Source organism: Tenrec ecaudatus, chromosome 4, assembly GCF_050624435.1.
Source record: "Tenrec ecaudatus isolate mTenEca1 chromosome 4, mTenEca1.hap1, whole genome shotgun sequence".
In the NCBI taxonomy this organism is placed as follows: Eukaryota; Metazoa; Chordata; class Mammalia; order Afrosoricida; family Tenrecidae; genus Tenrec; species Tenrec ecaudatus.
This window is the reverse complement of record NC_134533.1, coordinates 1,159,471-1,298,140: the sequence shown is the minus strand read 5'-3', so window position 1 is coordinate 1,298,140 and position 138,670 is coordinate 1,159,471. Positions and strand designations below refer to the sequence as shown.

At 58.0% G+C, this 138,670-nt stretch overlaps 3 protein-coding genes across 3 annotated transcripts; 1 reads left to right on the top strand and 2 right to left on the bottom strand.

Moving 5' to 3' along the window:
- The first annotated feature begins 19,305 nt into the window (after window positions 1–19,305).
- Window positions 19,306–31,361, top strand: TOLLIP (toll interacting protein). Its single transcript, XM_075545182.1, has 6 exons — window positions 19,306–19,480; window positions 26,894–27,043; window positions 28,169–28,351; window positions 28,901–29,053; window positions 29,293–29,383; window positions 29,651–31,361. Exons 1-6 carry the CDS (start codon window positions 19,448–19,450, stop codon window positions 29,863–29,865), a joined length of 825 nt encoding a protein of 274 aa, XP_075401297.1. The 5' UTR covers window positions 19,306–19,447; the 3' UTR covers window positions 29,866–31,361.
- A 6,611-nt stretch (window positions 31,362–37,972) lies between these two features.
- Window positions 37,973–74,907, bottom strand: MUC5B (mucin 5B, oligomeric mucus/gel-forming). Its single transcript, XM_075546549.1, has 47 exons — window positions 74,838–74,907; window positions 70,459–70,521; window positions 69,953–70,214; window positions 69,765–69,879; window positions 69,550–69,640; window positions 69,315–69,424; window positions 68,443–68,641; window positions 68,087–68,212; window positions 67,545–67,662; window positions 67,312–67,450; window positions 66,948–67,058; window positions 66,091–66,160; window positions 65,566–65,703; window positions 64,864–65,028; window positions 64,468–64,562; window positions 64,042–64,168; window positions 63,056–63,311; window positions 62,133–62,188; window positions 61,831–61,931; window positions 61,408–61,559; window positions 60,919–61,057; window positions 60,722–60,835; window positions 59,722–59,901; window positions 58,657–58,896; window positions 58,091–58,247; window positions 57,427–57,555; window positions 57,018–57,156; window positions 56,858–56,904; window positions 56,537–56,751; window positions 50,651–56,078; window positions 47,777–47,988; window positions 47,335–47,506; window positions 44,847–45,109; window positions 43,487–43,673; window positions 43,030–43,255; window positions 42,744–42,922; window positions 42,604–42,673; window positions 41,585–41,720; window positions 40,776–40,956; window positions 40,388–40,492; window positions 40,172–40,209; window positions 39,660–39,779; window positions 39,272–39,358; window positions 39,043–39,165; window positions 38,714–38,846; window positions 38,455–38,563; window positions 37,973–38,201 (listed from the first exon to the last, which is right to left on the bottom strand). The coding sequence occupies exons 1-47, from the start codon at window positions 74,905–74,907 to the stop codon at window positions 37,973–37,975; spliced, it is 11,922 nt and encodes a 3,973-aa protein (XP_075402664.1).
- Window positions 74,908–83,435: 8,528 nt separating this feature from the next.
- On the bottom strand, window positions 83,436–113,441 carry MUC5AC (mucin 5AC, oligomeric mucus/gel-forming). The gene is made up of 55 exons (XM_075546542.1): window positions 113,369–113,441; window positions 112,620–112,697; window positions 111,800–111,862; window positions 111,260–111,521; window positions 110,744–110,858; window positions 110,556–110,646; window positions 109,896–110,005; window positions 109,510–109,723; window positions 109,290–109,418; window positions 108,966–109,083; window positions 108,694–108,832; window positions 107,830–107,940; window positions 107,422–107,491; window positions 107,198–107,335; window positions 106,898–107,062; window positions 106,162–106,256; window positions 105,088–105,214; window positions 104,308–104,563; window positions 104,182–104,234; window positions 103,337–103,437; window positions 102,812–102,963; window positions 102,362–102,500; window positions 102,045–102,158; window positions 101,715–101,894; window positions 100,886–101,125; window positions 100,346–100,502; window positions 99,824–99,952; window positions 99,337–99,499; window positions 99,214–99,257; window positions 98,956–99,133; window positions 97,499–98,469; window positions 96,728–97,012; window positions 95,162–95,446; window positions 94,367–94,651; window positions 93,115–93,394; window positions 92,324–92,601; window positions 91,202–91,936; window positions 90,729–90,913; window positions 90,126–90,300; window positions 89,584–89,837; window positions 89,279–89,462; window positions 88,854–89,061; window positions 88,208–88,386; window positions 87,847–87,934; window positions 86,785–86,888; window positions 86,662–86,693; window positions 86,079–86,250; window positions 85,712–85,819; window positions 85,525–85,565; window positions 85,121–85,243; window positions 84,871–85,012; window positions 84,534–84,727; window positions 84,338–84,387; window positions 84,070–84,210; window positions 83,436–83,649 (listed from the first exon to the last, which is right to left on the bottom strand). Exons 1-55 carry the CDS (start codon window positions 113,439–113,441, stop codon window positions 83,436–83,438), a joined length of 9,717 nt encoding a protein of 3,238 aa, XP_075402657.1.
- Window positions 113,442–138,670: the final 25,229 nt, after the last annotated feature.

Below are 138,670 nucleotides of genomic sequence, written 5' to 3'. Positions count from 1 at the left end.
TCCAGCCACAAGCAGCAAACAGCAGGGCAGGTCACCAACAGTCAGTACCTCAGGAGCTTAGTAAAGCTGGCCTGAATGGGATATCGAACTCAAGCAATGAAAGATGACAGGATCCACCAGCCTTAAGCTCAAGTGAGGTACACACCAGCAGCGTGGTGGCGCAGGTCTCAAAGGAACCTCAAGTTCTAGCAACACAATCCACAGATTGGCTGTCCCACAGGTAGTGTAGCTCACACGTTGAGGCAGAGAATTAGCTAAAGCTGATTCGATCACCAGAGAGCTAGAGAGAGGGGGCGGGGGACAGACCTTGCTGAGCTATTTATCTCTTTGCCCTTCAATGAAACTTATTCCTATTGACCAGGTTGGCGCAATAAACCTACCAATCACAAGCCACTTTTGCATCAGGATCTGAAGGAAGACTTGTTAACAACCTGTGACGCACAGATGACACCACCACATTGCTGAAAGTGAGGAAGACTCGACACTCTTGCAGATGAAGGTCAAGGACTGCAGATCTCACTGTGTGGACGACAACTCAATGTGAAGGAAAGAAGATTCACAATTGGAGCAGGAGGTAACATCGTGGTACATGGAGAAAAGACCAAAGTGATCCAGAATCTTGAGACCTTTGGATCCACAATCACCGCTCATGGGAGCAGCGGTCAAGTGACAAAAAGATGAGTTGTAGTGGGTAAAGCTGCTGCATCTTTAAAGTGATGGAAGCAAAGATGGTACTTTAAGTACCAAGGTGTGCCTGACCTAAGCCGTGGTGTTTTAAATTGCTTCACGTTGCTGTTGTTGTTAGGTGCTATCGAGTCGGTTCTGGCCTTAGCGACCCGTGCACAGCAGAATGAAACGCTGCATGGCCCTGCGCCATCCTCACAATAGTTCCCACGCCCGAACCCATTGTTGCAGCCACTGAGTCAGCCCATCTCCTCGAGGGCCGTCCTCCTTTTTGCTGCCCCTGTGCTTTACCAAACATGACGTCCTTCTCCAGGGGCTGGCCATTCCTGACAACAAGTCCCAAATACCTAAGACTAAGTCTCACCATCCTTGCCTCTAAGGAGCACTCTGCCCGTACCTCTTCCCAGACAGAGCAATTTGTCCTGTGAGCAGTCCAGGGTACTTTCTTTTTTTTTGGGGGGGGGTTGTATTTTTAGTATTCCAGCATCAGATGAAAAGTCCAGGGCACTTTCAAGGCTCTTCTTCTACACCACAGCTCAAGTGCACCGATTCTCTCCGGTCTTCCCTGGTCATGTCCAACTGTCACATGCATAGGAGGCAATGGAAAGCACCATGGCTTGGATCAGGCACACCTCAGTCCTCAAAGTCACATCATTGCCTTGCAATGCTGTAAAGCGGTCTTGTGGAGTGGATTTCCCTAATACAACCTCTCCTCTGATCTCTTGACTTCTGCTTCCATGAACGTTGATCGTAGATGCAAGCAAGGCAAACCCTGAACAACGCCAGCCTTTTCTCCATTTGTCATGAAGGTCCAGTTGTGGGGATTTGGGTCTTCTTGATATTGGGTTGTAATCCATATTGAAGGCTGAGATCATTGATCTTTAAAGTCCTCTTCACTTTCAGTAAGCAAGGCTGTGTCAGCCGCACCTTACAGGTTGTTAATAAACCTTCCTCCAGTCCTGATGCCACTTTCTTCTATATATAATCCAGCTTCTTTGTTGATTTGCTCAGCAAAACCCTGTCACACATCTTTCCTGATTTAAACAGTGCAGCATTCCCTCGTTCTGTTCACACAACTGCTTCCTGATCCAGATCCAAGTTCCCCATGAACACGACCTGTCTGGGAATTCCCAGCCTTCTCAAGGCTGTCCATAGTCTGCTATGATCTCCACAGCCAAATGCTTTTACAGAGTCAATGAAACACAAGGAAACCTCTTTCTGGTGGTGGTCTCTGCTTTGAGCCAAGGTCCATCTGACATCAGTAACGATATCCCTGGTTCCACGTCTCCTCTGAATCTGCCCAGAACCCCCGGAAGTGCCCTCTCAAGGTGCTGCTGAAACCGTTGGTGGAAGATCTTTGGCAACATTTTGCTTGCTTGCGAAACCAGTGATATTGTTTGATAGTTTGAGGGTTCTGCTGGGTCACCTTTCTTTGGAATGGGCACAGATATGGACCTCTTCCAGTCCGTTGGCCAAGAAGCTATCTTCCAAATTTCCCGGCATAGATGACTGAGTGCTTCCAGTGCCTCGTCAGCTTGTGGAACCATTGCGATGGATTTCCCATCCGTTCCTGGAGCCCGACTGCTTTCCGTGCGGCTTGAACTCACTCCTGCAGCAGCATCGGTCACTTCCTGGGGCATTCACTATTTTCCCACAGAATCTTTCAAGATTGCACCGCAAGGCTGGGCGTTTTCTGCAGTTCTTTCGGTTTAAGATGTGCTGAGCATCTTTCGGTTTTATCAGGCGAGACCTTAACATTTATTCCGTGATAGTATTTGTCTTCGTCTTTTTGGGCTGCCTGTTGAAATATTGTAGTCAGCTGCTCGACTTCATATGTTCCTCCACTTGCTGTATGATTAAGAGCAAGTTTCGGAGTCTCCCTGCCATTTGTTTGGACCTGTTCTTCCTTCCTGTCTTTTGCTAGCCTTTTCCTTCCTTCATGAGCGACGGTCTTAATGTCCTCCCACAACCCATTAGGCTTCGGAACATCAAATCTCTTCTTGAAATTCAAGTGGGTTACACTCCAGGTATTTTGGCTCTCGTGGACTTGTTTCAATTTTCTTCAACTTCATCCTGAACTTACACATGGGCAATTGATGCCTGTCCCACACTCAGCCTCTGGCCCGGTTTGAGCTGCTGATACTGAGCTCTCCAGCCTCTCTTCCCATGGATATCATCCATTTGATTCCTGTGGGTTCCATCTGGAGAAGTACGTGTGCACAGTTGCCTTTTGTGTTGTTGAAAACGGTATTTGTTGTGAACAAGTCATCGGTTTTACAAAACTCTATCGTGTCATCTCCAGCTTCGTTTACATCGCCAAGTCCGTATCTTCCGGCTACCGTTCCTTCCGCTCTGCTTCCAGCCTTTGCATGCCAATGGCCAATAATTACAAATTGCCTCCTGTGCATGTGAACATTGCACATTGAAGAAGGAAGGCCGGAGAAGAATCGATGCCTTCGAATTGAGGTGCCAGAGAAGAAGAGTGAAAGTACCGTGGACGGCCAAAAGAACAAACAAATCTGTCTTGGAAGAAGTACAGCCAGAATGCTCCTAGAGGCAAAAACAATGGTGAGACCTTGTCACACGTGCTTCAGACATGTTGGAGAAGCCACTCCCTGGAGGAAGACATCATGTTTGGTCAAGTGGAGGGCCTGCGACAAGATGGCCTGACACGGTGGCTGCAACAGTGGGCTCGACCATTGCAATTGGAGGCTAGCGGCGGGCTTCTGCTGTGCGCGGGCTGCTCTGAGTGCTAGCCAACTGGACAGCACCCAGCCACAGCATCTGCTTTTGCAGCCGCCCCTCCCCCACCACTGCATCATTCCAGTGGCCCACACAGGGCAGTATCGCCCACTTTGGGAAACACTGAGTTCAGGTGTTGGGCCGCTAACCACAAGGTCAGTGGTGTAACCCCACCAGCTTCTCCTTGGGAGCAAGACGAGGCTGCTGGCTCCCATGGACAGTCTCGGGAACCCTGCAAAGGGTCGCTAGTAGTCAGAACCAACTTGATGGCAGTGTCTGGTGGGTGTGTTTTCCAGCCCCCTTCACACGCCTGCCCAGCGTCCCAGCTTCCCCTCTGTGACTTGCCCGCTTAGCAAGTCTTGTCGATGATGATCTGATCTCCCTTTGCCCTTCGCGTTCTGATGCAGACACTGACTTCTCGTCGATTATAACATAGCCCTTTCCCGTGACCTAGCCATTCGCTTTACCTGAACCCAGCCCCAGGCCCACAGCCAGGGAGTCCATTGCAGCTCCTGCGGACACAGTGCTGGCCAGGGCGCTGCGGTTTCCTGCAGACAAACCAGGGTCTGCCGTGGGGTCGCTGCCATGGTCTTGTCTAAAGAGTCTTCTCCTATGTTGTCGTTAAATGCTATGGAGCCAGCCGAGGCTCACAGCGACCCGGTGTGCAGTAGCAAGACGCGCACCCTGGCCATGCCCCGTCCTCACACCCCCGTTGGCATGGGGGAGTCCGTTGCTGTAGCCATTGGTCCAACCCACCTCTTCCACGGTCTTCTTTCGCCCCGACCCTCTGTTTTCCCAGTCACAGTGTCCTTTTCCAGGGGCTGCTGCCTCCTGGTGACCTGTCCAAAGTATGTGAGACAAAGGCTCACCAACCGCACTTCTGAGGCGCCGTCTGGCTGACTTCCCGCAAACGGATTCCTTTGCTCTTCCGGCAGTGGGAGATGCTTTCAGCACGTCATTCAGATGCACGGGCATCCCCGCCTCCTGTTTCACTCTAGCGTTTTCAAATGACTGTGGAGGCACCGGAGTCGGGGCTGGTGCACCCTGAGGCCATGAGGGACTCCTTGCGCTCTCACCCGGTGAAGAGGGCTTCGGCAGCAGATTTGCTCAGTGCAGCGCCTGTTGGACTTCCTGACTGCTGCTTCCCAAGAGTGGATTGCAGGTTCAAGTCCAACGAAACCACGGAGAAAGCCAATGGCTCTTCTGTTGATCGTGAGTGCTCTGTTGGAAGACTGTAACCCGTGCTGAAGGCTGCAGTCTTTGATCTTCGTCAATGAGGTGCCTCACCATCCGCAGCAGTGCACGGCTGATTCCTTTGAGGAAGAGGTCAGGCATACACCCCCCCCCCCAACCTTCTGATCGAGTCTGACACCAATTGCTCCTGCCATGCCACTCTCTATTGGGTTCAATAATCCATTGCCATGGCCACACAGAATGTACAGAACGTCCTCACAATTAGGAAGCTTATTAGGGAATGATTGGGTTACATGTCAGGATCAGAAATGAACAGGGCACAGTTCTTCAATCAGGACGCCCTCTTCACGATGCCTGCAGGCAGGTTTTTCTCTGGCCAGGATCCTCAGATCTCTTGGGCTAGCTAGGTCCCTAGCTTGTTCAGTCACGTGTTACAAAGTTCTTTAGCTCCACGAGTTGGTGACTGGAAGCACCCACTCCACTAGCCGGCCTGACCAGAGGGTGAGCCCTCTCACTCCATGTGCACTGGGAACCTACTCACCTTCTCCTGCTGCTCTCCTGGCTCTGCTTCTTCCATGGCTGCTCCTCCCCATCTCACTGCCTTCCATGTTGTAGCCCCCTGTCTCCTGGGTCTCAGAATGTCCCAGGGCAGGGACTCTGGGGCTAAAGCACAGACTGCTTGTGTCTCTTCTAGGGGGAAGCAGGCACCACCTCTCTGCTCTGGAATTGGCTCTCTTCTAAACCTAGCAGGGCAACAAGACTGAACAACTGCTTATATGCCCCATCTGCCTGTTCCCGCCCTCTCCAGGGCATTCTGCACCTTATTTGCATTATTAGTAATTTATACAGTGCCCTTGGTAGGCTGCACGCACCTCACATGCATAGTTCCACACAGACCTTTGGTGGGAGCTAGAAAGCGTGTGCCAGAGGAATACTGTTAAGGACTTGACCGCACCAGACCATTTGTGGACCTTTTAAAATAAGAAGCTTAGAATCGTGTCATCAAAATTCAGCTGAAATTTTTACTGGAATTATATGGCATTTGTGGATTAACAGGGTGAAAATGAACATCCACCCCACATCAAGCCATTCATTCCATCTACATGTGGCATATCCATCTACTTCTTCAGATTCTACTTCACAACGTTTCACAGGACTCTACATATTTCCTCTGTGAGGTCTTGTGCATTCTTTTCCAATTCCTACACACGCCACAACTTGATTACTGCTGTGAGTTAGGTTGCATCAGACCTGGATATCTGTATTTATGCACTGCACACTTAACTGGTTGCCACCGGTGTATTTGTGTCAGCAATCACTGATTCACCCCTGGCTGCAAATGATGCTATACTCTGTGATCTCACTGAATTCTCGCATTTGTTGCAATGTGTTCACCTGAGTTGGGTGAATTTTTTTATGTAGCTATATATATACCATACAGGGTCACTATGAGCTGGAATCTATATCATCTGCAAGCAATACTAATTATATTTCTTCCCTTCCAGTCTTTATAACTTTCCCTTCTCTTTCTTTTCTTAACACTCTGTCTAGACTCTAGAGACATCGGCATTGTGCTAAACTGGTAGTGGCGGCGCCTTGGGGAACCCTTGTTTCATTCCTGATCTTCAGGAGGATGCGTCGCAAGTTTCAATGCAATTGAGTTAACCATGCAATTGACTGCATGTGGTCGAACACCCAGCCCACCGTGGCATGAACTGCAGGGGAAACACCAAGGCAGATGGTCTTGGCCCATCCAGGGCACGTGGTTCAGGCCAAGGGCACTCTGCTTCTCCCCTGTGTCTCCTTTCTGGGCCTCCTTCAAGTCCATGTGTGAACTTTCAGTGGCGACCACAACAAGACGACAGGCGAGGTGGCTTCGAGCAACACAAGTGCAGGTCGTCCAGTTCTGCAGGCAAGGAGTTGGGTCTCAAGAGGTCAGCCAGGCTATGCCTCTCATTGAAGGCTCCCCTGAAAGGCCCTTCCTCATCACTCCCTCCCAAACTCCGAACCCGAGACTGTCTTTCCATCCGGGAGTGGAGGGTGGGTTTGGACTGTGGACCTTGAGCATCGCAGCCCAACACGGAACCACGCCGCCGCCAGGGCTCCTGGAACTCCGCGACCTCTCTGGGCTTGTAGGGGTATCACTCCAGTTTCCGTGGCTGTGTTCCCTTTGACATCCAGCATGATGGGTCAGGATCCATGTGTGTCACCCAGTCATGTCTCTCAAAGGTGACCTCAGGGAATCCTTTCCATTCGAGGATTAAAAAGTGTCTCAGGTGATCATCTCAAGGCATCCTCGGGTCTCAACCAGTCCAGTGCACCTGGGCTTTTTGAAAATTTGAGTTCTGGTATACATTTTTCTCACCTTCAATCAGGGTGCATCTCTTGGAGGCCTGATCCAAAGGGTCAGGGGTGGTAGCCGGGCACCATCCAGTTCTTCTGGTCTCAGGATAGAGCTAAGAGTCTTTTGTAGGCTTTTAGCTCTATAGACTAGTTTCTCCTTTGGGGTTTTGGTCTTCTCCTGGTCCTCCTGACAAGCAGAGAGTTCACAAACTATTCTTACAATAATAGTGGGCATACACTTAATGAATGCTAGCCATTGTAAATGTCCCATTTTTCAGTGAAAAATAAAATCGGAGAACAGCTACAGCTTCACGGCCAAACTGATTCTAGGCGGATTCGGGAGGGGCACAACCAAGACAGAGATTTTTATAAGTAAAGCACATGTTTCACAGAATTCCCCAGCCAAGTGGGTCACAGGATTACTCCTAGCTGCAAAGGAAGCAGAGAAATCAAGTATTTGACTAGGATATCTGCCCCTCATGCTCATAAAACCTCAAACACCAAACTCACTGCCATCAAGCAGATGCCGGCTCAGAGCAGCCCTGTGGACACGGGAGGACAGCCCCTGTGAGTTTCTAGGGCTGCAGCTGCAGGAGTAGAAAGTCCCTCCGTGCTCCTATGCTTGCAAGTCAACAACGTCAACCATGCCAACCACTGCCATCCAGCCTGCTTCCACCCACAGCGATCCTATGGGACAGAGTAGAATTGCTCCGCAGCATTGACGGGACCGTAAGGCTCCACAGGAGCAGACTCCTCTTTCCCCCGCAGCAGGGCTGATGGGCGTGAACCACCCATTTGTTGGTGAGCAGCCAAATGCTTAACCCACAGAGCCACCAGGGCCCCTTTTGTCAGTGAAAGACATTAATAATATTCGTTTCTCCTTTCCTAAAATTGGTTTTGGAGTCAAGGTTAAGCTAATATTTCAAATAAATTGGTTATTATGAGATATGTCCCATTGGAATACTTTATAATGGCTTTCAATCACATAATAGCGATGCCTTTAAAGTGAACCAGGGACATATATAAAGCCATAGATCGACGAATGGGTGTTGGAGATCACACTCAACCGTAGCCTCAATCTAAGAACAATTCGTTCTTATGACATGGCCCTGCTCAATGCCTACTCTCATGAAGTGATCATTGACCATATGGGTGTTTTAGCAAAACGTGGTGAAAAAATCAGATGGTGCCTAGCTATCAGAAAGAATAACATCTGGGATCTTAAAGACGTGTCTCAAAATGAGCAGCCATCCAGGTGGGGTATCGGCTAGTCCCCACAGAAGGAGCACAACAGCATACGTGATCCGAGAATCGTAAGCAATAAAATCCAAATTCAGCCCCCGCCCCCCGAATCCCTTAGTCGCCTTGCTATCTCCATAGGCTCATCAACCCTGGGTTTCATATACCAGTAAATGGAAAACCTATACCACGTCAAGAGGGTGACCCCCAATGACCTTACTCCTCTGAGATACCTCTAATATGCACAAACACCAAACAAAAGAATACACCAACAATACAGGACATTTTGGAAACCAGGTCGGGTCCAGCCTGCATCACGGGGGTGGGGGGTGGGGGGTGTCTTCTGACAAAGTCTGGACTGTTTGAGTCCAGTTTACGCCTTTGATCGTCTGTACTCGTCTCTCTCGTGCACTTCCCTCCTCTCCCTCAGCTGTGGGCAGAGGGCATTCACCGGAGACTTGTTTCCTGTGCAGTTCCACCAAGGGACCTTGGGCTTCCACTGTCACCCATAGCCTTCTGCAAACCAGTCTCACACTTTACACTCCCACACGACTCTCTCCTTCGACCTCAGATCATACATTTCTTGATCCTGCGGCGACTGAAGATGAGGTGCTTCTTCCGTGTGCACTTAGTTGGCATCTCACTTTGATGGCTGCTTCTTTGGAGACAAGCCTTTGAAGACCCCAGACACTGTGGTAGCGGGGGAGGGGAGATGATGGCAAGCAGTCCGTGGAGAGAAGAAATGTTTGGAAACCGTGGTAGCAAGTGTACAATTTTGCTGGATGTGATCAAACTATGGGGTGATATATGTACCAATTACCAATTAATAATAAAATATATATGTATATAAATAACAAATCAAATCCAAACTCAGAGGAGGGAATGGTAGAACTTAAGTTCTGCACACCTGGCTGCAGATGACAGGAAAAGCCCGTTTGCAGGGTTCCCTGTGTGGATTAAGCCACTGGTGAGTTGCTTTGGACTCTGGGCTAGAGATGGGAGAGGCCTTGCTGAGAGACGGAGAGCACTGCAGGGCAGATGACTGAAATTACAGTTCCCTCTTGACCCAAGATGTCATTGCTGTATTTTTCAATATTTCCTGCTTTGTTATCGATTGCGGTTTTTCGTTGTTTCATCGCTGTTGGGCCCTTTGTTTGAATTCAGTCGTGATTTTGTGTGATCTTCTGTGTGTGAAACCCACAGTAAGTAAGCCTCTAGAGCCGACAACCGCATCAACAGACTCCCAGGGACCTGACAGGGAGGCTGGCAGGAAATGGGGGCTGACGGCAACGAGTACAAAGGAGAAAGGCCCGGGACTGAGTGAGGCGATGGTCACACAACTCATAAATCTGATTGCACTATTGAAATCGATGCTGTGTGAATTGAAGGCTAGTGAAATTGCTAAAGCATAAACTTACTAAAATTCTGAAAGAAGACAAAAGTAATCATTATGAAAAATGACTCCCCCAGAGATATTCACATATGAATCCCTAGAGCCTGCGAATGTGATGAAGCTAAGAATCTTGAGATAAAGGGATCATCATGATGGTCCGCACCCCACAAACATTTCTTCCTAAAATGCCCTTACAACAAAGGGGCAGGAGAGTTGCCATGTAGAGCAGAAGAGGCAGTGTGGCCATGGCCAACGTGGTCCAGCCGCCCTTGTGGCTCAGTGCAGCCAAGTACTAGGAACTCAAAACAATTGAGGCCTTTGACTTGTGATGCTGGTGAAGAGAGTTCGATTTCCCGTGGGCTAACAGAAGACCCAGCCCATCCATGTTGGAAGAAGTACGGCCAACAGCAGTCGCAGCAGGACACTGACAGGGAGCGGCCAGCGATTCAGGCTGGATTCAAAAGAGGACGTAAAGCAAACGCATCATTGCCAGGGTTCGGTGCCTCTTGGCTCAAAGCAGAGAACATCAGAAAGATGGTGGTCTGTGTTTTATAGACTGTGCAAGAGCACTCGACAATGTGGATCGTAATACACTGTGGGCAACCTGGAGGAGAGTGGGAATTCCACAACCCTTCATGTGCTCCGGAGGCACTTGACCAGGGGTCAAGAGGGAGTTGAGCTACCAGAACAAGGGAATACTGCACGGTTTAAAGTCAGGAAAGGTGTGCGACTTGTTTCATCTGGATGCAGAGCAAACCCTCAGAGAAGCTGGATTCTATGGAGAAGAGTGTGGCACCAGCATCGGAGGAAAGCTTGTGAACAACCTGCGATGTGCAGATGACACCGCCTTGCTTGCTGAAACTTGAGACACTTGCTGATAAAGGTCAAGGAACTCAGCCTTCAGTGTGGATGACGACTCAAGGTAGAGAAGACGCAAATCTTCACTCTGGACCAGTAGGTGACATCAGGATAAACGGAGAAAGGGTTGACGTTGTCAAGGATTTGGTCTTGCTTGGCTCCTCAATCAGTGCTCATGGAAGCAGCAGTCAAGCGATTCAAAGACGAGTTGCATTGGGTAAATCTCACACAAGACCTCTTTAGTGTTGAAGAGCAAGGATGCTACTTTGAGGACTAGGGTGAGCCTGAGCCCAGCCGTGGTGTTTCAGTCACCGCGAGTGCATGTAAAAGCTGGACGTCGAATAAATAAGGCCAATGAAGATGGATGCGTTGCACTGCGGTGCTGGAGAAGAATATGGAAAGTGCCGTGGACTGCTGACAGGACGAACCAATCTGTCCTGGAAGAAGTACGGTCGCAGGGCTCCTTGGAGGCAAACATACAAGACTTTGCCTGACATACTTAGGACACCCTGTCGGAGACATCGGTCCCTGGGGAAGGCCAGCATGCTTGGTAAAGCAGAGGGTCAGGGGAAAGAGGAAGGCCACCTGTGAGGTCACAGACATCGTGGCTACAATCAGGGGCTCAAGCGCATGGAACACCTGTGAGCATGGCGCTGGACCGCGCTGTTTCCTTCGTCACACACAGGGTTGCTGTGGGTCAGAGCGACTCTTTGGCCCCTAACAAGAACAACAACAACAGAGTCAGAATGAACCTTAGAAGAGAGGATGGTAGGGGCCATCGGAGCTGAGAAACAACAAAGCCCACATGGAAGACGCACACCAGCCTGTGTGATCATGAGGTGTCAATGGGATCAGGTATCAGGCACCAAAGACCCAGAACAAAAAAATTATATCAATGTGAATGAGGGGAAGGGTGGAGTGGAAACCCAGAGCCCATCTGAAGACAACTGGACATCCCCTCACAGAAGGGTCACCAGGAAGAGATGAGCCAGTCAGGGTGCAGTAGAGCACACATGAAACATACAACTTTCCTCTAGTTCTTTAATGCTTACCCCTTCCCCACTATCATGACCCCAGTTCTACCATTCCTGCTAGACCAGAGCACGTACATAGGTACAGATAAGAGCTTGCAACACAGGGAATCCAGGACAGATAAACCCCTCAGGAGCAATAATGAGAGTAGCAATACCAGGAGGGGAAGGGGAAGGTGGAGGGAGAAAGGGGTAAACAGATCACAATGATCTACAAATAACCCCCTCCCTCAGGGACGGACAACAGAAAAGTGAGTGAAGGGAGACAGTAGTTGGTGTGAGACATGAAAAATAATAATTTATAAATTATCAAGGGTTCATGAGGGAGGGGGGGGAGGGGGGAAATGTGCTGATACCAAGGGCTCAAGTAGAAATAAGATGCTTTGAAAATGATGATGGCAGCATATGTATAAATGTGCTTGACAGCTGTAAGAGCCCCCAATAAAATGATTATTTTTAAACATAGTATTTACTGAAAATGATTAAAGACTATTTTCTCATCAAAAAAGAAGAGCGGATGGTGGGCCTTTGCCTCCTGTACTTTGTACATATTATCAGCAGGGACAAGTCTCTGGAGAAGGACATCAGGATCCATGACAAGGAGGAAGACTCTCAATGAGATGGAGTGACATGGAGGCAGCAGCGATTAGGAGGACAGTGCAGGGCCAGGCCGTGTTTTCTTGAGTTGGCCATGGGCCTGACTCAATGGCACCTCGTGCAACAAGTGACTGAGGACCAGCTGCTGGAATGTGAGCAGCTCAACCAGGCCACACCATCCTCCCACGTGGGATTCCTCAACATGCTCCTCCCCCTGCCACAGGTTCAATACAGGTGAGCAAGGTCACCTGAACCCAGGTGTGGCAGAAGATGCAGCCGGCAGAGTGCTGGATCACGCAAGCAAATCGATCTGAGAACATCCCGTGTGCATGAGAAATCGATCTCCGTCGGGAGCGTATTGTCAGTGTGGAGCTTGTTTTAGCAATAGGTGTTACTCAGCAAACACAGAAAGCCACTGTCCACTAAAACTGCCGGGCTAGACACGCAGGTGATTGATCAACTCCCACTTTCTCCCTGCACCTCCTCATCCAATCGATCGATTATCTGCGTTTCTGCTAGAAGACATCGTTAAATATGTAATGGGCCCATTTTTAAAAGTCATACTGAGTTAGTACTCTTGGGGCTGTCTTCCCTACCCCCCAGGTCTCCCCGCCTTTCTCAGGTGTATTTGGCCAGGGTCTGGAGTGTCGGTTGGGCTGGTCTGCTGTACACCTTTCCCCGACATTTGGCCCACAGCAAGCCATTTTCCTCTCTCCGTGCCTCGTATCTCCTCATAGCTCCACTACTGCTCAAGCCTGCCTTGCTAGATCCGAGAAATGACATTGACCCTGGATATATCAAATTTCTAGTGGGTGAACTCCACCAGGAATTGATTTCTCATTGGCTACAAGGCAGGCATCCAATTTAATAGCCCCACCATCCTACCACCAGTCACAGCTATTGGTTTGAGTCCATTTGTAGAACAATATTCTCAGTTCATCAGCAGTCAGCCCTCTCGTAATGAAGTTCCCATGTTCTGTTCTACCGGTGAGTGTGTCTGTTAGCATGTTAACACCAAAGGCTTCATGCCTAGTTTTGTAGCTACACAATTTTCTCATCTCACAAGCTAATTCTCTCTCTCTCTCTCTCTCTCTCTCTCTCTCTCTCATTTCTCCTAGCATGTCTAGCCTATTGATGAACATTTGTTGTTCTGTGTAAATGTTAGCGTTGGCTGACCGCATTTCTTAGAACACCCTTTTGGGAATCGTTTTGACTTGAGTGAGCAATTTTCACAATAACTGACAGATTTCTGACACTGATGATACAGATTCCTGTTTATCTCTTTTCATGCCTTTCCATAAAGTTTTATAATTTTTAAAAAAACACGTTTGCTCACTGTGGCGTAATGATTTCCGGCTTGCCCCCAAGAGCTGTCTGCCCTTTTCTTTCAACTCTAGGCAAGGGGTCTCTAAGTCCTTGCAGCGCTCCCCAACTACGTCTAAGTGCCTGAGCCACTGAGAACTCCAGACCCCAAGGCTGGGTGAGCTTCCCTGGTTGGCAGGACGCCACGTGTACTGTCACACAAGGCTCCCTGGAAATGAGCCCTGGCCAAGGTTTTGCTGGGAGGGCAACTGCAACACCTGGAACTCTTCTGGGCTCGGCCTCCGGGGAGTCTCCCCGCTCGGGTTTCATCTGCACCCTTGCACCAGAGCAGACCATGCTATTCTCTGCTCGCTTTGCCACAGGAAGCTGATGCCTGCAGACCGCGCTGCCACCGAGTCTGTTCCGACCCATCACCACCCTACAGCACCCAGTCTAAGTGCCCCCTAGGGCTTCTGAAGCGGAGTTTCTGCAGGAGCAGTCTGCCTCGTCTTTCTTTCCTCTTCTCACTTATGGTTTTATTTAGCACCAATACAACTCGCAAATGGGCCGTCTATTCATTTTCTTCGCTGTGCAGGGTGGTGTTGGGATGGGCCACTCTGATGGCCAGCAGGCTGCTCCTTTCCCGAGGGCTTTGCAATCCGTGGAAGAAACGTGGCGAGTGGTCTCCGCACAGTGAGACGTGTTGCACATCAGCAGCTCCTCGACGCTGTGGACCAGGAACGTGCGGAAGCCGCTGGGCAGCAATGTTGGGTTTTCTTGTTGCTCTGTCACCAATGTTGGGCCTCGAGAGCTGGCCCTTGAGTCTTCTCTGCACCCCGCTGTCGACGCCTCTGGGCTTGCACCAATGGCGCTTCATCTTGACATAGTGTGGTCTGATGGGTGCCGGATGACCTTCTTGGTGCTTTTTGACAATTTTGGGTTTCACCAAGGGCCTGGAGGCAGCCATGATGCCACTGAGAGATGGCTGCCTCCTCTGTAGGCAAGGTCAAAGCCAATCTCATCGTTCTACCTTAAAGTGGCTAATGGGTTTGAACCACCAACCTTGTGGTTAGCAGGCCAATGCTGAGCCCACTAGACCACCAGAAGTTCCTCTTCATTAGCACATAAAACTCCACAACCAAACTCACTGCCACAGTGTTGATTCTGGCTAGTAGCAACTTTATATAGTATACCGGCTTTTCAAGCCTGTAGGTCTTTATGGGAGCAGACTGCCTCATTTTTCTCCCGTGGAGCAGCTGGTGGATATGAACCACTGACCTTGTACTTAGGATTGACACACACCACGAGATAGAGGATAATCACATTAGGTCACAAAATGAAGGGCAGCACATAATACCATGAGGCCTAGCTATGTCGACACCCTTTTGGGGAATAACACAATTGAATCCACAACACATGTCTTTCTGGTTGACTTAACTCTGACCCACTTTTATAAATAGTCCTTTTATTAAAATCTCTTGAAGTATCCTTCTGAGCATGGCAGCTGTTTCCTGAAGGGGCCCTGACTGATAAGACTAATTGGCACCAGAAGCAGCCCCAGAAAACAGACTATGAAATTGGATTCCTGGGCAGAGTTGCTCGTGTATTTGATGAGCCCAGGTATGAAATCCTTGCCAGGGGAAACAGAACGCTCAGAACCTGTGTCCTTCAGTAGTCCTGCAATTACTCAAACCACCACCCGTGGCGGCCTGCGGTGTAGTGCACACGGAGAGCCAAAGACTGGAGATCAAGTGACCGAGACCATTGCTACAGCAAAAGTGGCGGCTACCAAAACGATGTCGTGGATTTGCCGCTACGTCTGCAGGCTCTGGAAAGTGGACACAAAGGAAAAGGCTCATTTAAGTCATGACTATGTCAACTCCCACCAACCCAGACCACCAGGAACCCACCTGGAGCTGATAAGTCGGGAATATTACTTGATATGGCAAAGGAGAACTCTTACCAAAGTGTTTGGGCCAGGTCTAGTCTGCGCAGGCCCTTCCCCCAGCTCTCCAAGATGGGCTGCGCAGGCCCTTCCCCCAGCATCTCAAGGGCAGATCTGGACATTGCAGCCCCTTCCCTCGCATTCCAAGAAGCTGGTCTGTGAAAATCAAGATAATCTACCTCCTGACTCAGACCCTGCAGCCGCAGCACCAGGAAGCGTCCCTCCTCATCAGCACAGCCCTCTCTAACCCCCCGCCCCCCGCTGAGGAGCGCTATTTCCTAACCTAACTCATTAGGTCTCGGAACCGCCCAGCTCTTTCCCTACTCTAATAAAAGTCAGTCAACCTCACATTCTCCGTCTCATTACGTGCCTCAGTTTACCTCTCACCACGGTCTCCATAGAAAAATCAAAATGAAGCTCACTGCCATGGTGACCCTGTAGGACAGGGTGGAACTGCCCCCTGTGAGTTTGAGACAGTAAATCTTTACAGAAGTAGAAAGCCTCATCTTTCTCCCAAGGAGCCACTGTTGGTCTCAAATGGCTGACTGTGTGGGTAGTAGTCCAAGGTTCGTGAGAAAACACTAGGCAGGACTGTGTAGGTGATTATGGGTTAAGAACGTGAAGCTTTGCCCTCTGTGCTGGATGTTGTCAGGAAGCGCGGGTGCTTCTTTCGTAAATCTTATCGAGGAGGAGGGGGACAGAGATGAAAGCTAAAGCTGCAATTGGTGACATGCAGCCCTTCCTCCTGCTTGTTGAGTAGAGGCGTTTGATCATTTCTAGTGCGCGGACAACGTTCATGCTTTGCCTGTGTTCAGACACAGCTATAGAATGGTCATGCTCTGGCCCTAACCCATTATGGTCACAAAGTAGTCTCATCTGACACTGATCTTCTGTAAAATTATGCTTGATAGACCACTTCCTCCTCGCTGTGATGTCAAACCGGCTCATAGCAGTAGCAAGGCCTGGCTGTAAGCAGGCCAATTCTTTTGGTGGCAGACAAGAATGTCTACAGAGACTTGAAAGGAATGTCTTATCTCCAGTAGCTTCCGGTCCCATATGGCTGAGGTGCTTGATAGAGAACGAGGGGAATGATGAGATGGTGGAAGAGGGCTATGGTTATCAACTTGGATCTCAAAGCAGGTACAGCAATGAAGTGTAGTCACTCTACTTTCTGTTTATGACTCCTAGCAAAACTCTCTGGATAGTAAATGTTTCCATTTTGACTCCCAAGTGGTAACCGACATCACTATGAAAATATGATTTTATTGACATCACCTATGCAAACATAGCAATGGATGAAACCCTTCTGCATGGAATCACACAAGATTAAAAAAAATGGGGGGGGTCAGAACAATGAGAGTAGATGTTGAGGGGGGTTAGGGGGTGAATGTCAGGTTTTTGTTTTCTTCCATTTTCTTTCCAAATGCACTCTATGCTAAATTGCAAAACCAGTATCAGTCTTTCCTTCCTACTGAAAGAAAGTCTGCTTTTCCACCCAAGACCCTGCCTCTGCTTTTCCACCCAAGGCCCTGCCTCCTGGCAGGTGTTTCTTCTCTTTCACTAGGTCTTACAAGAACTTCTGTCCATTGGCTCTTGAGCCCAGGTGTGCTGCACAGCTTCCTTGTTGGTGCCTCTACTTGTTCTCGTGGCTTGACAGCACTTTCCTTTTGCTTGATGGACAATGTCCCATCACCTGGACAGACTTGCTTATCTATTCACCTACTGAAGGACATCTTCGTTGCTCCCCATTTGGGGCAATTAGGAACAAAGCAGTACAATGCGGTGGGTTATTTCATATGGTTCTTCTAGCCACAGCCTTGATTACTCCTACCAAACCACCTTTGCTTCCCTCATGGGTTCAAGCTAAAAGGTGGAGGGAGTTACTGATCCGATTCTACGATGGAGCTCTGATTGTTCACAGGGTGAATGGTGATTGCCATTCTGCTGAGTGTAAAACAAGCCCTCTCAGAACCAAGACAGGGGGCTTCACTACAGGCAAAAGTGAAGAGCCGGGAATGGAGTGAGTCCTCTAGACTCCACATCTGTTTTCCTGACCTCCACTTCATGGGCCTTGGTGTGACTTTACCTGCTTCCAAGCCACTGCCTTGTGGGTGAGGAGGATGCTACAGATGGAGGCCCACACTCCAGGTTTGGGAGTTACCAGCACCTATTACTGTGTGAGCTGTTTTCCCAAACGTTTGGTGAGTTCTGGGAGATGTTACTGCAGGGAATTCCAGAACACTGGGATGAGGGAATATACTGGGGGGGCAGGGGCAATAATGGTGTGAAAGTGCATTTTTGAAAAGTGTAACTTTTGGGACGTCTTTAATCTCCACCTTCTTAGGACTCGTCTTGTATGCTTTTTGCAAACAGCCATAACGTTTACGTGTAGGTTTTCATTACATATATTTTCATTTTGTTTAAGAAAATACTTAGAATGATTACAAGATTGAAGGGTAGGCCCACGCTTAGTTTTAATTAACTACCAAACCGTCTTCCCAGGTGGTTGTCCCATTTTACATTCCCACTAATAATGAACTGCCTTGGTTACTCTGTCCCTGACTGTGCCTTTGTAAAGGAGCCTAGGTTAGTCTGGGTAGACCAGAGAAACAAGCCCCGGTGGCATACTAGTCACTTACTGCAAGGTGAGAAGTTTAACCTTACCAGCACTCTGGGGGAGAAGGATGAGGACGTCTGCTCCCATAAAGACTTGAAAATCTTGGAAACCCAGAGGGGCAGTTCGATTCAGTCCTGTCCTACATGGTCACTATGTGCCTGAATCAAATCAACAGCAGTGATGAGGCACCTCTGCAGATAATCTATTAACTACGCCTGCTGCTGTTTACTGTCAAACGGGTCCCAGATCCTAGCAGCAGCACCGTCTCCTGGATCTCTGAGGCTTTGGGCGGCTGGGTCGACATTTATACTAGGAGAATGTAGACATTCCTGGGCCAAAGTGACTCTAGTCAATTCTGCTGTAGCTCAAGAAAGATGACCACTGGGCACCGACCACAAACAACGTAGAGACGAATGAACACCACGAGTTAAGGGTACAGGAGGACAAAAGCCTGGCTGCAAGGGGCTTCAGAGAGAATACCAAACCAAACTCATTGGCGCGGAGTGGATGCCGGCCCATGGCAGCGCAGAGCCCACGCTGTGGGAAGCCTCGCGTATCTCTCACAGAGCAGCTGGTGGTTTTGAACTGATGACCTTGTGGTTAGCGGCCGGATGCATAACCGCTATGCCACCTTTCACGAAGAAAGGAGAGAGAGGAAGCCAGAGGAGAGTCCATCTGTTACGAAATCGGAGACCTAGAACAGCGGCCCCAGGCTCGCGGGGACACCTTCCCTCGCTGGTCCCCGGGCCAAGTCCCACGGCCGGGCTCCGTTCTCTCCTGACCTTCCACGCCAGCCGTGTGGTGCCATCGGCCGCACTGCCCTCAGGCCCGTGTGCCGGGGAGCTCTCTCCTCCACGGGGCCCGTGGTCTCCGTCGCGCGCCGGCGTGGCGTCCTTCCTCTCGGGCTCCCGCCTCAGTGGTGGCCTCAGGGCCGCCAGCTCTCGGGGACCTGGCTCTGCCCTCGGCCGCCAGGCCTCGGGGGCGCCCCGCGTGGGCCCCACTCGTCACGCGTCGTGTCTGCAGGCGCTCCGCAGCCTTTCCCGTCCGAGCGGACCGGGCGGGCCACAGGCGGCGGGGCGAGTCCTGGGCTCGGAGCTGAAGGCACTGAGGAACCCCTGCGGCTCCCGCGTAACGCTGCGTCCGGGCATGCGCAGAACCGCACACAGGAAGCCATTTTGCGGGCCGCCGGGGTCCAGGAGAGAGTCACTGCGCATGCGCCCAGCGAAGCCCTGCGTGCCCAGGGCGGGGAGCGCCCCACCGCGGGGAGCCGGACGGGGCGGGGCCTGGGGCGCGCCTGCGCAGTGGGGGGAAGCTAGCGCCTGCGCGCAGCGCGCGGGGGCGGGCCCGCCGTCAGCTGACTGCAGCGGCGGCGGCGGCAGCGGCAGCGGCGGCGGCGGTTTCGCGGTGACAACTGTCGGCGTCGCAGCCTCGGTCGGAGGCGGAAGAACTATCCCAGCGGGTCCGCTGTGGGGTCGGAGAGGCGCGGAGCTGCCCGTAGCGCCATGGCGACCACAGTCAGCACGCAGCGCGGCCCGGTGAGGTCTCCCGGCGGGGCGGGGGCGGGGGCGCGGGCTCTCCTCAGCCGAGGCAGCGGCGTCGCCGCGGGACCTCGCCCTCCGGGGACTATCGCCCGCCTGGAACGCGGGTGGCCGCGTCCGAGGGGTAGCGGGACGAGGCCGGCTGGAGCCTCGGCGTCCGCCGGGGGCGAAAGGACCGGACCCATGAGTCCGCGGCAGGCTGGCAGGCGCCCTCAGCACCCGTGGCCCGGCTGCGGGGAAGCGTCGAGGGAAGGCCTGCCGGCGGAGAGGGCCCACCCGGTCCTCCCAGCCACGCCGAGGGAGGAGTCCTGGTTACCAGCCCCTGGCTGCCGCGGTTTTCTCAACCCCACTGCCAGCGACCCCGTAGGACGGGCTAGAACTGCCCCCGTGGGTTTCCCAGACGGACGCTCTTCCCAGGAGGAGAAAGCCTCGCCCTTCGCCTGTGGAGCGGCTGTTGGCTTTGAACTGCGGACCTTAGTGGTTAGCAGCCCAGTGCCCCCCACTCTTGGCAGCGGGGCTCCATCGTTTGCAAACCCGAGGGTGGAAACGAAGAATTTGTAAGTTCCCGCTGGCTTGGCTTGGTGTGACAGCGGCCATCCATGGCTCACCATTCTGGGTGAGGCCCAGTTCTGTACTGGATAGGTTGGCACAGCCACCGGAAGTTTCTAGCCAACAGTGGCACGCACTGTGCCTTCGGTTCCTGTGCTTTGAAGTGGCGGGCCTGGGGTCACACTGCTAGCCCCCCCCCCTCTCGAGACCTAGTACCGAGTTGGGGCTGAGGCACCCTCCCTGAGCCCGGATGTCATGGCTCCTCACCCTCAAGGGTGCATTCTTTACCCATCGTTTTTCTGAAGTTTAAAGGAAGCACTAGGTGTGGGTGAGTTTGAAGGGCTGCTTTGGGTTTTGAGACTTTTCGGAGCGGAAACATGAACTGACAGGCGTCCTCTCAGAATCAGTCTCTCAAGTCCGGCACACAGTGGTTGAGCAAGGGCTGATTCCTGGCCCTGTCACTTCTTGCTTGGCTCGAACACCTGTGACGTGTTCTCAGCCTCCTGAGGACTTCCTTCCTACACTGTAGCCTGCTTATGGCGGGGTGCTGGGGACTCTCTCATTGTGTAATCTCAGGACTGAGTTCCCTCCTCTGGAGCCTTAGTGCCCTGAGGCCCAGCCCGTCCAGGTATAGTGCCTATCTCCGTGCCTTGCGTAAGTTGGGTGTCCCAAGGTCAGTCATGCTGTCGCTGAGGTGATTAGAAGGGTCCTGAAGCCCTGTGACCACCTAAAACCGAGATGCGATGTGCTTTGTAATGAGGAACTGGGGGCCTCACAGAGGTTTGGGATGTTTCTTATGACATTTGTATCTGACGTCTCTCCATTGCATCCGGGGCTAGTGTGTCTGTAGGTAACACGTCTGCATAGATTGGTGTTTGTGTATTTGTGCATGGACTAGTTGTATCTGTGTCAGAGGTCACATGGACTGATGTCCATGTGCTGGTGCCCAGTGTTTAGATGAGAACTCGCTCTGTGGGTGGGGGCGGACCCTCCGGTGGGCCCTCCCTGAGCTGGACACTTGGTCTTCCTGGAGCCATTGTGTGGCCCTGGAAGGTGCCCCCCTCAGAGGCTGGGAGCTTGTCGTACCACTGCCGTGACTCACTGATAATCTCTTCAGCCAGTGCTGTTACTCACACTGTGCAGGGGCTGGGCAGGAAGCGGGGAGAACCAACCACCAAACGTAGTTTGTGCCATTGTGCTGTCTAGTGTGGCACAGGGACAAGGCAGTGGACCCCGAGGCACACAGGACAGTTGCCAGTGACCGTTGCCGTTGAGTTATTGGCTTAACCCTAACCTCAGGATCCGGGGCCTAACCGGGGCTGGAGCTGGAGGGAGGGCTCTTCTTGGGGCCCTCACGCCTATAACCCGAGACTTGGAGAAGGACCAGGAGTTGTTGGGTGGGCAGGAGAGGGGAGAGTCAGCCCCCAAACTGAGAGGTAACCCCAGTGGAGCTGCAAGACTGGGAGGATTAAGTGCAGGATCCCCAAGGGTCTTCATGGGTGTGGGTACTTGAATGTCTGCACAGGACATACGGACAGGCATGACCATGACCAGGCAGACCCAGCAATGTCTGTGTTGCAGATGGCGACGACCTTTGGAATTGCCAGGCAAGGGACAGCTGATCTGGGCTGCCCTGAGTTTTAGCTGGTCACCACAGTGTTCTTTTGTTGACAGGGTTGTTGTTGTTTTTTATTATTTTCTTTGGTGCTTCCCTTCCCAGTGTGCACCCACCCACTGGCCCTCGTCACGTAGAGTTGCCTGGCTCTGACCCCTCTGTAGGAACCGACATTTGGAAGGGCCTCTGGGCCATTGTTGAGTCCAGCGGAATAACTCTCACAAGGGTTCACTGACCTGGGCATTATGGAATTCTTGTTTTCCTGTCAAAGGCTTGGTGTTGCGGAGCTGTCAGGGACAGCCGTGAGGACTGCTGCGAGAGCTGGTGCTGGGAAAGGTGGCGTTTGCAAAGTGCTTACTTAGTAGGTGTTGGGAGCATGGCGCCCTGTAAGGTACCACTGGGTGGTAAGTGCCACATTCTGTGCATACATCTGATAGGGCCCACTGGACAGGCCTTAGGCTGCCAGGGAGGGCTCCTCAGCCAGAGAGCCTGGCTCTGCTGTTTGCCCGCTGTGCCCCCAGCACGGAGGACTCCCCTCAAGGCCCCCGGAGGCTGGGGAGGCGGACATTGTGGAGGAGCTCTGTTTCTTCTCCCAGTGGAGCTGTTGCGTTTTCTGTTGCTGCCATTCTTCAGGGAGGTGCCGGCGTGTTCTGGCTCAAGTCTGCTGTCGTGAACAGCCATGTTCCCGGCTGGTCTCCTCCCCTCTGAGCATTCTAGTAGTTTCGTATCATCGGCCCTCTCTCAAGGGTTCTGCCCAGTCCAGAGTGGTGAGTGGCTGTGTGACCATTGGAAAGCAACCAAGGGTTTCTGACTGGTGTGTGTGTGTGTGTGTGTGTGTGTGTGTGTGTGTGTGTGTGTGTGTGTGTGTGTGTGTGTTGCTGCCTGTGAGACGCTGCTGTTGGCATTAACTGGCAGATTCTTCCCTGGGAGTGAGGGGACCTAAGGGAAGGAATTTGGCTGGGGGGCTTCTGCCCTGGACCCATAGTCACCAGCAGCAAGAGTGTTCACAAACAGTAGGCATCCTTTCTCAGGGAGAGCAGGATGGCCAGATCCCAGTGGTGTCTTGGTTTTGGGGGAGCATCCTGTTGAGATCTGCCATCTTGGGGGCCCCCGGGAGCAGTTCTGCTCAGCCCTCTAAGGCCAGTGTGAGTTGGAAGCGACTTGATGGCAGTGGGGTTGCACCATCTGGCTGCCTTGAACCCTGGTCTGGTCTTTCCCGTTCTCCAGTTCTTTGTTTACAGGGAGAGAGAGAGGAGGCTGGAGCGGAGGCTCTGGGCCCCCGCCTGGTCCTGAGCTGCTTTGTGTGATGGGTTTCTCTTCCAGGTACAGAAAACATTCTGAGGTCCCCTAAACCAGGCAGGCTGTCCCAGACAGGGAGCAAGATCCCAGGTCTCCCTGGAACCATGTTTCCAGCTCTCTGTCACTTCCCAACTCCAAGGAGCCGCTCCTAGTCCCTGTCTCCCACATAAGGACGTGGGGTCTCTGAGCCACAGCCCAGCCTGTGAACTGACAGGGCAGGTGTGGGGATGGGGTGTTCCTTCAGATTCAGGTCCAGCATGTCTATGGTAGGGGGAGGGGGCATCCTTAAAAGGCGTGAAGATTCTAGAGGGGACCACCAGCTCCCACCTTGGTGAGTTAAACTGGTGTCAGAAGGACCCTGCCCCAGGGCAGTGCTCTCTGGGGTGGTTCCTGACTGACCAGGTGCTCATCACCTACCTGTCTGTACTGTTGCTGATCAGGAACTGCCCTGAGTGACTCCATATGGTGATCACTTGCCTACTTGTCGCAGACAAGGAGAGCTGCCCAGTCCCTGAGACGCGGTCTCCGCAGGGAAGGCAGGCCCCATGGCGCCCTTCCCCAGGAAGTCCAGTTTACACAGGCTGGGCTGTCTGGGGGTTTTCACTGGCGCTGTCTTCTAGCCAGTGGCACCCTCCACGCTTGCTTCACGTGAACTGGTCTCTGCCCTGAGACAGCCGGTCCAGTTACCTGGGGCCGGAGGGAGACTGCGCTCCTCGGTACCCAGAGTTTACAATAGCTCTTTCCCCAAAGGCAGACCTGCTACGACCTGAAGGAGAAACAGGTGTTATTTTGGCGGGGAGTCGGGGGCGGCGCAGACGTGGATGAGCCATCTGCAGACTGAGACATGAAGGAGAAACGCGTTATTTTGGGGATGGGGGGTGGTCTGCAGGCCGCTGGGAAAGCCTTTGACCTCTACCTCTTTTCTGGCACCAGTGTGGCTGCTCCAGTCTCTGCCTGGAGCCTTGGCCTGAGAGAGTCACACTGCCTTGGACTTCCATCCTCCGACCACCCATGGGTACACCAGCCTGGCATTAGCAGCTCGTGGCTGGGGTTTTAAAAAATCAAGTCTAAGTCTTTATCTTTTAACTAGAGCCTATTATACTTACCAGGGTGATGTGCATATGTGTAATATACACACAAGTGTTTAATGTTTTATTTGTCCTGTTGTCATTTTTAAAATCGTTTTATTAGGGGCGCTTACACCTCTTATCACAATCCCTACATACATCAATTGTGTAAAGCACATTTGTACATTCATTGTCCCCATCATTCTCAAAACATTTGTTCTCCACTTAAGCTCCTGGCATCAGCTCCTCACTTTCCCCTCCCTCCCCAGTCTCTCTCCTTCATGAACCCTTGATAATTTTATAAATTGTTATTTTGTCATATCTTACATTGACCGACGTCTCCCTTCACCCACTTTTCTGTTGTCCTCCCCCTAGGGAGGAGGTTATATGTAGACCCCTGTAATCGGTTAACTCAAATATTCGTGTTCTCTCCTGAGTGGGGGAATACACACTGTGTTTTCCTTCTCTTGGTGGTTACCCTACACATCTCGTCTGGAGCCTCAGGCGGGGCGGGGTCCAGTGACCCATAATGGGACCCGTTCCTGGGAGTCCAGACTGCTGCCTCAGCCCAGCACTGGTGCCTCTGTTCTCAGTGCCCTCCTGGTGGCTGTTTGTCCAGCCCTGCAAGGCTGCTCCCATGAGGGGTTGAGATCCACTCGGTCACCCTCTCCTGCTTCCCAGAACCTCAGGCCCAGTGACCTCTGCTTCAGGCTCCTGCCCTGGAGCCCCTGTGGCGGCAGAGCCTGGCAGTCTCTGTGCCCACCTCTCCTCTCCCTCCTGGAAGGCATTCCTGCTTCCTAGGACTTCCCGCTTGATGGCTCCATCCTTCCCCTTCCTTTGCCTTCCACTCTGGGAGGTCAGCTCTCCACCCTTCCTCTGTTTCTCCCCATGGGTGCTCCTTCCCTGCTCACCTGGCCTCTGTCTCTCTGTCTCTCAAGTATCCCTTTTCTGACTGAGCTTTCCTTCCGTCTCTCTCCTCTGTCTCCAGGTGCATTCTGACCAGCACCTGGTGTCACCCTGCTGCCTTTGTCCATGGAAATTTACTACACATTATTCTTCATGGTGGCCCAAACTTTGGGCCCGCTGCGCAGCCTCTGCCCCATGCCCTCCTCCATGAGTGGGGGTGATACCTTCTGAAGAGTCTTGCTTGGGGTGGGGGGTGGGGTACTGTGAACGTGCCAGCTGCCAGCTCCCGATGAACGGGTTTTGTTCGCAAACCAAAGCTTTGTCGTCTCTCCCTTTCACCCTCCACTCCAGCTGAGTCAAGGGTGCTGTGGGAGGGGCGGGGCATCTTGGCTGGAAGGCAGGGCGGTTCCTGGGCGGCTGGGTGGTTTTGTGATGGTCAGCTTGTTTGACACGTTCAGAAACCTGTCCCTGTGAGTTCTGGGGCCTGCAGCTGTGGACGGGGTGGCCCCATTCTGCCGTCACGGGATGTGGGACAATGTGCCTGCTATGCCTCCTCAGTCTGCCAGGCTGGTTCCTCTGTAGTTGGGTGGCCAATGACAACAGGCAGTGTCCCCACAAGGCTCGAATCTGCGCTCCTGAGACGACTCAGACGTGAGATGCCACCCTGGTCCAGGCCTTTTCCTGCCCCCTGGGTTCTGAGCTAAAGCCAGAGGCCTGGAACCTCAGGATGTTCCTGTGTAAGTAACAAAACGTGGGCCATTTCAGCCATGTGGGTGAGCAGGACCCACCTGAGCTGCTGCTTGAAGCTTAGCGGAACCCTCTCTCCCCATTCTGGTTCTGGTCCCCCTGGAGCTGTGTGGCCATCACTAGGGCTTCTCGAAGGTCTTCACCCCTTAGCAGGACTCCCCCCCCACACACACACACTGGTCTAGGTGCCTGTATGTTCCAGATGTCTGTGCGGGTAGGCCGCAGCCTTGTTGCTCGCCTGGCTCCGCCCTCAGCGCCTCGTCTGCAGGGCAGCCCCATCGTCGTGTGCATCAGGGCCGCTCTTCTCTGACTGCATGGGCCGCACAGGCCGTGCCAGGCTCTAGCTGAGCCTTCGCTCGCTTGCTGGGGGTAGCCCAGGAGACGGCACCTCTGCGCCAAGCAATTCCCTGGGCCCCGTGGAACCTGCCTTGGGAGATAATGCCCCAAGACCAGCCAGCCTGCAGGGCCCCTGGGACAGGACTGTGCTGCTTCTCCTGGCAACACCGGGAAACAGGCACAGGCGGCCCGACCTGGCCCTGCCTGCTCCGTGTTGCAGGGCCCAGGAGGCCTGGGTAGAGTCCCCCTGGGGCTTCTCGCCCACTAGGGCAGAGGTCACACATACACAGCAGCATGGGGGTACCATGGGGCACCCCACGTTGGGACTGTCCAAACCAGCTCTTGGGAGTCCATAGGCTGTTAACCAGCTCCCTGTGGGGGGCAGGGATGTTCTCCTGGACACGGTGGGAAGCGGCAAGGACTGCAGCCCTTCAGAAGGGTGTTGGCCAGCAGATCTGAGAGGTCTCAGCTATGTGGGTGGGTACACATGCCTGCACTGGGGGTGGCCTATGAAGCACCCTCTGGCACCAGACTGAGGCCTCTTCACTCGGCAACCACAGCTGGACCCCTAGGCATCAGGCTGGCCTTGCTGGGGACAGCACTCAGAAGTCATGGTGGCCATGGTCATTTCATCCCTGGACCACGGAGTCCATGCCAGGGCTCTGCTGGCCAGCTGCCCCCCTCCTGAGCTTCCTGGAAGGCCAGCCTGGGTCTCCTCTGCTTAAGGCAGCCAGTGGCAGTGCAGGACAGACACCAGGCACTCTAGGCCCCCTCTACAGACTACACAGCAAGTGGGGGGGGGCAGTCCCACACCTGGAGGAGGCTGAGCCCTCCTCTTCCTGAGATGAGGCCGTGGGCCAGCAGCCTCACATAGTGCCCGCCCCCCGGCAGGTGTACCTGGGAGAGCTTCCGAAGGACTTCCTGCGTGTCACACCCACACAGCAGCAGCAGCAGATCCAGCTGGACGCCCAGGCCGCGCAGCAGCTGCAGTACGGCGGGGCCCTGGGCACCGTGGGCCGCCTCAGCATCACGGTCGTGCAGGTGGGCTGGGAGGGGCTGCGGAAGAGGGGCACAGCATCACAGAGCTTGTCCTTCTGCACCCCGTTGTTGACGGGCACCCGGCCTAAGGTTGAGAAAGGAACCTGCAGACAGCCCTGGCCGTCATCCGGGCTTCTGCCAGAAGTAAACGGGACAGTTAGTGTTCAGCATCTCACAGGCCATCCCCAGGTCACACCCCGGGCAAGAGGAGGGTGGCACCGGGTCAGGCGCAGCTGGCTCACTTCAGAGCGACACCGTGTGGCTGGGGAGGTCGGGTGGCCAGGTATGAGGGCTTCTGCCACAAAGACTGTCCATCGCGCTGGGAACAGGCATCTCAGGGGGAGAGGGTCATCTCCCTCCTGGTCCAGCACGTGCCCCTTCAGCTGATGGTCTCTGCACACTCTTCTGCTTCCCACTGCTGCCTCCTCCCCCAGGGAAGCCTCCGTTCTTCCTGCACAGTACGCCACCTCCGGGCGAGTGGGGGCACTTCAGGGCACCTGTACCCAACCATGGAGGCCAGGAGGGGTTTCCCTTCCCCTTCGATGACCCTGCCTGCAGAGCCCCACCTCCTTCCTGATCACGAGTCTTTCCTCCTGGCTTTCCCAGGGGCAGTGCCCCCATCTTCCACCCGTTTCTTTTTTTCAACGGGTGAACAGCTCATGTTCATGGGCTCTGGGCAGCACTTGGTGCTGGGACAGCCCCCAGTTCCAGACTAGGGTAGGCAGAGCACCATTTGGGGACCTGACCAGACTAGCAGGCATTGCAGAAGTGCTGGGTCCGAGACAAGACTCTTGTTGGGCCGAGTCCTGCTTCCTGGTCTCTGCAGGTGGACACTCTGTCTGAGAAGCTCACACCTAGACCTCTTCTCTGGCCCCATCTCACACACCAGTCCCTCCACATGGCGCATGGTGGTGCCTCCCTGACAGGCCCCGCTATCCTTGAGCCCAGGGAAGCTGCCAGGCACTCCCGCCCTAGAAGGGCAGAGTGAGGCCAAACGTCCCCCAACTCAGTGCTGCAGGTCTGCCCCACACCCCGTATGCTCTGTCCAGGCCCCGAGCAGTGGGCATCAGAAGTCCCATCTCCCGAGGCTCATAGACCCACCCTGTGCTCACTCTGCTTCCCTTGAAGGCCAAGCTGGCCAAGAACTACGGGGTGACCCGCATGGACCCCTACTGCCGCATACGCCTGGGCTATGCCGTGTACGAGACCCCGACAGCACACAATGGCGCCAAGAACCCGCGCTGGAACAAGGTCATCCAGTGCACGGTGCCCCCAGGCGTGGACTCCTTCTACCTCGAGATCTTCGATGAGGTGAGCGCCGTGGCTGGCTCAGCGGGGGGCTGCCCCCACCCTGGTGCGTGTCCCTGTGGGGCTGGGGAAGGCAGCTTGGCCCAGTGACCAACAGGAGCTCCCTGGGGCGACAAGAGTGGCCTGTCCAGGGTGTTGGCCATGCCCTGTGACAGCCTGGTGGGGCCTGTGTGTGCACACAGCAGGCTGCCTACCGATGGTCAGGGCAGATGGCAGGATTACCCACCCAGCCCCTCATGGTCCCTGCTTCGTGGCCATCTGCATCACTGGGAGTCTGCCCAGGGGCGCGGTGGGCCTCCTGCTCTGCGCCCAGATGTTGGGGCTGACTGGGGTGCAGTAATTGGGACCATGGGAGTCAGCAAGGCAAGGTGGGGTGAGGCAGGAGCTCCCAGTGGCCTCCCCCTGCCCATGACTGGAAGACAGGTGGGGGCGAGTGGATGTGGCCTGTGAGCAGGGCTCAACAGGGCTTGCAGAGTGGCCTTCCGCAGCCTTGGGGGCTCGGTGCGGTGACGCAGAGGTGGGGTACACAGCGATACATTGCCGTCCTCCCAGAGAGCCTTCTCCATGGATGACCGCATCGCCTGGACACACGTCACCATCCCCGAGTCCCTCCGGCAAGGCCGAGTGGAAGATGAGTGGTACAGCCTCAGCGGGCGGCAGGGGGACGACAAGGAGGGCATGATCAACCTGGTCCTGTCCTACACGGTGAGGGGCATGGCGACACTGGGCGGGTTAATGGTGTGGGGAGGGGGCGGCTGTGGTAATAGGTAGACCCAGATTTACAGTTGATAGTGAGTGCAGACCATAGGCTGTTAGTCATCCACGTGGTCTGAGCCAGAACTGAGCAGAAGGGGGACTCTGGGTTCCCAGTGCCCACAGCCACATGTGGTGGGGTGAGACCAGCATGTGGCCACCTCCCCCATGACCCTGTCCCTCTGTTGCAGGCACTGCCCGCCGCCATGATGGCACCACCACAGCCCGTGGTCTTGCTGCCCACCGTGTACCAGCAGGGCGTCGGCTACGTGCCCATCACAGGTGGGCGAACCTTGCCCCCGCCCCCACATCCTAGGTGCCCCCAGGTCAGAGCACAGCCAGTGAGTGAGGTGGACTGGGTCGTAAGCATTGCCTGTGATAGTTGTTTGTGGGGACGCCCTGCTCTCTCACTTCATCTCTATGGTGTTTCAAAGCCCTCAGCCTGTGTTATCCGTCTGAGAGTTGTCGGTGGCAGGAGGAGGTGGTGGGGTGGTTAGGGCCTCACAGGTAGAACCACTGGCTTGTGCTGACGCAGTCCTCTGCCATCAGGGATGCCTGCTGTCTGCAGCCCTGGCATGGTGCCTGTGGCCATGGCCCCACCAGCTACCCCTGCCCAGCCCCGCTACACTGAGGAAGACCTGCGGGCTATCCAGGACATGTTCCCCAACATGGACACGGAGGTGATCCGCTCAGTGCTGGAGGCCCAGCGAGGCAGCAAGGATGCTGCCATCAACTCCCTGCTGCAGATGGGCGAGGAGTCCTAGGGCTGCCCCCCCCCCAAACACACACATACACACACACAGGCAGGCCCCAGAGACTGTCCATAAACCCACATGACAGCACGCGGACTGCCCCTCCTTCCTGGCTGCATGCCACCCGCCTAGTGCCCCTGGTCACTGGGTGCATGTGGGCTGTGGATGCTTGGTGACTGGGTCTAGAAGGGCGTGGGAGGGGTGCTTTTCTTCTTTGTCCTGTGCTGGGGCCAAGGGTGGGGCAGTTTCTGGCACTCGCTCGTGTTGCGCCCTGGCCAGGTTTCTGGTCCTCGCAGCCTGCTGGCCTGCGGGGACATGTGCATAGCCTTCTGATATAGGGACCAGCATTTGAGTGTCTGTCTTGGTTGGGGCAGACCTATTTCCAAACTGTAACCTGGCACTCACCCCCTTTCCTGTCTTTGGGAGACCTGGCCTCCACTCCTCCCTCTTGTCCTTTAGAACCAGGTGGTAAGCCCTGCCTGGTATCCCTTCCCTGTCTGGTCTGGCCCAGGAGTGCATGGGCGGGAGGGGCGGAACAGCAAGGGGCCTCTCTGCAGTGAGTGCCTGATGAAGAGGAAGAGACAGTAGCTGGTCAGCATGTGTCCATTAAAGGGTCTCGGCCCTGCCAGCCCACCACTGACGTCTGTGTGGCTTCTGTGCGCCGGGCCCTACACTCAGGGTGGCAGACTGGCAACTCGGGGATCCGGCCCTCTGCGCCCTTCCCCTTCCACTCCTACCCTTCCCTGCGCCTGCAGGTCAAGGTGTGAGCCCCTGCTGTTGAAAATACTTATTTTCATAAGGCTGGAGGGGCATGGGGTGGGGCCGCTTGGTCACGGGGGACAAGGGTGAGGCATACAGAGAAGCTGACATGATGGGCAGCTCCAGTAGCCATGGTGGCAGGCGGGGGACTTTGGGGACTGGCTGGTGAGTGAGAGGAAAGCGGCTTGGAGGGTGCCAGTGGGGTGGGCGGGGCAGTTCCTGTGTTCACTGGCCTGTGGGTCATCGTCGGGCCTGCTGGGCCCAGGAGCGGGCGCCATGTGGGCTTGGGCTCAATCCTCGAACCCTCTGCTGCCTCCTTCACAAACACATTGTTCCTTAGTCGGTGAAGGCTCCACTTCGTGAGGTGAGCTGCAGCGCCCCGTGTGCACGTTCTCTCCAGAGTCCCTCCCCGTGGACACCCAGCACTCCTGCCAACGCCCTCTGTCCTGCTGCATTCTCCCCCAGCCGGCGTGACACTTGATCAATTGATCGCTTTGACAGTGGGGCCACGTTGACCTGCTGCCACTGCCGCCTCACTTTGGATTGCAGACACGGCAGGAGGCTGAGTCCCCGGCCCCTCCCCAGAGGTCCCTGCGCTGGGTGAGGGGCAGAAGGAGTGGCAGCATTGGGGCAGCCCCCTGTGTGGCTGACTATCCTGGCTCAGGTCCAGACTTCTCCTGCATTGTAAACTATATTATAATTTAACAAAGACCCACATACAGAGAATTAAAGTCTTCAGGGGAAAGTTGGCCATGGTGGTTCCTGCGTGTTTGTTAACTTTGCTTGTAGTATCCACACCAGACCCTGCCATTGAGTCGATTCTGACTCAGTGGCCCTCCTGGGCTCGCTGCTGTGCTGTCCCCACAGACAGCAGCCTCACCAGCCCCACACAGGAGGCTGGTGGTGTCTCCCGGCCTGTGCTTGGGCGGCCGTGCCACCAGGCAGCCCGGGGTGAACAGGTTTGCAGCAGCACAGCCCTCTGATGAGCCAGACCTAGAAACCCAAAACTAGATCCCCAAAGTCTGGGAGGGGAGGCTGGCTGGTGGCCTTGTGGTTACAATCTTGAGGACCCCTGCCCCGCTCAGGGGCCTCGGCAGGGGCTTCAGGTGTGAGGATCCAGTCAGGTCAGGAGGTAAACAGACAGGTGGACTTCAGCCCTTTGCTGGGGAAAGAAGGTCACTAGAACTGGATGTGAGTGGGGCCAAGAAACGGATGACAACATCCCCAATGGGCAGCCTCAAAGAGGGGCCAGGCCAGGCAGCGTCTCCTTGTAGAGGCGCCAGGACCCTGGGCTCCCAGCAGCCAAGACAGGCCACAGTGTCTATTGTCACTGTGTTGGTGAGCCTTCCAGGCCACGTCTCCCGGGAGCGGGAATAGAATGTGGCTTCCGAGCAGCATCTGAAGGGGCCTTGGAGCCAGTGCCCGTCTGCAGACCTTCCCTGCAGTGCTGCTGACTGGCTGGTACGAGGTCACCCCGGGATTGGCCTGGGTGGAGCGTGTGGGCCGTGTGCAGACGGCTTTGAGTGCTCTTGTCTCTGCTCTCGGCCTGTCACCTCGCCTGCAGGCTCACAGATTCAGGCAAGCTCGAGGAGACCCTGCCACAGGGAGGGTCAGCACCACCCCGCACGCCTGTCTTCAGTGACAAGTTAGCGTGAGCCCGTCTGCAGGCCCAGAGCATCCTAGCAGTGGTGAGTCTGCTCCCCAGAGGCCTCCTGTGTTGCCACGAGAGAGCTGGGGCCGGGAGCCAGCGGCCGTGGGGCAGACTAACAGACCCTTGCTTCTGAAAAGCCCATGACGTGCCAAGGTGCTGGAGGCTCCACAGAGAGCCTGAGCATCCAGACCAGGGCTCAGCTCACAGTGGCAAGTCCCCAGGACGCCACAGAAGAGGTGGGAGAGATGTCATGCGGTGCCTGCTGGCTCCCTGCCAGGCCGTACACGAAGTGGCTCATGCAGGATCACAGGTGCTGGAGCCTACACAGCACTTGGCATCAGCCACCTTGCCAGTGGTGCCCGAGAGCACCAAGCCCGGTTTCCAATCTGAACCTTAGCCGCCACAGCTGGCAGGAAGCAGGTGCACGGTCTTCTGGGTTAACGCAGCCGACACGCACTTAGGTTTGAAAACGCCCAGGCCGCACGGCGAGCAGGCGTGTGCCGACAACCCAGACTGGTTTGAGGGAAAGCTGGGCGTCCCGGCAGCCACGTGAGGAGGCGGCAGCGGCTGCTGTGCTAGCAGTGTTCTGCCCTCTAAGAACAAGCCAAACCGCTCTCAGGGTCCGACTCCGAGACCCCACCGAGGGCTGACGGCACCGGACAGTCCCACCGCACTCCTCCCCTGCAGGGCAAACCACCCACTGTGTGCTTGGCAGTCCTGTGTCTAACCCACAGGCTCCTAGATGCAAAACTCGGAGCTCGCCACCAGGGCTGCTTGGGCATGTCTGGAGACGTGTCCAGTTGTCCAGGCAAAGGATAAGGTAGGGACAGGGGAGGAGCACCTGCTGAGTGCTGAACATCTTCATGACCCAGGGCCCCCTGACCTCAGATGCATGCTGTCCCTGAGAAGCGTTCTCTGAGTAAGAGCAGGGGTGCACGCCATAGGAACTTGGGGGCCACCAAGTCTAGATCTCAAGGAGCATGCTAAGATGTGCCCCCCCCCAACCGTTAAATGGCACAACTGCACCTCACAAAGGCCCGTGCATGCACACCCACTCCCTAGATCCCAAAAGCAAATGCCAAGGCAGGCAGGACTCTGCAAACCACTTGCTGCATGCATGGCCCGCAGACCCCAGGCGGCCCCCCTGAGCCTGTGCAGTGGACATCCTGGATCCGGTGGCCAGGGCAGGGCACGTTCATGTCTGCGGCTCTTCTCTTCCAGGTCATCTCCAAAGCCTGGCCTTCAGCTGCTGCTTCCTGTGGCCGCCTTACTGCGGACAAACAGCAGAGGTGGGGCTTAGAGAGCAGATAGGCAGGAGGCTCCAAGTGCAGAGAGGGGCCCTGGCCCTGGGGCTCCAGGGAGACAGTGGCCGCCCAGAAGCTGCCCTCCTGCCTGTGACTCCGTCTGGGCCACCCATCGATTGCTTCCAAGGCAGACCCTCCTACTTGGCAGGGGTCTCCTTGATGTAACAAAAAGTGATTTCCAAACAAGATGGCAACCGTAGGTCCAGAGCTAAGGAGTCACAACACATTTTTGGGGACAGACCACCCTGCACCTCAGTTTACATTTAAAATCTGAGGCCCTCAAATGCTGGAACAAGGTCAGGCCCCCAGGAGTTGGCTTCCCCTCGCTTCCTTAGTTTGAGCACAGGGCGCAAGTGGGTGCCACCCTTCCACGGCCAGCACCTCGGGGTGTCCACTGGACTCGGTTGGCGTGAAGGTGGGGCAGTCACGGGCTTGCCAGCCACCTCGCGGATCACCTTGTGGTCATCACGCCTGAGAATTGGCTCACGGGAACTTTTCCTCGGCTGCTTGTGTGAAAAACACCCAGCTCATGAGTGCCCCGGCAACTGGCCCCGCGTGTGCGCCCACCCAGCAGGTGGTTTTGTGGGGACCATTAAATTTAACAGAAGATGAAACGCCCCCTCTCCACCCATTTGTAATCTTGTCATTAAGGGACACTTACTGGATACTGGTGACCTATATGGGATGCCCAAATTAAAGCAATAAACCTCATCCAGGAGAAAATGAGGAAAATAGATCAACTGAGAACACAGATGCCATTGTTGGCTCGTGAGGGAGGAAATACTGCCGGGTCTCCCCCCCTGGACAGGTGGAGCAGGGCGGTGGTGCTTCCTGCAGTCGCTGGGGCTGGTGGACTGGGAGTGGACCCCACGATGCTGCCCCTCCTTTCTATTGTCATATTGGGTGAGGGTGCCCCAACAGCATCATGAGGGAATGGGGGTGCAGACCACACCCCGACACTATCAGAGGGGGTGATGACAAAGGGGCGGCACGGCAGGGGCGTTGTGCCAGGCTGGGCTGTTCTGAGAAGCAAGCCAGTGGCACTTGGATGGGCAAGAACGCTTTAGATCACGACACAGTTGTCCATCAAGAAGGCGTCCCAGCCCTGCCCCAACTCCAGCCCTGAGCCTGATGTTGGCGGAGTCCTCCTCAGACCCCGCCCCGCCCCCATAGCCGCAGCCAGATGATACAGAAAGGTGAAGTGAGGAACAGGGAGGTCACATGTCCGTGGGTGCAGAGCTGCCTGGCTTCAAATTCAGGGGAATGTGGCCCACACGGGGCCTCCTCTGGCGGTTGACGCAGAGCCCAAGCAAGCAGGAGGGTGAAGGGTGAGAGATCCCATACCTTGTAACTGACGTCCACCACTGGGCAGAGAGGAGGGTTGCCTTTTGAGCAATAGGATAGCTGTGGGAGCCGTGGAGGCAGGGTGAGCCTGGCTACTCCACCCCTGGGGGCCAGTATTCACTGGCCAGCCCCACACACAAGAGGGCAGGGGGTGACACCATAAGTTGCCACATGAGGTACCACTGCTAGTTAGAAACACACTCCCACTCCAGTATGACTGCCCATCAACCACTCATCCCTTCAGGACCCGGTTTCCAGCAGTCATGTTCACAGGTACCAGGGTTCAGGGTCCCAGCACAATGTGGGAGGGACAGTCTTCTGTTCTCACACTTTATGTCCTTCCTACAGGCAAAATACACTTCTCCCATCCAAGCTTCCCTGAAGCTTTAGCCTGTTTCAGCATCATCTCACCTGAATTAGTTCTGGGCGAGATTCTGGGGCAAGTCCACATGTGTATCTGAGACACCTAAAGTGTGAATTATCTGCAAGCATGGGTGACCCCAGGTGGCCAGGAGGCTTGAAAACACTAGCTTGTGGATGAATATCCATCCAGACTCTGGGTGGCAGCAGCCCGTCTCCTAGCACACAGGAGGCAGTCCTGCCCCTTGCCGGTAGCCCTGCTGCCTTCTGGCCTGCTCTCTGGATTACATGACAGGCATTTGAGGCCAAATAGCTCCACCAGCCAGTTTCCAGCCAGCAGAACCCCAGGGGCTCAGCAGCCTTGCTTCATTTTGTCCTGTCTCTGTCCCCCTTCCGCATTAGCGGGTGCCATTTTTGCTGAGATGGTTAATTGATTGGACCCATCAGTCTGGCCTCATCTCTGTAGCAAATGGGCCATCCAGCCACACCCTGGGAGTCCCCCTCAGCACACACTCGCTCAATGGCTGTGTTGTGCACAGGCAGAGAGCTTTCTAAATCTCCAAGTCCCGGATCCTTTTTGCAAAGTTCATTCTGTAATTTATCTCTCTCTGCCCTAGAAATCCCTTCAGCTAGATACCCAAGTTCATGACCCACAAGGTCGCACAACCTGGGAGGATTACATTGTATCAATGCAAATCACATCAGACGTCCCTAGATCAGTCTCCAGTGCCCTGCCTGCCCTTTTTTTTACTGTCATTTGGAAAAATTTTTGCCTGGAATTTTTTGTCCATAGCATCAAAAAAGCCTCACGTTAGCACAAAAGGAGTTTTAGACCAGATAAATGCGTGCCACAGGACCCCCCCATCCCCCTGTGCGCGTACACACACATATTGACCAGTTTTGAGATAAGCAGTGGCTAGGAACACCTCAGCCGGAGGACTGCAAACATTGGGAATTCTCCCCCAAACGTTCCCACTTTGAGGAACTGAACTGCGCGTGTCAACGATTGATCATCCTTCCCTGCTGGTGTTGCTTGTTTTTAGAATCAGCCACTTTACAACTTTTCTCTCTCTCTCTCTCTCTTTCTGGTCACCGGGGGGGGGGGGGGGGGGTTGTGTCTGGGGAAGTGTATCCTATTCTCCACCTGGAAACCAGCAATTCCCTTTAAAAACTGCTGCGTGGCCTTTAAGGGCCACTTTCCCTTGGGGGCTCTGTGGTGCCCGGGGGGCATTCAGCCAGCCTGGATCCCCACTGTGCTGCCCACCTGACATGTGGTCTTGAATGAGCCATGCCTTCCCTTTGTGGCTCAGGTTCACTCTTTGTAAATTGGGGGGAATCAATGCGTGTCATGGGGGACCCTGGCCAGGAGCAGATGAGCTAACCCGGGCCCTTGGGAAACACACCACATGTGGGTGGTGCAGGGCCTGCCAGGTAGAAAAGATCTTAAACCGTGATAGTGGGTTTAGACGGAGGTTTGGGAACCCCACTGCTTTGCATGGAGCTAAACAAAGACCCAGACTGGGGGGCCACCTGGCCAGAGAACCTTCAGGAGGTCAGGCCAGTGGCGACCGGTGACTGAGGAGCGGCAGCCCAACCTGACCCCGCTGCAGTGTGCCTGCTGTCTTCCCAGCCTGCTGGAACCGTCACTGACCCTACCGGAGGCTGCCTGCTCTGACCAGACCACAGCCAGGAGGGCAGGGGAGGCCTGCTTCCCCTGAGCTGGAGACCCCCAGGCAGAGGATAGCAGGGCAGGAGCTCTGTAAGCGGGAGAGAGCACCAGGCCAGGGCTCTAGCTGCCTGACCTGGTTGGTAGGGAGCCAGTCAGAGGCAAGAGCAGGCCAGGGGGCCCCAGGGGTCCTCCCTACCCTTTGCCATTTTTTCTTCCCTAGCTCACAACCCACTCCACTTCCGCAGGGCCCCTCTCCCCTGAGTTCAGTGCATGCTGGGAGCTTCCAGGGACAATGGAATTGTCCTTGTCTGGCCAGAGCCCCAACCACCCTCAGCCCCACCCGACACCAAATCACCTATAGCCTCCCACCCCTTCCCAGGGCAGAGACAGGAAGGAGAAAGAAGTGCCAATTATTGAGTTGTCCTGGAAGAAACTGGGCCACTAGGGGAGTGGCTTCGCCTGTGGGCACTGACTCTGGGGGTACCGGCCACGTGCCACCCCACCTGGCCCAAGAACATGCTGCTTGCTTCCTGCTTGGACTCAGACTGGTGTGTGCGGGGCTCTTTCTCTCTCCAAACCCACTTCCTTTACAAGCCCCTGAGTTTAAGGCCCCTCTTTCCCTGCCCACCCAACACCTACAGCCCAAGGCTGACCTGGGGGTCCTCAAGTGGACTGGAGTGAATGAGGAACCTCACCCCCACCTGCCTGCCACTCCCTCCTCTGTCCCTGCAGGGTCCAACACAAGCCCTGTGGGGTCCGGTCCAGCTGGGTGGGGAGGAGGGTCACGGTGGCAGGAAAAGACACCAGGACTAGGGGACATGGGAGATGCTGACATTTATTTGCAAAAGACACATGGTGGAGAGGGGATGCTCCAGCCAGGTCCTCTGGGGCCCTTGCCACAGGGGCCCCTGCAGCATATACCCCTCAGGCCACTGGCAGGGGCAGGTGTGCCCATGCCTGGGGAAGCCTCCAGGCTGGCAGGGAAGTCCCCATGGCGCCAGCTCCAGCAGGCAGGAGGTGGGAGCCAGGCCGTCAGGCCAATCCTGGGTTGTCAGTGTCGGGATAGTCTTCTGCCAGCACATGCTCCTTGGAGGATGCCTGGAGCAGGCAGGCGGGGCCACAGCCGCACTGGTCCACGTGCAGGTAGCTGTGCGTGACCCGAGTGCCGTTGGCACACCGCAGGGTAACCTCTTCCATGTGAGTCTTGGTTTCCTGGCAGCAGGCGCAGTGGCGATCCATGACCTGAGCCCCCATCAAGTACCTGCGCACCGGAAGCTCATCTCACGGGCCGCTCGCACCAGCCCCCCCCTCCCCCCGCCCCAGGTCCTCCCTCCACGCCCTCCATCTGCCAGGCACCGTTCCCACGGGTCCTCCCTCCGCGCCCCGCGCCAACTGCATCTGCCCAGGCGCTCGCTCAGAGTCTGCACGGAAGGGACAAGGTGGCTCTTCCGGAGGGAGGGAGAGGCCTGGGGAGGGAGGGACGCTGGGCCCAGCTGGGGCGGGGTCTCACTCACTTGGACATCCCTTGGCAGACGCCCTCGCAGTAGGTGTAGCCCACCGTGCTCTCCGACTCGCAGTCCCTGAAGCGCAGAGTAGTGGCGTTCACACGCACATGGCACCGATCTGAGGGGCGCGGCAAGGAGGCTGCTTACTGCCCAGAGCGACTTCGTGGCCCGCCGGCCCGGCCCTGCTGCAGCCAGCCCCCGGGGGAAGGCGCCCTGCGGGGCGTCGGGGTCCGAGATAGGGGCTGGGCAGGTAGCGGCTCCCACTCACCTGATTCTTCCTCGCAGGTGAAGCAGCAGCCTACTTTCCGGAGGACCCCCTGCAGGGCGAGGAGGGGGGGCTCGGTGAGGGAGGCGGGCGCTGTGGCGGGGGCGGGTTTTCCCTGGAAGGTGACCTTTGGGCGCTAGAGGTGGGGCAGGCTGGTCCCAAGGCGCGCCAAGGGCGGGCTTCCAGGAGAGGCCATGCAGGGCGGGAGTGGTCGTCCCGGGAGCCGGAATCCAGGAATAAGGCGGCATGGATTTGGCTCTGGGGGCCCAGCGGACACAGGTGGAGGAGGGGAGGGGAAGAGGGCGGGGCCTTCAGGGGCGGAGCGCTCGCACCTTGCAGTAGGACACGTTGGGGCACTGCACAAACTCGGGGACCAGCAGGAAGCTCAGGTTTTCCTGAAAGCAGCGGTACTTCGTGCAGTTGTCCGCGGAGGAGCTGATCCAGGTGTCGCTGGGCTGAAATGCGGGTGAGGGGGCAGAGGCCGAGGGGACCGGGGTTATCTCATGGGCCTGCGCAGGGCCTGCGAGCCCGTCTCTGCCTAGCCCACTGCCCCGAGGTTACCTGAAGGAGCTGCCCATTGGGCAGGAGGCAGTGGGTCTGCACGCATTCCCCGCAGCACTTGTCGGGCCTCTCCCTGTACTCGGAGCCCTGCCCGGGGACAGAGATTGGGGTGCCGGAACGGGGCGGTTAGGTCCTCCTCTGTGTAGACCCATTGGGGCTGGGCCTCTGTCCACCCCCCACCCCACAACCGCTCCGCTTTTTCCTGACCTCCCTGGTCCCCAGGGTCTGGTCTGTGGCATTCAGAGCTGGGAATGCCCTCAGCCTGTCTGTGTGGGCCCCCCTCGACAGACACTGCTGAGGCCAGACTGCACACAGAAGGTTCTTACTGAAAACTCAGCCCCATCCTCCCAGGGCAGCCTCTGCAGGGGACTCTGGACCCGGGACCCACCAGGGGGCAGGTGGTATTGCAAGTGTCCTGTCTACAATCCACAATGGGGGCAAGCTGGGCATCCACGGCCAGGCAGGTGCACGTGTGGCAGGGTACATCCCCCCGGAAGACGGCGTTGATCTGCGAGGGCGCAGAGAGTGACACTGAAGGGCGAGGGGTAGCCAAGGCCAGGGCCCAGCCCATCAAAGCTGACCCATGCCCATGCTAGAGGAGCTGCAGATCCCCAAACCCAGCGTGGCAGCTGGTGTCTGGGGCAGAGCCCTACTAGCTGTCCCCCAAAGCCGCCACCCCATGTCCCTCTGTGCCCCAACAGGCACAGAGTGTGGGCAGGAGTCCCTCTGCTTCTCTGCTGTGTGGCAGAAAGGGTCGTCAGTCAAAAAGAGAAGGACTCGGGGAGACCCCGTGATGGGGGTGGGGGTGTCCCGCATGCCCACCCACCCCTTGGACAGAGCTCAGTGCTGGGTGGGGAGCAGGTGCCCTTCCCTGTGGGAGGAGCTAGAGCTGCATCTCACCCCGTATTGGATCCCCTTGTAGACACAGGTCTCGGGTTCTGGAAGGGAGAACAAACAGAGTGCAGTGCAAGCCCAAGAGCTCAGAGGTCCAGCCCCACCATCAGAGGGGCACCTAATGTCCCCCGTCCTGCCCAGCTAGGCCCTGCTCAACGACCCCTGCCCTGCCCAACCTGATCGGTGCCTGCAGCCGGGGTGCCAAACCGGCGCCCCACTCACCACAGGTGAACGTGGCACAGCAGTCGCCCTCCTCCTCAGTCTGGACCAGCTTCTGTCCCAGCTCACACACAGGAGGCTTCTGGGAGCAGGTGGTCATGTTGCAGACTGCGGGCAGAGGGAGGAATATTCACGGTGCAGGGACCACCAAGGGCCCCACTGTCTCCTGTCTCAAGCCCAACAATGTCCCATCCTAGCTCCCCTTCTGATTGCCCCCCGTGCCAGTGCCACATGCCCACATTTTGGTCCCAAATGAGCATTTTCTCCCTGGGGGGTCTGACCCTGCACCGTGACTCCAGGTCCCTGCATTCCACAGCCCCAACTTTGCCAGGGCCGGCTGCCACCTCCCTGCCCACGCTGCCTCTTGCTCCCTGCCCACCCAAGGACTCACAGCACAGGATCTCTTGGCAGCAGGGGTTGTCGGCCCGGGGCCTGATGATGCGCTGGAAGCCGTCGTAGCCACATGTGCTGGGCTCCTCGGGGGGTTCACACTGCACTGGGCGGCACCGCACAACGGGCGGGCTCCCCTGGCACTCACAGGCTTGGCAGTTACTGATCCACTCTTCCCCTGGCTGCAACAGATGCAGTCAGGTCCCCAGGGTGCCAGCAGCCCCACCTGGGCATGAGGCCCTCCAGCTGCCCAGCTACCCCTCCGACCACCGCCCTTCCCGAGGCTACCCTCCAGGAGCTGGCAGGGGAACGGGAGAGGGAGGTTACGCCGCTGTGAGACCTCAGTCAGCCCCCCCTGCATGTGGTGGTGGGGTGCCTGCAGAGTGGGACCCTCCGGCCACCAGGAGCAGCAAGGAGCGAGTGGGCATGTGAGAAGGACAAGTTACTCACGAATCTGGGGAGCCCATCTGGTCCCACGCAGGCTGCAGATAGAGAACAGGGTAAGTAGGGTGCTTGGGTATACGGCAAAGCGATAGAGTAGCCGGGCCTGTCCTGCTGGCCGCTGGGACCACAGCCCTCCCCCAGGCCGGGCGTTGTCAAGGACAGGGAGGGGCTGCATCGGGCAGGGCTGGCTGCCTGGGAGCCCTGCAGAGCCAGCTTGGCAGGTGGGGCCCCGGCTCAGAGCAGCTCAGTCCACACTGGGTGCACAGGTCCAGAGGGTGGGCCAGGGTGGGGAAGACACAGTAGCCAAGGACATCTGTTCAAACTTGATACTCCAGCCCGAGTTCTCCCACCATCTTCCCCCCGCACCATGGCACCGTGGGACACATGGCCAGGGTACTCACGGCACTCCTCCACGCAGATGTCCATGTACTCGTTGAAGAGGATTTGGCCGTGAGGACAGAAGCAGCCCTCTGCCCGCCCCGGGATCAGGGGACCCTGGTTCCTGTGGGGTCGAAGGGCAGTGCTGAGCCCCGAGGCCCCTGGGAGCCCAAGGAATGAAGTCTGTTCTGGCCAATGGACTGTGTGAGGCACGGGGAGTATGCGTGTGTGCACATGTATACATGCATGCACATATGTACATGCATTTGCATATGTGCATGCATGTGTGCATGAGTATGCATGTTTGTGCGTGTGTGCATGGTATGTATGTGTGCTTATATGTGTACATTGTGTATATGTGTGTCTGCGTGTGCATGTCTATACATTGGTGTGTGTGTTTGTACACGCATGTGCATGTGTGTATGTGTGTGCTGGGCATGTATATACGTATCTATGTGTGTATGTGTGCGTGAGTGTGTACATACACACTCAATGCCTGAACATGGAGTAGGCAGGGCTGCTCTTGGGAACAGGGCTGAGGCCACCCTCCTTGGTCTCTGCTTGCAAAGGGACCAGTAGGGGAGGGAAGGGGGAAAATGAGGAGCTGATACCAAGAGCTCAAATAGCAAGAAAATGTTTTGAAAATGACGATGGCAACATATGTACAAATGTGCTTGACACAATGGGTATATGTATAAGTTGTTGTAAGAGCCCCCAATAAAATGATTTTTTTTTTTAAAGAGACCAGGAGTCTAGTGGGGACAGGTCGTTAAGAGCTGCTAGGGGTACCAGGAGACCCTTCAGAGGTCCCTGGGGCTTGGGAAAGGGCATCCAAAGATCTTGAGGGACCCAGCCCCCTTTGAGTCACCTCCCACCTTCTCCCAGAACCCTCAGGCCTGAGAGCACCCACCTCCTGTCTGACTCCCCGATCCTGTTCCTCACCATGCCTCCCTACCCTCCCTCCCTTCTGCCCCCCTGACCCACGCCCCAGCCTGCCTGGCACTCACCTGTAGTTGCATGTCTCCGACAGGACGGGGCCACAGGGGTCATACACCTTGGTGGGTGGGCAGCTGAAGTCTGCGGACACAGAGGTCAGAATGGGCCGAGGCAGGCAGAGCACCCAGGCCCCAGATGCTGCCAGACTTACCACACAGCCCGCCGGTGGCATTGCGCCAGTTGCTGCAGGCGCCCCGGAGCCGGCACAGGGCAGCATAGGCCTCCAGGCTCTGGCAGGGCATGTGGGAGCCGCGCTCCCCGCAGCTCTCTGTGGTGCAGATTTCGAAGAAAGGGGTGGGTGGGACCAGGTCGTGGCACTCAGAGAAAATCCTGCCAGCCAGAGGGGGTGTTAGGGGCTGGGGGCTTGGGCAGAAGGGTTCCCCTCCCCCACCCCTGTCCCTTCCCCAAGCACAAAGCCCACAGGGTAAGGGGCTTACGGGCTCAGGATCAGCTGGCAGAGGGAGGGTGAGGTGCATGGGGTGGAAGTGCCTGTACGGGGTGTGGTGGGTGCAGTGGGCATGACAATCGGGGGCGTGGTGGGTGTCAGACAGCCCTCCTTGCTGCTGTCAGGAACCAACCAGGACCAGGCCATGTCATCGCAGGTGGGTGCTATGGTCCCGTCCGGTAGGCGACAGTCATCCACTTGACTGTTGGTGCAGGTGCCTGGGGGAAGGGAGGGTGCCCTCAGAGGTCCACTCACCACCCCCCCCCAAGAGTCTGCTCTCCCTACCCTCCCAACCCTCCCCTCTTGCACCCCGGGATGGGCGGGGGAAGCAGGGGCTGTGGGCTGGGGGGCAGGTGGAGCAGGCGAGATTCCTGAGTGGTGAGGACTCTGCAGGACGGCTCTCAGGGAGGTGGGGGGGGGTCTCTATGCGGGTGGAGGGAGGCCCTCACCACACTGGCCCTCGGTGTTGTGGTGGAAGTGGGCATAGGAGAGCTGGACCTGGACAATAGACCCGTCGAAGGTGACGTGGACGCCGAGGGCCGGGATGTCCACACCCATGGTGCCAGTCACCGTCTCAGAGATGGCCACGCCCTTCTTGCTGAAACCGTGGCCCACTTTCTCACTGTTGAACAGGACCTGGGGACACATGCAGGAGCCTATCAGTGGTCACATGGCCACCCCATCTGCCCTTGCTCGGGCTGTGTCCACTGTGCTTGTCCACGGACAGGCACCATGCTGGGGGCACAGGAATCCCCGTGGCCTCCCCGGCCTTGACCTCTCCTCACCAGGCTGTGCCCTTTCTGCCATTCCCCAGGCCCTGGGGTACAGCCAGGCAGGCACGGTCTTACTTGTGCTTGCCCACCTGCAGCGAACCACTTACTGTATGCTCAGAGTGCCACCAACTCTGCTTCCGGGTCTGCTGGCCCTGCTTCTCCTGCCTGCAGCCCCTCCCTGCGCATCAGAGTCCCCTTTTGATCTACACCCCCTGGCAGGGACAGCATGTCCATGGAAAGTCACGGGAGACACCAGGCCAAAATGCCAGGTGCAGCCATGCATTAAGTACAGCTGTCAACGACCCGAGACCTTTGTCCCCAGGGCCAGGACAGAGACTCGGTGACCTGTCACTGGTGGTTAGGCCTGCTGAGCTGGGGAGGGCTGTGCTATGTTGTAGGTGAGCTCCCAGAAGTGGCACTAGGGCACGTCCCCTGGGTCCCCAGCCCTGACCAGCGGACACAGGCACCACAGCATTCCTGGCGGATGTGGGGGTGGGGGCCACCGGTGAGGGTGGCTCTAGGAGCTCCCTGTTGGAGCTCATGATGCTGGAGGCGCCTGGCCCAGGAGGCACCCCCACCCTCCTCAACACTTTTCTCCTGCCTGAATCTCCTCTCAGGGCTCCACCCTTGATTGCCTGCCCCCCACCCCTGGTCCTTCCTGCCAAGCTCTTCTGCCCTGTGATGTCTGCTCCCTGTACCCCAGTGCTGGGTCTCCCTGTGCTCCCATCCCACAAAGGCTCCCTGTAGCCTAGCTACCCTTGGCACTTGTGAGCTCTTCCCTGCAGCCCCCCCCCCCCCCCCCCGCTCCCTCCCTGGGCCTCCACACTCTCCCATCACCCATCCAGCCAGCTGTCTGAGCCGGCCTGACCTGGCCCTACAGGGAAGCCTAGCCCTTCCAGCGCTGTCCACCTGGTGTTCCTGACATACGCCCTCCCTTCCCTCCCCTCTGGGGGTGCTGGCTCCTGTGTCCCCTTGTTGGCCCCGTGCCAGCCTGTGGGTGGAGAGGCTGGAGCGGGGCAGGGAGGACGGGACCCACCAGGCTCTGCAGCTTCTCGCCGCTGCCGGTGACAGTGAGGACCACCTGCATGGATAGGTAGTGGAGCAGCAGGGCTGGGTGGCAGCCACTGGCGCCAGCACCCAGGTCAGTGGTTGCGGCACAGTGCTGGTGATCCAGGAGGATGGTCAAGTTCCCAAACGTCGGGCTTATCTCCCGCAGGAGCAGGTAGGTGCAATTGTCCCGGAAGGAAAAGGTGGTGCCGTCGAAGGTGGAGTAGGTCTCCCCCCAGCCTGTGCAGATGCCTGCGGGCAGAGAGTTCAGGGCTCCCGAGGGCACCGTCCCAGCGCCGCTGGAAACTGTCACCTCAGGAGAGCCACTGGGCCCTGTGTGCCTCCTCATGTGCCTCAGTGGTGGGTGACCAGGGGCCCCCGCTGCCCCCCTGCCCCGTCCACCCGGAGCCTGTGGATGGGACCGTGCTGGAGACGAGGTCTTTGCAAGTGTCATTAAGGGGGAGCTCGAGTTCAGAGTCCAGAAAGGAAATACTGACCCTGTCTTGACCCGGGCTCCCAGGTGGCTGCCACTGAGCTACCTCATACCTGATGTCTAGCTCTGATGGTAAAGCTCAAGATCCGTGACCGATCGTCCCCACAACAGGTAGCCAACTAGCTCATCTTGTGGCTGCTAGGTACTGTTGCCTCGTCCTGACTCTTAGTGACCCGCCTGTGCACAACAGGCCCCAACTGTGCCCCATCCTCTCAACGGGTGCTGCTTGAGCCCGCTGTCACAGCCCCAGCATGTCCGCCCATCTCCTCGAGGCCCTCCTTTCTCCTCGTCCGTGTGCGTGACCAAGTGTGATGTCCTCCCCCGGGGACCGGCCCCTCCTGATGACACGTCCGAAGCAGGTGAGATGAAGTCTCCCAGCCAGGCTCTGGCCGTCTGTGGTCTGGTCCATGGCCTCTGCCAGCACCGCCATTCCCGTGTGCGTTCTTGGGGCCTGCTTCCACACGCGTGCGCTGTTGTGGTGGTTGTTAGAGGCCATGGAGCCAGTTCTGCCCGGTAACAGTAAACCAGGTCAGAACACTGAGTGGTCCTGCGCCGGCCTCACAATTGCCACTGCCGCCGCCGCCGTGCCCTCCGTCTCCTCAAGGACCCTCCTCTTTCTCACTTTCCCAAGCACGATGTCCTGCTCCCGGGCCTGGCCTCCAGACAGCACGTCCAAAGTACCTGAGACGGGTTCCCCACCTTGCGTCTGAGGAGCACCCTGGCTGTTGCTTTTCCAAAGACAGAGGGGCATGTCCTTTTGGCGGCCTTGGTACTTTCTCCAGCACCAGGTTCACGAGCACCAACTGTCCACATGCCTGGGAGGTGACTGGAAATGCCCGCGCCTGGGCCGGAGTGCCTTTCCCTCGAAGAGACTGGTTTACTTGCTCACATGTTAGAGATTCTCTTCAACAAATGGACCCTCGGCGGCTGCGGGGTGGGGCAGGGCGGGCGGTACCTCCTTGGATTTCTGGACTGCTGCTCCCTTGAACCCTGACTGTGGAGTCAGGTCAGGCCCTCGACAACTTCAGTTTTGTCTCCACTGGCCCTGATGTCGCTGATGGGCCAAGCGGTGAGGATCTTTTGATGTCTCTTGGCTGAGGTATCAACCATGCCAAGGACTCCACAATAGCCAGCGTGTCTAGTCTTTTTCACTGTCGCCAGGCACGGTCCACGTGGCGGGCCTCCAGTGTCCACACCTGGCTCTTCAGAGTCCAGCTGCTCAGATGGGGCGCCCGGCACGCAGGCTGGTTACGTGTGGTGGGAGGACACAACCCTGAGGCGCACCTGTCCCAGTTTGACCCAAAGCTGTCTCCCCAGCAACCCATGACATGCCCTTAGGTACTTCCATAGGACGCCGAGTGACGGCTATCATGTGGTCATCACTGGAGCCTGAAGCCTGCTCTGAAGATCAGTTCCACAGTGAAGGTCACATCTGGAGCCACAAATGCCCCCGCCCCCCAACATCGCCTGCTCTCGGACACCCCTAGTGGTCACAGAGCGTTTTCAGGGCGGGGACCTATTAGGATACACCGCATGACAGCTGGGCACACAGGAGCACACTGTCTGTCACCCCCCCCCCCACCAGTTTTAACCAAGTATCCCCGCTGGCCCGTCCTCCATGTGTGACACATGCCAATGTCAGAGCCATGAGAGACGTTCATAACCGGAAGGAGGACGCACACAGGGCTGTTTACACTGCACTACTTGACAAATAGTCTGTGAAGAAAAATGTCTCCAGGTGTCCTTTTTAACGAGGACTTCGCAGCACAGGCTTTGTCCCTTCTCAGTGCCTCGGGACTCCCACACTCGTCTGTTGGGACCCTGGGCGTCTCGGGGTTGGATCTAGTGACTGCACCGTCACAGCCCAGCACTGCAAGTCCTCGCATCTCAGAACGACCAGGCGTCTGGCCCCGCCCCTGCCTCACACATCTGGCCCCGCCCCACGCAGCCGGCCACACCCCCGCGCATGCGCACTCGCACTCACAGGGGCACTCGTAGTGGTAGTCACAGTGGTCGTCCTTGTTCTGCACTTTGATGGGCGGATACTGGTTTGCGCAGGTGACGTTGGCCACGGGCTTGGGCTTCAGCAGGACGATGCGATTGTTACCCTCGCACATGGCGATGGTGCAGTCCTCCAGGGTCCAGGTCTCGTTCACCTGGTGGGAGAGAACAACTCTCCTGACGCCCTGCCGGGGACTGCAGGTCTGCGTGCTCTGACCACCCACTCCTGCCTGCGGACGCAGAGCCTCACACCCACAGGAAAAACCCACCCAAGGCCCGGGCAACGGGCAACTGGGGCGGGGCCCCTCTCCTCAGGCCAGAGCTGCTGGGGCCAGGACCGAGGTGCGGTCAGTAGAGGCAGGTGTGAGGTCCCGTGGGGGCTCTCAGGCGCCCCAGCAACCGCCCTGCCCCGCAGAGAGACCCACCTGTCGAGGAGGGACCACGTGGTCACAGCCCACAGGAAGGGAGGGTGAGACTGGGGGCGTGGTGGTGGGCGTGCCGGGGGGCGTGGCCTCAGGGGAGGTGGACGGCACGGTTGTGGGACAAGCTCCCTGGAAGCGATCGATGTCACACTGCTGATTGCAAACGGCATAGAAGGGGCATCCAGCCTTGTCGGTCTTGTTGTACACGATGTCCCCTACAGGGGAGGGAAGCCGAGTGAGCCTTATCCGCAACCCCCTCCTGCGAGACAGGCGTGTGCCCCGCGCCGTCGCCACACGTGGGGCACGCGACCACACAGCTTCTAGAAGCCGCCCCTTCCCGTTCAATGGGCGCCCGGGCCATGTGGGGGAGCAGTGACTTCCATGACCCGAGGCCTGCGTCCAAGTGTGAGCAAGTCTTCTGCCAAAGACCCCCATAGGAGCTGGAGCGTAGGAGACGCAGAGCGGGAGATCCATCAAGAGACCTTTGACTCCTGACCTGGACCGACTGAGGGCGGGGTGTCCACGACCTGGACAGAACGCCCCTAGCACCACCCCCCAGAAAGCGCACACACAGCTCCAAATGGGCAGCAGGACTGAAGGGGCGCCGCTCCAAAGAGCACAGACAGCCGCCTGTCAGGTCCACACGGATAGGCAGAACTGCCGGCCCACCACAGGTCTGTCTTCACAGGAGCAGGCGGCCTCGCTTTCACCAGACAACGGGCTATGTGGCTCCAACTGGCCACTCTTTGGCTAGCAGTCTGGTGCTTAACCCATTGTAACACCAGGGGCCTTCCATGCAAATTAAAACGAGCTACGGATCTGATCTCCTTGTTGCTATTAGGGGTCCACTTCTCTCTCCTGGCCACGCCATGGGACCCAGTAGAACTGTCCCCCCCAGGCCGCGCTGTGGGAGAGTGCTGGCTGCCTGCCCTCTCCGTCATGAGCGAGGTTCAGAGAGCAGACAGAGGCGTGGTTGCAGGAGCAGACCACTGGCTCCTTGTCCCAGGAACTTGCTCTGTTTGTGTGTGTGTGTGTGTGTGTGTGTCCCAACCAGCAGCCAAGTGCTTAGCCGCAGTGCCCCAGGCTCCTCACACACCTCCTCTCAGTTCCCTCCTGTCGGTCTCCACTCACAGCAACCCCGCAGGACCAATGGAACGGCCAGGCCCCCGACCGTCAATCCAGAGGGGAGCAGAAAGCCTCCTCCCCCTCCCACAGAGCCGCTCGTGGTTTTGAACTGCTCACCTTGGGGTTAGCAGCCCACCTCAAATGCACTAAGCCACCACCCATCTATCAGAATGGCTAAAGTATAGCACGTGGGCAGCATCAAGTGACCGGGCTGTGGGACCCCTGGAACTCCACTCGCCCTTCGGGGGCATAGGGGGTGCAGTGGGGGCAGCAGTGCTACCATCCTATGAGTGGCACATGGCCTCACCCCCGGAGGAAGAAGGAGGGAGAAACAAGGGTTCACCCCACATGGGCTCAGGGAAGGCTGCCGCGCCCTCCTTCCTACCCCTTGATAAGTCAGACAACAGCAGTTACTGGGTACCCAACCAGAGATACCCACCCGCTCTACAGTGATGGGGAGGAGGGGGAGAGAGCGAAAGCGAGAGAGAGCAGTGCCTGGGCAGATAGAGAGGAAGCCTAAATGTGTACTGCTAAGCAGCGGCGAGGGAGCCCTGTGGTGCAGTGGTGACATGTTGGCCTGTGATCCACAGGTCAGCAGTAAGGAAGACTGAGCTTTTGGCTCTCGTGGGAACGGTAACAGTGTCAGAAACCCACAGGGGGGTGGGGGGCTCAGTTTGCGTCAGTGGACTCGATGGCAGTGAGTTTGAGGTCAGCAGTCATGAAGACATGAAATGCCCTCTTGCATGGGGCCAATCAGCTGCGCAAGACCTCGCTAAAGGGATGGAAAGCAAGGGTCCCCCTGTGAGGACTCAGGTGGGCTGACCCAGGCCGTGCTATTTCCAATCGGTGAATTTGAATTGTGGTGCTGAAGAATGCTGGAAGGACCGTGGACTGCTGAAAGGACAGACCGAGCTGTGCTGGAGGAAGGAAAGGCAGGGTGAGACTGTGTCACGGACTGTGGACATGCTGTCGGGAGAGACCAGTCCCTGGGGCAGGAGTCATGTTTGCTAAGGTGGAGGGGCAGTGAGAAAGAGGAAGGCCCTCCCAGGACAGACAGATGCCGTGGCTGCAACCACGGCTCCCACATAAGAACGGCGGTGAGGACAGGGCGGGGCGGGGCTTCCCTCTGTCAGGCATTGGCTCGCTAGGAGTTAGAGACTTGATGGTCTCAAACATCAGTGAAACAGAAGGAAGAAGAGAGGCCAGTCAGAAGATGCTGCTCACCGGAAGATGCCAACAATAGGACATTTCAGAAAAGGCAGGCCTCGGACTGCGGCACAGTGCTTGAGCGCTCCCGTGCTCACGGAAACTGGGGAAGTGGGAATCCCCAGCAGCAATAATGGAAAAAAGATGTGACCAGCTGATTGCCAAGCCTCAATCCAAATAGCTCCCCACTACACTCCACCTACAGGACAATGGAGCAGGACGGCCCTGCAGGGTTTTGAGAGCGCCACCTTGCCCGGGGCACGGAGGGGGCGGGCTGGGGGGAGGATGACGCTGTTTGCAGAACACTATGATAGCGCTACACTGCACGCCCTGTGGAGACACACGGGACTGTCTAGCACTCAGACGCAAGCCGGCAGGCACTTGGGTCTTTGCTTCGTCATGTGTAACCACAGTGGCTAATGTGCTGTCCCCACTGGATATCCTGCAGGGCACCCTGTGAGTCACAGACAGACCGCCTGCAGCGAGGGAACAGAGGAGGGGCACTCCCTCTGCTGCACTTTCCACAGGAAGGGTGTGCAGGCTCACCTGGCTGGAAGAGCTTGCCGAAGGCGTGGCAGTAACAGTGGCCAGTGGAGGTCCAGCTGGTAGAGGAAGTGGGTGTGCCCGAGGTGGGCACAGGGCTGGTGGAGGTGGGCCCAAGGCTCGTGGACAGGCTGGTGGAGTAGACCAAAGACGAAGTGGAGCTCAGAGATGGCAGCGGGATGGTGGAGGTCTCCATGATGCTGGTGGCCCTAGTCGTGGGGGGTACAGGCATGGTCTGCGTGGTGGCCCTAGTCGTGGGAGGCACAGGCATGGTCCGGGTGCTGGTGGCCCCAGGTGTGGAGGTCTGGGGAAGGGTCCCAGGGCTGCTGGTGACCCCAGTCCTAGTGGATACAGGCATGGTCTGCGTGGTGGCGGCCTTGGACGTGGGGACCACCATACTCCTGGTGGTGGTCTCCCCCACAGACGTGGGGGTCATCTCGGTTGTGCCAGGCGTGGAGGGACAGTGACTGCGGTCCTCACAGCACAGCACCCGGATGTGGAAGTTGCTACAGTACTTGGGGGTCCCAAACTGCTCCCTGTTCCTGCAGATCAGCCCAAAGGTGACGTTGCACTGCACCACCTGGTCCAGGTTACTCAGCGGCACGTCTGGAAACAGCTCAGACCGGCACTCGATGTCCACAGGGCTGCTGCAGAGGGCGTGGCCGGATGCACGGAGGTTGTCATAGGTCTCGAAGTCACCCCCTGAGAGCCCGGGCACGGGGTAGCTCTCGTCAAACCAGTCCGTCCAGGTGCAGCGGGGTTCACAGCTTGTGGTGGCCGAAGGGGTGGTGCCAGGGCTAGGGGGCAGTATGGATGTCTGTGCTGAGCTGGTACCGAGGGGTGTGGTGCTCTGGGGGGCTGTGGAGGCCATGGTGGTTGTGGTGCCCCCAGGGGTGGACTGAGATGGGGTTGAGGAGGTGAAGCTTTCATTGGGTGTGGGTATGGTGGGATGAGTCTGTGTGGTAGCTGAGGCGGAGGGGCCTGGGACCCCTGATGACCTGAGGCCCTGGGCAGTGGGTGTGGTGGGAGTCTGGGCTGTGGTTCTGGGGGCTTCAGTGGTGGAAGTGGCTCTGGGAGTGGACGTGGCTTCAGTGGTGCCTGTGGCTGCAGTGGTTGAGGTAGCTCTGGGGGTGGGGGTGGCTGCAGGCGTGGCCGTGGCTTTGGTGGTAGAGGTGGTATATCTGCCAGGGGGGGTGATCGTGGTTGCAGTGCTGGTGATGGCTTTGGGGGTGGGGGGGGCTGCAGGCGTGGCCGTGACTGTGGTGGTAGAGGTGGTATATTTGCCACGGGGGGTGATCGTGGCTGCAGTGGTGGTGATGGCTCTGGGGGTGGGGGTGGCTGCAGGCGTGACCACGGCTGTGGTGGTAGAGGTGGTATATCTGCCACGGGGGGTGATTGTGGTTGCAGTGCTGGTGATGGCTCTGGGGGTGGGGGTGGCTGCAGGCGTGGCTGTGGCTGTGGTGGTGGGCATTGGCACGGCCGTGGAGCCGCAGTGGCTGTAGTCGTCACAGCAGAGCACACGCACATGGTAGTTGAGGCAGGTCTGACCGGCAGTCTGCTTGTGGTTGCGGCAGATTAGGCCATACTCGACCCTGCAATGCACCTTCTGCCCCAGGCTCTCCAGCGGCACGCCTGGGGACAGCACAGCCTCACACTCGATGGCCATTGGCTGTGGGCACACCTGGCCGCCCGCATCCATGATATGATAATAGGTTTCAATGTCACCACCATAGGGCCCCGGCTTGGGTTGGTCACTGTCTAGCCAGCCTGACCAGTGACAGGCAGGTTGGCACTCAGTGGGGTAAAAAGTCGTGCTGGTGCCAGGGGCTGTAGAACTTCCAGTGCTGCCGTGGACACTAGACGTGGGGCGAGCCCTGGTGGTCCGGGTGCTGGTGGCCCCAGGTGTGGAGGTCTGGGAAGGGGTCCCAGGGCTGCTGGTGACCCCAGTCCTAGTGGGTACAGGCATGGTCTGCGTGGTGGTGGCCTTGGGTGTGGGGACCACCGTGCTCCTGGTGGTGGTCTCCCCCACAGACGTGGGTGTCATCTCCGTGGTGGCAGGCGTGGACGGACAGTGACTGCGGTCCTCACAGCACAGCACCCGGATGTGGAAGTTGCTACAGTACTTGGGGGTCCCAAACTGCTCCCTGTTCCTGCAGATCAGCCCAAAGGTGACATTGCACTGCACCACCTGGTCCAGGTTACTCAGTGGCACGTCTGGAAACAGCTCAGACCGGCACTCGATGTCCACAGGGCTGCTGCAGAGGGCGTGGCCGGATGCACGGAGGTTGTCATAGGTCTCGAAGTCGCCCCCTGAGAGCCCGGGCACGGGGTAGCTCTCGTCAAACCAGTCCGTCCAGGTGCAGCGGGGCTCACAGCTTGTGGTGGCCGAAGGGGTGGTGCCAGGGCTAGGGGGCAGGAAGGATGTCTGTCCTGGACTGGTAGTGAGGGATGTGGGGGTCTGGGAAGGGGTCCCAGGGCTGCTGGTGACCCCAGTCCTAGTGGGTACAGGCATGGTCTGCGTGGTGGTGGCCTTGGGTGTGGGGACCACCGTGCTCCTGGTGGTGGTCTCCCCCACAGACGTGGGTGTCATCTCCGTGGTGGCAGGCGTGGACGGACAGTGACTGCGGTCCTCACAGCACAGCACCCGGATGTGGAAGTTGCTACAGTACTTGGGGGTCCCAAACTGCTCCCTGTTCCTGCAGATCAGCCCAAAGGTGACATTGCACTGCACCACCTGGTCCAGGTTACTCAGCGGCACGTCTGGAAACAGCTCAGACCGGCACTCGATGTCCACAGGGCTGCTGCAGAGGGCGTGGCCGGATGCACGGAGGTTGTCATAGGTCTCGAAGTCGCCCCCTGAGAGCCCGGGCACGGGGTAGCTCTCGTCAAACCAGTCCGTCCAGGTGCAGCGGGGCTCACAGCTTGTGGTGGCCGAAGGGGTGGTGCCAGGGCTAGGGGGCAGGAAGGATGTCTGTCCTGGACTGGTAGTGAGGGATGTGGGGGTCTGGGAAGGGGTCCCAGGGCTGCTGGTGACCCCAGTCCTAGTGGGTACAGGCATGGTCTGCGTGGTGGTGGCCTTGGGTGTGGGGACCACCGTGCTCCTGGTGGTGGTCTCCCCCACAGACGTGGGTGTCATCTCCGTGGTGGCAGGCGTGGACGGACAGTGACTGCGGTCCTCACAGCACAGCACCCGGATGTGGAAGTTGTTACAGTACTTGGGGGTCCCAAACTGCTCCCTGTTCCTGCAGATCAGCCCAAAGGTGACATTGCACTGCACCACCTGGTCCAGGTTACTCAGCGGCACGTCTGGAAACAGCTCAGACCGGCACTCGATGTCCACAGGGCTGCTGCAGAGGGCGTGGCCGGATGCACGGAGGTTGTCATAGGTCTCGAAGTCGCCCCCTGAGAGCCCGGGCACGGGGTAGCTCTCGTCAAACCAGTCCGTCCAGGTGCAGCGGGGCTCACAGCTTGTGGTGGCCGAAGGGGTGGTGCCAGGGCTAGGGGGCAGGAAGGATGTCTGTCCTGGACTGGTAGTGAGGGATGTGGGGGTCTGGGAAGGGGTCCCAGGGCTGCTGGTGACCCCAGTCCTAGTGGGTACAGGCATGGTCTGCGTGGTGGTGGCCTTGGGTGTGGGGACCACAGTGCTCCTGGTAGTGGTCTCCCCCACAGACGTGGGTGTCATCTCCGTGGTGGCAGGCGTGGACGGACAGTGACTGCGGTCCTCACAGCACAGCACCCGGATGTGGAAGTTGTTACAGTACTTGGGGGTCCCAAACTGCTCCCTGTTCCTGCAGATCAGCCCAAAGGTGACATTGCACTGCACCACCTGGTCCAGGTTACTCAGTGGCACGTCTGGAAACAGCTCAGACCGGCACTCGATGTCCACAGGGCTGCTGCAGAGGGCGTGGCCGGATGCACGGAGGTTGTCATAGGTCTCGAAGTCGCCCCCTGAGAGCCCGGGCACGGGGTAGCTCTCGTCAAACCAGTCCGTCCAGGTGCAGCGGGGCTCACAGCTTGTGGTGGCCGAAGGGGTGGTGCCAGGGCTAGGGGGCAGGAAGGATGTCTGTCCTGGACTGGTAGTGAGGGGTGTGGAGGTCTGGGGAGGGGTCCCAGGGCTGCTGGTGAGCTTAGTCGTAGGGGGTACAGGCGTGGTCTGGGTGCCAGCGGTCCCGGTGCGGGGCGTGGTGGCTGCTGGGGTGGGTTCGGGCCTGGCAGTGGTGCCGCAGTGCCTGTAGTCATCGCAGCAGAGCACGCGGACATTGTAGTTGAAGCACATGTTGAAAGGGCCCTGCTGGTCTGAGTTCCGGCAGACCAGCCCCACCTGCAGGCTGCAATTCAGCACTTGGCCGATCTGGTCCAGGCTCACCCCTGGGTAATTCTCAGCACGGCACTCAATCTTCTGGGGCAGGTCGCATATCTTGCCCCCGGCCGCCCTGATGTTGTCAAAGGTCTCCATGTCGCCGCCCGAGACCCCGGAGGTTGGGAAGTCCGTGTCATACCAGTCCGTCCATTCGCACTTGGGCTGGCAGTAGGTCTTCCCCTGGGTCGTGGTGGCTGCCGTGGTGCTGGGAGGTCCTGGTGATGTGCCCACCGTTGGGGGCAAAGTGGGCTTTGTTGTGGCTCTGGGTGCAGCTGTGGGCACCGGGGAGGTGCCAGCGGTGGTCTGCATGGTGGTGGTGGCGCAGTGGCTCAGGCTGCAGCAGAGCACGCGGATGCGGTAGTTGTAGCACATGTGGAAGACACCCTCCTGCTCGTCATTCCGGCAGACCAGACCAAAGCTGGCGTTACAGTGGACATTCTGGCCGACCTGCGCCAGCGTCCAATTGGGGAAGTTCTCAGCCTGGCACTCGATGTCCTGGGGCTCCTCACAGATGTCCCCGCCATCACTGCGGATCTTGTCAAAGGTCTCGACGTCCCCGTCGGACTTGTCGGATTTGGGGTAATCCTTGTCAAACCACTCTGACCACCGACACCTGGGTTGACAGCTGGTGGACTGGGTTTGTGAGGTCTGAGCTGAAGTTATCTTGGGGGTGGACTGCAAGGTGGTCTCCATGATGGAGGGGACCTGGGGGGTGGTGGTGGTGGGTGTCCCGGGGGTGGGAAGGCTTGTGGAAGACCCACAGGGCACCAGCACGCAGCACTGGACTCGCAGCTCATAGTTGTGGCAGAGGGGGGGGTTCTGCTCACGGTTCAGGCAGGTCAGCCCGTGCGTAAGGTCACAGGCCACATGCTGGCCAAGCTTGTCCAGGGTCATGTTGGGGGAGTGCACCGCCCTGCACTCAATGTCCACCGGCTGGAGGCAAACCTGGTAGCCCCTCTCCCTCAGGACCGCAAACGATTCAAAGTCTCCGCCTTCCATCCCAGACTCTGGCTGGCTACCATCATACCACTGTGACCAAGTGCAGACCTGGTGCACACACCCCGTGGTGATCTCCATGGTCTTCGTCACAGAGCCTGGGGAGCAACAGGGGGAGGGGTGACATCAGAGGAAGGGGAGGTACCAGGGGAAGGGAAAGTAGGGGGAGGGTGACCCAGGGAGGTAGGGCAAGGAGCCCCCTTCACTCCGTATCGGTGGAAGCATGATTTCTGGCCCTATGTGGGTAGGTCCCTGGGCATCCAGGGACCAGAGGGAAGCCCTAAACTGGGCCCCAGGCTGAGCAAGGCTCCTCCTTCCCAGTTGGAGTAGGACTTGGGGTAGGGCAGACAGCCAGAGGACTGGGTGGGCTCTGGGCAGCCTGCTGGGGCCCCTCTGTGGCAGTGGGGCAGGTTGGGAAGCACAGTTAGTGGGGTGATGGTCTGTAGTCTCTGGGCTGGGTGCTTAGATCTCTGGTCTTCAAGACACACACACCCCACCCCCAGCTGAGTTTTGGAGAGCGGTCCACACCCAGCCTCCCCATGGGACTCACTTGTTGTGGATGGCTGTGCCGCTGTGGTGCTGAAGGTGAAGGGTGTAGTGGATTGGACAAAGGGACACTGCATGGTAACCCGTTGGATTATCCCGTTGTCCCCACAGATGGCCATCAGGCAGGCTCCCAGCCCATCGGTGGTGTTGTAGATGACCTCCTGGTAGTGGTATATCCTGTCCTCATAGGTGCACATGCAGTCTGTGGGCGGCCAGAAGTGGCTGACTCCGAGCCCTGACGCCCCAGGACCCTGCTTTGCCCCCAGACCTCCCACACCTCCAGCCTCGGGAGAACCCGCCCTCCTTACCTTCCAGGCTGTGTGCGCACTGGATGCCGCCGCCTGGGGTGCAGGTGCTGTGCAGAGTGCAGAGCTGTAGGGGCCTGAGTGCTGCCCCGCCCTGCCCAGTTCCCGCCCCACCCGCGGCCCCGCCCCCCAGGTCTCAGCCCGCCTGCTGCCTGGCCCTCACCAGCTCTGACAGTTCCCCGCGGGCATCCTCTCCCCGATTTCGTAGTAGTCGTCATCCAAGTAGCAGCCGCACTGGGCCACGCACTTCATCTGATCCTCACTGAAGAACGGCTTGTTGAGTGGGCACTTGGGGTAGCAGCCTGGGCCAGGAAAGCAGGCTTCACTTACGGCCCTTGAGTCCTTGCAGGTGTGTGGGGTGGGGGAAAGGGTGCTGCCCCCACCTGCCTGCAGTATCTCTCCTCCCTGGCCATGCGGCGGGGGCTGGGGGGAAGTCACAGACGCCCCCGCACTACCCTGAGCAGATGGACTTCAGGATCCCGGAGTCAGTTTGGACAGTCTCCAGTGGCCCACGGTGATCGGAGCCGTGCTCTGACCATCTCCCTCAGCCCACGGGAGTGGCTGCCCCTCACCTTCCAGGCCAGGCATGTCCAGGAGGCAGCGCCCACTGGGATTCCGGCAGGTCCGCATGCAGGGCGCCCCGCAGGGGTGGTAGTGCCACGTGCATTCCCCGTGGGGGTTGTAGTAGTCGCAGAACAAGGCTGGGGAGGAAGGCCATGCTCAGAACTTCCCTCCCCCTGCTGGCCAGAGCCCCACCTGGCCACTCGTGGAGTCTGCCTGGAGGTGGGGAGTGGGGGAGGGCTGTGCCCCACGGGGCCGGAGGACTCCAAACCTGAACTCGCTGGCATCAAGTGGATTCTGACTCACAGCGACCCCAGGGGACAGGTTAGAATTGGCCCTGGGGCGCTGTCAGTCTTTACAAGCTCTCCCCAGAGCCACTGGTGGCCTCAAACCGCTGACTTGGCAGTGAATAGCCCAACGCACTGGATCCCAGGGTTGGCAGTTTCATTTCGTTGCCCTGCCCTGGGCCACCCAACTTGGGATCGACTCTCTGGCTTTATGCAAATCCACGTCTCTGCTTGTGGACGAGCGCACGTCCGTGTAGGTGTGCGCGCACCCTGGCCTCCAGGTCTGTACCCTTCTGCGGTCCCATCTGGCGCTGTGGCTCCTGCGGCCCCGCCCTCCCGCCCTCCCGCTCTCCGCCCCGGTCAGCACCGCGGACAGAGCCCCACTCACGGCAGACTTCAGGGCTGCGCCAGGACACGCACACGCCCGCATCGTGGCAGGCCTGCGCATAGGCGGCCACGGCCGTGCAGAAGCACTCGCAGTCGCCGCCCGAGTCGCAGGCACATGCGTCGCTCACGCAGGCCTCGTAGTACTTGGTGGGCTCCACCTGCAGGAGACGGGGAGTTCAGATTCGGGAGGGGCCGTCGGGGCCAGCTCCCGGGCTCTTTGAGGTCAGGGTCTCAGGGGCAAGTCACGGGCCCCAAATGAACATGGCCCGGGCTCCCATGCTGAGCACTGGACCCCAGACTCTTCCCCACCCAGCGCTGTGCTGCACTCGTTCATCAGAAGGGGGGGCGCTTCTCCCCCTCAGCCCACCTCAGATGGCACCTGTGCCCACCTGTACCCAGTGGCAGGCAAGGAGGGCTCTGTCCAAACCTGTGTACTTGGCCCATGGGATGCCCTGAAGCTGTTCCACACTGACCCCGTTCTCAGTTGCCCCCGGCCGCCTGGACCCCTGCCCTGACAGCCATCCCTTCCTCTCGTCTCCTCCCCAGACCCCCACCCCCGATCCGTACGTGGGCGTGGCAGGCAGCGAAGGTGGCACTGTGGAGGATGCTGCACTGCTTCTGGGCCCAGGCCTTGCGGTACGGGTTGGCGATGCAGGGGTCCCGGGGGGCCAGGGCATCCGGGCAGGTCGGCGAGAACTTCCAGCTGTTGCCGAACTCCAGCACGTCGCCCACCACGGACTGGCTCCTCGTGGTGAAGTCGTTGATGGCGTTCCCGTCAAAGTTGCCACAGAGCCCGCACACCTTCCCCTGTGGGCAGGTGAGGGGAAGTAGAGTGTGCACAGGTAGCCAGCTGGGGAAGCTGCACAGATCCCGGCCCAGGGTGGCTGCAGGTCTCCCAGTGCCTTCCAGCAGCTCCCGAGGGGCATGCAGGAGGACAAGGTGCACAGTGAATTAATGGGCAACTGGGCAGGTGAACAGCTGTGTAGGTGGACAAGTGAGCAGGTGAACAGGTAGGCAGGTGGGCAGGTGTGGGGGAGGTGGGCAGATGGGGGGGCAAGTGGGCAGATGGGGGCAAGTGGGAAGGTGAGTAGGTGGGCAGGGGGGATGGTAGATAGGTGAGTAGATGAGCTGGTGGACAGGTGGGGGAACAGGTGGGCAGGTGAGTAGGTGGACAGGTGAGGGGACAGGTGGGCAGATGAGTAGATAAGCAGGTGGGCAGTTGGGGGCAATGGTCAGGTGAGTAGATGAGCAGGTAGGCAAGTGGGGGTCAGGTGGGCAGATGAGTAGATGAGCAGGTGGGCTGGTGGGGGGCCATGGGGGCAAGTGAGTAGGTGGGTAGGTGGGCAGGTGAGGGGACAGGTAGACAGGTGAGTAGATGAACAGGTAGGCAAGTGGGGGGCAGGTGGGCAGGTGAGTAGGTGGGCTGGTGAGGGGACAGGTTGGAGGTAAGTAGACGAACAGGTGTGCTCCATCAAAGCTCTCAAGCACAGCAAGCATGTCTGCACCTAACTGGACGACTACCTTACCACAGGACAGCCTCCCAAGGCGCCTGCCTGCTGGTACAGTCTCTGCCCTGCCCCTTCACAGCCCGGCTTTCCCCACAGGTGACCAGCCAGTGTCGCCAGGCTCTACCTTGTAGTCCGGGTGCAGCTTGATGAAGACGCTGGTCTTGCGGTCCCATGAGACCAACAGCTTGTTTCGGACCTCAATGACCAGATAGAGGCCCATGTGGCGCACCTTGTAAGGCAGGTTTCCACTGGTAGCCCTGTCCACCACCTGCAGGTGCCCCTTGGAGAGGACCAGCTCCTGGCTCTGTGGAGGGAGTGAGGTCTTCAGGGAACTGAGAGTGGCCTGGGAACAGAGCTGGCCTGAGAGGGCCAGACTAGCTAGAGACCCCACGGGGAGGATGGTAGCAGAGGGTTGGGTGGGGGGCCCTGATGGGGGGCCCTGGGACAAGTAAACAGCATCCATGTCCACAGTGGGCTCAACCTTGTGGGTCTTCACTCCCCTCGGCTTCGCCCACTCAGTTCCCACCTCCAACTCCGCTGGGCACCAGCATGCTCTCTTCCCTATTCCTCCCCTCTCTGGACATGGGCTCTCCCCAGTGCAGTGACCTGGATGCCCCTACCCACCCACCCACCCACCCACCCATAAGCCCACTCATATCTAGTGCCAGGAGGCAAGGTTGTGATTCTTTCTGGAGAAGTGTCTGTGGTGGTGAGGTGAGGTGAGGGCTGGCCCTCTGCCCAGTGACAGGTGACCTCATGAGAGACACCCAGAGGAGAGGCAGGGAGAGGAGGAGAGAGCAGAGAGATAGAAAGAGCAGAGAGATAGAAAGGAGAGGGGACGCAGTTGGAGACAGAGGCAGCTGTGCCTGAAGCTGGAAAGAAAGAGAAGGGACCCTTCCCTGGAGCCATTGGGGGCACCACCCTGCTGACGGCCAGGTTCGGGCCTGAAGCCCAGGGCAGTGGGCAAAGGGGCCCCTGGCCTAGGGGAGTGAGTTTCTGCAGCCCCAGAGGCCATCGAGGGCAGGCGGGAAAAGGCCACAGCTGCTGAAGCCTGAAGGCTGGCTGCTCCCCAGGACATCCTCGGGCACCGAGCAGGGACCAGGCCCCAGGCGGCCACCTCTCACCCCTAGGAAGATCTTGATGGCCTTGGAGCAAGTGACCCCGGTGGTCCCACAGGGGATGTTCTCTGTGACAATCCGGAAGGTCCCTGTGGTGGTGGTGCTGTCTCCACAGTAGTCCTAGAAGGGGAAGGAGTGAGCTAGCCAGTGGCTGGTGGGCTGGGCGAGCTGAGGACGGCCTGGGGGCAGGTGCCCGGGTGTACCTGAGCCAGGGTGTACTCGCAGGTGCCTTCAAAGCTGTAGCGCTCGCCGTCGAAGGTGACGAAGTGTCCGTCCCCGTAGGCCACGCAGGTGCCCAGGCAGGGCTGGGTGGTGCACACCCACCTCCCCTTCCTGCACATGCTGTGGGGGGTGGGGCGGGCACCCTACTCATCAGCAGGGCCTGAGAGTCCATACCCGCTGCCTGGCTGGTCCCCCCTCTGGGGTGGAACCTCAGCCCCAATTTCACCCCATCACCCCCAGGGGAGACCAAGTTAACACCCCTCCCTGCTTAATGCTGGGTCGGGGGCAAAGGCCCAATGAGGGAGCCATGCCCACCCCACCCCCAGCACCCTGCCCCATCAGAGGTGAGTACCAGAGGGTACTGGGCCACCACTCCTTTAGCCCCTCTCCTGCCTCCCCCAGCTGACTGTGGCCCCTCCTCTGTGTGCCTCCCACCCCACTCTCGGGCTGTAGGGGGGATCCCCGCGCACCAGGTGTTGCAGTTGACCCTGACAGAGTCCCCTGGCTGATAGATGGCCTCGTTGTGCATGCAGGGACAGTCCTCCGGGGCAACGCAGCCCGCCCTGCCGTCTGACACCAGCCCCGGGGGGCAGACACAGCCAGAGACACAGCGCGTGCTGTACTGTGGGGAGAGGTGGGCACTGTCAGAAGGGATGGACAGGCTGCGGGAAACCAGCCAGCTAGCTCCCTGTCCCACCTTGTGGTGGGGACCAGGAGCCATTTGGAGGCCAGGTCCAATGTGGACCTACTGTATGACCCCAAGGACAGTAGGGGGGGGAGGGAGTGGGTCACGCAAGGGTGGGAACCCTTCTGTCATCAAGCCAAGGGGGCCAGGGGTGATTGGGGTAGGCAGGGTGGCAGGTGGCTGTCCCCTCTCCCAGAAGGACACTCACACAGTCCAGGTCCAGACTGCGGCAGCTCCTGAGGCACTCAGCCCCGATGGTCCCCTCGGGGACTTTGCTGCAGTCCAGGTACAACATAGGAGCCATGCACCCTGGATGGGGAGAGCAGGCTGGGAGGGGGCCCTGGGCACCTCACCATTGACAACCACAGCTCAGAGGGTCCGCCTCCTGGCACACCCGGCCCTATCTGGCCACCAGCCCTCCTTTCTCTCTGTGAATAGCAGTACAGGGTGGGGGACCGGCCATGGCCATTGCAGGGCTCGGTAGGGTGGCGTTGGGGTGTCCGGCGTTACCTGTACTGTTCAGCAGCGGGGTCCCCAAGCAGTTTAGCTTCCCATTGGAGCACGAGCTACGAGAGGTGGATCGATGGTTGCTGATGGGAACAGCTCTTTCACCCCTCCCCACAACCTCGCTGGGCCTCGGCGGTGCCCAGAGGACAGAGCCTGCCTCTGAGGTGAGAGCAAAGGCCTAGCAGCCAGGGCCATGCAGGGGGGCAGGCCATGAGGAAGGCTCTTCGGCAACCACCCTTCCTGGGTTGCAGTTTGACCTCAGGAGCTGGGGAGGCCCTGTGGGCCTTCCCCACCCCTGTCTCTGTGGACCTCAAACCCCAGAGCACCCCAGAGCACGACAAGGTGCCCCTCTCGACAGATGGGCTCAGGGTGTTGTAAGGGGCACATCACTCTGGGTGACCTTGTGCTCCCACCCCAAGGGTGATCCTGAAAGAACCCTTCAAGGTGAGGAGCAGGCATGCAGCACCCCGCTGTCCCTGGAGGGGTGCTACTGGGGAGAAGAGGCATCACGATCACCTAGGAGGCAGGGGCCTGCCGAAGGCTGGGGTAAGGCCCAGCTGAGGGTACTGGAGGGTGCTCAGACAGTAGGGGTGGGTGTCCTGGTAGCAGGAGGCAGGCCATGTGGTTTGGGACACTCTGACTCAGGGCAGGGATTCTGCTATCTATAACACATCCTCTGACCTGCCCTCCCCCTAGGAAGACCTCCCCACAGTCCTGTACCCCAAGGGAGCTGAAATGAAATCCAGGGGGCTGCGGGGATGGGGGAGCATCTGGAGCATCCCTCCCCTGGCTACGGTCACCCTCTCTGGGACATTGGTGGCTGAGCCATGTGGCTGGTGACATGGGCCAGGACTCCAGGGCAGGACCTGGAGGAGGAGGAGGTGGCCACCGACACCTGTTCGGCCCCCTCTGGGGATGTCTCTTACCACACCACGCCATTTTCATGCACCGCCTCTCCGGGGGCCACCACGGTGCCGTGCAGGTAACAGGGGCACTCCCAGGAGGACACACAGTTGCCCGTGTCATCCAGGTAGGTGCCCACGGGGCAGGTGCAGCCATCCATGGGCACAAAGGAGATGCCACAGGTGATGTCGGCCTCGCTGAGGGAGCGGCAGGTAGGCTGGCAGGTGTCCACCACGTACGTGTAGCTCTGGGACTTAGGGCAGTTGCTCATATATTTGGCTGGATAAGAGAGGGATGCAGAGAGGTCAGGGCGGGGGTCCAGCTGCAGCCCGGCTGTAAGCTCCCAATTGTCATTACACCTCCTCAGGGTATCCCTCTGGGAATAACGAGTCCTACGCCAGCTTCCTGTGAGGGTCAGGATGCACGGGCTCAGGGGTCTTGGCTGAGGACAAGACAGGCCCAACCCCTCGCCAGAAGGACCTGGCCTGGATTCCCCCACCTGCCCTCCTGGTCTACGTGTTGAGGTGGATGGTCAAGGGGTCCCAGGAAGAGGGGACTCTGGGTAGTTGGGTGGTCCCCACAAGGCCCTAGCCTGTGGCTCCTTCTGCCACAGGGAAGGAGGCCCCCAGAAATCCATCTCTCTGCTGCTCCGAGGGATGCGAACCCTGGGGCGAGGGCTGGGCATCTGGAGCTGGTCTCTCGGTGCCCGAGTCCCCTGGGAGACAGGTGGGGGACTAGCAGGGCGAACCGGGCAGTGCCAGAACCCCTCAGGGGCTGGCATGGGATGTGTGGAGCTGAAACCACAGTCCGGGGCTACTTGTTGGCCTGGCGAGGGTGGAGCACGTGCGGGATAGACCCGCGTGCCTCGGGGACAGCTCCGGACTGGGCACAGGCAGGGCGGGTGCCTGAAGCCCTCAGGGTCGGAAGCGCAATGACCGGGACGCGGCGCTGGGTGGGTACTGGACACCGTCAGGATAGATGGGGGCTGGATGCGCAGGCGCACACTCACCGCAGACACTCTCCCTCCAGCCGCTCAGAAGGACCCCCTTGGCAGCGCATGCGCGCACGTAGGCGGAGAGCGCAGAGCACAGGCAGTCCTCGCTCCTCTCGCAGCTGCACGTGTCGAACATGCAGGTCTGCGAGGGGCGGAGGGGTGGGGAACTCAGGACGCTGCTGGTGACCCCACCCAGGTGATGTCCTCCCCTGCCCTGGCCAGGTCCTGGGAGGGAGGGGGCGGGTTTGGGGGGGGGGCTCTGGGCCAGGGCCTGTGGTTGGCAGGCTTCCAGGTACCAGTGAGTGGGCATAGTCACCCTGAGCACTGGGGCCCATTGCTGAGGGATGAGAGGGGGATCTCAAGAGCAAGCCCGGGGTAAGCTGTGCAGCGGGAGGGAAGGGGCGTGTTAGCAGCCCCCCTCGCCCCGCGCTGGGGGCTCACCGTGTGGAAAGTCCCAGGGTTGACGCTGGAGTGGCAGGGGCTGAAGGGGCCCTTAGGGTCAGTCAGCAGGCCACACCAGTGCAGGGCGTATTTTTCTGAGTTGGGGGAGGGGAAGAAAGAGGAAGGAGGGGGGAGAAGTTACCCTCTATGCATAATCTGGAAACCCCTGCCCCACCCCAAGCCCCCACTTTTCAAATGCAGCTCCCACCCTGATGGGGTCCCTTGTCCTGAATGTGGATTGGAGTCAGGCCACCCGCCAATCTTGAAGGTGTGCTCTGGACATGGGGTGGGGAGGGGGTGGGCAGGGAGAGGGAGATGTTCTACCCCAGCCCGGGCACCCCTCAGCCTCCCTGCTGTTCTGAGGCCCCTCCCCCTGCCCCGCCCCTGGTGGGGTACCGTTCTCCACGCTGAGGGAGCAGGGGTCCTCGAAGGTGCTCTTGACGTTGGGGCAGGCGGCCTGGCTCTTCCAGGTGTTGGCAAAGGCAACGCCTGTGCCCTCCACCACACCACTGAGGGCCATGAAGTCATCAGCCTGGTTCTGGTTGAAGTTCCCGCACAGACCTGGGGGCCCGGGGTGGCCAGTGGACAGGCCTCAGCGGGCACCTAGCTTGTCCGCCTACCTGTCCCACTGTGACACCACCAAGGGCTGACTGACACTGACCGGCCTGACGACCCTTTTCTGGATTTCACCTCCAGAACAGTCTGCAGAGGAGCCCTGGGGCCTGGGGCCTGGAGTGAGCATGTGTGTGTGTGGGGGGCGGGGTTCAGCTCCTCCTCAACCTGCCTGAGCCGGCAGCCAGGCCACCCCACCCCCCATGCGAAGCCAGCAAGCACCAGCTGGCCTGGGGCCACCTATCCCCAAACAGACTTCTGTGGAGTCAGTCCTGACCCACAGAAGCCCCTGAGAGGGTCTCCAAGGGAGCAGACTCTTTAGGGAACAGACAGTCTTGGCTAGGGGATTCAAACCACCGAGCTCGGGGTTAACATCAGTGCCTAACCCACTGCTCAGACAGGTCTCCCAAACCCAGCCCTGCCCTTACCTCCCACCCACCATGGAACTGACCCTGGCTCCCCCCCAAGCTGCCACCGGGGCCTCACCGCAAATCTGGCCACTGTGGGCCGGGTCCACCCGGATGTAGACCTGCAGGAGGGGCACCAGCTGGACCTGCAGTTGCAGGCCGAGCCCCGTCTGCAGCAGCAGGAAGAAGGAGGAGGGCTTGAAGATGGTGACGTTGGCTGGGGAGGACGAGGAGGGGTGTCAGAGCTCCACAGAGCCTGGGCACACCCCTGGCTTTGCCTCCCTAACAGCTGGACCAGGGCATGCCCCCAGGTCCTCCCACCAAGAGCCCGCTTCACAGCAGGGACCCCTCGGCATGACCGCAGAGCCGCTCGCAGCTGCTGCCTTTGTGGGCAGCCCGAGATGCACCACTAGGGGACAGAGCTCTGAGGACGAACGGCTGACCCCACAGCCATGGGGCTACAGCTGCCATCCCAACCGTACACTAGTCCTCGGGACCCCAGGGAACTGCCCAGAGGCACAAAGAGCCCTCAGAAATGGAGCCAGGCACTGGCCAGATGCTGGGAGCTGCCCACTGCTGTGAAGGTGGCCTGGCTGGCCAATACCTGCTGAGACCGGCAGCTGGGTGTAGATGGAATTCATGTACACCGCCCCGTTGGCCTGGATTTGGATGACCTAGAGAGAGGACGCAGGTGGGACCTTGGTGAGTCTGGGGCCGGGGTTGCCTGTCCATTTGGGCACCTCAGCCCCATCACATCAAGGGATGGTGCCCCCCAGGAGGGACACAGTCAGGGGAGGAGGAGGACTTAGGCCTCTGGACCTTGGTCCTGTGCTAGGATCGTCCAGGGTGGGGGCTCTAGGGAGGGCATGAAAACCTCTGTCTCTTCATTTCTTGGTATGTCCATCTGTCTGCCTAACTTCCCACCTCTCTGTCTCTCCATCTCTCCACCTGCCCATCAGTTCACCTGTCCATCGTCTCTCCACCTATCTCTCCATTTGTCTTCCTGTCCGTCTCTCCATCTGTCCACTCATTTGTTTCCCAAACTGTCCATCTGTCCATCTGCCCATCTCCACAGCTGCCTCTTTCCTGTTCACCTACTCCCCCCACCTGTCTCTCTGCCTGTCTCTCTGCCTAATACCCACAAGTCCATTTTCCATTTCTCTACCTAGCCATCTCTGCACCTGTCTCTCTCCTCACCTGTCTCTCCATCGGTCCACCTGTCTGTCTTTCCACCTATCTACCCATCTACCAGTTCGCTTGTCGATCTCCCTACTTGTCTCTCCAGCTATCTACCTGTCCATCTGTCTACCTGTCCATCTCTCCTTCTGTTCATCTAGCTCCCCACCAGTCTGACCCTCCACCTGTCTACCCGTCCATCTATCCACCTGGACATTTTCCCACCTGCATCAGCCATCTCTGGCCGCTCCCTCGCCTCCCACTCGCCCCGCGGCCGGCTCTCACCGTGTCCCCTCCGTGCAGGTTGAGTGTCACAGACTTGAGACAGCTCTCCGTTTCGGTCAGGCCACATTGCCGAAGCTCAGCCAGCACAGTAAATGTGTTGTCCTCACATCTCTGATGACAAGGACATAGGGGTATTGGGGCTGGCCGGTCTCTGAGGGGGTGGACAGGGCTGTGTGCGGGCATGTGCAGGCCCTGGGAGGGACGTACACGCAGACAGGGTGGACAGTGGCCCCAGGTGAGTGGGTCTCTGGTCCCTGCAGCCACCTCCGGGTTCTGAGGCACCCAGTCCGTGTGAACCCAGACATGGCCCCCACTGGCACCCTGTGAGGCCCTTCTGGGGTGAAGGGCGGAGGGTGGCCCGCACCTTGGACAGGATGTAGCTGCAATCCCCGTGCAGGTCATAGAGCTTCTCGTCGTAGGTGGTGATGTGGGCGCCTCCCAGGACCGAGCAGGTGCCTGGGCACGGGAGCTCATCACAGTGCCACCTTCCCCCAGAGCAGGTGCTGGGGACAGGAGGGCCCGTCTGTGAGCGAGAGGCCCCGCACTCATGCCTCTACCACCCAGAAAGAGGGTCCGCTAGCCGGGCAGGGGGTGTACCAGTAGCTGCAGCTGGTGTTGAAGGTAGCCCCTGGGGTGTAGGTGCGGCCGTGGTAGGTACAGGGGCACTGCTTCAGGGGCACACAGCCAGTGTGAGTAACATCGTCCAGCACGGTGCCTGGGGGAGGGAGAGGCAGAGTACGGGCAGTGAGGGGCTGTTCCCATCCCACTGCACAGGCGAAGGGGCTGGGGCCAGCAGGGCTCACCTGTTCCAACCCACGGGACAGCCAGGGGCAATGGAGCCACCTGTCTCTGAGGAGGGGACCGGAGGGTCTTCAGGGGAAAGGGGCCCAGACCTCGAGCCTGCCCTCTGTCCAAGCCACACCTGGCTTGGGTAAGCTCCCAAGGTTACTGTGCCTCAGTTTCCCTGCCTGTCCAGAGGGGGCCTCTGGTTTCTTCCCTCCCTCCCTCCTCAGATTAGCCCATCTCCTGAGTTTCACAACGTCATGGCCCACCCTGGCCCAGGGTGAGTCATTGGGGGCCCGATGGGCAGCAGTCAGCGTGGGGCCCTGGGGACCAGGGACCCTGGGCATGGGACATGCCTGGGGGGCAGAAGCAGCCGTCCTCGCAGTGGTCGTCGCAGAGCTGGGTGTGCTCAGGGATGGAGCAGGTGTTGGTGCAGGGGGACCCGCACTCGTGGTGCTCCATGCCCTTGGGGCAGGTCTGGGCTGTGGTTGGGGGAGAGAGGGAGGAAGGCACCAGGACCTGTGTGACCTCAGACAGCCCTGGTCCCACCTGTCTGTTCAGTCACTTCCTGGGCCAGCCAGGAAATGTGCAGCATCCAGGGCCAGGCCAGCACCTCTGGGGGCCGCTCTCCCGTGCCCACCCCAGGGCTCAGTACACTCCCCTCCCTTCCTGACAACTCCGCCTCCTGGAACCCTCCCCGGGGGACACTCACGGCAGAAACTGGGGCTCCTCCAGTTCTGTGGCTGGCCCCCAGCATGGGCACACTGGCGGGAGTACTCGGTGATGGTAGCACATGGGCAGCTCGGGCAGCGGCACAGGTCCTGGTTGCAGGCCTCTATGTATGGGCTGGGGTCCACTAGCTGGTTGCACTGCGAAAAGGCTGGGCCCAGCAGTATTCGGTAGCAGATGTTCTCCTGGGGGGCACAGCAGGCTGGGCACCACAGGATGGCCTCAAGGCCCCTCTCTTCCCCCTCCCCCAGATGATGGCCACTCAGCTGTGCCTTGACCTTGCTATCCTACCGACTAAAGAGTCCCTTTCTTTCCCTCCTTCCCATTCTTTCTCTGTGCCATCTACCCTCCTACCTCTCATCCACCCACTCACCCACCCATTCACCCATCCTCCCAACCACCCATATATCCACTCCTCCGCCCATCCATCCACTCATCCATCCATCCATCCATCCATCCATCCATCCATCCATCCATCCATCCACTCATCCATTCATCTTTCCCTCCCTCCTTCACTTTCTTCGTTCACCTTTGTTTTTCCTTCTACTCCTCCATCCATTAGTCCCTCCCTCCCTCCATGCATACCTCCTTCTTTCAGACCTTTCCTCTCTCTCTGTCTTTCCTTCCATCGTCCCACCCACCTCCTCACTCGTACACTGTTCACTTGCTCCCCTGGGTGCAGAATTGGTTGGTTCTGGGGGAGTTGGTTACAGGTCATGGGACTATGTCCTCAGCCACCCTGGGTGAGGGGACCCCTCTTCTCTGGACCCCACTGGGGGTCCCGGCCCAACTCCTTTGGCCCTGAGGTCAGCCACCCTGCTGTCTCCTTGCAGGGGCGCTGGCGCAGATGCTTACGCCGGTATCGGTGCAGTTGGAGGACAGGCTGGGCAACGGGTCTTGGCATTGCTCTGTGGGTCCATCCATCTTCTGTAGGTTTCCAAACTGGAGTGGTGACAGCTTGGTGTCTGTGGGGAGATGGGGGTGGGGCTGGGAACTGGTTCCTTGGGTTGGGTGCCAGGGCCCCCTGGAGCCAGTCCCTGCCCCAGGCCTGGGGCCCCAGCAGGCCCAGGCCCGGGCAGGCAGCACTCACTGTGGGAGTAGAACTCATTGAAAGCAGGGAGCCCGTTGAAGTCCCCACACATGCCACACGTCTGGTTGGCGTACTTGGGTTCCAGCTCCAGCTGTAGGGACATGGAGCCAGTGCTGAGCACAGCCTCTGCCCACATGCCCTCCCCCTCCACTGGGCAGCACCCCCGCCAGGTTCCACTGCCCCCAGCCCTGGAGGGCCTACTACGGTGGGCTTACCAGGACGCTGTTCCCTCGGCCCCAGAAGAGCGTGAGGACCATGCGGATGCTGATCTTGATGTAGCTACTGCTGTCTTCCACCAGGAGCCCGGAGCGGCTGTGGGGCACCTTCACCCTGGGAGAGAAAGCTGGTTCCCCACTGCGCCCTGCCGGCCCCCGCCCAGGAACCCCCAGCCCCCGGCACTCACTGCTGCCCGTTCACCAGCACCAAGCCCTGCAGGACCTCCAGCACCAGTCCCTCCACCTTGAGGACCACGTGGCTGATGACGGGCCTGTCGCCCGAGAGCTCACGACGCAGCTGCACATTGAAGTCCTCGTAGGGGGCCCGGCAGTGCGAGGCCAGCACGTAGTTGCAGAGGCCGGGGAAGCGGAAGATGTCGCCGTCGAAGGTCTTGTAGTGAAAGTCGCCCCACGTGCTGCAGATGCGCCCATTGTGCGCGGGGTTCAGAGCTGGGGGGCGGGGCCAGGCATGAGACGCTTCTGGCCAACACCACCACACCCACCCTGTCCTTGGAGAGATATGACTGGGTGGCTGCCACTCTCTGGGGAGAACCTCCACTCTGGAATGGCCCTGGTCCGATGTCCATTGGCACCCTGCCGCTAGTGCCCGTGGGACTGTCCGGGGGCCCACCCAGGCCATCCAGCTGCTGAACACAGCGCGCTGTGAGGCTGCCTCCCAGCCCTGTCCACTTACGTGTCACGTGGGGGTGCACAGTGATGGGAGGGATGAAGGCCACATGCCGGGCAGGTGTCTGCTCTGCAGAGTGAGAACCGGGTCACCAGGAGCAGCTGGGGAGCCCCCACCCCCCGGGCCCTTAATGACTACTCCCCAGGCTGAGCTTGCCTGCCACCCAAAGGAGCTCCTGCCCAGGGGGGGTTGGTGAGTGTATGCGTGTGTCGATATGCGCAGGCAGTGTTTGAGTGCGGAGATGTGTACGTGTGTCGGTGTGTAGTCTTTGACTGTGGAGGGCTGTGACTGTGTGTGGGTGCTTGTGAATCTTTGTGAGTGCGTGGGGAGATAGGTGTGGGCATGAGTGTGCCTGGATGTGTGTGCATGCATGTGTGAGTCTGTGTGCTTGCCTGCACGTATGTGATTGTGGAACTTCCGAATGTGTGTGACGAAACATGTGGGTGGATATATGCGAGTGTGCATGGGGATACTTGTGAGAGTGCATGGGTGTATGTGGGGGTGGGGGTGGCTCTGTGTATGAAAGTGGGGCACAGAAAGGTTTCCCCAGGTTGGTCCCCCCATATCCTATGACACACGGTCAATGTCTGTGCACGCGGAGGTCAGCTGTTACACCCTGCGGGTCATCAGCCATCCAGAGCATCCAACTCTAGGGTCTGGCCCACGCAAGGCGGGGCCTGCTCCCTGCTGATAAGGACAGTGATAGTTTCCCTGAAGGAGAGCCAGAGACAAGGTCAGGCCAACTCCAGGAGGACCAAGGTTAGGCTGCCCTCGTGAACCTAGGGTCCGCCCATCTTGTCACATGTGAGCCCCGAGTCTCCCCGCCTTCCTATTGTGTGTACACACCTAGCTCGTCCCCTTCCTGTCACGTGTAAGTCTATCGCACAGCCCCTTCCTGTTACACATGTGGTTGCCTCTAATCAGGGGGCTTGTACTCCCCTAAATGTATATCAACTGTGATTGGAACTCTATTTCCTCTCTCTGCGTGGACCTAGCTGCTGAGATCACGGCTGTCTGGGGGGTGAGCAATTGCATGCTTTATCTTGTCTGATGTCTCTTTCATTTTACCCCTCAATTACACAACCGCCCTATGGATCTGTTTGATTGTGGGGGCCGGTACCCCACATATGAATGTTTGTGTGTGTGTGGTGTGCATATATGGGTGAGTCTGTGTGGGTGCGGGTGCATATGCATGTATGGGTGAGTGGATGCATATGAGCACATGTGTGAGTGCCTGTGTGTGTGTGTGGAGGTATGAGTGTGGGTATAGGTGTGTATGTGTGGGTGTGTGGATAGAGTTATGTGTGGGTGTTCATGTGTGTATAGGTGTGTGTGACTGTATGGATGAGGAGCTATGTGGTTGTATGTGTGGGGTGTATGAATGAAGGTGTATGGGGTGGGGTGGGGGTCTATGTGTGTGGGTCTAGGTGTATGTGTGATGTTTGTGTGTGTGTGTGCCACTGTACAGATGAGGGTGTCTGGATGGGTGTGGGTGTAAGGGCATGGGTATCTGTGTGGGGGTGTATACATGTGGATGTGGCTGGATGTTTGTGGGTGTGTGATTATGTGTGCATGTGTGGGTGCATGTGTGTGAGTGCCTCTGTGTGTGCATGAATTCATGGTGTGGGTGTATGGGTGTGGATGTGTGTGGGTGTATGGTGTAGGTAGATGGGTGTGTATGTGTGTGGGGTGTATGGTGTGGGCGTATGGGTGTGTATGTGTGTGGGTGTATGGTGTGGGCGTATGGGTGTGGATGTGTGTGGGGTGTATGGTGTGGACGTATGGGTGTGTATGTGTGGGGTGTATGGTGTGGGCGTATGGGTGTGGATGTGTGTGGGGTGTATGGTGTGGGTGTATGGGTGTGTATGTGTGTGGGGTTTATGGTGTGGGTGTATGGGTGTGGATGTGTGTGGGTTTATGGTGTGGGTGTATGGGTGTGGATGTGTGTGGGGTGTATGGTGTGGGTGTATGGGTGTGGATGTGTGTGGGGTTTATGGTGTGGGTGTATGGGTGTGGATGTGTGTGGGTGTATGGTGTGGGCGTATGGGTGTGTATGTGTGGGGTGTATGGTGTGGGCGTATGGGTGTAGATGTGTGTGGGGTGTATGGTGTGGGTATATGGGTGTGGATGTGTGGGTGTATGGTGTGGGCGTATGGGTGTGGATGTGTGTGGGGTGTATGGTGTGGGCGTATGGGTGTGTATGTGTGTGGGTGTATGGTGTGGGCGTATGGGTGTGTATGTGTGTGGGTGTATGGTGTGGGTGTATGGGTGTGGATGTGTGGGGTGTATGTGTGGGCGTATGGGTGTGGATGTGTATAGATGTATGGGGTGTTGAATATGTGGATGTGGGTGGTATATGCGTGTATGTGTGTGTGGTGTATGTGTGGGTGGATGGGTGTGGGTGTGTGTTGTATATGTGGGTGTGTGTTTATGTGGGTGTGTGTGGATGTATGTGTGTGCCTGTGTAGATGTGTGCGTGCTGATGCGGTGCAGCTCATCTCTGTGGAGGAGATCGTGCCTTGACCTTCTTGGATGCCGACCCCTCTCCCCCATACTGTCCCTCAAACAGGGGCCCAGGAAGGGGTTGTGTGTCTTGTGGTTCTGAGGAAGGGCCGAGGGTGGGCTCCCCAGTTCTGTTCCCATAAGCCCCGCACTCCCAGCGGCCCCTTACGCAAGTCCTTCAGAGTGAACTCCACGTCCTCAGTACCTGTCCAGCTTGGCTCTGCCCTGTCTTGGGTCTCTGTAGGATTGACAGGTGTGGGCACATGAGGGCCACCCAGGGGCCACTGGGAAGCACACCTGAAGGTTCACGCAAGCCTCCTGTGAACCCTCAGGGCAGACTCCTCCCCACCAGACTGCCTGGTCTCTCCTGGCTGCCAGTCGGGAGACAGGCCCTGGCCGAGAGCCTCAGCACTCACTTCAGGGAAGGTCAGCCCCTCCATGCTGCTCCCGAGGAGGACAAAGGCCGCTGTGTGGGGACAAGGGCCCAGACAGGCAGGCCCACAAGCACGACTTAGCAGAAACCCAAGACCAAGGCCAGCCTCTCTACTGCCATCCATCCTGGCCAAGGGGGGGCTGGCCCTGGTCCAGCGGTTGGCCGCTGCTGGGGGCCGTGTCCTGGCCACTGGCCTGTTCTCCCTGCCCATCACCTCTCTGGCTGGCTGGGCCCCAGAATTTCCTCCTCACAGCAGCTGTTGGGCAGGGCTGGTGCCCCTGTATGGCTGTCCTTGCAGGCAGCCTCATGTCCCCTAGGCCTGAGCTGGCACCCCCCCCCCACCACCACCCCACCCAACACACACAGGTTCCCACTTCCTGCTGGACTTTCTCAGCCATGACCTGTGGAGCTCCCGGGCTGACCTTCACCCCCCCCACACACCCCTCAGGCACAGCTCCTCCTCTCTGCCCCTTCACTTGGTGGATGACGGGGCACGCAGCCCTCCTTCCCCAGGGTCCTCCTGTTCCCATGTGGAAGTGAGGCCAGCCCCCCCTGAACCAGTGACTGCACCCCAGACCACACAGCCAGAAAAGGCCCGGGGGTGGCCAGGAGACAGGCGATGGCCGTACCTCGGAAATTGGCACCGGTCAGGGATCAGGGCCAAGGTGGCAGTGGGGGGGTGATTGGCCCTGGACCCCCTGCTAGAAACTGAACAGGACCCCACCTCATCTCAGTCATCCTCGCCCCCAAGACAGGGGCCGGTGGGCCTGAGCCCAGTGGGCCTCCCCTGAACCTCCTGAAGGCTGGCAGGGGCCAAGCAGCCCAGACACCACGGGCGCTGAGGCCAGGCCAGGCGCTGTCAGGGGGCCACCCGGCAGCTCTGGGACAGCATCTTTCTCTGTTGCAGTAGGTGTTAGTTTCCTGGGAGTGCCACAGGGAGGACAGACGGACCGAGGACCTGCAAGGCTGGAGGACCAGGTCCCCAGGAGAGGCACCACCCTGGACCCTCCTGCCTCTGGCTGTGTGGCCACCGGCAGGTCAAATCCCAATGGAGATTTTGTCCACCCTACAGGGGGTCTTTTGTCAGCCCAGAGGACCCAGAGGCAGGTGCCTCCTGACTGTCACGCAGGCTATCCCCTGGTAGGGGACTTATGGGGACCCCGAGCCTTGTCCCTACCCTGGCTTTCCCTCCTGACCCATTCTGAGGCCAGGCTCTCCAGACAGTCCCCGCAATCCCTCATCACCGACCCTGGGGGATGGGCCGGGTCCCCAACTCAGACAAGGTTAGGGCCCTGGCTGAGAGTAGGGTCCCAGTGGGTCTCGGGGGGGGGGCAGTCCTGTGATGCTGGAGCAGGGGGTCTGCCCTAGCATCCCCTCTGCCAGACTGAAGTCCAGAGAGCAGGGGGACCCCAAGAGGGCTGGGAGCGGCAGGAGGGGGAGCTGACCTTACCTGCCTGCTGTGTGGCCAGCAGGCCCACCAGGGTGCAGGCCAGCGCCCAGCACCAGCTGCTGGTGCCCATCCCGTGGCTGGCACAGTGGTGGGAGGAGAGGAGGGAGAAGGCAGGTGCTGCTGCCCTGGGGGCCAGGGCTTATGTAGCAGGCAGCCTTGGCCCCACGCCTGGCTCCTAGGCCACTCGACGTGCTGCCCCCCCCCCCCTCCAGCCATGTGTGTTTGTTCTTGGGGAGGGGCTCAGGACGGGCAGCAGGAAGGAGGGCTTCGAGCTCTGTGCTCAGAACATGGGCTGCCCTGGAGCCCCGCCTGCCTCCAAGTTCCCGAGTGCTAGGTCGGGGTCCTGCAGCCCCCACCCTGGACCCAAGCAAGGGGGTCAGCAAGCCTGTGCCCACTCATTCCTGGAGCCTATCCCAGCCGAGGGGCGGGACTGACCAGAAAAGCACCCCATGGGTTCCCTGGGGGATCAGGGGGTGGGGTGGGCTGAGCTGGCAGGTAGGGACAGCCAGCAGGGAACCACAAAGATGCAGCTGGGGGAGTTAGAGACCTGAGGACTCGGAGGCTTGCGCCATGCCTCAGTGTCCCTGCAGTGGGAGACAGCTCGGAGTGGACCCCACTGGCCCTCTAAGAGGTGGCCACTTGGGGTCCACCTGTTTCCTGTGCAGCGCTCCAGTGGGGGCCCAGGGGGAGCCGTGTGCCCATACCATGTCCCTCTTCCACGAAGAGATCCCTGAAGACCCAGGCCCCAGCCTGGTGCCTGTGCCCCCCACCCTTACCCCCTTGGCGGGGCGATGACTCCTTTTGCTGATTTTACTTAACATGAAAAGCCCCCTGTGAGCTGGCCTTCCTGAACCTTGCCCCTCCGCACAGGAGCCGAATCTCCCCATTCCATCCTCCTCCCCAGCTGCGGGAGCACCCTGTACCCTGACACAGAGCCCTGGACCTCTAGGTGCCTGTGGGCAACATTGCATCTTGACCCAGAACCCACAGGCTCCCTGGGCACTCCTGGACAATATTACATAAGGATAGGACTCGCCGTGAACTCCCAGAGGCCCAGGGGTTCATGTAAGAATACAATGTTGCCCATGGGTGCCCAGGGGCTCTATGTAAGGATACAGTGTTGCCCCCGGGCGCCCAGGGGTTCTGTGTAAGAATACAGTGTTGCCCCCGGGCGCCCAGGGTCCAGGGGTTCACTGTAAGGATGCTGTGCTGCTGTGGCCTTCCTTGGGGGCTGCGGGGGGCCTGAGCGGGGTAGGGTGGGGGGTCTGAGGCAGGGGACGGGAGCCAGCGCCCGTCCCGCTCGGCTGGCAGGCCTGGCGGTTGAGACATCCCGGATGTGGTGGCCGTGCACCGAGCCTGTTTGCTCAGCCGGTTTGCCCCTTCACAGTTGAGGGAGCGGAGAACAGAAGGAAGAGGGGATGGAAAACAGGCTGTTCCTGCTGGGAAGGGGGGCGCTCTGCCAGGCCACACCAGTGTGCCAGGACCCCGCCCTGTGGCTTGGCCGAGCCTCCCCTGGCCCCCGGGGCTGGCTCGTGAGCCCCAGGAGAGCTGGACTGGAGACAAGCCTGTTGTCTGAGGGAGGGCCATCCCCAACCACCCAGAAACACCCCCCCCCACTACTGTCACCAGCTGTACCAGCCCCCAGCCTTGGAGGAGGTCGGGAGCAGAGGGATCACCCCCCAAGGGCCAGCAGTGTCTCTTCCTTGGGACAGTGGTTGGGGGCTGGCCCTGTGTCCTGTCCCCCTCAGTGCTGTGGACGGTTTGAGGGAACAGGGCACTGGGAAGGAGGGGACACTTCCCTTGCTCTTGGAGTCTCCAGCCTGGGGCATGGCAGGTGGGCACCCCCACTTCTCCAACGATGGTCCCAGCAGCCCCGATTCCTGCCCCTCATGGGCTCATGGGAGAGAGCAGACCCGAGCTCGGGGTGGCATGGGCAGGCACCAGGGAGCCCAGGGGACAAGCCTGGTAGCAGATGCGTTAGGTCATCACAGCCCCAGACCCTGGCATGGGCCTGCTCTGCTGGCTCTTCCCTCCTTCCCCTCTCTCTCCTTCCTTCCTTCCAGCTCTTCTGTCAAGTCCCAGGAGTGCTGCCCTGGCCCCTCCCCTGCCCATGCTCCCAGGACCAGGGGCCCCCAAGGAGGCCAAGAACCAGGGGAGAAGTCAGTTCTGGGTGTGGCAAACTCAGGAACCGACCAGCACATGTGGACCCCAGGAGGCCTGATGGGGGTGGGGGGTGGGAGAAGCTCAGCTCTACTCTGGGAGGTAGGGGGCATCCGGCACTTAAGGTGAGAAGGTAGCAGGCGGTTATCTTGCTTTTAAAAGATCCTGTTCTGAACGTTGGGGTTGGTGAGCCCATCCGTACCAATGGATGAAGGAGGCCAAGGGCAGCTGGGCCGGGCACCTGCCTGCCACAGATGGGTGGGGCCGAAGCTCGGGCTAAGTGGCCTGGACTCGACTGGCCCTGAGCAGCCTCTGAGGGAGTCGGGCCGCCGTGGAGAAGCCCGGCCCCTGGCTGCAGGTTCTCAAGCTCTCCGGATCCTCGTCCCAAGGGCCCGAATACGAGCATGCAGAGCGGCCGACAGGTCCTGGTCCTGGACACCCTCCAAGGGCCGAAGGCCCCCACAGGGAAGACATCTCATTTGAGGGACCCGGGACCCCCCCACCTGTTCCTGGAGATGCTGGCCCCATGGGAGGGGCTCAGAAAAGCCCTCTGGGGCCACAGAGACAGCTGGGGGCTGGGGGGGTGGGGGCAGTTGGGGCAGCTTGGCTACATGTCTGAGAGCAGAGGGTAGGCTTGAGGCGGGCAGTGAGGGGCTCCTGGAAGCCCAGCAGGTGTGGACTCAGGAGGGGAAGGGAGTGGGGGACTCAAGAAGGGGGTGGGGTCAGCGGTTGCTGGCCTCAGGTGGAGCTGCAGCCCCTCCAGACCCTCGGCAGGCGGTGTGGGCAGGGGTGGGGGTGGCGCATCCAGGCCTGTCCCCTTGGGCCCTTAGGCCTCCCCTCTGGCTATGGACCTGGAGAGTGGCCCCAGGGCCCGCGGTGCCCACTCTACAGACTGGGCTGCGGGCTGCGTGTCCCTGGGCTTGAGAGCTTGGCTAGTGAGGGCACACCTGGCGGGGGGGGGGGGCGGCAGGGTGGAGGGCGGTCCAGCTCCCTGCGCGGCATTTGCTCAGGATTAGTGGGTGCTGGAGCGGCATCCACACCTGCCTCCACGCAGGCTGGGTGGGCACTGGCCAGAGGTGACAGTGGCCAAAGACAAACACGGGCCCTCCCTTCCCTCCAGGAACCTCCGTGTTGATTCAGCACCGGCGGGCTCGGCGCCGAGGGGAGCCGGGGGGCCCATGGGCACAGAAGACCAGAGTGGTGCCCAGTGCCCGGCCAGGGGGACAGCCCGTTTGGCCATCCTGCCCCCACCCCCTCACAGTTCTGGGTGTGGCCACCGTGTGACGGTCTGGAGCTGCCTCTGGCCTGTCAGTGCTCAGGGCTAGGTGGGTCTGTGCAGCGGGCAGCAGGAACCCACATGGAGGGTGAGGCGGTGGTCCCGCCCTGGCCTCGTTGAGGGATGAAGCGTCCACCGTCCTGGATGGTCTCTGCCTGCTTCCCCAGGTCATCCCACACCCACCCCATCCCCACCCTTCCCGCATCCTGCACCTCGGGGATGCTTCTCACTGGCCCAGTAGGTTGTGGGTCTGCTGGCCCGTCATGGTGGCCGAGCAGATGCTAGGGGAAGAGACAGCTCAGGCCTGTGTCCAGCAGAGCCAAGGGGACGGACCAGCGAGTGGCCACTTCTCTCATGGAGCTGCCGGGGCAAGAGGGCAACCAGTGGCCGGACCAGGGTCGGGTGGAACCATCTGGAAGGGGACTCCCTGGAGAGAGAGTCCTGGCTCTCCCCACGGACAGCATAGCCTGGGGACCGTCCCCTCTGACATGCCTTCAGAGCAGGCAGGTCAGAATACTGGGGAGAGAGAACCCTGCAGACAGGACCGCTGGGGGCTGAGGGAGAGGCCTCTCCTGACAGGGACACGCGGTGGTCAGTGGTCTCATAGGCGAGTCTCCACCCAGAGGGAGGGTGATAAGAACACCACCCCCCAGGTCTGCCAGGGCACACCTGCTCCACTGGGGCTCATCCATCCATCAGACAGGCCCCCAAGGGAAGGAAGCTGTCCTTGGGGGAAAGGTGGGCCCCGTAGAAGGGCTCCTGTCCTCCGGCTCACGGAATGCTCAGTGGGGAGCCCTGGTGGAGTGGTGGCTCCCCACTGGCTGCAGTCCACAAGGCGGACAGTTGGAAACCAGAGGCTGCAGCCCGGGAGAAAGATGGGCTTTCTGCCCGTGCCGAGGGGCAGTCTTGGGGCAGGTCGTCCTGCTCTGTCGTCTAGGGTCACCAAGGGTCAGAACTGACTTACTGGCAATGAGATGGGTTTTGATTTTTTGGCAGTACTCACTGACACTTCCCCCTCCCTCCCTGGCTCGAGGCAGCTCTGAGCTGGGCAGGGTGGGTGGTCCCCTCTCTGGACATTGGGCAGGGGCTTGGCCACCCTTACACGATCCCCTTCGGGAGCTGCAGACTTGAGGGAGAGGTCACCCACCTGCACTGCACTTCTGGCCCCCACCCCTCCCTGGAGCTCTGGAGCAGCCCCCACCCAGGCAGCTCTGCTGGGTGGAAAAGCAGGTGAGGAGGAGTGGAGGTTGGGCTCTGCAGCCGGTGGGACCAGTGGGCAGGGGCCCACAGGAGGATGGGAAGTGGGCAGGACCCCTGGCTGGAGTGGCTGGGTTTGGGGCAGGGCACTTCCATACGCATCACCTCTTGTTTTCCCAACTCTGACCTGGGCTCTCGGCGGGGCCACAGACATGGTGCCTGGGGGACACTATGCAGGATGTGCCGTTCAGGTGGGGTGGGGCATGGTGCCTGGGGGATATTTATTTGGGAAGACGTGGTGTTTGGGGGACATGATATTCCAGGGGTCGTTAGGGGGAGCCCGATGGCTCAGTGGGTGACACACTGAGCTGTTCACCCCAAGGTCGGCAGTTCGAACCACCAGCCACTCCTGAGGAGAAAGATCAGGCTCTACTCCGTCAAGAGTGACAGTCCTGGAAATGCACAGGCACGGGTTCTACCCTGTCCTGTGGGGCCACTGTGGCTCAGCCCCTGACGTGATGGCAGGGAGAGTAGGGAAGTTTCCAGCGGGACTTGGGGCGATAGGTCCAGCTCTGGGTCATTCAGAGGTCAGGGGTCAGGTCACCAGCCCCCAACTACCACCACCTCCCCCACCCAGGCCTGCAGTGCAAAAGGGCCAGGCCTTCCCGTCCACTGTGCTTAGGGAGGAGCAGAACTGGCTGCGTTCCCAGGGCCTCCCCCTCCCCCAGCGGGCCCCAGTCCCTGACCTGCCCACTTCCCATCCTCCTGTGGGCCACAGCCAAGGCCAGGGCCCCAGGGGGAAGCCCCAGCAAATCCAAGTGGGGTGCTGCCATGCCAATGAATGTGGGGGTCAACTGAATCACACTAGGAGGCCTGGGACATGGTGGGGTGCTTGTGAGAGGCACCCCCACCCCAGCCCACCCTCTGCCACTCCATCCGCTCTTCCTCCTCCCCCATGTCCACTCGGGCCTTGTTGCTCCCCCCCCCCCCCCAGGCTGCAGGAAGCTGGGAAGCCACGGGTGTCCATGGCGTGCTGTGCAGGGCTTTCTGACCATCTGCTCAGGCCCCCTTCAGAGACCCCGGGCCAAGCCCACCTTGGGCTTCAGATCCAACTTCTTTCTCTTATCAGACATCCCGCCCCCCTCTGTCAGAGCAGCTTGATCACGCACTCCCCAGAGGGACAGTCCCCAGAGAGCCTGTCCTCACCCCAACTATTCCCCTGAGAAGCGGCCTGCCCGCCCAGCCCTCGGTTCCCTCCGGTCCATCTAGCTGCTGTGACCACTGATGTGCCCGCCTGGGCACCGCACATCATGGGCACATGAGTGGCCCTGGGCCCTGTCCTTCCGCCTTGTCTGACTGACTGCATGCAGTCTGAGGGCGCCAAGCTGCGGACGCATCCGTCACCTATGAATCTGTCTCCTCTGCACCCCTGTCTGTGTCTCCTGCTGTGTTCCCACCCGCTGGCTCCAATCTCCCTCTGTGTCATCTCCGGGACGTCCTGCGGCAGACTGAGCCTGGGGTGAGGAGCCCATTCTGGCTGCAGCCCCCAAAGGACACCCCTGAGCCCTCGGGGTCCTTTCCGGATAGCCTTCCCCTGACAGCCCCCTGACTATCAGTATTGGCTGGGGGTTCCCACTTGCGATCACATCACAGGAGCTCCCCAGCCACCAAGGGGCCCAGGGTGAGTGGCCAGTTCCTGCCAGCTGCCCTCCCTGAACCATGTCCCCATGAACACCCCCTGCTCTATCATCACTCCCAGATGGAGGCTGCAGGCCTCCGAGGCCACCAGGACCTGGGTCTGTGACCCCAGAGCTGAGCTGACACTAGCAGGAGCCTGGGGCTTGAGTGACTTCAGACCCAAGTGTCTTCTCTGGGAACCAAGCACAGGGCGCTGAGTTCTGAGTCTCCATGTGGTGGGTGTGCTGGGGTGAGGGGTCAGGAGACCCCAAACCTGCCCCAGGACTCTCAGACGCATGAGGACAGATACCTACCTCGGACTTGGGGTGGTGGGAACAGTCCTGGGATTCACCGGAAAAACACAGGTTGGGTGCCAGCCGTGATGTCCAGCCCACGACCAGACCCCAGGGGCACTTCCAAGACCACAGAAGCAGCAGGAGGGGCTTCCAGCTGCCCCAGCTGACCTTGGAACTTGGAGTCCCTTCCCATTGACTTTTCTCCTTCAGGAGGGGGAGCAGAGCATCACCTTGCCCCCCACCCCTCACCCCACGCCTGCCAGCCCCACACGGGTTCATGGGCCACACCCAGCTTGGAAGTGGTTTCCGGAAAGCCTGTCTTGTGTAACTGGCCAGGCTGCTATGGCCCCCACAGTGGTCCGGTTACTCCCTGTGCCCAGCCCCAGGTTCCAGGGAAGGGGTGACACGGGCAGCAGGAGGCCGAGGCCCCGTCTGTCACCGGCTCAGGAGCCTGTGGGATTAGTCACTGCGAGTCCACCCCAGGAGGAAGAGGTGGCCCCTTTGACACTCGATCCACTTGGGGGGGTGGCGGCAGTTGACAGGCCGGGGACTGGTTGCCAGCGGCACTGATTAAGTGTCTTCTGCGGCCACCAGGTCACCAGGTGGCCCAGGCAGAGGACCTGAAGGAGCTGGGGCTGCCAGCAACACCGTAGACTTCCTGCTTGCCAGGAGGTGTGAGGGCTGGGCTTCCCCTCCGGCAGCACCAAAGGCTCCGGGGTCGTGCCCGCTGGTGCCCACTGACTCAGAACCAGCTGCTGGAGGGCCAGGGTGCTTGGGGCGTGACACCCCAGATCCCTGTTGGACCAGTAAAGATACCCCTGGCCTTGAGCACAATCAGAGCCCCCTGGAGACCAGACTCAGCTGTCCATCCAGCTGGCACTGGGGTCAAGTGGGGAGGAGTCTGGGAAGCCGACAGACCTCAGCGTGGGGCAGAAATGGCCAGGCCCGTAGCCCCAGGATGGGGCCCGCAGAAGCTACAGAGGGCTGTCCTCTCTCCTCCCAGGGACCTGGGCCCTGAGGTCCCACGGCAGGCCCCTCTGCGTTCTCAGCCTCAACTCAAATGACCCCTTCAAGGGGCGTCCAGGCGGCTGAGACACCCTCTGGAGCCTGGGCGGTGCTAGTGGTGCTTCCCTCTGGTGGCAGCCGCAGGGAGCGCGGCTACCCCGCTGGTGATGTGTGTTGGCAGCTCCCCACCGAGGGGATCCTACAGGGCCCCAGCCTCCACCCCATCCTGCCCAAACTCCACCAGCTAACTAGGCAGTGTGAAGATTACACAGCAATGGACTTCTAACTCAAGGAGGCTGAGGGGTAAAGTGTCCACCCAGACCATGTCACGGGAGACCAGTTTCCTATGTCCACCCAGCCCACCTCCAGCAAGCCATCCGCTCTGGGCCTCAGTCTCCCTTTTGTGAGATGAGGGGTTTGGGTGGCAAGCCCTGGAAGGACATTTGTGTGGCTGGCAGCCTCTTCCCTGACCCCACCACACCCTCTGCCCAGCATCTGCAGCCCACTCCACCCAGGCCGCCTGGGGCCTAGTCAGAGCCCCAGGACCTGCAGGCAGCCCAAACCTGCCAGGCTGTGCCCCAGCACACACCTGCTGACCGCTGCCCTCCAGGTCTGCTTCTTGCCAGCCTCCTCTCCAGATGCTGAGCCCCCGCTCGCACCCCCTTTTCCCAGGCCCAGAATTACAACACTAAGCAGAGGCGTGGATTGCAAAATGCTTCTTTGTATTTACGAAAGGCAGGGGCCCAGGCCCGAGGTAACATGAGGGTCTGCCCGCCATGGCCACATCCACACGAGGGTCCTGGAATCACCAAAGGACAGTCAGTGATGGGACCCTTTCTGGACGCTGGACTGAAGCCAGAGGCTGCCTGGCTGCCCCGGCCAGCACATAGGTTGCAGCCCCCACCCCTGAGAGAAAGAGGTGGGGTGGGGCCGGTCCTACTGGGCTCAGAGGCGGTGGAGTGGAGGTGGGGGCTTCCCGGGCAGCGGTCACTGCAGGGATGAGGCCCAGGCCTCCTGACTGTCCTCTTGGCTGTCCTCCGAGTCGCACCGCGGGCCCACGCAGCCGCACTGCTCCACGTGACGGTAGCTGAAGGCGCGGGTGGAGCCGTCCCCACAGCTCAGCGTCACGTTCCGCAGGGACGTCCGCAGCTCCCGGCAGCACTGGCACCTGTGCTCCATCTTGTTGGCTTTGAAGGAGTATCTGGGGGGGGGGGGTCTGCTCAGTGCCAGGCACCCTCAAACCAACCATTCTTTTATTGCTAGCTCCCCAGAAAACAGCAGACAGAACTCCTGCTCCCTGCGGTGCAGGCTCCCTGCTCCCAGGAGCCCAAGAAGTGGCCCCGCAGAGGCGGGCCCCACACAGGCGGTCAGCGAGCTGCCAGGGGGGCAGCAGGCCCAGAGGCTCAGGGAGCGCTGAGCCAATGCCCAGGCCAGGCTCCACCCCACACGCCCAGGCCCTGGGCCACTGCTGGCTGTCCCCTTCCCCCTCCTACCCCCCTCTCCCTCCTGCCTCCCTCCTGGTCTTCCTCCCCACCCTCGAGGAGCACCATCCTGTGCCCGGACCCCTGCCCACCACATCTCTGATGCTGCCCTCGAGGGGGCAGGGGCATGGCTCACGTACATGGAGGCCGTGTCCCCACAGTTGCCCTTGCAGTAGGGGAGGTGCAGGGGCTGCAGGGAGCGGCAGCCACGCTCCTGGATGACTTCTTGCTTGTAGTACACCGCACAAGTGGACACTAAGGGGGAGGAGCCCGGTGAGGGCCTTCTCAGGGACCGCCCCGTCATGCCCTGCCCCACCCCGTGCCCCGCCATGCCCCGCCCTCGTGGCCCGCCATGCCCGCCCCACCCCGCCCTGCGCCCCGCGCCCACGTCACGCACTGTTGTGGAACGGATGGGGGCACTGGAGGCAACAGCCGTCTTCGCCGAGCTGAGCCTGCTCCTGTGTGGACAAGGTGAGCCCAGTGGGTACGGGAGGCCACTGAGCAGCCCACAGAAATGGGGGCACCCCACTCCATCTTGGGGCTGCTCTGGACTGGGTCTATTCTGGGCAGTGGAGGGGGGGAGGATGGGGGCCCGGTCACATACCTGGGGGCAGTCCAGTACAGGGCACGCTTTCTTTGTGGTCACCACCGCCGGCCCACTTGGGTGTCGCTCACACTCGTGTGTCTCACAAGGCTTCTCTGGATCCGTCCAGGTCTCATTGGGCTGCAGGAGGCCCTGCCCCATGAGCGCCCTGCCCACCTCAGTCTCCTTGCCCCCACCCTCTTCTCCCAGGGTCCCTGCCGGTGGGGGCAGGCTCTGCCTCAGGGGCTACACCTGGTCTCTGCATACAAACACCTTTGCACGGGACCCCCTAACCACCCTGACTTGCTCAGAGGACTCGGAGTGGTGGAGGGACATGGCTCAGTCCCCACTTTCCTACCCCCCGCCCCCCGTTCCCGGTACCTAGGGCAGCGGCCACTCACGTAGAAGAGGTGGACAGAGCCGTTCCTGGTGTGGATGACGCAGGCCACGGGCACGCAGGTGCCACAGCACTGCCCAGCCAACTCCCGGTACTCGAAGCCCTGCCAAGACACAGGGCACCAGCCTGATTCTCGCATGGCCCGGCCACCCTGGGACAGCCACTGGGGTAAGGGTGGGCGCAGGCCACCGGGCAAGGAGGGTGTGCTCACCGGCTGGCAGAGGCGCTTGCAAATCTGAGTCTCGCAGATGACCATGTAAGGCTCTGTCGCCGGGTCCTGAGGGGCCTGGCACCGGCACGTCTTGCACAGACTGGAGGACACCACGGCGCCCGGCTGCAGGGACAGGGGCAGTGAGATACTGGGGCAGCTTCCTCCTGTCCTCCCCGGCCTAGCTGCCCCATGGTCCATCCTCAAGGCCCTGCTCCTGGGACTGTCCCTGCACGGAGATGGCAGCCCTGGGCCCCACCCTCACAGACAAAGCCCCAAGGAGGGGATGGGAGGGCGGGGCACCAACCACACACAGGCTTCCATGGCGGTGGGAGGGGTCTGCAGGACACAGCACAGGTGGACAGGGACGCTGCAGGGACCGGGGCGTGTCTACAGGAGGTGCTTACCTGGTATATGCTGCCGTTGTACACACAGACGGGGTCAAAGACTGTTCGGAAAAAGACAATTAGCTTGGAGGCCTGTCCCAACCCCCTAACTCATCCCTGGCCCACCCCACCGCACCACGCCCCTTCCCTCCCCTGAGCTGGCCCCTGCTCCCAGGGACGCCCCCTCCCGGCCGGCCTGTGGGCCCACACTCACTGCATGTGCGGCTCGGACAGCACTGGCCCTCTTCGTGGGTGATGACTGCGTGGGAGCCCTGGGGGCAGGGCAGGAGCTGGGGGCAGGAGCTGCTGTTGCAGACTGTGGAAGGTAGCAGGGGCCACTCAGAGCCGGGCATGCACCACCTCCTGGGGGGGCCTCCCTGAGCACCCAGACTCCCCAGGCAGAGCTGGTTGGGTCAGCAGCTGAATATCCAGTGGGTGGTGGCGCTGGGCCCCTCACCCCCACCCCAGGGCTGTCCCCAGATCCCTCTCATGCAGCACAGTGTTGGCCCTGAAAGAGGGGTGTCCTGCCAGCCCAGCCCAAAGGGGTCCCAGCCGCCCTGCCTGAGCCTACTCACCGCAGTGGTACTCAGTGCAGCACTGGCCTTCCTGCATGGGCACGGGTACTGCCACATGGCCAGCGGCATGGCAGCTGGGAGGCGCAGGGCAGGTCTGTGCCCTGCAGGACAGGGTCCGGGTGCTGCCATCACAGGTGCACTCCTGGCAGTTGGCGACAATAGTCTGGCCCGGCTGTGGGGGTCAGGCAGGTTGGCCGGTCAGAGAGTAGCTGGCAGAACCTGGACCCCGGAAAGGTGGGCAAGGCAGTCTCTCCACATGTGGGAGACGCAGCACAGGCCACGGAAGGGCTGGTCCATGGGTCTGCAGGCCAGCACAGGGACAGGGGGGCCGAGGTGGGTGGGCTCAACCTGGTGACCAGTGCTCACCCCTGCTGAAACTGTCGCTGTGGCCAGCAGAGCAGGGTCCCCACAGAAGGGAGAGCACCCTGAGATGGAGCCCTCAGGGGTAGCAGGTGGAATGGTGGGTGCAGCCTCGTCTCCGCCTGCCCCTCTCCGTCCCTCCTCTGTGCCCCCTGCCCTGCACTGGCACTCATGTGCCGGGTCCTAGGATCCCAGGACAGACAGAGTCCAGGCCCCAGCTCACCTCCACCGGCTCTCCGTTGGGTCCCTGGCAGCCTGGAGGGAGAGAGCAAATGAGACTTCTACCTGGCAGCCCCAAACACAGTGTCAGGTACCAGGGGACCCCAGGCAGCTGACCCCGGCATACTTGGGCAGTCGGTGGGCACACAGACAGCTATGCTTTCGCTGAACAGGGTCAGGCCTGCCGGGCAGAAGCAGCCTTCCGTGGAGGACTGGAAGTCTTGGAGTGCGCTGGGGGGTAGAGATGGAGTGGGCCGGTCAGTGGCCTTTGTAGAGAAGGACCAGGAGGCCCTGACAAGAGATTCTGGCCCAGAGGTGCCTCAGCCCCTCCCCCGAGGCCCGGGAGGCATTACAGGTAGAAATACAAAGGAGGCCGGGGGTGTTACAGGTCCACAGGAGGCTGGGCGGTATTATAGGTACACAGGAGGTTAGGGGTGTTACAGGTGCAAAGGAGGCTGCGGTGTTGTAGGCAGACAGGAGGCTGGGGGTGTTACTGGTGCACAGGAGGCTGGGGGTGTTACAGGTGCACAGCAGGCTGGGGTGTTACAGGTGCACAGGAGGCTGGGGTGTTGTAGGTAGACAGGAGGCTAGGGGTATTACTGGTGCACAGGAGGCTGGGGGTGTTACAGGTGCACAGCAGGCTGGGGTGTTGTAGGTAGACAGGAGGCTGGGGGGTGTTTCAGGTGCACATGGGGGCTGGGGGTGTTTCAGGTGCACACGGGGGCTGGCGGTGTTTCAGGTGCACACGGGGGCTGGGGGTATTTCAGGTGCACACGGGGGCTAGGGGTTTTACAGGTGCACAGGAGGCTGGGGGTGTTTCAGGTGCACACGGGGGCTGGGGGTGTTCAGGTGCACAGGAGGCTGGGGGTGTTTCAGGTGCACAGGAGGCTGGGGGTGTTTCAGGTGCACACAGGGGCTGGGGGTGTTTCAGGTGCACACGGGGGCTGGGGGTATTTCAGGTGCACATGGGGGCTAGGGGTTTTATAGGTGCACAGGAGGCTGGGGGTGTTTCAGGTGCACACGGGGGCTGGGGGTGTTTCAGGTGCACAGGAGGCTGGGGGTGTTTCAGGTGCACAGGAGGCTGGGGGTGTTTCAGGTGCACAGGAGGCTGGGGGGTGTTTCAGGTGCACATGGGGGCTGGGGACAGTCATAGGTGTGCATGGGGCTGGGCGGGGTTGCAGGCACACACTTGATACTGGCACTGTTGTTCCCGTAGCAGTACGTGGGGCTGATCGGGCCGCAGGGCTCGTACACTTGGTCGGGAGGACAGGTGAAAGCTGCCAAGGAGAAGCCACCGTGAGAGTCAGCGTCAGCTCAGCTCAGGGGTCGCCACAAACCTTGACCATGTGCAGGTTTGCCCCGGGGCCGCCTGCCATCCCCCACCAGAGCCCATGACCACCACCCCTGCACCACTGGGGATCGCCCAGCCACTGCACACCTGAGGGGCTGCCCACCAGTTCTCCCCGGAAGCCTGTGCCCCAAGGGGCACACCCCACTCCGGCCCGGCCGGGTAGGGCGTCCTGAGGGCAGGGCCTCAAGGGGTCCCTCACCACAGGTGTTGTTGGTGTAGCCCCTCCAGTCGATGCAGCGGCCGTGGGAGGCACAGAGGGAGGCGTACATCTCCAGGCTGGAGCACATCACGCTGACGTCGTCCACGTGGCACTGGTCGAAGACGCAGCCTTCGTAGTACGGCCTCGGGGGGATGACGTCGTGGCAGTGCTCAAAGACCCTAGGACACGGGGGAGGTGTGGGTGCAGCCCCTGCCTGCCATCCTCCTGGGACTCCCATCTGTGGACCCCACTCAAACCTGCCCTGTGTTGCTCCTGTGGCCACCAGGCCACCAGTGAGGGACTTGACAGTGCGTCAGAGCCCGAGATGCCCTCCGCTGCCCACTCGGCTCCAGCCACCCTGCAGAGCCTGACCTGCCACTCCAAGCCACCTCCATGCCCTCCGTCCCTGAGGGCTTCTCCCCAAACCAAGCTCACTGCATGGAGTCAGTTTGCTGACCCAGAGCGACCTTACAGGAGAGGGTGGACCTGCCCCACGGGTTGCCGAGACTGTAACTCTTTACATGAGTAGTGAGCCTCCTCCTTCTCTCTCGGGGCAGAGAGCGGTTTCGAACTGCTGACCTTGTGGTGAGCAGCCCATCACATGACCACCCTGCTGCCCCCACGGCGCCCCCACACGATGTCTTACTTGCTCAGGATCAGCTGACAGATCAGAGACGGCTTGCAGCGGTTCCAGGTGCTCGGTGTGGTGGTGGGCATCGGGGTGGAGGGCGGCCTCAGGCAGAATGGCTGGTTGGGTGTGGTCACCTTCCAGTGGCCAGCCATCCTGGAGCAGGAGCTGTCGAGGGCCCCATCCGGTAGGCGGCAATCATCCTTCTGGTTGTTACTACAGGTGCCTGGGGAGGGGGGGTGGGGGCGGGGTCAGGGTGGCCCCTGACTAGGAGGCGGCCCCTGACTGGGAGACGGCCCCTTGAGGACCAGCGGAGCCTGAGTCCTGCCTAAGGCCCCTCACCTCCCTGTCCCCGACTTCCCTCAGTGAGGGGACCATCATGGGTCTCCCCTACTCGCCACTGAGGCCCAGGGTCAGAGTCGGGTGGTGGTGGGGGTGCTCACCGCACTGGCCCTCAGTGTTGCCGTCGAACTTGCTGACGGGCACCTCCACCGAGAAGATGAGACCAGTGAACATGACCTGCAGGCCGATGGCCGGCACGCTCACAAACATCTTGATGCCCAGCTGCGAGACCACAATGCCGTTGCTCCTGAAGCCAGGCTGGACTTGCTTGCCATTGAAGAGGATCTGGACGGGCCACACCGCCCGGGGACAGAGGCAGGAGCCAGTCAGAGAGGAAGGGGGGCTGGGTTCCTGCTTTGGGTGCCTGGGCCCCTGGCCCGCCTGCCCCAGCAGAGAGGCTGCCTACCTGGTTGGCTGAGATGCCCACGGCGCCGGGCCGGCGGGTCAGCACCACGCGGTCCTGCTGGTACTCGAGGATGATGGAGCGCGGGCAGGAGAGCCCGTCCTCGGCATTGCAGAAGTAGTTGTCGATGAGCACGCGGAAGTGGCCGTACCTGGGCACGATCTGCTGCACCAGCACGTAGGTGCAGTTGTCCAGGAATGTGTAGTAGGTGCCATCGAAGGTGATGTAGTGCGGGTCGCCCCAGCCGCTGCAGACGCCTGCAGGGCAAGGGCGGCTGACTTGGGCCCAGGCGACTGGGCATCCCCACAGGTCACCTCTCTCCCCAGCCCTGGGACTGGTCAAACACTCAGGGATTGTCCAGGTGGGACCACCAGGAGAAGTCACACTGGCCTTCCCTTCCCCAGCACCATGCCCTCTGGCGCCCTGCGCCCTGCCACCCCAGTCCCATGGCTGTGGGAAGGTTTCTCCAGGGTCCCTCCCGACTCTTTCCTATGTGGATGCTGCCCCTCCATGCCGTGCCCGCCCCGCCCGGCTGGCCCGCTCACACTGGCACTCCTGGTGCGGGCAGCAGCCGTCCTTGTCCATCACGGTCATGGGTGGGTAGCCATTGGCGCAGGTTAGCGCCTTGCTGGGCGGGCATGTCCGTGGGTGCAGGGTGATGACGTCGTGGCCCTCGCAGGTGGCCTGGGTGCAGCCAGGCATGTTCCATGTCTCGCCTTTCTGTAAGTGCAGAGGTGGCACAGGGGCTCAGCCCCCGAGTCTCAGCTTCCCCATGGGGCACGACTCTGGCCAAGGTTGAGGGGTCCAGCACTTGAGGGACAATCGCTGGTGACCTCAGTGGCCCCTTTGTGCTCCGGCTCCCAGACCCCACCATTCGGTCCTCCAAGGGTGTGGAAGGTGCCCTGCCAGCCCCCATTTTCACCCTGAGCCCCACACAGGGGCCCAAGCCCCTCCCCACTCCCCGCCGTCTCCCTGGCTGTACCACCGAGGATATTGTGACAAGCCTCTCCTTGACCCGGCAGAAGGTCATGCCCAGCTCCATGCTCCAGGTCAGGCCTGGGCACACAGTGTTTTTGGAAGGGTCCAGGTGGCTCCTGCCAGGACCCAGCAGCCCCTTGGGGAGAAGCGGAACTCGGGGGAATAATTACCTTTCGTGGGGGGACCACATTGGAGCACATATGGTTAGCACTGGGCGAAGGGGAGGGCGGCGGCGTGGGTGGCGGCGTGGTGGGCGGGCAGTCCTGGCTGGCATTCTTGACCACGTGGCAGTCCTGTGTGCACTGGGCCGAATAGCAGTGCCCATCAAGGTCTCTCTGCTGGTAGATGGTGGCCCCTGCAAGACACGCATCCACTGTAGGTTGGTGGCTGGATGGGGCCGATGCGCTAAGGGCGTTTGGATGGCTCCGACAGGTGTGTCCCCTCGCCGAGCCTCCTGCCCTGATGAGGGCCTCTATCCACCCACTAAGGACGGCAATGGAAAGGAGATGAAGACAGGGACTCAGACCACTCCAGGCCTCACTCAGAAAGAGCACGACACCCACCCCCTCCCAGGGTGACCTTGGATGGGACACTCACACCAGGCTCGGGACATGCCAGGTGCACGGGCAGGGCAGCCACCTACCAGCGGGGTAGAACTTGCCGGCCACGGCGCAGTAGCACTGGGTGGTAGAGCTGAGTATTGTCACAGGAGGACTGGTGTGAGGGGTCTGTGGTGTAGATGGGGCTGGCACGCTCGGGGTGACTGAGGTAGGGGGGCAGTCCTGTGGCTCACAGCACAGCACGCGGATCTCATAGTTGAAGCACATCGGAAACTTCCCCATCTGGTCCTGGTTCCGGCACACCAGCCCCACGTCGGGGTTGCACTCCACCACCTGCCCCAGCCGCTCGATGCTGACCTCGGGGTGGTTCTCGGCACGGCACTGAAGCTGTGTGATCGCCTCGGGCTTGTGGCAGACCTTCTCTCCATGCCGGACGATGTTGTCGTAGGTTTCCACGTCTCCGCCTTGGAGCCCAGAGGATGGGAAGTCCACATCGAACCACTTGGTCCACGTGCACACTGTCGGGCAGGGGCTGTGAGTCGTCTCAGGGACAGGGGACGTGGCTGGAGGGACAGTGGATGTGGCTGGAGGAATAGGGGTGGTGGTGGTGGTGGTGGTTGTAGGGACAGGGGGTGTGGTTGGAGGAATAGGGGTTGTGGTGGTGGCTGGAGGGACAGTGGGTGTTCCTGGAGGGACAATGGATGTAGTTGGAGGAATAGGGGTGGTGGTGGTTGTAGAGACAGGGGTTGTGGTTGGAGGAATAGGGGTGGTGGTGGTTGTAGAGACAGGGGATGTGGCTGGAGGGACAGTGGATGTGCCTGGAGGGACAGTGGGTGTGACTGGAGGGACAGTGGACGTGGCTGGAGGAATAGGGGTGGTGGTGGTGGTTGTAGGGACAGGGGGAGTGGTTGTAGAGACAGGGGTTGTGGTTGGAGGAATAGGGGTGGTGGTGGTTATAGAGACAGGGGATGTGGCTGGAGGGACAGTGGATGTGCCTGGAGGGACAGTGGGTGTGACTGGAGGGACAGTGGACGTGGCTGGAGGAATAGGGGTGGTGGTGGTGGTTGTAGGGACAGGAGGAGTGGTTGTAGAGACATGGGGTGTGGTTGGAGGAATAGGGGTTATGGTGGTGGCTGGAGGGAGAGTGGATGTGGCTGGAGGGACAGTGGTTGAAGAAGTTGCTGGAGTATGGCAGCGGGGTTCACAGCACAGCACGCGGATCTCATAGTTGAAGCACATTGGAAACTTCCCCATCTGGTCCTGGTTCCTGCACACCAGCCCCACGTCGGGGTTGCACTCCACCACCTGCCCTAGCCGCTCGATGCTGACCTCGGGGTGGTTCTTGGCGCGGCACTGAAGCTGTGTGATCGCCTCGGGCTTGTGGCAGACCTTCTCTCCATGCCGGACGATGTTGTCGTAGGTTTCCACGTCTCCGCCTTGGAGCCCAGAGGATGGGAAGTCCACATCGAACCACTTGGTCCACCTGCACACTTTTGGGCAGGGGCTGTGAGTCGTCTCAGGGACAGTGGGTGTGACTGGAGGGACAGTGGATTTGGCTGGAGGAATAGTGGTTGAGGTGGTGGTTGTGGTTGTAGAGACAGGGGGAGTGGTTATAGAGACAGGGGGTGTGGTTGGAGGAATAGGGGTTGTGGTGGTGGCTGGAGGGACAGTGGGTGTTCCTGGAGGGACAATGGACGTAGTTGGAGGAATAGGGGTGGTGGTGGTTGTAGAGACAGGGGATGTGGCTGGAGGGACAGTGGATGTGCCTGGAGGGACAGTGGGTGTGCCTGGAGGGACAGTGGATGTTCCTGGAGGGACAATGGACGTAGTTGGAGGAATAGGGGTGGTGGTGGTTGTAGAGACAGGGATTGTGGTTGGAGGAATAGGGGTGGTGGTGGTTGTAGAGACAGGGTATGTGGCTGGAGGGACAGTGGATGTGGCTGGAGGGACAGTGGTTGAAGGAGTTGCTGGAGTATGGCAGCGGGGTTCACAGCACAGCACGCGGATCTCATAGTTGAAGCACATCGGAAACTTCCCCATCTGGTCCTGGTTCCTGCACACCAACCCCACGTCGGGGTTGCACTCCACCACCTGCCCCAGCCGCTCGATGCTGACCTCGGGGTGGTTCTCGGCACGGCACTGAAGCTGTGTGATCGCCTCGGGCTTGTGGCAGACCTTCTCTCCATGCCGGACGATGTTGTCGTAGGTTTCCACGTCTCCGCCTTGGAGCCCAGAGGATGGGAAGTCCACATCGAACCACTTGGTCCACGTGCACACTTTTGGGCAGGGGCTGTGAGTCGTCTCAGGGACAGTGGGTGTGACTGGAGGGACAGTGGATTTGGCTGGAGGAATAGTGGTTGAGGTGGTGGTTGTGGTTGTAGAGACAGGGGGAGTGGTTATAGAGACAGGGGGTGTGGTTGGAGGAATAGGGGTTGTGGTGGTGGCTGGAGGGACAGTGGGTGTTCCTGGAGGGACAATGGACGTAGTTGGAGGAATAGGGGTGGTGGTGGTTGTAGAGACAGGGGATGTGGCTGGAGGGACAGTGGATGTGCCTGGAGGGACAGTGGGTGTGCCTGGAGGGACAGTGGATGTTCCTGGAGGGACAATGGACGTAGTTGGAGGAATAGGGGTGGTGGTGGTTGTAGAGACAGGGATTGTGGTTGGAGGAATAGGGGTGGTGGTGGTTGTAGAGACAGGGTATGTGGCTGGAGGGACAGTGGATGTGCCTCGAGGGACAGTGTGTGTGCCTGGAGGGACAGTGGATGTGCTTGGAGGGACAGTGGGTGTGCCTGGAGGGACAGTGGATGTTCCTGGAGGGACAATGGACGTAGTTGGAGGAATAGGGGTGGTGGTGGTTGTAGAGACAGGGGTTGTGGTTGGAGGAATAGGGGTGGTGGTGGTTGTAGAGACAGGGGATGTGGCTGGAGGGACAGTGGATGTGCCTCGAAGGACAGTGTGTGTGCCTGGAGGGACAGTGGATGTGCCTGGAGGGACAGTCGGTGTGCCTGGAGGGACAGTGGATGTTCCTGGAGGGACAATGGACGTAGTTGGAGGAATAGGGGTGGTGGTGGTTGTAGAGACAGGGGATGTGGCTGGAGGGACAGTGGATGTGCCTCGAGGGACAGTGTGTGTGCCTGGAGGGACAGTGGGTGTGCCTGGAGGGACAGTGGATGTGGCTGGAGGGACAGTGGATGTGGCTGGAGGGGCAATGGTTGAAGAAGTTGCTGGAGTATGGCAGCGGGGTTCACAGCACAGCACGCGGATCTCATAGTTGAAGCACATCGGAAACTTCCCCATCTGGTCCTGGTTCCGGCACACCAGCCCCACGTCGGGGTTGCACTCCACCACCTGTCCCAGCCGCTCGATGCTGACCTCGGGGTGGTTCTTGGCGCGGCACTGAAGCTGTGTGATCGCCTCGGGCTTGTGGCAGACCTTCTCTCCATGCCGGACGATGTTGTCGTAGGTTTCCACGTCTCCGCCTTGGAGCCCAGAGGATGGGAAGTCCACATCGAACCACTTGGTCCACGTGCACACTTTTGGGCAGGGGCTGTGAGTCGTCTCAGGGACAGTGGGTGTGACTGGAGGGACAGTGGATTTGGCTGGAGGAATAGTGGTTGAGGTGGTGGTTGTGGTTGTAGAGACAGGGGGAGTGGTTATAGAGACAGGGGGTGTGGTTGGAGGAATAGGGGTTGTGGTGGTGGCTGGAGGGACAGTGGGTGTTCCTGGAGGGACAATGGACGTAGTTGGAGGAATAGGGGTGGTGGTGGTTGTAGAGACAGGGGTTGTGGTTGGAGGAATAGGGGTGGTGGTGGTTGTAGAGACAGGGGATGTGGCTGGAGGGACAGTGGATGTGCCTGGAGGGACAGTGGACGTGGCTGGAGGAATAGGGGTGGTGGTGGTGGTTGTAGGGACAGGAGGAGTGGTTGTAGAGACAGGGGGTGTGGTTGGAGGAATAGGGGTTATGGTGGCTGCTGGAGGGACAGTGGATGTGGCTGGAGGGACAGTGGTTGAAGAAGTTGCTGGAGTATGGCAGCGGGGTTCACAGCACAGCACGCGGATCTCATAGTTGAAGCACATCGGAAACTTCCCCATCTGGTCCTGGTTCCTGCACACCAACCCCACGTCGGGGTTGCACTCCACCACCTGGCCCAGCCGCTCGATGCTGACCTCGGGGTGGTTCTCGGCGCGGCACTGAAGCTGTGTGATCGCCTCGGGCTTGTGGCAGACCTTCTCTCCATGCCGGATGATGTTGTCGTAGGTTTCCACGTCTCCGCCTTGGAGCCCAGAGGATGGGAAGTCCACATCGAACCACTTGGTCCACGTGCACACTTTTGGGCAGAGGCTGTGAGTCGTCTCAGGGACAGTGGGTGTGACTGGAGGGACAGTGGATTTGGCTGGAGGAATAGTGGTTGAGGTGGTGGTTGTGGTTGTAGAGACAGGGGGAGTGGTTATAGAGACAGGGGGTGTGGTTGGAGGAATAGGGGTTGTGGTGGTGGCTGGAGGGACAGTGGGTGTTCCTGGAGGGACAATGGACGTAGTTGGAGGAATAGGGGTGGTGGTGGTTGTAGAGACAGGGGATGTGGCTGGAGGGACAGTGGATGTGCCTGGAGGGACAGTGGGTGTGCCTGGAGGGACAGTGGATGTTCCTGGAGGGACAATGGACGTAGTTGGAGGAATAGGGGTGGTGGTGGTTGTAGAGACAGGGATTGTGGTTGGAGGAATAGGGGTGGTGGTGGTTGTAGAGACAGGGTATGTGGCTGGAGGGACAGTGGATGTGCCTCGAGGGACAGTGTGTGTGCCTGGAGGGACAGTGGATGTGCTTGGAGGGACAGTGGGTGTGCCTGGAGGGACAGTGGATGTTCCTGGAGGGACAATGGACGTAGTTGGAGGAATAGGGGTGGTGGTGGTTGTAGAGACAGGGGTTGTGGTTGGAGGAATAGGCGTGGTGGTGGTTGTAGAGACAGGGGATGTGGCTGGAGGGACAGTGGATGTGCCTGGAGGGACAGTGGGTGTGCCTGGAGGGACAGTGGATGTTCCTGGAGGGACAATGGACGTAGTTGGAGGAATAGGGGTGGTGGTGGTTGTAGAGACAGGGATTGTGGTTGGAGGAATAGGGGTGGTGGTGGTTGTAGAGACAGGGTATGTGGCTGGAGGGACAGTGGATGTGCCTCGAGGGACAGTGTGTGTGCCTGGAGGGACAGTGGATGTGCTTGGAGGGACAGTGGGTGTGCCTGGAGGGACAGTGGATGTTCCTGGAGGGACAATGGACGTAGTTGGAGGAATAGGGGTGGTGGTGGTTGTAGAGACAGGGGTTGTGGTTGGAGGAATAGGCGTGGTGGTGGTTGTAGAGACAGGGGATGTGGCTGGAGGGACAGTGGATGTGCCTGGAGGGACAGTGGGTGTGCCTGGAGGGACAGTGGATGTTCCTGGAGGGACAATGGACGTAGTTGGAGGAATAGGGGTGGTGGTGGTTGTAGAGACAGGGATTGTGGTTGGAGGAATAGGGGTGGTGGTGGTTGTAGAGACAGGGTATGTGGCTGGAGGGACAGTGGATGTGGCTGGAGGGACAGTGGTTGAAGGAGTTGCTGGAGTATGGCAGCGGGGTTCACAGCACAGCACGCGGATCTCATAGTTGAAGCACATCGGAAACTTCCCCATCTGGTCCTGGTTCCTGCACACCAACCCCACGTCGGGGTTGCACTCCACCACCTGCCCCAGCCGCTCGATGCTGACCTCGGGGTGGTTCTCGGCACGGCACTGAAGCTGTGTGATCGCCTCGGGCTTGTGGCAGACCTTCTCTCCATGCCGGACGATGTTGTCGTAGGTTTCCACGTCTCCGCCTTGGAGCCCAGAGGATGGGAAGTCCACATCGAACCACTTGGTCCACGTGCACACTTTTGGGCAGGGGCTGTGAGTCGTCTCAGGGACAGTGGGTGTGACTGGAGGGACAGTGGATTTGGCTGGAGGAATAGTGGTTGAGGTGGTGGTTGTGGTTGTAGAGACAGGGGGAGTGGTTATAGAGACAGGGGGTGTGGTTGGAGGAATAGGGGTTGTGGTGGTGGCTGGAGGGACAGTGGGTGTTCCTGGAGGGACAATGGACGTAGTTGGAGGAATAGGGGTGGTGGTGGTTTTAGAGACAGGGGTTGAGGTTGTAGAGACAGGGTGTGTGGTTGGAGGAATAGTGGTGGTGGTGGTGGTGGTGGTTTTAGAGACAGGGGGAATGATTGTAGAGACAGGGTGTGTGGCTGGAGGAATAGTGGTTGTGGTTGTAGGGACAGTGGATGTGGTTGGAGGAATAGGGGTGGGGCTGGTGGTGGTGGTTGTAGAGACAGGGGGAGTGGTTTGCGGAATGGGGACTGTTGTGGTTGAAACAGGTGTGCTGGTTCGGGACTGAGGCACGAGAGTGGTTGGAGGCGTGGAGGCGGAGGTGGCTGTGGGGACAGGTGCCGTGGTGACATTCATGCACTCGTTCACGGGGTGGCAGCAGCGGACTCGGATCTCGTAGTTGAGGCAAATCGGAGGCAGCTGGTCCTTGTTGAGACAGAGCAGCCCCGTGGTGTTGCTGCAGGTCACCACCTGGCCCAGCAGAGCCAGTGGCGTGTCCGGGTAGCGCTCCGCTCTGCACTGCACCTCGGCAGGCTGCTGACAGATGTCGTACCCCTTGGATCTCAGGTTCTGGAAAGTGTCAAAGTCCCCACCGTCACGGCCCGGCTTCGGGTAGCTGCCATCGATCCACTCGCTCCAGCTGCATTTCATGTGCATGCAGGACACAGAGCTGGGCACAGCAGGGCTGCTTGTTGCCGTTTGGGTTTGTGTCGTGGGCCTGGAGGTGGTGGTCCTCATTGTGGAGGATGCCCAGGTCCCTGGGACAGGCGTGGGCGTGGCGGTGGTCTGGGCTGGCCCGGGGGGCGCGGCGGTGGAGGGGGGGAGCGGGCAGTCCTCGGGGGAGCAGCACTGCACTCGGATCTGGTAGTTGTCACAGAGCCCAGAGGCCTGGGCCCGGTTGTAGCAGGTGAGCCCCACCGCACGGCTACACTCCACGTGCTGCCCCAACTCAGCCAGTGGCACGTGGGGCCTGGCCTCAGCACGGCACTGCACTTCCTTGGGGGCCCTGCAGATTCGGAACCCATGGTCACGCAGATTCTGCAGGGTGTCGAAGTCCCCACTGTCTATTCCTCGGCCCGGGTGGCTGGCGTCCAGCCAGGGCGTCCACGTGCACAACTCCCTACAGCCCATATGCGTCGGCGGCGGCGAGGAGCCCGGGGGCGTTGAGAAGGTCCAGTTTGTAACTGGGATCACCACTGGTGGAGTATGGCTCCCTAAGGTGGGTGACAGAAACAGAAGGGAGGGGCTAAGCACTGGCCCCGCTGTCCACCCCTGTCTCACGGGCTTGATGGGAGTGGGCACGCCCACGCGGGGAGCGACCTGGCCGGCTGCCCTCGTTGGAGAGACACTCGCCTCTGAGGCAGCGTCCCACAGCCTCACTCCCAGGCACCCCAGTTTGCTCTTGGGGTGCAACTGGAGCTCAGGGGCCCCAAGACAGCCCCATCAGAAGGGGGTGCTGGCTCAGCAGCCAGGTGAGGGGCCGGAGGGACCAGGTGCATGTCCTGGGTCCCTGCTTATGCTAGCCTGTCCTGGGAGCACCCGAGACTTGATTCCTACAGTCCTTCTGCTCTGGGGCTCACACCTGACTCCAGCTTTGGGGGACTGCAGCGTGGCAGTTCCCTTCACCCTGCCCGCCCGCCCTCCTTGATGGCTGCATGGGGGACGAGCCCCAGGTGACACCAAGGGCCTCTCCATGGGAGCTTCCCCCGGCCGGGCGGCCTTACCACTGGACGTGCTGAAGGAGAAAGTGGTGGTGGGCGGCACAGTGCTGGTCCCACAGGCCTGCACTGTCCTCTCAATGGTCCCGTTGGTCACACAGCGGGCAGAGATGCAGGAGCCAGTGCCATCCGAGGTGTGGTAGATGATGTCCCCAGGCCGGAAGTGCTGCCCGTCGTAGGTGCAGACACAGGCTGCCAGGCAGGAGCACGTCAGGGGGCTCAACCGGGACCCTGTCCCAGCCCGACACCCAGGAGGGCCGCCCGCCACTCACCCTCGGCATTGTAGACACACACCACCCCATGCTCCGTGCAGGCGCTGTGGAGGAATGGAGACAGTTGGGGAGGGGCGCATGGGGCCAGTGCCTCCTCCCTCCCACACCCTGCCCAGGACGCACCAGGTCTGGCAGTTCTGGTCCGAGGGCACAGCGACACCGGGCCGGTAGTCCTTGCCCCGGACTCGGCAGGGTGGCGGGGGAGGGGGCGTTGAGCACTGAGCTACACACTGCATCTCTTCCTCATCAAAGATGGGGGCTTCAGGGGGGCACTTGGGGTAGCAGCCTGTGGGGTCACAGCCATGAGCTCAAGCCCCACCCAGGCCACTCTGAGGTCAGTCCCATCGAGGCCTCAGACCCCGGGGTCCCAGGACAGGCCCCCATGCAAGGCCCCATGGACTCAGGACCGTCCCGACTCAGGTCCCAGGAGCCTGGGTCAGACCCAACTCCAAGACCAGGAGATCCAGGACAGACCCTAGTTCAAACCCCAGGGACCTGGGCAGACCAGACCTCAGACCCCCAGGGCCTGAGGATCAGGAGAGTCAGGCCAGCTCCCTGGTCCTACAGGGACGAAGACCCCCAGGGATCCCCAAGGGACCCTGCCCCTCACCTTCCAGGCCTCGCAGGTCATGGAGGCAGCGCCCACTGGGGTTCCGGCAGGTGCGCATGCAGGGCGCTCCGCAGGGCTGGTAGTGCCACTCACACTCCCCTTGGGGGTTGTAGTAGTCACAGAACAAGGCTGGGGACAGGGCAGAGCGGGGTGGGGGGGTTACTCAGGGGGACTGCTACAGGGGAGGAGCAGCATCCCCAAACCCAGAGTCCAGGGCAGTTCTGCCAGCCTGGAGTCATTTCCCTCTAGACAAGGTTTCTTGATTCGGGGGGAAGGGAGGGGCGGGGCTCAGAGGGACAACAGGGGGCGTGGGCAGGGGTCTCCCCCTGACCTCTCGTCCCCAGCTACACTCCACCTGTCTCAGGCTCCATCAGGGCTGGGGGCACTAGAGGGCTCTGTCTACTCCTCCGGTTCCAGGCAGTTCTCTGGGTTCAGCGCTGGCCTTCAGGATTCCCCTCCCCAGCCCCCATCAACCGGCCCCGCCCCTCCTGCTTCCAGCACCGCGGACAGAGCCCCACTCACGGCAGACTTCAGGGCTGCGCCAGGACACACACACGCCCGCATCGTGGCAGGCCTGCGCATAGGCGGCCACGGCCGTGCAGAAGCACTCGCAGTCGCCGCCCGAGTCGCAGGCACATGCGTCGCTCACGCAGGCCTCGTAGTACTTGGTGGGCTCCACCTGCAGGAGACGGGGAGTTCAGATTCAGGAGGGGCCGTGGGGCCAGCTCCCGGGCTCTTTGAGGTCAGGGTCTCAGCGAATGAACATGGCCCGTGCTGAGCACTGGACCCCAGACTCTTCCCCACCCAGCGCTGTGCTGCACTCGTTCATCAGAAGAGGGGGCGCTTCTCCCCCTCAGCCCACCTCAGATGGCACCTGTGCCCACCTGTACCCAGTGGCAGGCAAGGAGGGCTCTGTCCAAACCTGTGTACTTGGCCCGTGGGATGCCCTGAAGCTGTTCCACACTGACCCCGTTCTCAGTTGCCCCCGGCCGCCTGGACCCCTGCCCTGACAGCCATCCCTTCCTCTCGTCTCCTCCCCAGACCCCCACCCCCGATCCGTACGTGGGCGTGGCAGGCAGCGAAGGTGGCACTGTGGAGGATGCTGCACTGCTTCTGGGCCCAGGCCTTGCGGTACGGGTTGGCGATGCAGGGGTCCCGGGGGGCCAGGGCATCCGGGCAGGTCGGTGAGAACTTCCAGCTGTTGCCAAACTCCAGCACATCGCCCACCACGGACTGGCTCCTCGTGGTGAAGTCGTTGATGGCGTTCCCGTCAAAGTTGCCACAGAGCCCGCACACCTTCCCCTGTGGGCAGGTGAGGGGAGGTGTGAACAGGTGAGGGGGGCCATAGGCCAGGGACCAGGATGAAGCCCCAGCCGCGACACGGCAGGGCCACTCTGAGGCCACAAGCTCCCGGTCTTCAGGCCCAGGGAAGGCTGCTTCCCCCACCTGCCCATCCACAGGGCAGGCCTGGCCGACTCACGCTGGACCCGGCTGAGGTCTCACCTCCCTGTCAGGCTGCTCAGCATCTCAGGGATGAGGCCAGAGCGTGTTTCTACGTCTGTCTGTCTCCCTCGGTCTTAGTCTCTCCCTCTCTCTCTACATCTCTGTATATCTCTGTCTCTCCACTTCTCTCTGACTCTACTTCTCTGACCATCTTTGTGTGTCTCTCTGACTCCCTCTCTCTTTTCTGAATATCTGTTTCTCTTTGTTTCTCTGTACGGCTGTCTCTCTGTGCCCCTCTCTGTCTCTGTGTCTCTCTGTGTCTCTTTGGCTGACTCTTCCTCTCTGCCCCCTGCATCACCTGTGTTCTCTGTAGACACCCCCTCCCCCAAGCTGGATAGCCCTGTCCCAGAGCCTGGGAAGACCACGGGCATCCTGGTACCCGGCTGACCTTGAACTCAGGGCTGAGTCTGAGAAAGAGGCTGGTCTTCTTGTCCCACTGGAGCACCAGACCGACATCCGTGTCCACCACCAAGTAGATGCCCATCTGGCGGATGAAGTAGGGCAGCCCCTGGCCAGCCCCCTTCTCGATCACCTCCACGTTGCCATCACTCAGCTTCAGCTCATAGCTCTGCTGGGTGCAGGGCGGGGTGGGACTCAGATGAAGCCAGGATGCCTGCCCCAGCAGCAGCCTTCCCAAGAGATCACACAGCCAGCCACCCAGCCCCCGAGGAGAGGGCAGTAAGTCTGGAAGGGGCCCCGGCCCATCCCCCACACGCACCCCCAGGAAGATCTTGATGGCCTTGGAGCAGGTGGTTCCCGTAGTGCCGCAGGGCACGTTCTCCGTGACGACGCGGAAGGAGCCTTGGACGCTGCTGTTGCTACTGCAGTGGTCCTGGGGGAGCAGGGGGCAGTCTCTGAGGCCCCTCGACCTCTGGGGTGGGGTGGGGGAGACTGACCCCATATCACAGAGCACCCAAAGGGACAGGGTCAGGCGTTGCGTCTCAGAGGGGCAGTGCTGAGCTGCAGAGGGAGGGTGGAGCTGTCGGAGGCCCAGGAGCCTAGGGTGGGGTGCTGACCCTGGGCCCCCCCACACACCTGGACCAGCGTGTACTCGCAGTCCCCATCGAAGCTGAAGCGCTGCCCATCGAAGGTGAGGTAGTGGCCGTCCCCGTACACGGCACAGGTGGCCAGGCAGGGCTCCTGGGTACACTGCCACATTCTGTTCTTACAGGTGCTGTGGGGCAGGGGCAGTTACAGGTCGGGCCTGGGCTGTGGCGGGCAGTACGGAGGCTGGGACCCAGTTTTCCTGTAACCCCTCAGGGCCTAGACTGGGGTACAAGCTAAGAAGGGTGCTAGCTCCCCAGAAGCCAGGACAGGACCCATCACTAGCCAAACCCACTGTGGTGAGAACTGTTCTGATGATCTGTCCACGTGTCCACAGATGTCAGTCAGGGAGCCTGCACTGCTCCTGTACGACATGGTCCCCCTTGGGAACCCCAGGGCCCAGACCAGCCCACCCCAGAACAGAGCCCCGTCTGCACATACCAGGTGTTGCAGCCGACGTGGATGGTCTGGCCGGCCTTGTAGCTGGCCTCATTGTGCACACAGGGGCAGTCCTCAGCCGCAATGCATCCCCCCTCGCCATCAGCCACCAGCCCATTGGGGCAGACACAGCCAGAGACACACTGGGAACTGTACTGCAGGGCAGCAGACACAGAGGCCGTGAGGCCGGGCACAGGCTGCACAGGCCATGGACTGAGGGACAGCAGCATAGGTCCACTGTGCGCAGCCCAGGAGCAAAAACCCCAGCAAGAAAAGGGACAGGGACCCCAGGAGGTGGACCCAGATCTCCTAGGGCCCACACTGAGAGGGCAAGACTACTGGGGTCTCCTGGGACCCATGGGGGCCCCCTGGAGGTGGGGTCTCCCAGGACCATGGGAGAACCCTGGAGGAGACGGTCCTCCAGTCTCCTAGAGCGACAGCGATGGAGGAGCATGTGCCCATTCTGTTGGCAGTGGGGGACGAGAGTCTGCTGGCTCTGAGTCCCGCCCCCCGCAGGCAGGTGCTTACGCAGGCCATGTCCAGGGTGTGGCAGCTTTTCTGACATCCAGCCCCGGAGGCGCCCGGTGTGGCATTCCGGCAGTCAAAGTAAACCATGGGTGCCGCACAGGCTGAAAGAGAGGGCTGGTCAGGGGGCCCCTTCCCACGGCCCCCGCCCCTGGCCCTGCTGCAGTGAGCAGAGCGGCGCCAGGCCCAACCTTTAACCTTTAACCCATTCAAGGAAGGGTGGGCAGGCAGGCTGCCCTCCTTGTAAACCAGTCCCCGAGCAGGCAGAAACTCAGAGGCTTTGGACGCACATTCAGAGGAGGGAACGCAGACCCTGATAACAAGTGTCCTGAGCGGAGCTGGCAGCTGGGTGGTTCCGCCTGCAGCTGCCAGACTGCCTCTGCCCGTGTGGCCATGCCCTCCTCTGCCCAGTCCAGCCCCGCCCTGGCCTGACACCCAGCATTGGCTAGAATCCTGCATGCACATGCTGTGTGTGTGTGTGTGTGTGTGTGTGTGTGCGCGCGCACGCGCCCACTCGCGCATGTTCAGGGTTTGGTCGTGTGTTTTTGTATAGTGTGTGTGAGTGTGCTTGTGGGAAGGGCCTGTATGTGTGCAGGAGACTGAGCATGTGTGGACGTGCGCCTGTGTGTGTGTACAGGCATGTGAGTATGCATACTAGTAAGTGTGTTCATGAGTGTGCGCGTGTGCAGAGGTTGGGGTGTGCACAGCCTATGGACTCCCTCAACCCCCTCACTGAAGCCCGGAGCGCAGACCACCGCTGACCCGGATAAGCTGACCAAAAGCCACTGAGCCAGCAAGCCTTGGGGACCTTGCTGTTTTCTCTCCCCTCCTGAGAGGAAGGGACTCACCTGGGGTTGGGGCTTGGATTCCAATGCAGGTCAGCTTCCCATGGGTGCAAGTGCTGTGGGGAGAGTGTGTCAGAGCCAGCACCCACCTCAGGGCCCCTCGCCCGCCGCCCAGCCAAGGGCTCTTACCACACAGCTCCGCCTTCGTGCACGGACTCCCCACTGGGCACCGTCACGCCCTGGTGGTAGCAGGGGCAGCTGGCAGCAGGCACACACTTCCCCGAGTCATCCAGGTAGGTGCCCTTGGTGCAGACACAGCCATCCACAGGTACGAAGCTGATGTGGCAGGTGGGGTCCTCCTCACTTAGTGAGCGGCAGGTGGGCTGGCAGGTGCTGACGTGGTCGCTATAGTTCAGTGACTTGGGGCAGGTGGTCATAGACTTTGCTGCAAAGATGTAGGGAGGGGACTCAGGATGCTTGTGGTACTCATCAGGGTCCCCAGGGTGCCCCCCCAAGCTCCAGATCCTCTCTCCCCCCATCATGGGGTCCACCTCCGCAGAGTCTGAAGCCTGTGTCTGGGGTGGGACACAGGTGGGTGCCCAAACCCTTCAGAGGCAGGGATGGGGTGCGTGGAGCATGAACTAGAGTCCCCAGGGTACTGAGTGGCCTGACAGGGGAGGGGGCATGGTGTCTGTGCCCCATACTGCAAGGACAGAATTGGGACTGAGCCCAGGGCAGGTGAGCCCTTGGCACTGGTGCAGACTGGTGGAGCGGGTCCCAGACCCCCTCAAGGACACATGGGGCTTGACTCAGGCACGGGGTGGGTACTGGACCCCTCGGGGTGGATGGCTGTGCCTCGCGTGCCAGAGCTCCCCCACACACCCTGACAAATGAGACTGGGCTGGGTCGGGGTGGGGGTGGGGATGAGGCCGGGTACCCCAGGCAAGGCCTGTGGCGCAGAGCACTCACCGCAGGCGCCTTCCCTCCAGCCGCTCAGAAGGACCCCCTTGGCGGCGCATGCCCGCACGTAGGCGGAGAGTGCAGAGCACAGGCAGGCCTCGCTCTTCTCGCAGTTACACGTGTCGAACATGCAGTTCTAAGGGTGAGAGGTAGCTATCGAGCGTGTACCTCATCCCACCCTGTCCCCGCTCTGGCTGCTGTTCAGGGTCTCCATCCTGTGTCCCTGCCTCTCAGTAGTCCCCACTCTTCCTCTGGGCTCCGCCCCCAGCCTGCAGGATAGGAGTAGGGCGGGGAGCTGACTGGGTGATCTAGAAGCTAAACCTTTGTCTTGCTCCTCCCATGATGCACTTGGTGGGACTCTTGAACAAGAGCTTCCTGTTACTGTGACCCAGCAGGTTGACATAAGGGCCATCCTGGGCCCCCGATGGCTAGAACCCCTGAGTGAACCTCTGAGCCTGGTTTAGGGTGCAATGGGTGAGACACCATAGGGAATACATGTGCATGGATGGATGGGTGGGTGGATGGATGATGGATAGGTGGATGGGTAGATGGATGGATGAATGAGTGGATGGATTTGTAGTTGAATGGATGGATGAGTGAGTCAGTGAGTGGATGGATGGATGAGTTAGTGAGTGGATGGATGCATGGATGAGTGAGTGAATGAGTGAGTGAGTGAGTGAGTGAGTGAGTGAGTGAGTGAGTGAGTGGATGGATGATGGATGAATGGGTGGATGGATTGGTAGCTGGATGAATGGATGAGTGAGTTAGTGGATGGATGGATGATGGATGGGTGGATGGATAGATGGATGGATGAGTGAATGAGTGAATGGATGGGTGGATGGTGGATGAGTAAGTAGATGGATGGATAAATGGAGAACAGGACAGGGGATAGAACTGGAGACCCAAGCAGGGTGCCAGGCTCCATGACTGTGACTGATGGAAGCATGGGGTCAGGCATGAAGAGGCACGTGGGGTGAGAGCAGGTTGTCACAGTGTCTGTCCTGTACTGGAGCCTTCTGTTCCCAAAGGTGGTTTCATGGCCCAAAACGGAGGCACCCCGAGCACACAGAGGATGCAACGTACTGAGTAGTAGGTGGCAGGGTTCACAGTGGCGTGGCATTGGGCGAAGCGCCCCTTAGGGTCCGTCAGCCGGGAGCACCAGTACTGCGCGTACTTCTCTGTGGGCACAGGGAGATGCTCGTTGGATGTCTGCCTGCAGTTCACCCTGCCCAGGCCAGCCCCTTGTGGACCCACAGCACCACTCCAATGTGCAAGATGTGGACCCGCAGCTCCCCATGGGGTGATGTCCCAGTGCCAGCTGCTCTCGCTGTCCTGCTGCTCCACCCAAGCTGCCCCCGACAGGCACTGGTCGTCACCACGGAGTCCAGGGACAAAAAGACTGGTGGCCTTTTCTTTACCCTGAAACTGTGTCCCCAATGTCAGGATGCCACCCACAAAGGAGGCACGCCCGATGAGTCCATAAGCATGTCCGTGGGCCCCGCTCTGGGATCCCAGCCTGTCCCTGAGCACCGCCACAGGAGGGGCCTTGTCTTCCCATGTGTGGCTCTGCTCACTTCCCTAAAAACTTCCATCCTCATATGGGTGCCTGAGACTTGTGCTGTTTGCTTGGTCCGACTCCCACCAGCCACCCCGCCTCAAGGGCAGGGCCAGAGTGACCAGCTGCTCCCTGTCTGGGCCTTGGTGGCACTGCCCTCGAGGGGGATGGGGGCTCCTCAGGTGGACAGTCCATCCCTTTGCAGAGCTTTGCATGGTGACTTTTCCTTGGGGCCAGCAGGGAGATGGGGAAGGGGGTGGGTACCGTTCTCCACACTGAGGGAGCAGGGGTCCTCGAAGGTGTTCTTGACGTTGGGGCAGGCGGCCTGGGTCTTCCAGGTGTTGGCAAAGGCAGCGGCCGTGCCCTCCACCACACCGCTAATGGTCTGGAAGTCGTCCGCCTGGATGCTGTTGAAGTTTCCACACAGGCCTGGGAGGGGTCAGGGGGAGGGAGAGGCATGAAGCCCTGGGGGTTCAGGGAGGAGTCGGCCTCGGGTAGACAGAGCCAGGTGTGAGGCCCTGGGCATGCTGACCAGCTGGATCCTGGGTGGGAGGTGCTGCTTACCGCAGGTCAGGCCCCGGAGAGCAGGTGCCAGCCGCAGGAAGACCTGCATGGTGGGCACCAGCTGGACATCCAGCTGCAGGCCCAGGGCTGTCTGAGCGATGACGAAGAAGGTGGAGGGCCGGAAGAGGGTGAGGTTGGCTATAGACACAGAGGGCAGAGCTTCAGTAGGGGCAGGGGTGAGGGGTGAGATGCCCAGGCAGCTGGGGCCGGAAGGCAGCCCTCACCTGCAGAGACAGGCAGCTGGGTGTAGATCTGGTTCACGAACACCTCACCGCTGGCCTTGACCACGACGACCTGGGGAGGCAGCAAAGGTCAGGGCCCTGCTGCCCGAGCCCAGGCCCACGGGGCTGAACACCGAGTCACAGAGGAGCCAGGGACCTCTGCCAGGGAGCAGGAGATGGGCAGAACTCATCCTGCCGTCCCGCATGTTCCAGGGGGATTTCTTTAGGGTGCAAACGCCCACGTTACAGAACAGGGAAATCTACTGACTGCAGGCAGTCACTCAGACAGCCCTGAGAGAGACGTGATGAGAAGGGAGACGGTCTTCTCACTGCCCGGCATTCACCCTCCCCCCTCCCACCCCCTGGTCAGGACGCAGCCCTGCCCGCCGCCCCGAGGGGCGGTGTGCTCACCGTCTGCCCACCGCCCAGGCTGAGGGTCACGCTCTTCAGGCAGGTCTCGCTATCCGTCAGCCCACACTTGCGCAGCTCGGCCAGCACGGTGAAGGCACCACCATCACAGGGCTGAGGGACACAGGAGCCGCACTGTCATTCCAGGCCCCCACCCCCCCGCAACCCTTCCCCCCGGCACAAGCTCTGAGCAGGGCTCGCCCGGGCAGCAGGGCCCAGGACCTCTTCTCCGGTGGAGCCCTAGGCCACCATCCAGCCAGGAAGAGACTAGACCATGGGAGACAGGGCACCCTGGTGGGGCAGCCACCAGGCATTCAAGTTCACTCAGAAGCACCGCAGGAGAAAGCCCTGGCGATGGACTGCTGAAAGGCCAGCCCTGCCTGCACAGCCTGCTGCAACCGTGGCAGGGGCCGCCGGGTCCGAGCAACTCTGGTTCATGGACAGTGGACAGACAACTGCCAGACAGGGAGACAGGCAGGGCATGCAGGGCCTTTGGGGGACGAGAAAGGATCCTACAGGGTACACAGTGGGGGCATTGTGCATTTGTCACAACCCACAGGAGCTGAACACTCAGGAGGGAAGCCAACCATGAGCTTGAGGGGGTAACAATGTATCCATGCTGTCTCCTCCATGTTACAACACACTGGCTCCCAGCAGGAGTCTTTCTGGGCAATTTTCCTTTAACCTGAGAACCACCCTTAAAAGTAAAGCTCATTCATTTCTAAACAGAAACTAGGGTAGGGCTCTGACCGGCATCACACAGACTGAGTGGTCCACAGGGCAGCAGCACTGTGAGGGCTGGCTAGCTGGCCAGGCCAGGCGGGGCACGGTGCCCAGAAGCCGGCAGAGCCCAGGAGGCCGTGGTACCTTGGCCAGCACATAGCTGCAGTCCCCGTGGACTGTGTACTGCTTCTCGTCGAATGTGGAGACGTGGGAGCCTCCCAGCACGGAGCAGGTGCCCGGGCACGGGCTCTCCTGGCAACTCCAGCGTCCCCCGGAGCAGGTGCTAAGGGCGAGGGAGAGGCACCTGTGGGCACTGGCTCATGGGAGCCCTGACCCCCAGTCTCCCTTGTGAGAGAAAAAAGCCAGGGTCTGGGCCTCCCAGTCCCACTGGGCTGGAAGGCAGGGCCCAGACTTACCAGCTGGTGCAGTCGGTGGAGTAGACGGCCCCAGGTGGGTAGGGAATCCCGTTGTAGGTGCAGGAGCACTGTGACACGGGAACACACCCGTTCTGGCTGATGTCATCAAACACCGTCCCTGTGGGAGTAGGCAGTGTGAGCCTGGGCAGTGGGGGGGAGAGGCAGCCATGCCCAGGCCCCACAACCCCAGAAGGGCCGGTCAGCATCCCCACACCCCAGGGACCCAGGTTGTCTTGGGCCAGACTCTTGGCTCCCAGGACACATCTGTGTGTCTTAGGGACCTGCACTGGACTTGTGGGCGGGGAGTGTGGGTGGGGGGCTCACCCTGGGGACAGAAGCAGCCGCTAACGCAGTGGTCTTCACAGAGCTGGGCGTGCTCCAGGTTGGAGCAGGTGTTGGGACAGGGCAGGCCACATTCCTGGTGCTCCATGTTGAAAGGACACGTCTGGGCCGCTGTGGCCAGGAAGACAGGGCCCATGACACACCTGTCCCTGCCTCAGGGGCAGGGACCAGAGGGTATTAGGCGGGCTGGGGCGTCACTCACGGCATAGGTTGGAGGTCCGCCAGTCCTGGGGAACCCCCCCTGCGTGCACACACTGCCTGGCGTACTCGGCAAGGGTGGGGCAGGCACAGCTAGTGGGGTCATCATGGGTGCACAGGCAGATGTCCTGCTGGCAGGCCTCAATGTAGCTGCCGGGGTCAACCAGGGCGTGGCAGGCCGAAAAGGGCTGGCTGAGGAGGGTCTCCTGGCAGAATTCCTGGGGGCAGAGGTGGGGGCCACACAGAAGCGCACTGTGACCTCAGATGGACCCCAAGGTTCACAGTCCTCTGCCCAGGCTGAGACCACCACCTCGGCACACACATACACACCCGAGCCTGCAGGAGCAGGTCCCCTCTCCCCCCTGCGCCCGGGCCTTGTTTCCAGCGTACCAGGCCGGATGTGCAGTTCCTCAGGGGTGTGGGGGCAGGGTCCTGGCACTGCTCCGTGGGCCCGTCCATCTTCTGCAGGTTCCCATACTCGGTCGGGGTCAGCTTAATGTCTGCAGGACACACAAGGGGTGCTGCTTGGGGGCACAAGTGTGAGCATGTGTGTGTGTGTTTGTGCCTGTGCTGGGGTGAGTGTGCACACAGGTGAGTGCACGTTTGAGCATGTATGTGTGTGTTTGCATTGTGCTGGAATTCTAAGTGTGTGAATGTGTGAGCATGTGTGTGTTTGTGCATGTGCTGAGGTGTGAGCGTGTACCTGTGTGCACATGTATGAGTGCACGTGTGAGCATCAGTGTGTGCATGTTTGTACATGTCCTGGGATTGTGAATGTGTGCCTCTGTGCACATGTGCGAATACATGTCGGTGTGTGTGTACATATGTACACATGTGTGCATGCTTGTATGCTTGTGCTGGGGTTCTGTGTGCACCTGTGTGAATACATGTGTGTGCGCTTGCATGCATGTTGAGGTTGTTAGTGTGTGAGTGCATACATGTATGCACGTGTGTGCACCTGCGTGTGCAGGCTTGTGTGTGGACTGGGTTTCTGTGTGCATGCGTGTGTGTGTGTGTGTGTGTGTACCAGGACCTGCCAGGGGAACTCACTGTTGGAGAGGAACTCGCTGAAGACAGGGAGGCCATTGAAGTCCCCACACAGCCCACAGGTCTGGTTGGCATACTTGTCATCCAGTTCCAGCTGAAAGGAGAGGTGACCTCAGCACGGACACCCTGGACTGAGGGGCAGATGGGCAGGGGAGTATCCAGACCAAGCCCACTGCCCCCCCTACACTTACCAGAAGGCTGTTGTCGGGGTTCCACAGAAAGACGAGCCCCAGCCGCGCCCTGACCTTCAGGTACATGCTGTTCCGCTCGATCAGGACCCCTGCCTGGCTGAAGGGCAGCTGGACCCTGCAAGAGCAGCCAAGCTGAGGGGCAGGCAGGGGATGGGCGTACCCTGAGGTTGGAGAGGGGAGGGAGGCCCTGCGACCATGTGTGTGACAAGTTCCCATGGTCCCCTGTTGACAAGTCACACATCTGGTGGGGGACAGGGACGGAGACCCAGCTGGCCTGTGGTGCTGGCGGTGGCACTAATGTTGGCGAGAGGCACCTGGGATGTTAGGCGGGCGGGTGGGCAGCACCCTGTGGATGGGAATCAACCCACAGGCCTGGCACAGCCCTGGCCAGCTCTTCTTTGGGGAACCTACTCTCTGTCCCCCCAGGAGGCGGGGCATTCTTTGCCTCCCCGTCCCCCCACATTCCCAGAAATGGCATCCCCTGAGCCACCTGGCCATTTCTGGGGCTAGACTCACGGGTGGCCATTGACCAGAACCGAGCTCTCAGTCAGCTCGAGGACCATGCCGTCCAGCTTCAGGACCACCCTGCTGGGAGTGGTGCCGTTGGCCCCGGGGCCTCGGCGCAGCTGCACGTTGAAGTCCTCATAGGGGGCCCGGCAGTGCGAGGCCAGCACGTAGTTGCAGAGGCCGGGGAAGCGGAAGATGTCGCCGTCGAAGGTCTTGTAGTGAAAGTCACCCCACGTGCTGCAGACGCGCCCATTGTGCGCGGGGTTCAGAGCTGTGGGGGAGAGATTGCAGGGGGCTCTGAAGGTACGGTGTCCGCTGTCCTGCCTGCCTGCCCGGAGCCCGCGAGCATGATGCTGACCCCGGTGGGCACGCAGACAAGTTTTGCTCAGACCCAATGCACCATGGGACATCCTGTGGATTTCTGGACCTTTTCTGGAGTCTCAGGTCCACTCTGGAAGCTGGCCCCTCCTGTAGGCCCCTTCTCGCCCCAGGGTAAGGATACCCAGCTACATGCCCAGTCCTGGCCCGGCCCCAGTGGGGTTTACCTACCTCGTTTGCTGGTGACGGTTGTTTTCAGTGGCGGGAAGATGGTCACCCCGCCAAGTGGGTTACCTGTGGGGACAGGTGTGTGTGAAGCTAGGGGCAGCCCCACCTCCCATGGTCTGGAGCAGCCAGCCCAAGTGGCCAGCCCAAAACTCCTTCAGTGAAGGAAACTGCCAGGCACCGTGCCCACACACCGTGGGTACAGATAAGGCCGCTGCAGGTGTGACCACATCTCTCCCTCCTGGCCATCACTTGGAGACCACCAGGCTGTCAGCTCACCCCCGCTCAGAGCTGGAAGGTTCTGTTTGCACACAGAAGACTTCCCACCTCAAGAACCTCAGAAGTGCCTGCATTCACATGGCCGCTGGGCATGTCCTTAGGCACGGAGATTAAGCAGAGTGACCCCTTCCTGGGCACCAGGTAAGGGCAGCTCAGTGAGGCACACTGCCCCCCACTCCCAGCACCTGTGCAGCATATGGGCTCTCCTACTCTCCCCCAAGCTCCCCCAGGACCTGGCCGGGACTTCAAGGCTGAAGCCACACTGAGAGCCCTGGTTGGGGACAGGCAGGGAGGCCGCAGGGTGGTCCCACCCTGACAACGTGCCTGGGCCCATGCTTGTCCAGCAGAGCAGCTGCCGTGGGTGTGCAGGCCCTGCTCAGAGGAACTGTGTCTGGTCACTCAGCCACACGTGGGTCTGAGAGGCTCACAGAGGGCTGGGGACAGGTCCAGCACTGGCAGTGGGGGGAGGGGGGTAGCATGCTGGGTTTGCTGAGTGAGAGCTGGACAGGAGGGAGCTGAGCTGTGGGTAGGTGTAGCTGAGACTCACCGCCTGGCCCCGGCTCCAGGGGAGGGAGGTCCGGGTAGTACTCATAGCTGGACTCTGAGGGGCCCTGTTGGGCTTGGCCTGCAGGGGAGGGGCAGCAGGTGAGAGCAGGCAGCTGTGGGTGGGCAGCTGGTCAGCAGGGCAGTCTGTCCATGGAGCCTCCACCCCCTCCCCAGAGGCGCCTCCCAGGCCCTGGGCCCTGAGAGAGCACAGAGATGGTTTCAGACAGTTGCGGCTAATTGGAAGGTGGTTGGGACCCTGAGGTGGGAGAGGCTCCAGCCCTCTCCCCTGGCATGTCTCTGCCCCTCCTCCCATGCATGTTCTGAGGGTCACGGACACCCATGAGTCTCCCAGCACCTTCACAGCATGGCCCCAGGGCATGGGCTCCATCACACCCTTCACAACGCTGGATGGATGCCTAGCAGGAGATGTCCCTCATGGCCCAGACAGAATTGAGCTGGGGTGGGGGGTCTGGGGTCCAGGGCACCCCTGCCAGCGGAACTTGGCTCTGACCATCCTGCAGGAGGGCCTGGAGACTTGGGCCCGGCTCTAAGGCTGTAACGGCCGGCAGGGACAGGCATGGTGCTCCGACCCCTGGCCGGCCAGCAGCCCCAGGCTCTCCCCACCCACAAAGAGCAGCTGGGTCCACAGGCAGGGTGGCAGGGCTGTGAGACCCATCTGTACCAGGGTCACCCCTGGACGCGGGACTTGCCTGAGGGGCTGGGAGTGGGGGCAGCCAGCAGGAGCCATACCTGTGTGGTGGGTGCAGGCCAGGGCAAGAGCCAGGGTCCAGAGCGGAACCAGCCTCCTCCGGCCAACAGCCATGGTGGGTGAGGGGAGTGTCCCCAGGTCGGCTATTAGCAGTGGACAGCGCCCTCAGAGGACTTTTGTAGCCACAGGGCGGCTCAGCCCAGCACTCCATGTGGGGGGTGGGGGTGGGCGGGGCCTGCAGCTCCCCCTCGCCCAGGTAAATAGTGGGTGCTTGCCGGGCAGGCAGGGGTGGGCGGGTCTGCTGGGGTGCGGCTCAGTTTGCCCAGGGCCCCGAAATCCTGACCCGAGGGCATCCTCCTACCAGCCCCTCCCCTGGACTTTCCCAGGCAGCCCTCAAGCCTGTAGCAGACCAGGCCTGGAGTCTGCTAACCCTCAGTCCCCAGACGGCCCCAAGCCACCAGGCCCGTTCCCCCAGGGGGCAGCGGGTATGTCAGTCCGACCAGCCCTTGGCCTGCAACTGGGAGCATTGGCCCAATGGGCTTCATGGAATCAGCACCACTGAGTGGCCAACAGTGGCTCAATGGGGACAGGCCAGCAGTGGGGTCCTTGTCTGAGTAGCCAGGGACCCCAGGACTGTACTCGGCTAGCCCTCTGGGTGATCACAGCCCATAGCCCACAGGCTGGACATAGCAGGAGCCCCAGCCCAGGCACAGCCCCTTCCTGCAGGTCCTGCCTGAGGACCATGAGGGTCAGGTGTTCAGGGGCCCACGTCTAGTCACTTGGGCAATTCAGCTCCCTTAGGCCCTGTCTCGCTGAATTCCTGAGAGAGGGGCTCTCACACAGAGCAGGTCATCTGGGGCCAAGGAAGAGGTGAAGGAAGGCCACAGTGAGCGGCCACAGCGAGAGGGGCCCCATCCATCCATGTCTGCTGTCCACAGTGCTGGCCTTCCTGCAGGCCCCTGAGAGTCCGGCCTTGGGTGGGGGAGGTAGGTCACTTTAGAAGCAGTATCATAGCAGTGGCCTCTCCAGCTGGCCAGGGGCTCTATTGGATGGGTGGGGGGTAGGGGGTGGGGCAAGGAGAGCTCTGGTGGCCAATATCCAGTCAGTGTCCACTCAGATAAGGACAGTTCAGGCTGCATCACTGGCTAGTCCCCACCATGACCCCTGACCCCTTTGAGTCAGGAGCCGGCGCTGGCCGAGAGCACACCCTGAATGTGTGAGGTGGAGGCTGAGTGTCCTGGTCACTCATGTCCTTCCTATCTGGGAAGTGCTGCAGGCCCTGGGCTGGGCTTTCTACAGTCACCTGACCCTGGCCCCCAGTGCACCTCCTCTGTCCCTGAACACCAGAGCCCGGGGCCCAATAGAGCAGCCAGGGAGAAGCCCAGTAGTCATGGCCATAGCCCAACCAGGGGCCCCCTAGGTTTCTGCTGGGCCAGTGAGTATAGCGGGGCCTCATGCTAAGGGGCCCAGGGACCCGCTCAAAGGTGGGTGGGGGTCCCCCGGGGGTGTAGGCTTTCCTGCTGCCTCTGCTTCAAGGACCCTCCCTCCATCCCCAAGTGCCAGGGAAATCCACTGCCCACCCTGTGGGCTCCCGTGGGGTGGCCCTTCCACCCCAGCCCCCATTCAGTACCTGAACCTGCCTGTGATTCTAGGGTTGCCATGGGAGGGCACAGAGAGCCAGCTCTGATGTGCCCATCTTGCCCCCACCCCCACCAGGGTCCTGCCTCAAGGTGTCTGTGTGGCCGAGGCTGGGCTCCTGGCAGAGGCCTCTGAGCACTGAGCCTCCATCTCCCGTTGGTGGTCGCGGGGGAGGGACGGCTGAGAAGCAAGGGGCCTGTAAAGTGGACCCGGCAGGCAGGTGGGGCCCATCTACCAGGAGCTGAGGGCAGCATCCGGGCCAAAGGAGCCTCTGCAGGGAGCGCCTCCGTTTTCCTGCCTGAACACCAGCACGGCAAGCTCGCTCATCCGGGTGGGGGCCTGTGGGCACCTGAGTGATGAGCCAGGCAGCCAGCCCCGGCAGCAGCCCTGGAGTCCCCATGGCCTGAACTCCCTGCTCACTGGGAGAGCCCCTAGGCTGAGTGGCAGGCTGAGTGGCTAGGAGCAGGTGGGGGCAGGAGAGATTGCAGGTCCGGTCCTGGGTCTGGCTGGGGATGGACCCCAGGGGCAGAGGAATGGTCAGGTCCGCCTGCCCCCACCCCTGCCCCTGGGACACCTCCTGGAGTCTCCCTGCCCAACCTCTCCTACCAGGTCCTCACAGGTGACTGCTGACTGTGTGGTAAGAGCCCCTAGCCCTGCCCACCCTGGCCAGCCCTGACTCAGCCCTAACCCCCTCAGACTGACCCTGGCCTCACCCTGCCAGCTTTCACCAGCCACCTGCCTGTCCCCAGACCTGTCCCTCTGTCCAGCGTCTGAGCCAGTCTGAGACCCCAGACCAGCTCTGACCAGCGAGACCTAGTATCAGGAGGTCAGCCTCTCCTGAGCCTCCCCTCCCTCACAGGCGGGGGGGGTTCACAGGCTTCCTTGCCCACAACATTGCAGCCCCAGGGCTCCGAGGGTTGATTGGCCCCGAGAAGAGGACAGTGAGGTGGCCACAGTATTCCCCTGTCAGCTGCTGAGACCACGCGGTGGGGTGCCAGGCCGGAGGGGGGGGGCGTGAAGCTGCACTCTGCTCAGGAGCATTAGGGGTGTGGCCAGAGAAGGCGATGAAGCCACCCAGAGACCTGGACCCCAGTCCAGGACCTCAGGCACCTGCCTAGCCCCCACACTCAGACTCCAGACTGCCCCAGAGCATGTGTAACCATTCCTGGCAGGACCAGTGTGGGATGAATTCCCACTGGACATGTGTGTGTGCATGTGTGTGTGTATGAACTCCCAGTGAATGTGTGTGTGTATGAACTCCCAGTGAATGTGTGTATGTGATGAACTCCCAGTGACGTGTGTGTGTATGAACTCCCAGTGGATGTGTATGTGTGTGTGAACTCCCCGTGGACATGTGTGTGTGTAAGAACTCCCACAGGACATGTGTGTGTGTGAACTCCCAGTGGACGTGTGTGTGTGTGAATTCCCAGTGGATGTGTGTGTGTGTATGAACTCCCACTGGACATGTGTGTGTGTATGAACTCCCACTGGACATGTGTGTGCGTGAACTCCCAGTGGACGTGTGTGTGTGAACTCCCAGTGGATGTGTATGTGTGCGTGAACTCCCCATGGACGTTTGTGTGTAATGAACTCCCAGTGGATGTATGCATGTCTGTGTGCATGAACAACTCCCAGTGGGACGTGTGGGACATGCCACCATGCCACGTGGCATCTGAGGCTTCACACCTCCAGAGGGACCGAGTACCCTCTACCACTGGACACGGGCTTTGTGCCCCTCAAGGGACAAGTTCCAATGCCACCTCCACCCAGGCGAGCAGCAGCCTCGGGTGGGGGTTGGGCTTTGGTGAGCACAGCACCCTGTGGACACCGGGGGACTCAGGAGGTTTTTGAGGCCACCCTTCAGGTCTCACAGGGAGGGACGTGGGGCTGGTCAGCCCTTGCCCTCTGGGGACCTGATTCAGATGGGGCACAGAGTAATCACTGCCTTGGGCACACAGTAGTGCATGGGCCAGGGCCACACTCTGCCCACCACCCCTGGTCCCCACAGAAGTCCTGTCCTGGGGGTGTGGCTGAGAGCCTGGGGGATGCACCGGTGGGAAGTCTCATGGGACCCCTTCCAAATCTGCCCCTCTAAGCAACACAGACTTCACTCGGACCCCACCCCATTTCCCCCTGGAGGGGCCCTGGCTGCATGGACCACCGGTCCCCATTGTGCCTGGTGTGGGGAGCTACAGCTGGACCCCTGAGGGGGCTGCTGAGCTAAGTTTGGGGACACTTTCGTTTGGGGCCAGCACTCAGGCTTTCTGGGAATCCAGGGTGCAGGGGCCACGCTGGCCACACCACTGGCCCAGGTCACACCCTGCTCCTGTGGGGACAGAAAAGGACTTCTGTGATGAGGGGGAGTGCAGTGGTCAGCGCTGGAGTTGCCAGTCTCCTGCTGGCTGGGCTACATGAGAGGGGACCCCTCGGCCTGGGGGAGGGGCCGGGCGGGTGTCCCGGGGGAGGGACGGAGAGTAAATTTGGTTTCAGGGCTGTACTGATTGGAGCACCTTTATTCTTGTTTGTCTTCTCTGAATCACGGTGTGATTCAATACCTCTCGGCATCCAGAGGCCAGCCAGAGGGGCAGCCCGGGGCAGCCGGCCGCAGCCCCCAGCCCCCCCCCCCCCCGGAGATGTGGTGCACGACTAATCCTGTCCGTGGCAAGGGACCCTTCAGCCTGCGTCTAGCCTGGGCCCATCCTCCTCTCCCTGGCCTTTGACCTCCTGGACCCCAGTGCCCCCACCCAGTGCAGGGCACCTCAAGTGATTTTTTAAGAAGGTGGGGGTTGTCCCCAGTCCCTGGCGCTGACCCGAAGACCAGAGCATGCTCCCCTCCCCTTACACACACATACCGGCTGTTTCTCCCTTCTTGGGGGCTCCCCACCAATCCCCTCAAGGGCTCATGACACCTGGGGGGCTGGCAGTGAGCTGCTCCCAAGACACCCCATCAGTCTCATCTCCTCTGCCTCAATTTCCCTGGTTTCTCCCATGTCCTCACAAGCTGCTGCCATCCCGCTGCCCCCTCCCCAGGCTCCAGGGTCCCCCGGGCACTGCGGTCCAGTGTCCCAGAGGTGGACCTCGCAGCACAAGTTGGAGCATCCAGCCACAGGACAAAGAAGGGACACCGGATCAGAGGGGACCGTGGCACCAATCTCCCTCGGCATGGCTCAGCGTGTCGCTCCCAGTATAACCCACACTCGAGAACAAGCCCCGGACACATCAGAAAGCCCAGTGCATGAGTGGGTGCGGGCTCCTCAGACGTGGAGACAGGAAGTCCCACTAACGGGCATGCCTGCTCTCGCAAGCCCCCGTGTGTATGTGCGGGGGGGAGGGGTCCTTCTGTTCAGAACACGCCCTGCCTGCCACCTTCATACCCTGACCCTCACGCCCAATTTCCCGGGTTCACGTTTTTGGGTGCCAAGGAGTCTGTTCCTCCCCAGAGACCCCTGTGCCCAACAGAAAGAGACAGCGCCTGACCCTGCGCCATCCTCACATTGTCCCTGCGCTTGTGCCCTGGCGTCGGGGCCTCTCATCAAGGGCCGTCCTCTGTCGTTGCCCCCCTCCCTGCCCCCGTATCAAGCAGGATGTCCTTCTCCAGGGACTTCCAGGACAGCCCGGCATGTTCTTTCATTGTCCACGGTTCTTTCCACACTCAGCACCGGCATTCACGGCATCAATTCCTCTTCGGTCTTCCTTGAGAACACCAGGCGTGGACTGGCCGCACCTTCGGCCTCAAAGTAACAGCCTGGTTTTCGGCACTTTAACGAGGCCTCGTGCACCAGGTGCCCCGATTCGCGGGCGCGAAAACAACAACGAATCGATTATCAGAGCGTAGAACCTGCTCGTGGCGACCCCACTTGCATGTGCAGACTTCGCCCTTCCCGGTCGCCATGACTGTTACTTTTCATGGCCCTATGTCACTAGGACAGTGCTGAGTACAGACACCCGGGCCTTTTTCAGCCGCAAGGGGCAGCACTGACTGTCCCACCCACCCTGAAGCGTGACGTCTGCCGTACAACGGCTTCCCTCAGAGCCTCTGTCCGACGGAGGCCTTTCCATCCGCCCTAGTGTGCTGAGGGTTTCCCATGAGCGCGCATTGAATTTGTTTTTAAATCTTGAGATGATCAGTTAGTTACATCATCTGTTGTCAACTTGAGACTATTAAGAGTGAAGGCGTAGAGTTGAGCCTGTCTATCAGGTTGCAGCTTGAGGACCTCATTTGGAGACTCTAAGGAGATAAATAGCTCGCTGGAATTGGGAAACACACACTCCTGAGAGATATTCCTGTTGACAAGACACATGGAGCTACTCTAGAGCCCTGGAGCTGAAGGAGCCACGTGGAGAACCACACCAGCACTGAGATGCTCCCACCACCACTGGATCCACAAGACTTTCCACCCACTGGCCTGTGATCTTCTTGCAGTCAGCATCATTGCATGTGCTGCATGAGCCTGAAGAGGACTTTATAGATTGGTATCAGACATATGGGCTAAAAGCGGACTTACGGACTTGATCTGGATCGGGCTTGGATGCTTTCTTAATGTACAATGGATACAAAGCTCTCTCTTACGTGCATATGAGTGTCTATGGGATTGTTCTAGTCCACCCAGACTGACACAGTTACCTACGACAATTCCAAAGCGGCCACACTCTTGTGGCAGCTGTCGACAATCAGCACCCCCTCGAGGATGTCTCAGTGGACGGCTGACACAGTGGCTGCAGCAGTGGACTCATGCATCGCAGCTGTGCAGGTGGTGGGTGCAGGAGCCGGCAGTGTGGTCCACGGGTCTGTCTGTGGCGCCTGGAGCCGCTGGGTGGTGGGACTAAATCAAGGGCGCCACACAGCATAGAAATCCCTGTTGGTGCAGCGGTCAAGTACTCACCTGCTCACCACAAAGCTGGCCACCAGAACCCGCCAGCCGCTGCACTGGGAAAGTCCCGTCCTTCAACCTCACCGACATTCCCTGCCTTGGAAACCCACTGGGCGTCTGCCTCGCCCTGCAGAGTGGCCGCGAGCCAGAGCCCACCGACGGGGAATGGAGGTCTCCCCGGGAGGTGGAAAGCCGTGTCACCTGAGGCCACACTGCTGCACAGACCTCTTCAGAGCATTGAAAAGCTGGGATGTCTTTGAGGCCTGACCCGAGCCACGCTATCCTCAATGCCCTCCTGTGCGCGTGACACTTGGACATTGACTAGGAAGACTAAAGAAGAATCCTGAAGCTTTGAATGGCGCTCCTGGAGACGGCTATGGGAGGTACCATGGATTGCTCCAAGGAAAAACGGATCTGTCTGGGAGAAGGACGGCCAGGGCGCTCCTTGGTCTTGTGTCCTTTGGACGTGTGGTCAGGAGAGGCAAGTCCCTGGAGAAGGACATCGTGCTTGGTCAAGGGGAGGGGCGGGGAAAGGAGATAGCCCTCGACAAGATGGAGGACACGGGTACCCTTGTAAAGATGGCGCGGGACTGTGCAGTGTTTGGCCCCGTGGTTGGCAGGGACTCTGTGGGCCGGAAGGGGCTCAGTGGTCGCTAACTCACAACATACAAAGCCACATTCTCAGCTGCTAGCCAGGCAGTCACAAGTTCCTGGAATGTCCCCCTAGAAGCACCTCCAGGGAAAGGCCTGCGTAGCAGCAGGGGGACTCTGGCCATGCGGGGACGCAGTGAGTTGAAGCCAAGCCCATGGCCGGCCGGTTCAGTTGGATTTTGTTTCTGTCTCTGATCATTAGAGCGGCGTGGCAAACACCTAATGAAAAAGGATGGCCTCTGTGAGGCCCTGAGTGGACATGGGTTGTACAATGGGGGGTCCCTGAGGGGACTCACGAGTCCGTTTCTCAGGCTGAGAGGGGTAAAGGGGGAGTCTGGGGGGCGGCGCTGGGACAAACACCACCTGCCAAGCCAGCTGATTGTGCTGCTTTTTGGTGCTTGAAATGTGGCTTTCAATTTGGGGTAACATTTGTTTTGTCAGAAACTGGGGGGGGTTTTTTGGAGGGGCGGAATTCCGCTTCTTATTTTTAACTTGTGTGTGTGTGTGTCTGTGTGCGTGTGTTGGGTGAACGTGCACAGAGCAAGTCAGTTGTCCGTTCCACAATGTTGCATGTGAGTTATTGCACCCCCACGTGGGACGTCGCTTTCCCTACGTGTTCCCTGTGTCCCCAGCTCCGTTCCTCCTACTTTCTGGGCAGGTGTTGCCCCTGAGCAAATGCTACCCAGTTGGCTCTCACCTGCTTGGCAATTCTAGGGTGTGTGTTCCTGAGAGGCCCCTGAGAGACCGGCCTCACCATTGGGAGAACACTGGGTGGACCACAAGGATGAGGTCACCCAGGCCCAAAGGGGGACTGCTGGCCATCATCCTGAGGGTGGTCTCATTTTAAAATTTTAACTCCATTATTCAACTCAACTCAACCAAATGTGCTGACATTGACCTGATGGCGAATCCTCTGCAGACCCTGCAGGACCCTGTCACACTGTCCCTGGGGTCCCTGAGACTGTGACTCTTTTCAGAAGAGAGCCCCAACATCTCCTGAGGAGCGACTAGTGTGCTTGAACCACAGACATGACAGCTCGCAGCCCAGCAAGTAACCCACGAACTCCCCAGCACCTGAGACCCAACACCCTCTGAAAAGGAGTGTGATGAGGTATATCCAGGAACAAGCTTTGAAATTGGAGAATAAGTCAACATCCTGAATGGCGTCCTTCAAACCTTCACTCTGTTTGCCTGCCTTAAATCTTGCCAGGGGGCAGAGTTCTATGACTGAGCTTTTCTTAATTTCCCAGTACTTCTTCCTGTCGGAGCTGCACATATACTCTTCAGTTGTTATTAAAGGATGTTTACACACAGGAGAAAAAAAACAATCCCTTTGGCCCTGTGCAGTTCCGTGAAACACTCTGGAGTAGAGCCACGACCACATTCGAGACGCAAGTTTCTTCACCCTGCTGGCAAACACTGGCCTGATTTCTAGATGTCCTGCTTGTAGAAGGTCACACCGCGAGTAGAGTGATAATGTGCAGGGTCACAGAGATGATACAATGATACTGTGTAGGGTCACAGAGATGATGGAGTGACAACGTGAAGGGTCACAGAGATGATGGAATGATGCCGTTTAGGGTCACAGAGATGATGGAATGATGCCATGCAGGGTCACAGAGATGATTGAACGATGCCATGTAGGGTCACATAGATGATGGAATGATGCCATTTAGGGTCACAGAGATGAAGGAATGATGCCATGTAGGGTCACAGAGATGATACTGCGTAGGGTCACAGAGATGATGGAATGATGCCATGTAGGGTCACAGAGATGATGGAATGACGCCTTGTAGGGTCACAGAGATGATGGACTGATACCGTGTAGGGTCACAGAGATGATGAACTGATGCCATGCAGGGTCACAGAGATGATGGAATGATGCCGTGTAGGGTCACAGAGATGATGGAATGATGCCTTGTAGGGTCACAGAGATGATGGAATGATGTCTTGTAGGGTCACAGAGATGATGGAATGATGCCATGTAGGGTCACAGAGATGATGGAATGATGCCATTTAGGGTCACAGAGTGATGGAATGATGCCATGCAGGGTCACAGAGATGATGGAGTGATACCATGTATGGTCACAGAGATAATGGAATGATACTGTGTAGGATCACAGAGGATAGAATGATGCCGTGTAGGGTCACAGAGATGACGGAATGGACAATGGTTCCGTGTAGGGTCACATAGATAATGGAATGATACTGTGTAGGGTCACAGAGATGATGGAATGACGCCTTGTAGGGTCACAGAGATGATGGACTGATACCATGTAGGGTCACAGAGATGAACTGATGTCATGTAGGGTCACAGAGATGATGGAATGATGCCGTGTAGGGTCACAGAGATGATGGAATGATGCCGTGTAGGGTCACAGATGATGGAATGATGCCATGTAGGGTCACAGAGATGATGGAATGATGCCGTGTAGGGTCACAGAGATGACGGAATGGACAATGGTTCCGTGTAGGGTCACATAGATAATGGAATGATACTGTGTAGGGTCACAGAGATAATGGAATGACGCCTTGTAGGGTCACAGAGATGATGGACTGATACCGTGTAGGGTCACAGAGATGATGAACTGATGCTGTGTAGGGTCACAGAGATGATGGAATGATGCCATGTAGCGTCACAGAGATGATGGAATGATGCCATGTAGCGTCACAGAGATGATGGGATGATGCCATGTAGGGTCACAGAGATGATGGAATGATGCCGTTTAGGGTCACAGAGATGAAGGAATGATGCCGTGTAGGGTCACAGAGATGAAGGAATGATGCCATGTAGGGTCACAGAGATGATACAATGATACTGCATAGGGTCACAGAGATGATGGAATGATGCCGTGTAGGGTCACAGAGATGATGGAATGATGCCTTGTAGGGTCACAGAGATGATGGAATGATGCCGTGTAGGGTCACAGAGATGATGGAATGATGCCATGTAGCGTCACAGAGATGATGGGATGATGCCATGTAGGGTCACAGAGATGATGGAATGATGCCGTTTAGGGTCACAGAGATGATGGAATGATGCCGTGTGGGGTCACAGAGATGAAGGAATGATGCCATGTAGGGTCACAGAGATGATACAATGATACTGCATAGGGTCACAGAGATGATGGAATGATGCCATGTAGGGTCACAGAGATGATACAGTGATAGATACTGTGTAGGGTCACAGTAATGATGGAAAGATACAGTTCAGTCCAAAAATCTCAGTGTCAGGCAGAAGTCAGTCAAATGCAAGGTCCAGAGCCAGAAACCAAAAATATCCAGAAGTCCCAGCAGGGCTTCCTGCTTCTATGAAAGTTCAGTCAGGAAACAGGAATGGCTTTGAGAGAGGTGTGATTTCAGCCCTTTGTATAGCTAGAAGACAGTTCTTTCTGCATGTTACTGGAGCAGCCCTGGTGGTGTATTGGTTAGGAGCTGGGCCGCTCACCATGAGGTCAGCAGTTTGAAACCACCATCTGCTCCAAGGGAGAAAGATGAGGCTTTCCACTCTGTGAAGAGGTATGTGTTGCTCTGGGCGGACTAGAGAAACAAATTCACAAGACGCTCTAATGTGTATAGAAGGAGCTTTATATCAAAGAGCAATTGTTTATTAACAAAACATCCCCATTGGTCCAGATCAAGACCATAGTCTGTTATGAGCCCATATGTCTGACATCAATCTATAATTTCTTCTTCAGACTCACACAACATATGCAATGATGCTGAATGCAGAAGATCACAGGCTGGTGGATGGAAAAATCTTGTGGATCCATTGGCAGTGGAAGCATCTCAGTGCTGGCGTGGGTCTCCATGTGGCTCCTCCAGCTCCAGGGCTCTGGCTCTGTCAGCATAACTCCATGTAACCTGTCAACAGGAATGTCTTGCAGAGTGTGGGTGTGGCCTCCAGGGAGCTATTGATCTCCCTAGCTTCATCAAATGAAGCCATCAAGCTGCGACCTGATCAACAGGCTAAACTCCATCCTCTCGCTCTTAATAGTCTCAAGTTGGCACCAGATGCTGTAAGGACCACAAGGTTCCGGCTGTGTTCTTTCAGTCGGAACCTCCTCATTGGCAGTGAGTGGAGGTATGTACTTCTAAATTCTCTTTGCAAATATTTTGTTAAGAAATGTATTTGTTTTCTTTTCTAGATATTTATTTCTACTGAGCCCTTTGTATCAGCTCCTCTTTCCACCCCCCCCTTTCCCCTCCTACCCTAATAACCCCTTGATAGATTGTACATTGTTATTCTTTGCATATCTCACACCAACCGCTGTCTCCCTTCACCAATGTTTTCTATTGTTCTTCCCCCTGGAAGGTGGGTGTATGGTTATGTGTCAATCATTGCAAATGGTTCCTCCTTTCTCCCTTCCTCTCCTCCTCTTCCCCCTACCCTTCTGGTATCACTATTCCCACTCCCATTCAATCTGAAATCAGCCTGTTTATTAAAATGTAAAATTCTTCCTTTCTTAAATGTATGCTCATATGGTTATGAAATCCTCTCTCAAAACCTTTGGCATGTTGTTTCCATTTTCACTCTGTCCCATGTCCTTTCTAAAGTCCTCTGGGACTTCTCTGTGCACCCACGGACTATTTAGTAGTGTGTCGTTCAGTTCCTGAGTGTGTGCAGCTGTGCCAACTACCAATGCTCTTATTGATCTCTGGTTTGATTCCGTTGTGTTAATGTGTTCCGGTGTGTTTTACAGCTCAGGATCAGGCCTTCATGGTATGTTTGTAGGCACTTGAGATGTGTGAACTTTCTGCTGTTGCTGAGTAGGATGTCCCGTGAATGTGGGTTAGCTCCATTTTCTGGTGGTGAAATTCAGTTCGCCTATATCCATGCTATGTCCATTCTATCTCAATGTTCTATGTTAACATGTCTCGTTGTAGTCATAGCTCTGTATAGTCCTCCGTTCAGAGCTATCTTTGTTTTTTTGTTTTTTCATTTGTTTAGCAACTCTGTCATTTGGTGTATCCATATTAGGAAACCCTGTGGGACAATTCTGCCATATGTATCCCTGGATTGGGTCTGGCCCCTGCCATACTATCTGGACCTCACCCCAGGAATATTTTAATACAGTAGCTTTTCCTCTGTGCCCCTTTAGAATTTTTTAAGCTTACATCAATGGGCTCATGCTGTACTTGTCCTTGTATGTTTGGCTTACTTCACTTAGCATAATTTCCTCCAGTTCTTCCCATGAGGAGATGTGCTTCATGCATTCATCGCTGCTTTTTAGCGATGTGCAGTACTCCATTGTATGTATGTACCACAGTTTTTTGATCCATTCATCTATTGATGGAAATTTGGGTTGTTTCCAACTCCTTGCAATTGTGAATGGTGCCGTGATGAACATTGGAGCACAGGTGTCTGGCCGTGGTTGGTTTCTTGCCTCTTCTGGGTATATGCCCAGTAGGGGGGTTGCTGCGTCGTATTGCTGCTCGATTTCCAACTGTTTTAGATATCGACAAATCGATTTCCATAGTAGCTGTACATAGTTACAGGTCCACCAGCAGTGGATGAGAGTTCCTGTCTCCCCACAGTCCCTCCAACACGTGTTACATTCTGAGTTTTTGAATTGGGCTATCTTGAGGGTGTCAGGTGGTACCTCAGTTGGTTTCATTGCATTTCTCTTATGGCTAATGATCAGGAACATTTTCTCATATGCTTATTGGTCATTTGAATTTCTGCCCCTGTGAAACTTCTGTTCGGGTCCTTTGGCCACCTGAGTAGAGGATTTTTTTTTCTTTTTGGAAGCTAGCAGAGTACTGCAGATTTTACTAATAAGGCCTCTGATGTGTCATTGCTAAAGATGCTTTCCCAGTTGGTGGGCTCTCTTACTACTCTCTTAGTGAATTCTTTTGTTGTACACAGGTGATTTATCTTCAATATACCCCACTTGACTATTTGTGATTCCTCTGTATTTGTATCCTTCCCTATTGCCAATAGTCTATGTATTCCCGGTGCCGAAGTTCTCAGGTTGGTCCCGATTCCCTCATTAATGACCCTAATTGTTCAGGGTTGTGTCTCAAGATCTGTGATCCACCTTGAGTTTATTCTTGTGCATGGAGTGAGATAAGGGTCTTGCTTCATTTTTCTGCAGGTAGATATCCATTTTTTTTCCAGCACCACTTGTTGAAAAGGGCATCTGCTTCCCTTTTGATATTTTTGGGCCCTTATCAAAGATCAGTTATCTGTGTGCTGATGACTTTATTTCTGGGTTTTCAGTTCTTTTCCATTGGTCTGAGTATCTGTCGTTATACCAATACCAGATGGTTTTGACCACTGTGGCTGCATAGTATGTGCTAAAGTCAGGTAAAGCAAGTCCTCCCACTGTGTCTTTCTTCTTTTGGGGTTCTCTGCTAATTCTGTGCTTCTTCCCTCTCCATATGAAGTTGGTAATCGTCTTTCCATTTATTTGAAGAAAGATGAGGGTAATTGCATTGAGATTGCATTAAACTTATACAGCCCTTGGGTAGAACTGACATATTTACAACATTCACTCTTCTGATCCATGAGCATGGGATGTTCTTCCATTTGTTGAGGTCACTCTTGGTTCCTTGTAATAATGTTCTGTAGTTTTCCTCATACAAATCTTTTGTTCTTTTAGTCAGATATATCCCTAGGTAATTCAATTTGTGCTTGGCTATTGTGAAGGGCACCACCTTTTTTATCCCCTCTCCTGTGGTCTTGTCCGGTGTGTACAGCAGTCCAATAGACTTCTGTTTGTTGATCTTGTATCTTGCCACTCTGCCATATTCCTCCATTGCTTCCAGTAATCTTGTCTATTTATTCTATTGCTATGGGCCTGTTGGGATTCTTGACATCCACCTGGGATAGTATAGGGAGGTATTGTTTTACCAAGTATTTGTCCATGTCTTCCAAGTTGTTGAATTCGTTAGAGTAGAGGCCTTCTTAATACTGTGTAATTATCCTTTTGATTTCATTAGAGTCTTTTGTAATGTCCCCTGTTTCATCCCTCATCCTTGCTATGGAAATTTGTCCCTTCCTTTTATTGGTTAGGTTTGCCAGTGGTTCTATCGATTCTGTTAATTCTTTCAAAGAACCAACTTTCAGCTGCTTTCACTTTTTCCATAGTTTTCTTGTTTTTCCTCTCATGGACCTCAGTCCTGACTTTTATTATTTCTTTTCTTTTGCTGTTAGTAGGATTGTCCTGTTGACTCTCATCCAATTTCTGTAAGTTTTGTGTCAGCATAGCAGTCCTAAGTCTCTCTTCCTTTCTTCGTGTGTACCTCTATTGCTGTCAAACTTCCTCTGACAACTGCCTTTTCTGTGTCCCAAAGGTCTTGGTACATGATATTCTCATTCCCGTTGGTTTCTAGAAACTTCCTAAGTTCATCTCTGACCTGGGCCAATACCCACTCCTTTTGCAACAGAGAGTTATCCATCCTCCAATTGTTTGCCCTTGTTTTCTTCATCGTACTGTTGTTGATTTCCAGCCTTTTGGCATAGTGGTTGGAGAGAGAAGTCTGTATGGTCTCTATGTGCTTGAATTTACACAGATTTGACTTGTATTCCAGCATGTGGTGTATCTTCGGGTATGTGCCCTGTAGGCTTGTAAAGAATGTGAATTTATTTTGCACTTGGGTGGAAAGCTCTGAAAATATCTATCAGGTCAGGTCATCCAATCGTAATGTTTAGACCTGCAGCGTCCTTGTTAAGCTTCTTTCCCTGTGATCTATCTTTCTCAGAAAGTGGTGTATTAAGGTCACCTACTATAATTGTTGAGCCAGTAATTTCTTTTTTCATCTTTTGGAGATTTTGACGAATTTTGCGGGACTATCGTTGGGTGGGAATATATCAATTATGCTCACTGGTTCTTGGACTACTGTTCCCTTGGGCATTATATAGTGCCCCTCCTTATCTCTTGTTATGGCTTGCACCTTGAGATCCATTTTTGTCCAAAATTGGGGTTGTAACTCCTGCTTTTTTGAATTGCCATTTGCTTGGCATATTTTTCTGCAGCCTTTGATTCTCAGCCTATTTTGTCTGTAATCTTGAGATGTGTCTCCTGTATGCATCAGATTGACAGGTTGTGTTTTCTAAGCCAGTCTGCTGGCCTCTGCCTTTTAATGCCTGCGTTCAGTCCATTGATATTCATGGTCATTACATCCATCTGTGGACTATGTGATGTCATCTTGTATCTTTTGTGTTGGGTGTTTTCCTACCCTTTCATTTTTTTTAATTAAATAGTTTATTGGGTGCTCTTACATCTTTTATCACAATCCATACATTCATCCATGTGTCAAGCACATTTGTACATATGTTGCCATTATCATTTTCAAAGCATTTTCTTTGTACTTGAGCCCTTGATATCAGTTCCTCATTTTCTCCCTCCCTCCCACGCCCTCCCTCCATCCTGAATCCTTGATAAGTTATAGATTATTATTTTCATATTTTATATCATCCTTGGTCACCCTTCACCCATTTTCTGGTGTTCATCCCCCTGGGAGGTGGTTATATGTTGATCCCTATGACTGATTCTCCATTTCTCCCCCCACCATCCTCTTATCCTCCTGGTATCTCTATTCTCATTGTTGGCCCTGAGGGGTTTATCTATCCTGGATTCCCTGTGTGGTAGGCTCTTATCTGTAGCAGTGTGCATGCTCTGGTCAAATCTGACTTGTAAGCCTACCACTCTTTATTATCAGTGTGTTGTGCGTGTGTGTGTGGGGGGGGGGTGTGTGTGTGTGTGTGTGGTTCATTCTTGCCTTCTTTCTACCCTTGAGAATATACTATCTTGGGGGCTGTTTTCTTTATGTTGCCTTCCCCCTCTGGGTAGGGTTGTTCTATGTGGAGGTCTCTTATTTGTGTTCAGTGAGTGCTGTTCTGCCCATACTGGGTCAGCAAGGGTCTTTTGTAGGGCTGAGTTTCCTTTAATGTATTCTTCAAGGTTTTTGTTGTCTGGGAAAACTCTTCCCCATCCATCTTGATCAATAATTGGCTGGATAGAGTATTCTTGGGTTTGTGTTATATTCCTTCAAATTTTGGAACATCTTACTCCTCTCTCCTTTTCTTCAGTGTCTGTTGGTAGGTCTGATCATACTGTTATTTGGGTACCTTTATAGGTTACTGTTTGTTTTTCCCTAGCTGCTCTCCTGATTTCCTCCTTTTCTTCAATGTTAGTTTAACTATTATGTGCCTTGGTAACTTCTTAGGATTCAGTCTAGCTGGTGTTCTTTCCACCTCTTGAATGATTGCCTGGTTTTCATTCATTACTCTGGGGAAGATTTCCTCTAAGAATTAATTCCCTATTTTTGCCGTTAACTTCTTTATTGTGTTTTGTTCAGGTAGTCCACTTATTCTAATGATTTTCCTTTTCATGGCATCAGACGTAGCTTTCGGGTTTTCTTCAACTTCTCTGATTATCTTATTTGACTGCCTTTCTGTTTGTTGAAGTCTGTCTGGTTATCCTCTAGGTCACTGGTGCAGTTCTCTGCCTCCTCAAGTCTGTTAGTGAAGTCTGTGAATTTGCTACTGGTTTTTATTATCTCATCCCTTAGGTCTTGGATTTCCTTTTGGTGCAGGATCTTTATCTCTTCTATCATTTCATCCTTTTCCTTTAATGTTTCCTTCATATCCAAGCATATCCAAGCAGCATTCTGAAGATTTTTTTCTGTGGCAGAGCAATGTCTGCTTCTTCTATGCATGTTGTTAGCTTCAGGACTTCTTCTAACATTGCCTTTTGTTCTCCTGTTTTTATTGTTGTTGTTGTTGAGGTCATTGGGGCTGATTGCTGTTTGTGTTGTGTTTTGTTGTTTTAGAGGACCCTGTTGCCATTTTCCAGAGAGTCGTAGAGCACCAAGCTCTCTCCTTGGGAGACTCGTAGAAATACTTCTTTGAACTGCTTGCAGTAAATTGCACTGTGAAGTTGGGCTACCACTTTATCCTCTGTGGTTGCACTCTTTCCCTAGCCAACCAGTATTCTGTTATTAGGAGGGAAAGTTGGATGGTCCTCTCTGGGCATGTTGGTTGGGTGATTGTGGAACCATGAGGATGGCACTGCACTGGATGCTCTCACAGGAAGCCATGGTGATGTGTCCCAAGTGTCTTGGGGCACCTCAGATGGAGTTTGGGGCTGCCTGCTGCAACAGGAGTTCTGAGGACGGTAGGTGGGTGTGCCCACTTTTGCGTAAAGCACCAGGGATGGTGGGAAGAATTGCCCTAGTCATCTAGATTGCTGTGCAGGTCGGGCAGAGGTTCCCACAGCAGCGTGGATCATTAGAGACTGTTGACAGAGCTCCCTTAGGCTACTTGAGGCATGACAACAGGCTAGAGAAAGTTCCCTCAGCCACATCAAACTGTGGAGGAAGGGCAGGAGCTCCCTCAGCCACATGGAGTGCTTTGAAAGATAGGCAGCTTCCCCCAGCCAAGTGGAGCACCCCAAAACACAGACGCGACTTCCCCAGCTGTTTAAATGGCCTTGAAGGGTTAGTGGAAGGTGGGCTGTATTTCTCCAGCTGCGTGTTATGACACAGGGGACAGGGCTCCCCCAGCTGGGTGGAGGGCAAGCATAATTCCCCTAGGAAAAGGGGAGTGGCCTGGAGGCCAGCAGTGACATGTGAGAGGAAAGAGAGGAGGATAAAGACTGAGCCCAATGAGACTGTGCCAGGAAAGAGAGAAGAGAGAGAAACAAAAGTAAAGCTATAGCTGAGCCCCAGTCGCCTGACCGTGGGGCTGGAGGGGTTTAAACCCTGCCCATGGGTGGTGGCTAGCTCTGGCTATTTTGAAGTAAAACCCTTGGGTGGGCTGAAGAAACCTGGCTCTGGCCGAGGCTATGGCAGGGCTAAAGTTAAGCTTTAGCCAACATTCATAGTGGTAAGCCAAAAGCCCGCAGCTCCTCAAAACCTAGTGGGTTTTGATGCTACTTATATTTATGATGCTCCTCCTTAGACCCAACAGCATGGAACTTCCCTCTCAGTAGGTCTCCCACGCTGATTTCTGTGGAGTCCCTCTGATATGCATTAGTCACTATCTTGCCAGAATTTCCCTACATTTAATGCAACTATTAGAGTGTTTAGATTTAAGACTTTCATTTTGTGTTTTCTGTTTCCTCTCTCCTTTTTGATCCCTCACCTTTAATTTTTTTCTTTTTGTGTCTTTCTGTGGATTTTTTTCCTTTATTTTTATTAATTTTTTTCTTTTTTAACCCTAACCCTAATTTCTTTTTTTTTATTTTCTTTTTTAACCCTAACCCTAACGGATTTTTTTTTTTTTTACACTTTTAGAGTTCCATCTTGGTTGATCTCATTAGGTCAACATGAGTTGTGGTGGACTTGTGGGTAAAGGGCTGGGTTGTCTTGTTTTTACAGTAGTTGAAAGTGTATCTTTTTATGTAACATTTTAAGTGGCTACTTGATTTGTGTTAGTCTGGGTTGACTAGAGAAACAAATCCAGAGACTAAAGAGTGTGTGTGTGTGTGTTTGTGTGTGTGTGTGTGTGTGAGAGAGAGAGAGAGAGAGAGAGAGAGAGATTTATATCAAAAAGCAAAAAGCAATTGTATATTGAGAAAACATCCCAGCCAAGTCCAGATGAAGTTCATAAGTTCACCATTAGCCCATAGGTCTGATATTAGTCTATAATTTCCTCTTCAGACTCATGCAGCACAGGCAATGATGCCAAATGCAGGAAGATCACCGCCCTGTGGGAAGAAAGTTATGGATCCAGTGGTGGTGGAAGCATCTCCAGAGATCTAGCTGCCATCAGCGTCGCTCCATGAGGTTGTCAACAGGAATGTCAAACAGAGATAGAGAGTGGCCCACCTTCAGGGAGAAAGAGAGGAAGTTCCCGGAATCCTCATGAGAAGGCCACGCCCACACAGAGGCATCATTGGCTGTGACTTGATTGACAGGCTAGACTCCAGCCCTTCCCTCATAATACCCTCAAGTTGTCACATGAGTTTGTAACTACTGCACTATATGTTATATTATATATTCATAATTTACCACAGTCTCCCAGTGTAGTCATTTTATCATTTTAAGGGGAATGTAAAAGGCTCGCCTCCCTTTACTGCCTGTTACAGTGTAATCATCTAAAATTCCCTCTCTTCAGACATTTTCCTTGGGTCCACAGTCTATGCTCATGGACGCAGTAGTCAAGAAATCAAGCAGCATGTTGAGGTGGGCAAGCCTGCTGCACAAGTCCTGTGTGACGTGTTAAAGATCAAAGGTGACATGTCGGGGGGGCACTGGACCCCTGCCGTGGGTGTTGGTTCAGTCGCCTCATACACTTAAGGAAGATGGACAAAGAATAAGGAAGACCAGAGAGCAGAGGCATTTGCAGTACAGCCAGGGTACGCTTAGCAGGGAGACTGGCAAGACTTCCTCCCATGTGACTGTACATGTTGTCAGGAGAGACCAGTCCCTGGAAAAGCAAATCTGGTGTCTTCTGGGTAAATTGACACTTCATTCATTATACAATGGTCCTTTCTGTCCCTGGTAATGCTCTGTGCTCTAAAACCTACTTTATCTTATTTTATTATAGCCCCTTCAGCTTTCCTTTGATTAAGGCTTGAGCAATTTATCATTTTCTATCCTTTTATTTCAACCTTGATAATATCTTTGTTTGAAGTGAATTTCCTATAGACAGCATGTCTTAATCTACTCTGCTAGTCTCTATCTTTTAATTGATGTGTTTAAACCATTTACATTTAATGCAACTATTTTTTAAAAATCACTTTATTGGGGGCTGATACCACTCTATCACAATCTATCCATCCATCCATTGTATCAAGCACTTTTGTACATATGTTGCCATCATCTTTTCAAAACATTTTCTTTCTACTTGAGCCCTTGGTATCAGGTCATTTTCACACACACCCCACCCTCCCTCCCTCATGAACATTGATAATTTATACATTATTATTTTTTTCATGTCATAAACTAACTGCTGTCTCCCTTCACCCACTCTTCTGCAGTCCATCCCCTGTAGATCATGGTGCTCAGTTCTCCCTTTCTCCTCCCATTTCTCCCCTTCCCCTCCTGGTGTCACTACTCTCATGGTTTATCTGTCCTGGATTCCCTGTGTTTCCAGCTCTGATCTGCACCAGTGCACATGCTGTGGTCTAGTCAGATTTGTAAGTAGAATTAGGGCATGATAGTGGGGGGGGGGCATTAAAGAATTAGTTGTATGTTTTGTCGGTGCTATACTGCCCCCTGACTGGCTTGTCTCTTCCTTGTGACCCTTCTGTGAGGGGATGCCCAATTGTCTATAGGTGGATTTGGGGTCTCCACTCCACCCTCCCCCTCATTCACCTTGATATGAATTTTTTAATCCCTGTATTTTAGTTGGAATGATTAATTCATTTATGTTTAATGTACATTTTTGTATGCTTGGGTTTCAATCCACCATACTCTTTTCTTTTCTGTGTAATGCTATTTTCTCCTGGCTTTTATTAAAAATCATTTTTATTAGGGGCTCTTACAGCTCTTACAACATGCCATACATCAATTGTATCAAGCATATTTGTACATATGTTGTCATCATCATTTCCAAAGCATATCTACTTGAGCCCTTGGTATAGGCTCTCCTGGTTTTTTAGAAACTTTCTTTTAAGTTGTGACTTAGGTCAGGGTTTACATTTCAAATCATTGACTTTATATTCAACAGTGTAAAGTACTAACCAATCTCCCCAATAGTTTATCTTCACCCCACTCCCTAACTTCTCTTCTTCACGTTATGGACCAGATTACAATTCAGGTGGTTTCTCCTTTCCTCTTTGTTTCCAACAATGCGATGATCATGTGCCTTGGTGTAATCTTGTTTTTCCACCCTTTTTTTCTCTTTTCCTCACAAGCTAGATCTCATCTTCCCAGATCATGTGATCTCCCACGGTTCACTGCACCGGGGTATGGGGGGGGGGGGCGGTGTCGCTCTGTCTTTATTCTTCGGCGTGAACACGTTCTACTGAACCATCTTCCAGTGCACAAGGCTTTTCCTCGTCAGTCCCCTGTTACCGCCATTCAGTGATACATATATTTTTTTCACTTCAGTATTATTGTCTTTCACACTCAGAATTTCCAGTTATGAGCTTCTCGTGGATCTTCTGAAGTTCCCATCTCTTTCCAGTTTTGTCATATTCCTTTGTAAGTGACTTCATGTAGTTCTAATGGTTGCTTTAAAGGGTGTGTCCACTGATTCTAATATCTGAGACTGTTAGCCTTCCTCTATGAAGCACTTTGTTCTTTGTTATGATGGGTCATGGTGCCATGGTTAGGGATTTTTTTTGTGTGTGTTGCTTGTTTTTTTTTTAATCATGATACTGGGGGCTTTTGTAGCTCTTATAACAGTCTATACATCGATTGTATCCAGCATATTTGTGCATGTGTTGTCATCATCATTTTCAAAATATTTTCTACTTGAGCCCTTGGTATCAGCTCCTCATTTCCCCCTCCCTCCCGCCCTCGTGCATCCTTGATCAATTATATATTGTTATTATTATTACGTATCTTGCACTGTCCATTGTCTCCATTCACCCACATTTCTGTTAGTCGTCCCTTTGGGGGGAGGTGGGCTACACATCTTGTGATGGGTTCCCCTTTTCTCCCCCTTCCCCCTTCCCACCCAACACCCTCCCCTCATGTTATTGCTACTCCCACTACTGTTACTGAGGGCTCCATCTGTCCTGAATTCCATGTGTCAAGAGCTCTTATCTGTACCAATGTGTGTTCTCTGCTCTAGCTGGATTTGTAAGGTAGAACTAGGTCATGGTAGTTGGGGGGGGGGGGGAGCATTCAGGAACTAGAGGAACGATTTGTGATTGGTCCATGCTGTACTGCACCTTGGTTGACTCACCCCTTGACAAGTTTAGTTCTTCATTAATCCTGCACATTGGGGATAATATGCGACGTGAGGGGCTACAAAATATAGGGGGAATCCCATCATCTCTTGGGTACTCATTCTCTCTCAGGCAGTATGCATGTGTGTCCTCACAGGCCAGAGGAGGCATCTCTTCAGGGGTCGCTGCTGGGGTCCCTCTGCATGTTGTCGTGGCTCCTTGGGCATAGCCCTTGATCCTGGCAGATGGTCCTTCCTCCTGAAGCTGGTGCTTTGGAGTTTCCCTGGGAAGCTCGGGGTGTTGAGAAAGCTGCTCTAACGTGGTGAGACTTTGTGAATGTGGGGTGTGTGGGAGGTTGGGGTGTCACATCTCACCACCAGGCGGAGGTCAGACATGACTCCACACCCTCCCTTTCTCCCTGCCCTGCTCTGACACCAGCCATGCCTACCATGGCAGCATTTACCCCCATGACGGGGGTCCATCATCCTTTGCAGCGGGGCACACAGAAGGCACAGACCGTGCTCACCATTGTGAGGTTACGGGAACAGGTTACAATTCAGATGAGAAATGCCCGGGAGACAGCTGTTCCATTTTTTCTCTGCCCCACCCAGAGGCAGACCTCTCTCTGGCCCTCAGCCACTTGTCCTGGTCTCTGCTCCGGCAATGCTACAAATCTCTTTTATGGCTGCCTGTACATGCTCAGAGGGCAGGCCACTCTACTGTGAACTGCAGCCCCAAAGCACCCAGCTTTGGGTGATGATGATGGTGGTGGTGATGATGATGGTGATGGTGATGGTGGTGGTGGTGATGGTTGTGGTGGTGGTGGTGGTGGTGATGGTGGTGGTGGTGGTGGTGATGATGGTGATGGTGGTGGTGGTGATGGTTATGGTGGTGGTGGTGGTGGTGGTGGTGGTGGTGGTGGTGGTGGTGGTGGTGATGGTGGTGGTGGTGGTGATGGTGGTGGTGGTGATGGTGGTGGTGGTGGTGGTGGTGGTGATGTTGGTGGTAATGATAGTCTTGGTGATGGTGATGGTGGTGATGGAGGTGGTGGTGATGATGATGGTGGTGGTGGTGATGGTGGTGGTGGTGATGGTGGTGATGATGATAGTGGTGGTGATGGTTGAGGTGGTGGTGATGATGGTGGTGGTGGTGGTGATGGTGGTGGTGGTGATGGTGGTGATGATGATAGTGGTGGTGATGGTTGAGGTGGTGGTGATGATGGTGGTGGTGATGGTGGGGGTGGTGGTAGTGGTGGTGGTGGTGATGATGATGGTGGTGGTGGTGATGGTGATGATGGTGGTGGTGGTGATGATAGTGGTGGTGATTATGATAGTGGTGGTGATGATGGTGGTGATGGTGGTGGTGGTGGTGGTGGTGATGGTGATGGTGGTGATGGAGGTGGTGGTGATGATGATGATGATGGTGGTGGTGGTGGTGATGGTGATGGTGGTGGTGGTGGTGATGATAGTGGTGGTGATGATGATAGTGGTGGTGATGATGGTGGTGATGGTGGTAATGATTGCACAACTTCTTTGAATATGACTGAGCTATTGAAGTGTGTTATGTATGAATTATAGTCAATAAATCTATTTCTAAGAAATAATTGATGTCTCTACATTATTGATTCCATTTGGTTAGTGTTTTTTCTGTGCTCACCTGACTTTAGGAGAGTTGCTAGCTTTCCTGGTGATGCGGTCTTCCTCAGTTTCTCCAGCTTCTTTCTCACCAACCACTGACGGCGGTCTGCTGCTCTGCTCTCCACTCTGCCACCTCTCTCATCTTTTTACTTCTTGTTTGACCATGGCAATGCTTTCTTGGATTACCAGGTTTTATAAATTGGTATTTTATCTTTGTGTGTCCCGTTTTACAGTGATAAGGAAGATCAAAGAAGAACCGGTGTGTTTGAACTGTGGCGCTGAAGAACAAGATCGACAGTGCCAGGGACTGCTCAAAGGGCAAGGGGATCTGTCTTGGCAGAAGTATAGCCAGCGCGCTCCATAGGGACAAGGATGCGAGATTTCGCCTTGTCAGGAGAGACCAGTCTGGAGAAAGACCTCATGTTTGGCAAAATGGAAGCGAGTGAAAGGAGGAAGGCCGCACTGGCACGGACTGACCCCGTGACTGCATCAACGGCTCGGGCACAGGGCCCGTTGTGAGGACAGCGCAGGGCACACGGTGTTCCGTGCTGTTGTGGGCAGGGTTACTCTGGGTGGGAGCTGCCCCCATTGCACCCAACAACGACGTCAATTGACACTTCCTAAAACTTTAAGGTAAGGCAGAAAAAAATTGGCTGCTAGATTTCCAATTCACATGTGCACAGGTTTATCCGATCAAACCTTGCTTAATCACATCTCTGAGAGCAGGGGGTGGCTGCCATAAGTTAGCCCGGGAAGACATCTGTCTTCCTCTCATCAGAAAGAAAAGTTCAACCCAAACCATGGCATCCGAAGAGAGCCCCTGGGCCGGTTACATTCAAGACGAGAGGGCTCAGCTCAGAGAGTTATGGTGTCTGTTTGGGGGGATTCCAAAGGGGTCGTCTTGATAAAGTGTCTTGAAGCTCACAGAAACACCATGAGGAAGACAAGGGAATTTAGGGCTTGAACACCGCACTGAGCAATTCTTTTTTTCCATACTCACAATGTACCTACTCATCCTTCAAGGAATTGGGAATGTCTTTGGGAATTTCCTAGGGAAGGCTTACCCCGTCCACCCTGCAGTCCTGAGCTTGCCCATGCGGATTTTATTTTGCCCCTCAGATTCAGGGAACTGTTCGAAGGGTCATGATTCGGGTCCCTCGGGGATCTCAAAAGTGCCACCTTCATGTCAATCCAATGCACAGGGATTGTTAGGGACTTGCTGGAAGATGGAAGCGTAAAGGCCTGGGGGTTGAAAAACAACAGCCCCTCCCTTAGCCATGTCTGTGTTCAGCAAAAGTTTCTGTGATTTTGTACAGCTCCGCTTTTTGACCGCCCTCATGTCCTTCTTCTGCTCATAGATTCTTTTCACAAAACCATGTGATTCATCTGCCTCTGGGGGCAGGGGGACGTTTCTTTTCCAGAAGCGCAGCCGGGGGCGGGGGAGGTCTCCCCGGCTCCACGTTGGCTCTCTGCTGTGGTTTGTGTGCTTGGAAGCAGTCTCTGGTACCCTTTGGGCCTTCCCGTTGCTGAGAGCTGTGGTTTCCCACAGTCCGTTGGCTTCTAGTGAGCACGGAAGTCAGCGTGGCTTAACAGCAGGTGGACGCGCACCAATCACGGGCTGGGGTCTCTGCCTGTTGTCTCAAGCCACTGGGGCCCCTCCGTCGGGAGTCTTTGCGGACACTGTGCCACAGGGCGGCATGAGTGCTGTTCTCTGGTCAGGGGCCAGGCCTGGTCCACGTGCTACAATGTAGATC

Bases quoted from the DNA above. Each gene is read 5' to 3' on its own strand.
- MUC5B (XM_075546549.1), bottom strand. From the start codon at position 74,907: ATGGGCACCAGCAGCTGGTGCTGGGCGCTGGCCTGCACCCTGGTGGGC. The intron at 43,256-43,486 runs GTGAGGGCCTCC...CCCTTCCCCCAG, and splicing joins CAACACCGAGGGCCAGTGTG to GCACCTGCACCAACAGTCAA. The intron at 42,674-42,743 runs GTAAGTCTGGCA...CTGTGTCCGCAG, and splicing joins TGCCACCGGCGGGCTGTGTG to ACTTCAGCTGCCCACCCACC.
- MUC5AC (XM_075546542.1), bottom strand. From the start codon at position 113,441: ATGGCTGTTGGCCGGAGGAGGCTGGTTCCGCTCTGGACCCTGGCTCTT. The intron at 109,084-109,289 runs GTGAGCCCCCCA...CTACTCCCACAG, and splicing joins CGGCTGCTTCTGTCCCCAGG to GGACGGTGTTTGATGACATC. The intron at 99,953-100,345 runs GTGAGTGGGGCT...CCCTGTCCCCAG, and splicing joins GCGCAGCCCTGAAGTCTGCC to CCTTGTTCTGTGACTACTAC.
- TOLLIP (XM_075545182.1), top strand. From the start codon at position 19,448: ATGGCGACCACAGTCAGCACGCAGCGCGGCCCG. The intron at 19,481-26,893 runs GTGAGGTCTCCC...GCCCCCCGGCAG, and splicing joins TCAGCACGCAGCGCGGCCCG to GTGTACCTGGGAGAGCTTCC. The intron at 29,384-29,650 runs GTGGGCGAACCT...CTCTGCCATCAG, and splicing joins CGGCTACGTGCCCATCACAG to GGATGCCTGCTGTCTGCAGC.